General features: G+C 36.2%; 2 protein-coding genes and 1 long non-coding RNA gene across 4 annotated transcripts; all 3 read right to left on the bottom strand.

The window, feature by feature from the left end:
• Window positions 1-31,440: 31,440 nt before the first annotated feature.
• On the bottom strand, window positions 31,441-117,782 carry PGR7 (proton gradient regulation 7). 2 transcript variants are annotated; one of them, XM_089819606.1, is made up of 5 exons: window positions 116,517-117,782; window positions 113,701-113,781; window positions 76,781-76,885; window positions 73,488-73,637; window positions 31,441-31,915 (listed from the first exon to the last, which is right to left on the bottom strand). In XM_089819606.1, the coding sequence occupies exons 1-5, from the start codon at window positions 116,979-116,981 to the stop codon at window positions 31,685-31,687; spliced, it is 1,032 nt and encodes a 343-aa protein (XP_089675732.1). In that variant the 5' UTR covers window positions 116,982-117,782; the 3' UTR covers window positions 31,441-31,684. The 2 variants fall into 2 exon arrangements, with proteins under 2 accessions (XP_089675732.1, XP_089675734.1); XM_089819608.1 differs by lacking the exon at window positions 113,701-113,781.
• On the bottom strand, window positions 48,458-49,757 carry LOC149566189 (uncharacterized). Its single transcript, XM_089819605.1, has 2 exons — window positions 49,001-49,757; window positions 48,458-48,876 (listed from the first exon to the last, which is right to left on the bottom strand). Exons 1-2 carry the CDS (start codon window positions 49,717-49,719, stop codon window positions 48,549-48,551), a joined length of 1,047 nt encoding a protein of 348 aa, XP_089675731.1. The 5' UTR covers window positions 49,720-49,757; the 3' UTR covers window positions 48,458-48,548.
• Window positions 117,783-122,028: 4,246 nt separating the features above from the next.
• LOC149566187 (uncharacterized) lies at window positions 122,029-123,379 on the bottom strand. Its single transcript, XR_016361531.1, has 2 exons — window positions 123,256-123,379; window positions 122,029-122,386 (listed from the first exon to the last, which is right to left on the bottom strand). It is a non-coding gene; the product is annotated as an uncharacterized LOC149566187 (long non-coding RNA).
• Window positions 123,380-144,179: the final 20,800 nt, after the last annotated feature.

Here is a 144,179-nt window from a genome sequence, read left to right as displayed (position 1 = left end):
ATAAATTACTTGTTTGAGTAGTGAGCTCTTCTTGTAGTTGAAATTGCATGTTTGGGAAGTGGGCTCTTCTTGCATACATTATACCACAACTTCTAACAGGGTTGGAATCTCCTAACAGGGATTCAAAGTCTCCTAATAGGGACTCAAAGTCTCCTAATAGAGACTCATTGTGCTAAATGTTGTAATAGACTCCTAACAAGATCCATCCTCTAACAAGGAATATTTATATTAGTGCATCATCTTGTGGGCATCATTCCCACTAGGGTTTTCCCTCTGATCAAGGGTTTCCCTAATCAACATATCTAGTATAAATATCTATGTGCATCTTATTATGGTTTTTGTTTACTTTTGTTGAATGGTTAAATTTTTTTAAAGAAGATAAATGTTTTAATTATTGATTAACCCCCCCCCCCCCCCCCATTCCTAAATTATCTTAGTGGACTATTGTTTCTAACAAAGGTTTCTCTAATATAAATATCGCATAGAAGATAGAGGAAGACATCAAAAAATGTGGTACCATAGCAAAAGTGGTAGCATTGAAATGAGAGATGAGAGAGATTAATTTGAATTCTAATGAGTTTTGAGGTGTAGTCAGAAGTATTGGAGTATTTGGTTGGTATTGATGATAATATAGTCACAACACAAACATGGATCAATCAGTAAGTCAAGCCAATGATCAAGCAGTAGGGAAACAACTAAGTGTTGAAACGGGTACATAGGAGCAAGTAAAAGTGACATTTTTGGTAGTGATCACTATGTAGTGTGAATCAAGTGGAGCAGTCATAAGTGAAGCTTTTATGAGGTGTATATAGACTATGTATGTAATCATAATGCACAATGGTGATAGGTGAGCAAGTTTTTCAATAAAAAAAGGTGTTGCATGATATTATCTTATGTCCTTGAGCTATTAATGACAGATCAAAAATTGGTGATCAATAGTATCGTTGTGGTAAGATTAGAAGGTATGATAATATGTCTTAATGAGTTGAAGATATGGTGATTTTGTAGTTGCATGATCAAAATTAGGATGAAGAGAAGATTTCAAAATAAGTTGGAGAAGGTCAAACACATTTTAACTATTCATGGGTTATGAAGGAGTATCTAATGGTGAAAGGGCAATATTGTATCATCCAAACATATGTCTAGACATAGTTAAGGTTTGATGTTCTTGCATTTATGCATACCCATTTGGGAAAAATAGAGAGTCCAACCCTTACATTTCTATTGTTACTTTTCTAGGTTAGTATTTCGGCACACCTTAGTTTACATGCAAATGAAGGAAAATAGGTTTTTTTTTGGTAAGCCATAATTATGAAGAGTTAGATGATGTGAGTTGGATGGAAGGTTGTAATTGAGATTTAAAGATCTCTATAAAATGAATTAGGTCAAAATGTTTCACCATTTGAAATTTATTGCAGTTTTAAGTTGTCTGAAGACTACCTAGAAATGCTTCAGAGTCATATTTGAGGCACTAAATGTCCTCGTACAGCCTTGAAAAATGGAAGACAACTTTTTACCATCTTTAGTGATATAGAGTGCTCAGAGTTCTTTCCAAAAATGTAAATGAATTGTCAATCAAAATCCCAAATCAAAAGTTATGCTTCCCGGAAGTTGGACTACTTTTCCAGGAACCTTTGATTTTTGCACTAACTTCTAATTTGAATTCTAGAACCTCTATTTTAGTATTGATTTCCAAATATTAAAATGTGATATTTTTTCTTAACCCTAAACCTAAGATCTTGTATTTAAGGTCCACCATTGAGGTGAAAAGGCATTTTTTGGTGGAGTTTGGGAGAAGGTATTGTGAGAAGGGTTTTTCTCTAGAATTTAGTAATCTTGTATCCCATTGTGCATGTATCTGGGTCTATTTTTAATGTAATGCATATAGTAGCTTCTTATTTTAGATAATATCATTTCATTTTTTAGCTATGTTTATTTTTGTCTCATGTTGTGTCTTTTAAGTGGTATAAGAGAAGGAGATGTTCCTGGGTGTGTAGATAGATCACCGACTATGAGGTAGCTCGCACCAAGACTATGATTATGGGTTCTAAAAGAGTCAAAAAATTCCTCCACAAAGATAATGTGGCAAAAGAGTCAAAATTATGACACCTGAGAGCTTCACAACCCTCTAAGGGGAAGTAGAAGCCTTACAAGGACAACTGTGAAGATGGATTAATATTTGGTTTGGAGATGAAAGTGAGAAAGAATTTTTAGAAGAGGGACAAGTTGAAGAGGTTCAAGAAAAAGAAAGGGATCTAGAGACTAATAGGCTTTTGAGGGTTATTTCCACATTAAAAAATAGACCCAAAATTGATGTTCCTATATTTTGTGAAAATCTTAAACTAGAAGAGTTAATCGATTGGATCAATGATCTAGAGGAGTATTTTGAGTATGAATATGTAGAAGATCCTGAGAGGGTCAAGTTCTTCAAGGCCAAATTGAAGGGTCATACCAAAATTTTGTGACAAGAGGTCCAATTGGAAAGGAATTGAAGAGGAAAGGAGAAAATCACAAGATGGGTTCAAATGGTGCACAAACTAAAGAATATGTTCATTCATGTTGACTATGAGCTTTATTTGTTCAAGAAGATGCAAGGGTTAAAGGAACTCATAAAATTTGTCTAGGAATACACAAAGGATGTTTAGTGAGTCCTCATTAGGATAGGGTATGTAGAAGTTAATAAGAAGAAGGTTTTGTGTTATATTAATGAGTTAAGGCTAAGCATTTAAGAGGAGATAAGACTAGTTAGAATGACCAACATTGAAGAGACATACTAGTTTGCCTCGAGTGTTAAGGAAAAGTTTTAAAAAAAATTGATGGAAAGAAAAGAGGGTGACACAAGGAGAAAGGGGTGGCGGTAGGTCTTTTGGAGGCCAAAATGAAGACCATAAGAAAAATGAAGATGTGGGTACCAGCTAAAATCACAGTATTGTGGATTTTTGCCACTCCCATGATCAAAGTTATGGAGACCAAATAGGATGAGGAATAGGAAGGCATAGACAAGGACTAGGGAGAGGCAATTTTAGAGGAACTTGTTTTCATTTTGATGAAGAGAGTTATTGATTATCTTATGAATTCCCTCAACACCAAGGAAAGAGGGATAGGAGAGTTGAAATCCAGTCAAGGGTTGAACATGTGGATAAAGATGCCAAGTCATCACATTCAAAAGATGTTAAAAGAGGAAAAGTCCTAGTTAACATGAGATTCATGGTGAGTGGTGAGAATGAACCTGAATAAGGGAGGAGCTTTTTTTGTACTAAGTACAAGTGTGAGGGTAAATGCTTTGATGTGATTATTGATGGTGGGAGCACTGAAAATTTGGTGTCAGGGGAGATGGTCAAAAATTTAAAGCTCAAGAGAGAGAAACACCCACATCCATACTAGATTACACAGGTATAGGATGACCACAAGGTCATCGTTAGTGAATAGTTATTGGTAAAGTTCAAGATTGGAGGCTACCATGATGAGGTAATATGTGACATCATACAAATGGATGCATGCCATATGTTGTAGGGAAGGCTGTGGAAGTATGACAAATGTGGTATACATGATTATCATGCAAACACCTATTCTCACACAAAGGATGGATTTCATCAAAAGCTTAAACCCATAATGAAAGAAGATGAAAAGGTATGTGGTAGTGCTAGGTTATGTCTTGTTGATGGAAGAAATTTTTTGAATGGTATGAAACATCAACATCTGTGTTATGCTTTAATTCGTATAGTATATAAAGGAGGTAGTAGAAAAGGTTCCTGTAGAGGTTTTAGGTCTGTTGATGAGGTTTAAGATATTGTATCTAATAATGTCCCTAAGGGGTTGCCACCAATAAGGAAAACCAATCATTAAATAGACTAAGGCCCTAGAGATAGTTTTCCTAGAAAGGTCTTCATAAGATGACTCAGATTGGGACTAAGGAGTTGAACAGACAAGTTCAAGAGTTGTTGAGAAAGGGTCTAATTCAAGAAAGTTTGAGTCCCTATGTAGTACCTATGGTAATAGAACCAAATAAGGAGGGAGAGTGTAGGATGTATAGAGATTCTACCTTCATAAAAAAGATAACCATTAAATACATATTTATGCTGCCAAGGATTGATGACCTAATGGACTACTTGAGAGGGCTTAATACTTCACAAAGATAGACCTCAAGACTGGATATCGCAAGATTTATATTAGAGAGGGTGATGAATGGAAGACTATATTCAAGTTCAAGGAAGATTTTTATTAATGATTAGTCATTCCCTTTGAGCTAACCAATGCATCAAGCACCTTCTTGGGGCTTGTAAATGAGGTACAGAAGAAGTTTATAAGAAAATTTCTTATTGTGTATTTAGATGATATTTTGATTTTTAGTAAGGCGCTAGATGAACATTTGTTTCATATTCATAAAGTTTATAAAAAGATAAGGGAAGAGAAACTCTTGATTAGTTTGAAGATGTATATCTTTGTCAAAAGGGAATTAGTCTATTTGGGGTTTGTTGTCTCACCTGACAGACGCAAAATAGACCTAGAGAAGGTGAAAGTTGTCATTAGAATGGACTACCCCAAGGTCTGCCACTAAGTTGAGGTCTTTCCATAGTTTGATTGGTTTCTATAGGAAGTTCATTAGGAATTTTAGTAGTATTTGTTCACCCCTAATTGAAATAATGAGGAGGCATACAAAAGAACTCAAATGGATTGCAAGAGCCACAAAGATTTTTGAATTGTTGAAGAAGAAGGTGATTGAACAACCTGTATTAGTACTCCCTAATATTAACAAGGTGCTCTAGTTGGATTTTGATTCAAGTGGTAGTGTAATTGCAGTTGTATTAAGACAAGAAGGTAATCCTATTATATATTTCAATGAGAAATTAAATAATGCAAATAAGTATTTTGTTTATGATTAGGAGTTCAATGAAATAATTTAGACATTAAAGAAATGGAGGCATTATCTGTTGCAAAAGGATTTTGTTTTTCTAATTGATCATCAAGAATTAAAATACCTAAATAGCCAAGGTAAATTGAATTAGAGGCACTTAAAATGGGTAAAAATCTTGTAGAGCTATGCATTTGTATTGAAGCATGGAAGTGGACAATATAATAGAGTTACACATGCATTAAGTAGGAGGAAAATATTACTGACAAAAATGTAGGTTGAGGTGGTTGGGTTTTATGAAATCAAGAGTTTAGACCCTGAGGATCCTAGCTTTGTAGAGGCTTGGAAAGCTTGCAAGGAACTTATTACACTAGATAGGACAAGGTGGCTAAACTAGATAATCCAAGATGGAATGTAATTCAAAGGGACTGAGTTGTGCATTATGAGGAGTTCAATAAGGGAGAATTTGATCAAAGAGAAACATAATGGAGAAATGGAAAGACACTTTGGTCAAGATAAGATCATTGCCATTTTTAGTGAACATTATTTTTGGCTTTAGTTGTCACAAGATGTGAATAAATTTGTGCAGATTTGTCAAGTGTGGTAGACAACTAAAGGAGTCAGTCGTCATTCAAAACTCTATCATCCATTGCATATTCCATCAATGCTCTAGAAAGACATAAGTATGGATTTTGTTCTTAGATTTTTAAGAACACAAAGGGGTAATGATTCAGTATTTATTGTGGTTGACAGGTTTTCAAAGATGGCTCATTTCATTCCTTGCCACAAGACCCATGATCTGATTCACATTGCAGATTTGTTCTTCAAATAGGTGATGAGGTTAGATGGTCTTCCAAAATGTATAGTTTCAGATCAAGACACAAAGTTTGTTGGTTATTTTTGGAGAACCTTGTGGAAAAATTTGAAGATAGAGTTAAAGTTTAGTTTTCCACATCACCCAAAAACTAATCGGAAGACTGAAGTAGTGAACAAATGTCTAGGTAATCTATTGAGGTGTTTAGTATGTGATAAGTCCAAGGGATGGGATTTGATTCTACCATAGGCATAACTTTCTTACAATAATTTTGTGATATGAGTACTCATAGTCACCATTCCACATTATGTATGGGAATGGTCTAAGGACAACACCAAAATTGAGGAAGATGGAGCAAGGATGAAGGAGTAGTGTTGAGGCTGAGGACTTTGTTGAAGATATCAAGAACCTACATGAGCAATTTCATGAGAATATCATTATGATTAACATGTAGTATAAGGCTAGGATAGATTGAAAGAGGAGGCATAAGGAGTTCCAAGTTTGAGATTAAGGTATAGCGTAATCAAGAAAGAATGGTTTCTAGTGGGCACCTACAACAAGCTAAAGATGAATAAATTTGGTTTTTACAAGATTTTGAAGAAACGTGATTTAGGGAATGCAAATGAGATGGGGTTGCCATAAAAAATCATTTTTTCTCCTATTTTAATATTTCAAATTTAATAGAGTATCAAGAAGGTGGTATAGAGGAGGAACAAGTACTTGAGAAATGTTCAATTCCTACCTCTGAGGAGGAGATTCAATAAATCTTAGATAGTCACATGGGAAGGAGTACTAGAAATAAGCAATATGAGGAGTACTCAATGAAATGGAAAGGACAACCTATGGAAGACTCAACTTGTTTATCTAAGGTAGAGGTTGACCATTTTGGGTTTTCCTCAACAAGATGAGACTGGACAAGGTCACTTCTCAAATAACCTTGGGTGTCTGATGCAAGAGCATTGAGTGGTGAAAGTGCAGTCATGCATCATCCAAAAATATGTCTATAGATAGTTTATGTTTGATGTGTTTTCATTTCTAGGTATCCATTTGGGAAAATAGATAGTCCAACTCTTAGATTTCCATTATTACTTTTTTGGGTTAGTACTTTGGCTCACCTAAGGATGCATGCAAATGAAGAAAATGGGTTCTTTTGTCAGTGAGCCATAATTGTGAAGAATTAGATGGTGTGAGTTGGATGAAAGGTTGTAATTGAAATTTAAAGCTCTCCCAAAAAAAATTAGTCAAAATATTTCACCATTTGAAATTTATTGCAGTATAAGTTGTCTAAAAGCTTCCTAGAAATGCTTTAGAGTTATATTTGAGGCACTAAATGCACTCGTAAGGCCTCAAAAACTATATGATCATCATAAGTTGTTCATAAGTCTATAAAGTGCTTATATAACTTTCTAGAAATGTAAACAATTTATCAATCAGAGTTAGGGATCAAAAGTTATGCTTCCTTGAAGTTGTACTACTTTTTCAAGAACCTTCTAATTTTGCATCGACTTCAAATTTGAATTCTAGAACCTTTGTTTTGGTGTCAACTACCAAATATTAAAATCTAAATTCTACTCTTAACCTTGAAAATAAGATTTACTATTTAAGGTCCATCCTTGTAGTGAAAAGGCAGTTTTTGATGGAGTTTGGGAGAAGGTATTGTGAGAAGGGTTTTTTTTCATAATCTAATAATATTGTACCCCATAGGGCATGTAGTTATATTTTTTTTTATTGAAATGTATGTAGTAGCTTCTTATTTTAAATAATAGGGTTTCATTTTTTGTTATATTCATTCTTGTCTCAAGTTTTACCTTCGTCATTTACAATATCATGTGAAAATCCTAATGTTGACCAAGGCACTGATCAAAAACATCTTAGGTACATTGGGATATGTGAAGTGCATATGGTATGTGCCCAAAAAGTTTGAAATTTGAATGGATGGTGAAGATTAAGTGGCATTAGGACTGTGTATTTGTATCATGTTGTTCTAAGGGAAAGCATGTTAAGTGTGGTGATTGTGATGCAGAGAGCACAATGAAAGTGCATTTTATTGGCCTTCCACAAAATTTCAAAGTTATAGAACCAACTCCAATCCAGCTCTCCTTAATCCTTACTATGTTCACAAACCTAATAGGCCCAATTAGGCTTGGATTACAAAGCAAGTACCAAGGAATGGGTACATAGAATCAATCCAAAACTTAAAATATATTATTCCACTCAATTCCTAGGTAGGGATTCACATTTATAATCTTTTCCAACCATTCAAATGAATGCAATAATGTTACAACTTTTAAGAATAATTTCTCAACGAGGGTAGAATTTAAAACCCTTAATCAGTCATTAATAACTTCCATAAATGAAAGAATTAAACTAATTTTTTTGTAAGATTAAATAACAGTGAGTTACCAAAATTTTCTCCAAGTTATAGAAAAATCCAAGCAAGTAAATAAAATTTATTACAATTTCCTCAAAATTGTTCATATTATGATAGAATATGACCATTCTTCACCAAAACAGCCATAACTTCTTCCAAACATAATGAAAACAATCCAAACCAAAACCAAATCAAAGATAACTCATATACCTTTTTGGAAAGATAAGTTTTAGGTCCATATCATTCCAAATGAGTTTGTATCAACCAAAACATCAAAGAAATTATAGGAAAAAAAACCAAAAAATTGAAATATACAACATCAAATAAGTTTTCCTCCCTTCCAAATCCTTCCTCCAACTTCTCCAAGATACCATTTCATTTTTTGAGATAAAATATGTAATTTGGAATCACATTAAACTCTCTAACCAATCTACAACTACCCATTAACATCTTTAAACCAACTTTTAAAAAGTTCTCACCAAGTTGTAAAAGTTGTCATTACAATTTTGGCAACTTTTTAACAACTTTTACAATTATCATCCAAATGACTTAAAACTTTCCATAAACAATTGAAATATGATAGAGATTGTTTTAAGATTCCAATTAAACTATTTCCACTCTATTTTGATACATTTGAGTGGTTTTATTACACTTCAAATTTTTCAGGACCTTGTAAATCATTATGTATTTAATGGTTTTTATAGACTTACAAAATAATTTGAATGAACTCCAAATGGTATTTAGGTCCTTACATAACATTGAAAACATATTATAGATTATTTAAAATATTAATTTATCCATGATACATCTAATGAATAGGTGCTCCTGCACCATACTCCCCAACTTTGAAAAAAAATTCAAAGATCTCGTCATCTTCAGTTTTGGTCTTTCAATCCTTTTGCTTGAGAATATTAAATTGTTAAGAAAAAATTTATATCCTCCCCAATCTGGTTTATTCATCAGCTACATTGAAATGAGAATAACAAAAAATTCATGGCCAAAAATCAATTGATTAGTATCAAAATCAATCACAAAATTTGCATCTTTCTTCTTAAATCTTCTTGGCAACTCTTCCCTTTTACCATCATTCTCATCATAAATCTTATCAATCTCTACTATTTTTTCATTATTATCCTTTATTTCTGAAAATACTTCAACATAATCATTTTCAGCAATGTCCATCTTTATGGAGTCTTCAATTGGTTCAACTTTCTTATTAGATTCAATCAACTCTTCCTCTTTTGTTTCTTCTATCCTTGTTTCTCTTTGTTCTTCCTTAAGTTATTTCTCTTTTTTCATATCATTTTCAACTTCTTGAACCTCTAAAAAATTAAATTATTCATCTCCTTCAACATTTTCAATTCGTTTCTCTAGGATTTTAAGAAGTGCCTCCAACTTCTTTGTATGCTCCTTTACTTCTTTTCCCAATCTTTTAATCTTCTCGTCTTTTCTTTTTTTATTCCTTCTTCTTCTTTTGTGAATCCATACTTTGAAAATTACCATGCATCAATTTCATAAATAAATCCATTTTCAAGAAATTCTCTTTTACCTTTCTTCCTATTGTTGTTGATACCTCTCCTTAGGTCTTTCTCCTATTTTCTCTCTTGGCCTAGTCTCTTGGTATCCAAGTTCCCTCTCTTCAACTTGTAAAGGACAAACACACAACCAAAAAATACCATTTACCCAGACCTTTTGGGCTCTGATCACTTGATCCAAATAGTACAACAAAAGTGTTCTTTATGGGCCTTCTACAAATTTTCAAAGTTATAGAACCAACTCCACTCCAGCATCCTCAATCCTTACTATGTTCACAAACCTAATAGACCTAATTAGGCTTGGATTACAAAAAAGGTACCAAGAAATGGGATCCAAAACTTAAAATATATTATTCTACTCAATGATTAGGTATGGATTCACATTTATAATCTTTTCCAACCATTCAAATGAATGCAAGAATGTTGCAACTTCTAAGGATAATTTCTCAATGAGGACAGAATTTCAAACCCTTAATCAATCATTAATAACTTCCATAAATTAAAGAATTAAAACAATCTTTTTTGTGAGATTAATAACAATGAGTTACCAACATTTTCTCCAAGTTATAGCCAAATCCAAGCAAGGAAATAAAAGTTATTGCAATTTCCTCAAAATTATTCATATTATGACAGAATCTTATCAGTCTTCACTAAAAAGGCTATAACTTCTTCCAAATGTAATGAAAATAATCCAAACCAAAACCAAATCAAATATAGCTAATATATCTTTCTGAAAATATAAGTTTCAAGTTTCTATCATTCCAAATGAGTTTGTATCAACCAAAACATCCGAGAATTGTAGGAAAATAAAACCAGAAAATTGAAATATAAAACATCCAATGAATAGGTGCTCCTACACCAAATTGTCACAGAAGAATTCTGTGATTATGGATGTTGTAATTAAGGTGTGAAATAGAGATTAATAAATAAAAAATATTTGAGTGGATGGATAAGATTGGATCTAATAAGAAAGAAATGCTACTTACAGATCATTTAACTTGTTGTTTCCTAACAATTGCAATGAGGAGAATCCCTTAATTAGGTGGAGTCTAACATGTCTTTTTGTGTAAATCCTTTAACAAGGTGTACTCTCAAAAGAAGTTATAAATCCTCTAGTGAGGTATATCCTAGAAGATTTATGTTATACTCCTACCAATGTACTAATTGCTCCTAATAGAGTGAAACCCCATAAAGGGTATTTTTATCTCCTAATAGGGAAAATATTTTTAATGCAGTGAAAGGCTTGTGGGTATCATCCCCACATTGGTTTTCTCGCTTTAGCAGAGGGTTTCCACATACAAAAAATGGTGTGTTATGTCTGTTGTATGTATGGTTGCTTGATACTATTTACTTCAATTTCATATTAGGGGTTGAATGTTGTGTGTGTTGGAAGCTACTTTTAGAGTTAATCATATAAATGGTTAAATTAGTAGGCTACTTGTTTAAACTAATCCACCCCCTGCGCCTCGCAATGCTTTCCTATAGCAATAATTAGTATCAAAGCTTTTGTCCTCTAGGAGACAAGCTTAACCGCTAGAGGAAAATTTCTTGAAATTAGCATGGTCAGATATAGGTATGAGAAGTAGCTTGAAGAAGCAATCAACATGGTCAATGAACTAGAGGAAAAGTTGAGGCATTCCATTGGAAAGAGAAGAGAACTAAGTCAACAACTAAGTGAGAGTCAACACTACACTAAACAACTATCAAAATCTAGTGGATATGAAGATTATTAAGAGACGGTTGAAGATTTGATAAATCAAAATGAGAAATTGATTAACAATATAGAAAATCTAAAGAAGGAACTTGAAATTCAAGTGGATAGTGTAGTGAAGTCTTGAAGAAGATAGAGTTGCTAAAGATGCCAAGAAATATGTCAAAGGTTGAAAGAAATTTGTAGAGGATGTCATGAAAGATAAAGATGAAGATGTTAACAAGGCAAGATAGGAGATGACATTACTATAAAGGAACATGCATGATGTTTTTGATGAAAATCTACAAGTTGTAAGTTGCAATGAAATACTAAGGGAGAAAAATGAAAATATGAAGAGTGAATTGTAGATCAAGAAGGTATCCAAAGAAAGATTGAAGAGGTATAATGAGAGTTTACAGAATCTTGATAAACAACTAAGCATCTAGAGGAGACACAAGGACACAACAAGTCTTGGATAAATTGCACAAGGAATATTTGAATTTGGAGAGTCATCCAAAGCTAAGGAGACACATCAAGATCTAAAGGAACATCCAAGAAATACTTTTAAGAAACCTAATAAACTTGTCTATTTCACTTGTGCTCACTTGATTTGTATCCTCATCTGAGTCATACTCAAAAGTTTTTTCTTGTACCTAAAATCTTTCATTAATTTTTATTTTTTCACTTTCAACAATCTTTGTTAGCCTTAAGTTATAGAATCTTTGAAAGTCCAATAAATATGCCTTCATCACTTCTAGGATAAAACTTCAAGTGTGAAAAGGTTGGTCATATTGCAAACATTTCTAGGATTAGACCAACAATTAGTAGGAACATTTAATGGGCACTGCTACAATTATGGAAAGTTTGGTTATATTGCATATGAATGTAGATCCAATATCAAGAGAAAATCTAGTGGTGGTAGATTTGATGGATATTTTTATGCATGTAACAAATATGGTCACAAAGCTAAAGAGTGTATGTTCCCCAGTCTCAAGTCAAACTGGTGAATACTTATAGTAGTGAACAAGAATTCAATGTCAACTATTTAGTATGTGTAAACTGTGGACATTTGGTTATAAACTATAAGATGACAACTCAAAGGGAGAATGTTAGAACTTGGAAGTCAAGTGGTATGGTATGTTTTGTTTGTCATAAGATTGGTCATCTAGCAAGAGACTGCATGTTTAATAACCATTCTCCCAATCAATTAGAAGACAAGAAAGGAGAGAAAGTTGTTGATGTTAAGATAAGTAGAACTAAGATGAATAAGGCATGGGTAAAGAAGGAAGATACCAAGGAACAAGTCAAGAGATTAGAGTAAAATACATTGTCCTCTTGTGCGAAGGGTTCATCATCAAACTAAGTCTATGTTTGACTTAGTGGGGCACTTAAAAAGAAAAACTCTTAGTTGATCCCCTAAATGCAAGAGCAACAGGTTATGTTTGCATAAAGTGATGAAAATTGGTATTCTAGATACACATGATAAAGTGTTGAGTTCATATATGCATAGGAGGTAATGACAAGGAGATTTTGTTACATTACATAAATTGGTCAAGGACGTGATAAAGTGCAATGGTTAAATATTAATAAACAATAAAAAGTATTGTTTACCATAAGGAATTTTGTAACAACTATTTTCAAGGATAAAAATGGGTAAAGTGTGTTTATTTTCCACTTTTCTTTCTTGAGTGCACTTATGAAGTTGTTAAACATGAACAAGGAGACCAAAAATGCATAAATTGTGATTTGCGAACTAAGAATTGGAACCATATTCAAAGACCCTAACAAACAAACCTAGAGGTGTTTCTTTGGATTGTGATATAATATTTTGATAACACTCTTGTACTTAATCATGGCATGTGCAACAGATACTTGTATCTTGATTGATGTGGTTGAAAAGCCTTTACCCGTATTCAAATTATATCTAATGAAGGAGAGTGAGAATGATATGATGAGAGACATGTCTGCAATACCCCTAGATTACTATTGGTTGAAGACATTTCGTCATATATTCATTGGAAAATTCAAGAACTAATGTAGATGAAATTAACAAAATATTTGAACGATTGTGTGAGAACAATGTGTTAAAGGACGACAATAAACATATGAGGATGAAGGATTTGGCCTATGTAGTCAATATACCAAACAATTTTCATCATGATTGGATTTAGTATGTATTGGGTAGAGTACATGAGTGATTTATGTGATCAAACAAACCATACAAGATCACAAACGAGATCACTCACACAGTTATAGGATTTTGTGCTACCATGAGAAACCCACCCTAGGGAAAATTTTTGCAAACTTGGTTATACAGTTGACCAAATCTAAACTTAATTACTAAGCCATGACAATCAGTGATAGAAGAAAAAGAGGTTAGATATGTAGTTCTAGGAATTGGTTACAAAGTTTATCAGTCAAGTTGATTAAATAGTGTGCCCAATGGAGCTATTCATGCAACTTATCGAATGGTAAAAGAAGATGCAACATATGACTTGTGTGACATGTTACGGTGATGGGGACACAACCCAAGCATAGAATGGACACAACAGAAAAAGGAAAATTTTATTAACTATGAAAATATGCTAGTACACTTAGTGCAGAGAAACAGACTCCAAAACATGCCCTATGGGCTTACAATAGCATAAATCTGGAGATAAATTCTTCTCCCAGTACCTTCTCTCAAACTCCACTCTGAACTTCCTTTTACAATGCTAGAAATGTTCTTAAATAGACCCCAAAGGGTTAAGGATTAGGAATACATTCTAGAAAGTGCTAGTTGGCATCCACCAACTGAATAGAAGGCTCTAGAAGTTGCATTAGAAGTCGGCACAAAATTAAAAGAATATAGAAATGGTAATCAAACTTCTGAGAGGCATAACTTTTGAACCGTAGCTCCGATTAATGAACTGTTTACATTTTTGGAAAGCTCTCAAAGCGCTCTATAGCCCTATAGACCAGCTTTGCTTGTCCCCCATTTTTTGGCCCTATTTGAGGTCATTTAATGCCCCTAACCTAACTTTGAAGCATTTTAGGAGGTCTCCAAAAAATGAAAAACTGTAATAACTTTCAAACAGTGGGGTCTTTTGACCTAATTCTTTTTTTAGAATGCTCTAAATTATAATTACATTCATCTGGCCAATTTACACCCTCTAATTTACCAAAATTATGGCTCAATTGTGTACTCCTATTTTTTTGGCATTTACACATATCCGAAGGTGTTCAAATACTCTAACTTAGAACACTGGTAGTGGAACTATGAGAGTTGAAACATTTATTTGACCCAAATGGGTATCCAAAAATGAAAACACATGAAATAGAAACTAAGTCTAAGTACATTTTTTTTTGGGTGACACAGGATTTCCCTTATACCTCTGGATGCTCTTGCATCATAAGGAGTTTATTTTTGGTAGACAAAGAAAAGGAAAAGAGAGACAATTGTTAGAGTAAATAATTAATTTACTAATTATTTATTCTATTTACTTAAGCTTACTTAGGCAAATGCATTCATTTATTATTTGTAGTCTAGGAGTTTGTTATAAGTTGTTGACAATACGGGAGTTTGTTCTCTCCTAAGTCATACTTATCCTCTCACATTGTTCAACGACTTTCCATCTTATGTGGATGTATGCTTAGTTGTCACACTTATCTCCTAGCATCTTCTAGCTTGTTCTGGAAGATTCCTGGAGCTCTTTATAAGCGGGTTCCCTCATTGTATCACATTCATCATTGTATATTGTAAATACATTTTCTCTTGTGTTGCAATATCATTTTTTCTATCATGTCTGTTTAGGGTTTTTCCCTTGCTCTATGCTCTTCCTTCCTTGGCTTCCCTTTGATAGGTTTTTGCATGCAGGTGATCTTGGGCATCTTCGAAGTTGGATTTCATCAACTCCAATATGGTATCAGAGCCTCCCTATTGTTGCTTGGTTGAAAGATTTTTGAAGCCGTGATTTGGAGTTACAAACCCTAATTTGTTTGTGCATTTTTTCTTCAAATCAGAGGATCAGTGAATCTTTGGAGCACTTTCAGCCCAAATAGACACTGCCATTGGATCTAGAAGGTTGTTTGCAATCAGGATTCATATAAAACTTGTTGATTTTGGGGACAAGGCTCGGAGAGGCAAACAAAATTTAGCTCTAGAGGCCGTACGAACGAATTTTGGCATTAATTGCAATTTTTTATTAAAAAAATAGCGCCGCTAGGTGATCGCTGCTGCGCCGCCCCTCCTGCACCTCCGCCAGCTGCACAACTCAGCCCACCACTCCCACTCCGCCGATGGCAATAGCTAGGCACCTCCACCTCCGCCAGGGTACAGCTCCTCCTTCGCCAAGGTCCAGTGCATCGGGTTAGCACAGTCAACGTGCTGAGTGGATTTTTCTCTGCCAACTCAGTTGCAGTCCGCATGACACATGGCAGGGCTGCCATGTGGTGCTTTGCCACATGGCCCCTGCCACATCAACATTTTTTCCATGTGGCTTCTTTTTTTGCTGTGACGATCTTCAAACTGTGAATTTTAATGCAGCAAATTGCTGACATCAGCATGATGTCAGCACTTGCATTATCAGACCTTGCATGCACCTCTCCTAGTTCTATTTTGGAGCTACTGTTGATTTTTTGGCCATAACTTGAGCATACAGAGGTATTTTTTCGATTCGAAAGAAGCGTCGAAAAGCTGGTTCCAAGATGGAGACATTAATGTAGGTATTTTTAAGTTTTGATGCTTTTTTATTGCCTATTTTTTCAATCAAAGTCTAAAGTTCTATTTTTGACTCCGGCATCCATATCTATTGCATCCCATGCCCATTTTTTGAAAACTTTACATTTTTGGAAAGTTGATTTTGTCACCTTTTCAAAAATGTGGTCCTTTTTCTTAGTTTTTGGCCCATGCTCTTTCTATCATATTTTTGGCATTTTTTCTATATGGTGGATATCTTGAGTGTTTTAGGCCCAAGGATCATTTTCCTAGCATGGTTTCCTTTGTTTTAGACTATACTTTGTTTTGTTGCAGCTTGTTTTTTGTTTTGATCATTGTAGCTATCATTTTGAAGTACTTTTTTGTATCGCACTAAGATAAAGTGCCACTCTTGCATTCTGAGGGCCATGAACATTGTTTTGAGTCAGTTGTACTTGCATTATTTTCATAAAGCACCATGGGGGGATAGTTGTTTGTTGTTTTAGGAATTCTCCCTTTGTCAAGTGAGTGTCCCTTCCACGACATTAGCCCCATGTAGCGTCAATGTGATCATGTCTTTATAGGTGTTTGTACCTCTTCCTCTCGTCGTTCTTGGTTCATTTGTAGGAGACTTTGGCCCACCTTCTCAGTTGCCTGTCATCACACCCTGTTTACATTAAGGGGGGGTTATGTTATTGTTCTAATGCATCCATGGTTTGATGGTTCAATAGTGTGAACCATGTATTCAATGGTTGATCCTATGTACAAGGCAATTGCAGTGGCTGGCTACCCATGCATTTCGGTGAGATGGACCATCTACCATATAGACATGCTCGATTCGTGCCTTCTTCTTCCATGGAGGTTCTTCAGATCAGCAGTTTGGCAGATTTTGCGGCTTCTTCATGCTTCAGTGATGCTCTTCATGATCACTCCTTGTTCCTGTTTTAGGGGACATTCCCCTGGTTGGAGGCTTCTTCAGTTCTTCACTAGGTTCTTACCTCTTTTTGGGGGAAGGTTTTTCCCATGTGGTTTTCTCTCTTTCCTCATTTATAGAGGTTGCATCTCTTTGCATTGTACATGGGTACCTAACATGGCTTCGTTGCCAAGACCCATTCTACATTTCATCTTAGTTTTGTAAGCTTAAGGCATTTCCCTAAGTTGCACTTAAGGGGGGGTGTTAGAGTAAATAATTAATTTACTAATTATTTATTCTATTTACTTAAGCTTACTTAGGTAAATGCATTCATTTATTAGTTGTAGTCTAGGAGTTTGTTATAAGTTGTTGACAATACGGGAGTTTGTTCTCTCCTAAGTCATACTTATCCTCTCACATTGTTTGAGGACTTTCCACCTTATGTGGATGTATGCTTAATTGTCACACTTATCTCCTAGCATCTTCTAGCTTGTTCTGGAAGATTCCTAGAGCTTTTTATAAGCGGGCTCCCTCATTGTATCACATTCATCATTGTATATTGTAAATACATTTTCTCTTGTGTTGCAATATCATCTTCTCTCTCATGTCCATTTAGGGTTTTTCCCTTGCTCCACGCTCTTCCTTCATTGGCTTCCCTTTGATAATTTTTCGCATGCAGGTGATCTTGGGCATCTTCAGAGTTGGATTTCATAAACTCCAACAACAAAAAACAATCATTCAAGTACACAATAATTATGGTAAGTTTTTTCTTCTATGTGCAAAATTTATGTGGTCTATTGATAAACTAATAATTGTGCAAATAAATGAATTCATTACAGAAGTAGGAGGTAACTTTAATAGTGTCATGTGGGGTTATTTGAAGGATTTTTGGGATAAAATGCACAAAAGAGAAAGGACCCAACTAGTATGGTTAAGGAATATAAAGAGTAAATATGTTTTCTTGTAGACATTGATACTTATATTTTGTAAGTCATTCAACCAAGGACATTTTACTTACCTTCTATGGGATGTGAGATAGATAAAGATGAAGTGAGATTGTATGCAAATGTAATACAAACTAAACCTATGTATGCTATTGCACCTAGGTTTGGTACATATGAAGAAGGTTTTTCAAAGATCTAGCTGGAGTTAATGAAACTAGTGATATAAAAGAAGTCAAACAAAATGTTAAGAGAGCTAACTAAGAAATTTTCTAGTGAAGAAATGGGTGCACCCACTGCTATAATTGAAGAACTAGAACAAACAATCCATATTGATTCTACAAGTACAAAATGTGAAAAATAAGTACCAATAGAAAAAGAGAATTTATTAAAGGAGAGCTAAAGGTAAATAATGAGGACCACCTAAAACTAAACCAGCCATAGAAGTTAAGGTATGGAAAGCAAGTGAGAAGAAGACAGGGAAGAGAAAGAAAAAGGAAACAAGCAATGAAAATGTAGGGAAATCATAATCAGATAAGGTTGAAAAAGAGTTAAAGGAGAGTGACAAGAAAAAATCTCCCATTGTAGATTTCATTGTCAAAGGCATAATGGAGAATGACCGTGACTGAAATAGCATGAAGTTATGAGCTATACAATAATGAAGATAAGAAGAAACTAGAAGAGGCGGTTATATGGTGTATGCATGAGTTTTGCAGGACACCAAGTGAACTTTACAATGCATTTCCTAAAGCCCTTTATCAGTTAATTGATGTTAGATGGATAGAAACATTAAATTTGGATAGAGAAATCATGGAGAGAGCACTTATGGAAGTAACTTATGAGTTTGAGATTGAAGACATCAAGATAAAGGTTGAAGATCATGGACAAGAGTCCAAAATTATAAATAGAGTTGCAAGAATCCTAATTGGTGACACTCAAAGTGTGCATAATGAAATTGTGGAAGCATGGAAGAAGATGAAGCTAACACATGAGGAAGTTGAATAGGAAGCAAAGGAGAACAACACTACTAATGAGCCAAGAAATATAGATAAACTAGTTCTAGCTCAAATGTATATTCCATCTAAGATTATTGGTCAAGTTATACTTGATGCTCATAAACAAATTCATGATATGGAACAATAAGAAGTAGATCAAACTGGTGGAGATATAGTGATAATTGAAGACATCCCTATGAAGAGATTGATCACATGCATAAGGTACAACCTAGTCAATCAATGAATGATAGAGAAGAAACCAGAAGGAGCTATGGTAGTTAAATAATCAAACTCAATAAAAAAAAAGCTAATTTTATGTATTACAAGTGAAAGGAAGATGAACAAACCTACCATTCAACTTGGATCATATAAGGAAGAGGAAAAATAAGATGTGTTAAAGATTGTAGATATCACAATGTTAATCCCTAAGGAAATATTGTAATATTCTGAGAAGTTGAAGAACAAGCAAGCTAGAGCAGTGCAAGTAGCCAGAGACATTCTAGCAAACTTAGTACCAAATGTGGAATATTATCATAATGCAAACATGATTGATCAGATGGATACCCTATTCAAGGATATTGTAGGACAAGTACCTAAGATAGAGACAACTACATGAATTTGGCAGAGAACAATTATGAGAAGAAGAAAATTGCAAAATTGATGGAAACGATTGACACGTATTAGAATAATTTAGTTGAATAGGTTGATGAAGTAAGGGTCATACTCAAGGATGTAGGTCAACTACTAACCATAGTATCAAAACTATCAGAGTTTACTGATGAGTCGGAGAAGAAAAGTAATGAGGCACAACATGAACTTGATGCTTTAATTGAACAGTTTGGCCTAATCTCAATTTTGCAACAAAGCACAATGCAAAAGTGAAGTTGATAGCACACAAGGTAAAGAAAATCTAGATAGAATTGAAAAAGAGGATAACTACAATATTGGAGTTACAACCATATCCAGCACCTACAATGGAGATGATGCAACAAAATTTGAAGAATGTTGAAGGTCTACTTGGGTTATCTGACATCAGCTCTCTAGATTCAATGAAAGAATTATCAGCAAGTCTATAAAGATAGATCATCACTATGAAAAACTTGAAGAGTTCATGGGAGAAATAATTGGAGTGATCCAAGATGAACTTCATAGAAGTATTTGACAGGTTGTAAATAGTTAAGTTCTTGAAGCCTTCACCATTGTTAACACAAGGGGAAGCATCAGTTACTGTGAAAATGAGATGAAAATAGAAAGGGGAGTAATAATTGAGCAGGTACAAATAATGGGCAAAATAGCTAGAGTATGTGCTTGGAGGAAACAGTTCTAGGCAGTAGGAAAGAAAAAGGAAAAGGATGGAAGAAAAGAAGAGCTAAACTAACAAAACAAACTTTTAAATCTTGAACAAGAAATTTAGTGCAATTGAATAGAGGATTCTATAGTAGAGGAGATAACCCTAACTAGAGATGCATTAAGAAGACTTCAAAACTATAAGATTCAAGGCTCAAGAGTATCAACATGGGTGACAAAGGATCCATATACTTCTTCGACCTTCTCAAGAAAAGGAAGAAAAAGTTAGAATAGACCAAATTCAAGACTGTGAGAAGGATATTCATGAACAAGATGAAATATTGAGAGCATTTGTAGAGTATTGTGAAAAAATGTTCACATCTAAAGATCATGGGGATTTCATGGAAATTGCTAGGGAAAAAGTGGCCAAGATGATCCATACTAAATTAGAACTAGTAGATTCTTTGGAGTTGGATAAGATTATCACAAAGACAGAAAGAAGGAACACAATTCAGAACATCAACAATGATAGAGCACTGGGCCCTAATGAAATTCCTATTGAATTCTACAAGCACAATATTGATTGGATTACTAGGGAGTTGCAAAGAGTATATAATGAAGCTTTTACAAAAGGTACATTAGGGAAAGGCATTAATGTAGGGGAGATCAAGCTGATTCCAAAAGAAGGTGACAAAGACTTATCAAGAATTGGAGGCCCATTACATTGTTAAATGTGTCCTACAAAATTTTGGCTAAATTGTTAGTAGCTAGGTTATAGGGAATACTACCTAAGATCATTTCTAAAACCCATACAATTTTTTTGAAGGGTAGTTACATCCTAGAGAATTTAATCACATACAAGGAAGCATTAGACTAGGTGAAGGAGACTGACCAATAGGCTAGTATGTTGCTCCTAGACTATGAAAAGGCCTATGATAGAATAGAATAGGGATTCATAAAAATGATGTTGAAGTGGCTAGAGTTTCATGAATTTTTTTATATTATGGTCTAGACCTTGTTTAAAGACTCAAATGCTTGTGTGGAAATCAATGGCAAAAGATCATAAACCTTTTATCTTTCCAAATCTATCATGAAGAGATGCCCCCTAGCCTTGACACTATTTGTCATTGTAGCAAATGCATTGGGATATATTTTGTGAGATAATTTCTCATCACCATGTGTTAAAGGTATTAGGCTCCCTAATGAGTAGGATGTGAACAATATTCAGTTTATGGATGACACTGCTATCAACTTACTATTGGAGGAAAACAATATTAAAAATCTAATGATCAAACTTGACTTATTTTTCTCTACCTCTGGCAGTAAAATCTTTGTCCCAAAATCTATCATGCTGGAATGGTAGAGTGACCCCTCAAGCTAGTATAGCCATCATGATTTTGTGTGGGGTGGCCCTCAACATATAGTAAGGTATCTAGGGATTCCTTTTCAGTGGACACTAATCTAACAAAGATGTGGAGATGGGTTAAAAAGAAGATAGACAAGAAGTTCAACAAGTGGAATGGGAGATATTTATCTTTAGCTGGAAGGGTTCAAGTCTACCAAAAAAATTATCCTCCTACACTGTTTACTATGCCTCTACATGGATGTTTAACCAAAGTCATGTCAATTACTTCCAAAAGATTGGCAAAGATTTTCTCTGGTCAAATGGAAAGGGTAATAAAAAATCCCATGTTGTTAAATGGCAATGGTGCATAATGAACAAGGTTATGGTGCATAAAAAATCCCTATAAAGCTTCACTTTGGAAGAACCTAGATCTTAGAGACCTCCTGTCAGATAGATTTCTTATTAAGGTCAAAGGGTCTTGTGTTTTTAAAGCAATTTGGAAATGTTGGGAATTTGTGAGACCACTTGTCTATAATAGTGATTCTCTCTACAAGAACAAAGTTATTAGAGGTAACCTGTATCTTTGGTGGAACTTAAGCATTGTTGAGGAACTCTTAGCATTGATGCAAGGATGCTTGGAGAAAGGATGGCAAAGTAAAGGTATATATTCCTAAAAAGATATCTTGTCTAATGTAAAGATGGACTGCTGGAAGAGATTATGTGACAAATATAACCTCCCAGTCACTTAGAAGAGAACTTATTTTGTTGTAGAGAGAACTTGTTGGCATGTGATTACGTCTTATCCTATTACTATCATAGATGACTACCCATTGGATCTAGTTTGGAAGGATGGTACCCATTTCCTTAATACCAAGACTAAATTAATCTATCAATTCCTTACCTCTAGCAAAATCATTTATGAGCATTTGAACTTGGTATGGAAGATGTCTCTTAACTGTAAAGATTTGGAATGTACTCTTACTATATTATGGCATAGGCCTAATGATTCCAATAAAATTTGTTCCTTTTGAAAATTCCTCTTGGACAAGTTGCCCATACGTAAATCATGCATGAATGTTAACATTTGTTTATGTTGTAAAAAATTGAAACCTATTATTCACATTTTTTTGACCATTTTTTTTGCCAAAGAAGTCTGGGCACTATTTGGGATCTTCCTTGATCAAAATTTCAACATTCATAATATTGTCTTAGGGAGATTTGTGAGTAACAATAAAATTTGTAACTTCTTTTGGTCTGTTCTTTGTACTAAAACATTATGGCTATTATGGAAAAAAAGGAATAATGATCTATTTTCCAGTATTGTTAGAAATCTTACGGGGTCTCTTAGGAGACTCATAATCCATGATATTTTTGTGCAAGTGACCTTAATTCTTAAGATTAAAGAAGAAATTTTTAAGGAGCTCCTTCAGGAAGGATCGGCTACCATGCTAAAAAAGGAAGTAAAATACAGTTATATGACAAAAATTGAAACAATAGGACCTTCTACTTTTGTTGACACTTTGTAGCTAAACCAATGGCTTTTCTCCCCCCAGTAGTGTTACTATGTCATCTTGTGGTCTACAAGGCTAGACTACTGTGGTGCCTAGAAACACCATCCTTGATTATCTTTTTAGTATCTTTTTGGATTTTTTTTTGTATATGATGAACTTTCATATCTCTCAATGAGCCTGTGGCTCCTCTTTTTTTCTTTTCTTCATATGTGTTGCAAACTGCCAATGTTAGTCATTTATAGCTAAAGTTGCAGAGCTGTAGAATCTTGATATATTATCCTCAATTAAAAAAACAAAGATAACAATTTGGTAATCTTCACATCTCATGTTCTTTGTGTTGTGTAGTTGAGACTATTGAGCATTTTTTTAATGTAAGTTTTCTATTAAAGTTTGGTCCACCTTTCTTTGCAGACCCATAGACTGGAACAAACCCCTAAATTTTTCTTGGATTGAGATTCTTGTTGGCATTGTCATTGTTTTTTTATAGAAAACTAAATAAGTTTTGGTCTATCTTTTCTAATGAAGTTTTATGCTCCATCTAGAAGAAGAGGAATGAAGAGATTTTTCAAGGATCCAAATGGGACCTTACTGGGATTTCTATGAAACTAACCTATTTACTTATCATGTCTCAAGTATCTATTGTTTTGGAGATCCCAAAGAGAAGTTTGATTCACCTTTTGCAAGAAGGGGCATTACTGATTTACAAGGCGGATATCAAGTCCACTCACTACTTCAACACATACAATGACATGCTTGATGGAAAAGAAAGGGAGGCTTTAAAACAATTTTTGATTAAAGATATTATCAATATAGCAGGGAAAAACAAGAAGACACAAGTGAACCAGATCCTACATATTCCCAATCAAAAAGCCACTACTAAGCTACCCCATCTTGATTTGCTAGTTAAAGCAGATTATATAGATTGCAGCAAAAATGTCATTGGGTCCAGAGCATAGTTTTAGTCCACAAAGTAGACATTTTGTTTGAAGAAGATTATTTTGTATGTAGAAGCTTTATTTGATAAAATTTGATTTGATAGTAACAACCGAATATTTACAACAGTGATAACTGTTGAATGTCTACAACTGAGATACTTTAGCTTCTAAGTTCCTTTGATAAACTGATATCTATTTGTATTATTTTTCTCGATATTATTTATATATATAGAAAAATAACAATTAATATTTTTGCCCTGACCAGAATAATTTTCACATTGTGTTTGTCATCAATCTCCAAAGGGGGAGATTGTTGGCATTGAAATTAAAGATGGAAGAGATTGATTGGTCTTGTGATGAATTATGAGGTGTAGTCAGAGGTAGTGGAGTATCTAGTTGTCATTGATGGAAACATAATCACAACAAAAAGATGGATCAATCAGCAAGTCAAGGTAGTGATCAATGACCAGGAAACAATTTAGTGTTGTAACCGGTATGCCAGAAGAGTAACTACAACTGACATAGTTTGGTGGTGACCACTTGACTGTGTGAATCAAGTGGTCTAGTCATAGGTGAAGCTTCTTTGAGTTTTATATAGATTGTGTGATTGTAGCACACAATGGTGATAGGTGAGCAAGTTTTTTAGTGAAAACAAATGTTGCAAGATATATAGCTTATGTTCTTGAGTTGTCGATAACAAATCAGTGATTGGCGATCGGTATGATCATTGTGGTACGATTAGAAGGTATGATGACATGTCTTAATCAGTTTAGATGTGATGAGATCGTCGTTGTGTGATCAAAATAAGGATAAAGAGAAGATTCCAGAAGAAGTTGGAGAAGGTCAAACATATTTTAACTATTCCTAGAAATATCACATAAAAACCCTAATGTTGATTAAGGCGATGATTGAAAATATGTTAGGTACATCGGGATATGTGAATTGCATATGGTATGTGCGAGTCAAATTTGAAATTTGAACGGATGGCAAAGCATAACTGGAATTAGGACTATATATTTGTATGATGTTTCTCTAAAAGAAAGTATGTTGAGTGTGGTGATTGTGGCAGAAGAATATTGTGAATATAGAGGTTGTGATCAAGGTGCGAAACAAAGATTGAGCAGTAAACAATATTAGAGTGAATAGAGCAGATTAGATCCAACTGGCAAGCAATGTTACCTACAGGTCATTTGACTTCTTGTTCCCTAACAATTGCAGCGAAGGAAATCCCTTAGTTGGGTGGACTCTAACAACTCTTTTTGTGCATCCTTTAACAAGATGAACTCTCATAAGAAGTTAAAAATCCTCTAGTAAGGTAGATCCTAGAAGATCTAAATTATACTATTAACAATGTACTAAGCACTCCTAACAGGGTGAACCCCCAAAAAGGGTAAGGGTATTTGTAGTTCCTGATAGGGAAAACCTTTTTGTTGTAGTGATGGGCTTGTGGGTGTCATCCCCGTCGTGGTTTTCTCCCTCTAGCCGAGGGTGTGATGTACAAAAATTAGTGTGCTATGTCAATTGTGTGTGTGGTTGCTTGATGTTTTTTACTTCTATTTCATTTCAACGGTTATATGTTATGTGTTTTGGAAGTTACTTTTAGAGTTAATTAGATTGGTGGTTAAATTAGTAGTCTACCTATTTGCACAGATTTATCTTTTGCAGGAAGGAGAGTTATTGATCTACAAGGTAGGTACCAGGTTTGCTCACTACTTCAACACATACAATGACATGCTTGATGAAAAAGAAAGGGAGGCTTTGAAATAGTTTCTAATTAAAGAGATTATCAATGTAAAAGAGGAAACCAAGGAGATACAAATGAGCCAAATCCCAGATATTCCCAATCAGAAAGTCATTGCTTAGCTACCCCATCTTGTTTTTCTAGTTGAAGCAAATGAAGTAGATTGCAGCAAAAAGGTCATTGGACAGAGATACTTTAGCTTGTAAGTTCCTTTCGATAAATTGATATCTATTTGTAATATTTTTCTCGATATTTAATATATAAAAAATAAAATTAACAATTAATATTTTTTCTCTGATCAGAATAATTTTCACATTGTGTTTGTCATCAATGCCAAAGGGCGAGATTGTTGGCACTAAAATTAGAGATGGAAGATATTGATTAGTCTTGTGATTAATTATGAGGTGCAATTAGAAGTAGTGGAGCATTTGGTTGTCATTGATGGCAACACAATCATAACACAAAGATGGATCATCAATGCCCTAATCATAATAATTTTCAAATTGTGTTTGTCATCAATACCAAAGGGGGAGATTGTTGGCATTGATATTAGAGATGGAAGAGATTGATTGGTCTTGAGATGAATTATGAGGTGCAATCAAAAGTAGTGGAGCATTTGGTTGTCATTGATGGCAACACAGTCATAACACAAAGATTGATCAATCAGCAAGCCAAGGCAATGATCTGTGAGCAGGGAAACAACTAAGTGTTGTAATCGGTATGGAAGAAGAGCAACTACAAGCGACATATTTTGGTGGCGATCACTTTACAGTGTGAATAAAGTAGAGTAGTCATAGGTGAAGCTTCTTTGAGTTTTATATAGACTATGTGTGATTGTAGCACACAATGATGATAGGTGAACAAGTTTTTCAGTGAAAACAGATGTTGCAAGATATACAACTTATGTTCTTGATTTGTCGATAACAGATCATTGATTGGTGATTGGTAGGATGGTTGTGGTAAGATTAGAAGGTATGATGACATGTCTTAATCAGTTGAAGATGTGATGAGATGGTCATTGTGTGATTAAAATAAGGATAAAGAGAAGATTCCAGAAGAAGTTGGAGAAGGTCAAACATGTTTAAACTATTCTTGGAAATATCACATAAAAACCCTAATGTTGACAAAGGTGGTGACGAAAAAATGTTAGGTACATCGAGATATGTGAATTACATATGGTATGTGTGAGTCAAATTTGAAATTTGAATGGATGGCAAAGCATAACAGGCATTAGGATTGTATTTGTATGATGTTTCTCTAAGAGAAAGTATGTTGAGTGTGGTAGAAGAATTCCATGAATACAAAGATCGTGATCAAGGTGTGAAATAGAGTTTGAGCTAGTAAACAGTATTAGAGTGGATAGAGCATATTGGATCTAACAGGCAAGCAATGCTACTTATAGGTCACTCGACTTCTTGTTCCTTAACAATTGTAGTGAAGGAAATCCCTTAATTGGATGGACTCTTACAACTCTTTTTGTGAATCCTTTAACAAGGTGGACTCTCATAAGAAGTTCTAAATCCTCTAGTAAGGTAGATCCTAGAAGATCTCTATTATAATACTAACAATGTATTAAGCACTCCTAACAGGTTGAACCCCCAAAAAGGGCAAGGGTGTTTTTAGTTCCTAATAGGGCAAACCTTTTATTGAAGTGAAGAGCTTGTGGGTGTCATCCCCACCGTGGTTTTCTCCCTTTAGCCAAGGGTTTCAATGTAGAAAAATTGGCGTTATGTCTCTTGCACGTTTGATTGCTTGATGTTTTTTACTTAGATTTCATTTCAATAGTTACATGTCATGTGTTATGGAAGTTACTTTTAGAGTTAATCAGATTGGTGGTTGAATTCGTAGTCTATCTATTTACACGGATTAACACCCCCCCTCCCCTCCAAGTGCTCCCTTATACCAACAACAAGATCTAATCTCAAGTAAAGCATAAGATTTGTGTTATCCTCAGGTGTATGGTGTAGGTGCACCTAACTTTGATCGTGTAAGGGGGCTAGATGATAGGATATTTGTTTTCAAGATTAGTTTTATTGTAATAAGGTCTATTTAGATCATTTGTAGTTGTTTGGGGTAGGTGGGGTCAAATGTGAAAGATTTTGCAAATTGTTACAAAATGATTCAAAAGTTGCTAAAAGTTGTCCCACAACTTCTCTTGTAAGTATTGTCAAAACAAGCAAGTGATTGGTTTTGGTAATTGTACTTTCAAATGTTTGTTAGAAACCATTGGAATGGTTACCCAAAAATGTTAATAGCCTTGCTCCATCGACCAAGGTGGATGATCAAGCAATAAAAAGAACTATTTTCATGATTTTTGAACACATTTTTGTTGTATCAGTCAATTATATTTATTTATACAAAGCATCCATGATCCAAAAGTGTTGATTTTGGATGAAAAATTAAATCCCCTTACCATTGTTCTTGGTCTCATCAATTTTCATTATGTTTTTTGCATTCTTGAAACCCTAGGTTTGAGGGTTTGGTTGGAGACACAATATTTTGAAGCCCATTCCAATGGTGGAAAAATCTATAAATTCATGGAATGGAGGGGTAAGGAGTGTTTATTATGTTTCTTAAGTTTGCAATAGTAGGGGATAATAACAAATGTCAATTTGGTGATGCCCTAGCCTAACGTCTCCATGTATTGGGCTTGATTTGCATAGGTAGATAGAGGGTTTTGTACAAGAGCATTGTGGGAAGTGTTCCCGTTCATGAAAATTGTAGATTCAAACTACATGAGACATGTCTATGGCCTCAAAGTGAAGATTCTGAAGTAGGAGTCAAGAATTAAGATAGTTGTTTTGTAAAGTGGACCTAATTAGACCTAGTTACATCATTACTAGTCAATTGTTGTGGGTTTTGTTCCAAAACAACCCTATCTACAAATTGGATATGTTAATAAGGGCATAAAGGATATCTTGAATGGTAATAAAAATTTGAAGGTTGGGCATGCCTTGAAAGTTATGCTAGAAATACTTGATTTGAAGTATTGTTAGGAATTTGAGCCTTAGAAAGAAGAAATCCACTGCTCGAGGGCTTGAGGTTTGCACTTAAGGGTTGAATGCACCCATTTATGTGAAATATGGTATCAGTGAGATAATCCACCCCTAATCTACATCATAAAACTCCCAACGACTTTTGAACATGCACTTGCTTCTTGAATGGCCTCCTCTAGGATGCTCTACTCAAAGCCTTGATAAGATCATGTTGAGAAGTATGTTATTTGGCCCTATTCCTTCATGTATTTTAGAGCCAAAAACTAATTTTATTGTCCATAGGCCTAAGAATATTGCAAAAAATAGAAGTGTAATTTATTCCAAAAAGCGATATCTTCATCTATCTCCACCTTATATTCAACCATCTTCCACCAAACCAATGTTGGTCTTTGAAGCTGCAAGTGGGAAATTGGTGCATTGAAACTCACCCTTAGTTTTTAGTCTACAAAAATATTCAAAGTTCCAATCTAAGCCCTTTGTTTAACATTGTCACACCCATCAAACCTAGGAGTAGGAATAGTCAACATTTGATTTATGTGAATCTCCACTTGATCTTCTTGTAGGTATATCATATAAATCACATGTATCATCTCTTGTGTAAGATTCCCCATTAATCATGGCATTTGACATCTCTCCCTTGGTTTTATCATGAACCTATCAATCCCCTCTATCATTGTTGTGATAATCTTATTCTTAGCTTTCTAGTATTAGACTACAGCATTTAGAATCTACACCCACATTCATAGCCATAGATAATGGTTTATGAATTCATGGCCCCATTTAGTTCACCCATAAAACCAATTATGCCTCCATGGACAATGTCACTTCAGATCTCCAATTCTTTCCTTAATGTGTTGTTGAGATTAGAGCCATGATTATTACTACTATGAGACTCATGGTGGACATGATACAACTTGTGAATCTAACTGTAGATGATCGTACTGTAAAATCTAGGCCAGTAATAGACAAATTGATATTTTAACAATGAGAAAGTTGGAAAAATAAAATTTTATATATCTTTTAATTTAGAAAATGTTGTGATTGTGAAAACATTATAGTATATTATGCAACTCAAAAAATCTTGGGAAAAACATAGATCTGAAATATAAAATTATATAAGGCTAAAAATATACAAATGTCTAGATATGGAAAGCAACAAAAATGTTTGTCAAAGTACCAACTAAACCAAATTTAGAAGAGAATGTTAGGTCATGGATGGTGAGACCAAGGCCAAAGTGAGGACATTGTTGGTATTGCCCTGGTAAAAACGTACCCTTCAATCTCCATATCGATTATTTCCATTGCAAAAGCATCCCTTGTTGACCATAGTGAATTAATAATTATAATATTTCCATGTAAGTTTTCACACTACACTTGAGATGCCTTAGAATTACTTTCCTTTAGTGAATATTATCACTATATGCATGTGTTATAAGTAATTTATTACTTTTGGTTGTCCAACTAAGAAAATGTGAAATAATCTTTCAACACAATGACCAACCGATGACTATAAAAAGCACCTATGTCTGAAGAACCCCAATAGTAAGTTACCCTAAGAACTATTCACAACATGCAATTACGTGTGTGTGTGTGTGTGTGTGTGGGTGTGGTGTGAGTGTGCATACATTGGGTGGGTGTGCGCATTGTGTGTGTGTGGTTCGGTGTGCATGTGTGTGGGGGTGTGTGCGTGTGTGGGGTGTGTGTACATGTGGGTGTGTTTGTGTATGGGTGTATGTGCGGGTGCATGCCTGTGTGCACGTGCATACATGTGTGTGTGTGTGGGTGTGTTTGTGTGTGGGTGTATGTGCGTGCATGTGCGTGCGTATGCGTGTACATGCATAGTGTGTGTCTGTGTGTTTGTGTGTATGTTTGTCTGTGTGTATGTGTCTATGTGTGTTTGTGCCTGTGTGTGTATCTGTGTTTGTGTGTGTGTGTGTGCACGTGCGCACACGCACGAAATGAACACATATGAATACAAACCTGAGAAATGTCGTATAGACTCCTAACACTTATAATTCCAATAAATGTCCACATAATGTTTAGAAAGAAATTCCTTGTACTAATTAACTATCCATACTTCAAGGTCCTAACATTTGAAGAAACAATGAAGCGAGAATTCCCTTCATGTCTATAAACTAAGTTATCGATTTAGGTGTACGTCTAGATGCAAATATGAGAATCAGGTGCCGAGATGCACGAAATATATGAAATTAAAACATTTGATAGTATGATACTTAACCAATACATATTCAAATTCAAATTCAAATAAGTTATAACTAATAACTGAAAATTCAATCAGATTATAAACCATATCATATGCACCTATGTTCATGATTCCATTGTGAATCATAAAATCATCACAATTACAAAACCAAAGTATAGTTCATGAGAACAAAATGAGATGAAGAATGATTAAGTGGCCTCTTTTAGGGTCATTTTAGGGTTTAGGAGCAAAAAAAGTTTTTAAAAAATAAATATTTTTATTTGCACATATTAAAATAAAAACTAAGTTGGAAAAAGTCATTAAAATTATTATTTTTGGACTTGGACCTATGGAGGCATCAAAATGCGCCTCGAGTGGGTGCTTGCTAGAAACCATCTCAAACATCCGGATGCGCATAGATGCCTCTAGGAGGCATCCCTGCGCATTTGAGTCCCTGGGATACATATCTAGCATGCTCACACAAGGCACCCACCTCTAGATCCACTTCCGCAGGCATCCGGATCCATAGCCAGGAAGCCCACATCAGTAACTAAGTCTATAAATGAGCAACAACAATCCATCAATAATCAACATTGTCTAAGAAATCAACCATGACATATACTTGGCAACTCCTCCTGGACATCAATAGGTAAGTGCATTAGGCTTCCATAAGCAAAGTTTGAGACCACTTGTATAAGGATAACAATGGTATGGTTCATATATATTAGACAAATAGGGAATAATAGAACTAAACCATATATCATGGAAAGAACAAGAAGTTACTTTTATGCCTTCTCTACAGCTCTCGGAAAATGAAAAGAGGCAAATAAGGAAAACAGGTTTTACTTCCTCTTAAAAAGATGTTTATATGAAATCTTGGTCATCTTAATTTTGGCACACACTTAACCCTTTCAAAGTCTGGAGGAGCATAGTTTTTCTCAACCTCCCAAGCTATCTGTGCCATGTATGTCAATGAAGACTTAGCATCCTTTTCATCTGTGACTTCTCTTGGGAATGGAATACGAACCTCCAGTATCTCTCTCTGTGGATGAGTTCGGATGCTTAAATCAAAGCCTAATCTATCAATCCATATCATGCTTGCTTCCTCAACCTGTCGCAGACATGCATTAAAAAATTACAAGTTAAGATGCTTTGTCATTTTTTAATCATCCCTCTCAAATTTTAATATATTTCTTCATTTATCTATTCTCATTAAGCATATAGGCTTGAAATGAAAAGAAAAGGATATTGAAAGAAGCATGGCAACAAATACAGCAACATTTCACTGGTTTTTGAAATGACAGATCATAAACTGTTACTGGAAACTAATAAAATTTGCCCAAGACTTTTGTAGATATATAGGCAAGTCTTCTGATTTATCATAATACTCGCACATTGCTGAGGCTGCCAATGCTTGCATTCTTGATTACACAAGACAGAAGCAAGAAATCTTACAATATGTAGCATGAACAAAAGTCTCACAATGATAGCCATTAAAAAGTTTCTGCATTAGTCTAGTTCTTGAATAGGTTGTTAGTCAGAACATAAAGAAAAATATTAGCTGATTGTGTTCTTAAAAGTCCAGAGTATGATTGTATTGTTTAATATATTCAAGATGAGTAAAAATTCTAGAGGCTCTCCCTATAAAAAGGGGCATTTGTTCTCTTTTTTCAATAAGTTGAGCATGCATCCAACTGCTTGACAACAGTCTTTGTCAACTTCCAACAAACAATGAAAGAGATATAGACATACATGAATCATTTCTGTTTAACTTTGATGATGAATTTGAGAGGAACCAAGGATGGTGCAGCATTTGTGGTATCCTCAACTTGGCTAAAGGAAATTTCGTAAGCCAACTAAAAGAATTATGATTTGGCATTAACTGCTCCAAAGAACAATATGTAAGAATCAAACACTATCTCTTTCCCTCCTAGTAGGTCATTAAAGTCAATGCACAGTTTGTTCTGGTGTAGCCCTATTTTTTGGTAATATTGCATGGATGACAACTTTATTTCCATAAAATGGCCAAGTCATTGATCATTGAGTTCTCCAAAGTACATGCACACATAAAGTATGCATTTTGAAATAATCCATGCAAAACAAACACCAATCACACGAGTTTCAACCTTCACCAATTTCTACCTATGATGGAAAGCAACATTGAATGCTTCACTAAGAAAGTGTGCACATAAAAGTATGCAACTTGAATTTTAACGCTAACATTAGACTTAAATAGCCATAAAAAGATAGAGGCCTATATAACAAGGAATGAACCAACCAAATTGCACAGTGATTTCTGACCCAATTTGGCTTTTAATCTCAATTAGCCATGCATAAACTAGACTAAGCATGTGCAACAAAAACATTGGCCCCTCAAAGGTGCACCTTCCAATACCATGCATGTATAACATGATGGGGTTGACTACTGCGAAATTTCAACTGACATCAACATTGAACTTTAGAATCTCCAACCTTGATACAGAAACCATGGCAGACAATTGAGGACGAGCTGTGTCTATGAACTTGAATCTTATAAAAAAGATGGGCTTCACTCTGTTCCCAGACTTTGCATCTGATTTAGCTTTGATATCTCTCGCCTCAAAAGACCATCTGGTTGAATTAACTCTAAGATAAGTATTCACGACTATATGCTCCCAGCTTGATTCACACCTCAATGCAGCTTCATAGGCAACATGAATTCCTTCAAGTTCACCAAAGTCATCTTTGGAGAGCCAGATAATTGTTAGCTTACATGGACACTTGCCGTTTATTAAGTGATTTTTTGTATCATTATTTCATTTGTAATATTCTTCACCTGATTTTGTGTGATCAGGCATTTGGCCTAAACAACAAAGAAGTGATATATATTCTGCAAACGTTCAGACATCTTGCAACAAAGAAAATATTGTTATGTTTCCCACTATAAAAAGAAAAGGTGGTTATATAGAATCTCTCAATTTAATTATGGCATGTAGCTTACTTCACATGGAAAGAAAAAAATCTCATCCAGAAGTTTGAATTAGAGAAGAACTAAACTCTAACTTTTTCAAGTTATGAATCAATATTCCTGTATATTTTAGCTTCACAAGAATCAAAATCTGTATATAAATACTCCATGGGACCTTCATGAAGTGGCATAACCATTTAGGGCAGGAGTTTGAGGCTTCAAACAATTGTTAGACAATCAATTAGCTAAATTTGGTATCAATAAATAATTAATTGGATTAAATGAAGAGTCCATCCCTTATGCAATGCTCTCTCTTCTTTTTATGATGGTAAAAACAAAATATTTTCTCCATAAGAGAATAGCTTACAGTCGTAAGATTTCAGAATCTACATATACAATGTGCAAATATGTTAATTTTGAACCTGACTTAAAACATTCTACCAAACAGAGAATTATGCAAAGTTTGATGTTATTGAACTATTTGGGCTTAAAACCATTTTTAAGGATTTAAATGAATGTAACCATTCAGGGAAGACAGCTTTGAGATTGAATGAATGCTAAGGTGAAAATAAAAGTATCTCATAATAGAATTCAAGGGTGTAGCAATCATCAAAGAGAAAGAATCATGCAAGCAAATGATCACACAAATGTATAGGTCACATCAAAGGCTTAAATACATCTAGTGATGTCTATACCTTCTTAATGGCTTCACCAAACATAGCTATCACAGCCGACAACAAATAAAGTGATAAAAGGCTCAAACGGAGGTTCATTCAGAGTTTCTAAGAGCTTTTAGGATGGAACTGTATCAATTTGAGTACAGCACAAATATTCCCATATTTGGGGGATGGCAAGGGGACAGTAACGGATGGCTATTAAAATAACAGAAACAAACTATAATGGGCACCCCTGAATGTCCCAAAAACTAAACCAAATTGCTGAAAGGAATTATGTCAAACAGTTTGCATGCAACCTCTTATTTCTCCGTTTAATGTTTTAAACCCCTTATAACTCTAGAAATCAAACGTTTATTTGTTAGTTGTGTTTGTGCATGGAATTGGTATCATACAACATAAACAAGAAAGAAACTACAATAATATGCAAAGTGGAAATGAACTACAGCCAAATAAATGTTATTTTCAGAATTCATAAAACCAAATACATGGCAGATTTATCAACTCACTAATTACTTCAGCATTATTGACATAATACTCCAGCACATACTTTCGAACTTGCTGCTATAGTACTTTGTCCTTCAATCAGTCCACTACCTTCGTAATATCATTCTCTCAAAGCGGCATAAGCATCGGACAAGTAGTGAAGAAGATATGAGCAAAATACCAAATCCGCCTGTAGCCGGAAATGCAACTAAACTGCCTGATAATGAAGCCGATAACAAAGAATTCCAAAGGCCAAACCCCAACGGAATGATGTCTAGAATGTTACAAGAGAGGATAAACGTCCTCAAATGCCAAGAACGGAGCTGCAACTCACACACCAATTTCTTCTCATATTCAACCTCTCTAATGAAGCCACAAATGCTTCCTTTTATTCTATTTCCAAGGGTCCGCTCAATTCATATGGGCAATGCGGGATAAAAGATGTGTAATATATAAAACATATATTAAAATACCCCTTATGTCTCCCTTGGGTACACATCACCATAAAATAAATATTAAAGTAACACTTTAATATTTTACAATTAAATTAGACGTTACTTTAATAAAACTTCAGGCATTAAAATGTATTAGCAATCGGACTCCGAATAATGCGAGTGATAGCTCATCGGAAAGCTCTCACCGAGGAGTATCGAATCCAATCACCAAAATTGACCTGCACTGTGTCCTGCCGACTTACTAAAAATAGTAAGTATGCCTGAAACTGAGTAAATCAACTTCGTTTTGGCCCAAACTGGACATGACTAGACCAAAACACTCCAGGATCCCATTAAACTCTTCGTTAGCCCTCGGGACCATGTAGAACAAGGCTAATGCACACACACTTGGTCAATTGTTAAAATGGGGACATTACACAAACTAAAACCAAATAAAATCAAATAGGTTAATAAAATGTGTTGGATTTCCAATGACATGCCCCCTTTTAGCCTTTTACGATTTTTTTGTGAGGTTTTCACACCATCGCCCCAAAATTTTGGGGACCCCCTTTTTAAGGTTGCCTTGGCAAGTTTTTCGAAGTCCTCCAAAAGTTTTTGATTTGAAAATGTTACGCTTTGGACACCTTCGGGCCAGGAGGGATTTGATTTGGTTTATTTTTCACCCAATGCGAAACTTGATTTTCCAGAACATGTAATTTTATTCTTAGGCCAAACAAATTTCAAAAAACAACATTTTTTCCGATGGTTAGAACAATATTCGGTAAGATAAATTTGCAAAATTTTGGACTTAGCCGCATTTTGGAAATTGGAAATAATTGTATAGACTTGAACATTTTCAAAACGAAATTTTTTAGATTTTATTGTTTTGGAAAATCTGAATTTTTCGGTGAAAAAGAAATTTTTTGATAGTGAAATTAAATTGGAAAAATCGATGTTGAATGCTAGAAAAATGATTTATTTTGGTTAAATATTTAAATTTGCATTGCAAAATTGAAAGTGGGGTTAATTGCAAAATTTGGCGTTAAATTGGTTAAAATTGCCTTGAAGATTTTAAAAATATTAAACAAGATTAGTAACTTAAAATTGAAAATCGATTTTAGCTTACTAAATCTGATTTAATGATATTTTAACTACCAAAATGTTATTAAATGAAAATTTTAACATCTTAGAGGCTTTCCTAATTTTATTTTGCAATTTTTGGTCATAGCCGGCAATTAAATGAGCAAATTTTACTATGGGAAAAATTAATTTTAGCATAGCATTTAAAGTTGGGCCATTGATAAAACACTAATTTAATTTTTTCTCTCCTACAAGACTAGTCAGCCAGCTTGAGGGAGCAAGAGGATTGTGGTATAAGAGAGGCTCCCCCCCACTCTTTCATTTCTCATTCCATCTCATCTCCTCCTCCATGTTGAGCGATTTTTCTAAAGAGAGGCAGCTTTCAGACTTAGACAAGTTTCCTTGGGCACATTTTCCTTGTTTGGCATCATTTTTCTTCTTCCATAAAGGCTACGATTTCTGCCCTAGGCGATTTGGGAGCAGATCTGAGATTTTTCTCTTGCATGGATGATTTTGTGGAGGTCTGATTTTTCTAGAAGGGCTGCGATTTCAATTTCCAGCTTGAGCAATTTTTAGAAAATACATAATCAAACATCTGATTTTTGGCAAAGTTCGGCAGTTTCAAAGAGATCAAAATTCTGATTTTCTTTTTTTGCTCAGAGGCTTGAATTTTCAAAGGTCTGATCCGAACTTGAAGAGGGCCCGGTTATTGGTAAAAGACAAAATTAAGGTAAATTTTTACTCATTTTAGAGGTGAAGATTGGTTCAAAGGCAAATTCCACTTCTTGTTCTTGCTTGGTTTTGTTTCCTTTATGTTCTTCTTGCATTCATCATCCACAACTTCATCATCCCATTGATAGGTTGAAGTTTGGAGAGATAAGTGTAGATTTCATGATAAAACACTTGGCAAGGCAGAAATAAGCTAGACCACTCTAGGTTGAAGTTGGGAGATATAAGTGTAGTTCATCCTAAGGTAACGAAGAGATAGAAATAAGTGGTAGTCCCACCCCTAGGTTGAAGGTTGGAGATTGATAAGTGTAGAGGTAGGACTTGGCGAGGCAGAAATAAGCTAGATTCCATCAATAGAAAGAAGGTTGGAGATCGATAAGGGTAGTCTATATCATTTAGAATGAAGGGGGCATAAATAAGTGTTTAGAATGGTAGATGTTAGTGCAAGCAAGAACCCAAAGGGAACGAACACCAAAAAAGACAAGGAAGACATGATGCCTAAGACCACCTTCTTCTCGAAAGTGAGGCAAATAAGTGACCAATATTGACACAATGAACATGATCCAATTAAAGGACAGATTGAAGGAAGGGCAATCTCCCATGGCAAAGGAAATCTACAAAAGCGAAATTGTACACGTAGCGGCCTTTCTTCCTACCTTGCCTTGTCCAAAATTGGTGATGGAGTGTGCATCCCGGTTTGATATTGTTACCAAATCCATCATTTTTAATGAAGCGTAGAGAGTGTTAGCCAACATCGGCAAACAAGTGGTTGAAGAAGCATTTAATATCCCCCAGTACAAAGGCATGACAGTGGTAATGATGGATCAAGCGGCCAAGTCATTTCAAGATAATCAAGAGGCTTTCTTCATTCATCTAAAGAAAAATTGGTTACATGAAGGCAAGAAGGGAGTTACCAGATCATCAAGGCTCACCGTGTCAAATTTCAAATTAGAGTATGGCGATCTCATTGTGCTTCTCAACCAAACCATGGGCTTAGCTCAAGGTATGCAATTCGAGAACTGGATGTATTATTTTATTTATGGAATTGAAAATGGAAAAAGAATATTTGATTGGGCTAGGATTATAAGCAAGAATTTAGAGTTGCAACTTAGGACCGTGCAAAATCAAGAGCAATTCTATGTGGGGTCCTACCTCTTTTATTTGATTTAGAGGCAGTGAAAACTGAAAAGTGAATCTCAAGGAAGAGTGAATTTCAAGGAAGAGCAAATTTGGAGGAAGTTATTTGAAAATATTTGAGGCTAGAGACCAAAGGGATAATTCAAGTGCACAAGAGGAGAACGTCATTGAGACAGGATTTGGATCGAGATTGGATGAGTTGGGGAAGGTTGCCATCAAGAAGAAACATTTGCGCACCCTTGCCTCCCTCAATACCTTTATCAAATATGCGAAAGAATATGAGAAGGATCATGAGAAAAAACTGCAAGCAACAAGCAACATGATGAATTCAGATGACCTCAAAATGAAACATACACCTTGCCCTCCCATGAAGGAAGTCAACAACAAGCTAGCCAAGTTCATTACTTTGGCTAAAAAGATGAAAGAAAAGAGTAGAACTATATTAGAAGATCATTTGATGTAAGCCCAAGTGGCAAATTCTCCTTCTTGGGTAGGATAGGTATCTGATTCTGATTGGCTACCATTTTGGTGCCTTCTCATTGGTTGCCACTTTTCCTTTTTTTCATTGGTCCATTGATGAGGTGGCATCTTCTAATTGGTTGATGGGGTGGCAACCATAATTTGGGTTTCTAGGATCCAATCTGGAGCATTGGTTTTGCCTCTTAATCTCTACCGTTGGTTGTAATTTTAGCCTCTATATAAAGCCATTTGCTCTCATTTGTAAAGGGTTGGAGAAAATTGTTGCTAAGATAATACCAAAATTGCCTCTCTTTATCATTGTTGTGAGCATGGTGATTAAAAACATTTGGTGTTATTGCATGGTTTCTACTTCCAATAGTTAAAATTAGATTTCTTTTGAAGTTGCTAAAGTAGATTTTATTTCAAGAAGTTGTTAAGTAAGAGTAAGAGTAGATGGATAATTGCATGGTGATATTAGTGGATGTTTGATAGGGATTTATAAACTAGGCCACTAGCATCCTAGTGGCTTGTTAGGAAGCCTTGTGTGGTAAACTAGTCCTTTTCCCTTGACTCACTGCATCTATGGAGGTAGAGCCGCTGGTTAGCTTTCATCAGATTCAATCCTCGTCCATTTGCTAATCTTTCCATTCATAGGAGTAAGAGTAAAATAACAAGTAGTTGAGTAATCGGATTTCACTCTAAAAAAGTTAGGAAGGTAAAAGTTATTAGAACATTATTGCCCCCATCATCACCACCATCAACATCATCTGGCACTCATACAAAATCATCACTATCATCCAAAAATCCAAGTCATCCTTGAATGAACAACGTAAGGCCGCCTATGTGATTACTAGCAAATCACATCGATAACTGAGTTAGTATCCACAAGCGTAAGGAACATCGGAATTATTCTCATGTCTTCATGAGTATTAACTTTTCAAGAGAGGAATTGAGTGTTTGATATCCCATATCAAGTGTTCAATTGATATATGTTATGTAGTGGTAAAAAACTGACATCAATAGATTTTAAGCATTTGTTTCCTTAAAAAGTGATCATTTTTATGCACCAAATGAATCAAACAACTAGTCCTGACAAAAGGGAACATCCACTCCAAGTCCCCAGGATGTAGAGGATGTCACCCAAGCTCATTGGGACACATCAGCATGGAATGTTGGGTTCATTATATTAGTGATTTGTTACCAATTTTGTTTTCCTGTAGAATTAGAAAAATGGATAGGTAAATAAGAAATCACAGTTATACTGCAAGAAGGTCGTTACATTGTTGGATGGTGGCATTCTGTAACATACTAAAATTTCAAAAACTAATTAATTTTTAAATAAAGAAGTCCTAAACCCATTCTTAACCACATGAAAGAAATATAGTTCGATTAGTTACTCAACTTTTTCACATGAAAGGGTAAAATATGAGCTAACTGTACTCTATATTTTCAATATTTTGAAATAAACAATCATCTATCCATTCACATGACATTCGATTATTAACTACCATTTCATTGCAATTTACATTCTGAAATATTCTGTGGTAATCAGCATATCTTAACAAGAATTACAAATGGAACATGAAATAGACAATTACCAAAAAGGAATTAGTTGATGTCACTAAGTTGTACAAGCCTTGGCATATGGAAGAGAAAAGAAGCATTGCCACGGACTTAACCTCCCAACCACGGACCCTTAGTATCCCCACACAATCTCTAACAAGAAAGGCCCAAGCTACCTTGGGAGTGGACTTGGGACACCCTTATCCAACCACTGAGCATTCTGCTAATGTCGACTAGACAATTGTTGAGACTGTGGACACATTCCAAACAGCCTATCTTTCAATTGCTATCACCCTAACCTCTAGTGATCATGGTGGCAACACGCCATTAACTACCTTGGCCAAGGATTTCGGATGGGCAACTTATGTGCCTAATCACCCACCACTCAACTTGACAACATGAAAAAGATTACAAGGACTTCCATGAGCTATCTATATGTTTGATTTAAAAGTTATAGCCATATATCTTTCTTTTCATTGCAGGGATTCTTCCCACTATTCTCTCCTCTTGGCTCGACCTTGAAGGTCCCTTTGACTCGGGAGATGTATAATATAGTTGCTATTTTCATGAGCACTTAATCCTCTGCCATACTTCATGCAAGTTCACAGCCTATGGCATATTAAGTTATGCTTTTCTATCTTTCATTTCATTCATAAGGAAAATATTCCATCTCAGAAATATATTGATTATATCTCTATATGGTATTTGCTCAACAAGAACATATGAAAATGCACACAACAATCATTTCAAATAGAGCATATCGATGAATCAAAAAGATCATGATGGAAAATATTTATCACATTCGATTCTGAGATTGTAATTTAAAAATCGTCGATGCTACTAAGAAAACAGCAAACAAAGTATAGAAAATGGGATCATAAATAAGGCATGACCAGACAAATTCGACGCAGACCATAGTATAACAATCTCAGAAAGGCAACACCCACGATGCCAATGGAGCTCAGTGAGAGTTGGAGACTTGACTCATGGCTTTGGCATGTCAAATGATATTCACTATGATCACTCCTAATTGAGTTCGAACTAAGAGCACAAAAGCTGTAATAATAGACTAAAAGATTGGGAAATGCTAAGAGCGATGTGTATTGTCCGTATGTGTCCCCACGGTAAGAATAGATCACATAAGTAAGGAACGAGTATCGGCCAAGATGATTAATGGCCATCCGCAATGGCTCGTTTATGCCAAGATTTGAGGTAGCAAGAACGTTGAAAGACTTTTAATTTCAAAATATCAAAAAGAATATAATGACCCAATGCCAAAAGGTGGCTGATACACAACTGGTGGTTGCTGAAATCAAAAATAATTAAAATAACCAAAGTTCAATGTCAAGAAAAATATTTTAAAATAAAGGTGGCATCACACACCTAACCAACGCCATAGTATAATAATATCTTTCCTATGTATATTCATGCTTGCCTAAGTAATCATGCTATATATATACTAAGTTGCCGGTTCAAGTTCGGTTCCAAATTCGAAGTTCAAGAACCGTTTCGCAAGTTCGACAAAATTTTGGAAAGGGGTTTGGGTTCGTTTGGGTTCATTAGTACAAAAACATGTAAAAATTATATATATATATATATATATATATATATATATATATATATATATATATATACACATTTTTATTAAGCATGAGTTAAAATTAGAATGTAGCATAGTAGCATAAACACATTTAAACAACAAAAACTTTAAAACACAATAAACAGTAACATATCATAGTTCAATCAACTTCAACTTCAAAGATTCAAAACATTTAAAATATCAAGTATCATTGTTACACGTTCATTGTTTAACTAATGGAATTAAAATCTTATAATATTCAAAATTCTTAGTTCTGAGTTCTTCAATCTTCATCTTCTTCTCCACCTCCGATATTACTTGCACTGAGGCCAATAGGATTAGCAGCAGAATCAACAATGGTATTGACATCAAAGTCATCAAAATTATCAATTGTAAGCCAAGCAGTGGAAGCATCCAAGTCCGCAATCTCTGCACCTACATCCCACTTCTCCGTCTTTCCTTCTTTGTATTCTTGACTCTTGTGCGAAAGAAGGTGCAAGTTGTTATGCACAAATACCAGGCCTCTGCTTTTTTTGATTGCAACCTGTTGCACTTCACCAAGTGGATGAAAGAATAGGTGCTCCAATTTCTTTCTAATGCAGAAGAACTAGCAACCTATAAAGACAACATAGGGTAAGCAATTAAAAAAGAATAAATTCATTCGTATAAAAAATTTAAATCACTCTCTGGTCATGATTTTTGAAGATAATGTGAGCTAATTTTTTTAAAATAAAACTTACTCATGATATAACTTTGATTGCAAGGGGCTGCAATATTTGGAATTTTTCGCCATGCAGGTACCACCAACCATGAGCATCCTTCTTGAACCGATGACGAAGAGCATCACTACTTAGACCTCTAGCATTGACAAACTCTATGAAATCATCCATGATTAGATCTCTCGTATCATCATTAGGAAATATTCTTCTAAATGCTGCCTAATACCTATCAGACACTTTCATATCTCTGTATGGTGGCAACCTTCCTGGTAGATCACAATATTGTGAGCTATAGTATTTGGGGGTCAAGGCATAGGCAAGCAAATGTAATGGAGTGGTCATTTTGTTCCATCTTTCATTAATTATTTTTTGCACTTGTTTGAAAAAGGTCTCTTGTGGATCTTGCTCCTTCTCATTTATAACTTGCTTGATCTTCTCAATCATTGAGTCTATGCCATCATAGATCTCTCCAAGGCAAGGCCTATCCATGTCAATGTACCTAAGCATGCTCATAATGGGCTCGGTGATCTTAAGGAGATATTTCACACGTTCCCACCATGACTCAGCCAATAGCCTATCCTTTATTTTGTTTTCCCTTTCAGTGTTCTTTTGCTTCCATACACCCCAATTGTGGCTGATTCCCATACCTTGAAGTGCATCTTTCACTTGCACAAGTCGTCTTAAGATGATTATATGTCATGCAAAATAGGTCTCAACAACCTGTGACATAAATTAGAGAAAAAAAAACAACTATTAGATACATATTTTAGAAAAGTATACACATTGGCAATTGCACAAGTAAAATATGAAAAATCAAAAATTGTCAAATATTAAAAATTAAATTACTAACTTGAGTTCAAGTTCATTTACCTTCAATAGCTCCGATTTTGAGTAGTTCCTGAAAAGAGATCAAGTCATGTGGTGGTTTGTGACAAACATTTGTATGTCCTCAGCCTCTTCATACACTATTTGATCCACTCAATTTGGTTCCCAATCTTTTGTAGCATAAGATTGAGTGAATGGACTACACAAGGTGTCCAAAAGATATGTTGATATCATGATTCAACCAACAAACCTGCTGCTCTACAATTCTTTGCATTGTCCATTATGACTTAGACACTGTTTCTTGCACCCACTTGTTTAGTAGCCCCAATTAGGATATCAGAAATAAATGGCCCATCTTTTACTTTGCCCTCACAATCCACCACGTTCAAAAACATTGCCCCTTTAGGGGACACCGCAAGGACATTGATCAAGGGACGGTTCCTAGAATCGTTCCAGCCATCTGAAACAATTGTCACCACTGTCTCAACCCATGAGTCCCTTATGGGCTTCAATTGATTTTCAATCCGTTGGACCTCGTCATCCAACAAGGTGGTACGCACTTTCTCATACTCGGGGCCACAATACCCTTTTGGAGCTTCATTGGCACCCCTCAACATGTCCTTCCAAAATGGAGAGCGGACAACATTAAAGGACAACCCATTTGCATAGAGGCATCTTCCCACCTTAATGTTAGCAATTTCCTGGCCCTTATTTTGAAAAGCGGTTTCTAGTGGCCCCTTTCTTTTGTGTACGACAGGGACAGATTCAGTGTCAGTGTCCGTAACAATACTAAAGAAGGGGTGGTCTTGTACTATAACATCTGAGGGGGGCTACATTCCCTTTGCTCTTTTACTTTTATTGCTACTGAGTTTTGTTGCCCTACATCCTTCTCTCTCTTCTGCTGCCTCATGCTCTTCAATATATTTTAACACAGTTTGATTTGGTATAGAGGCACTATTTTTGCAAGGGCATTTCTTGACTCCTCTTCCAGTATAACCACATAAATGACCTACCACACGATGATAAGAACTATTTCTTTCTACAGCACATCCCCAACATCTCCAACAGAATGCACTACCTCTTGGAAGGGGTTTTATAATGTCTACATACTTCCATAGAGGAGAATCACAGTTGGGTTCCATTCTTTGTTCGGTGTTGCCTATTGATGAAGAGGTAGATGACATTCTTTTCCCTATGGCAAAAAATAAGATACATGTTCATAATTTATATGCAAGAAAATGACAATTTTGGAATAATGGAAAAGATTCAAGAACATATGAAGATTGAAAGAGAACTGGAAAAATGAAAAAAATAAAACAAAAACAATAGCAAATAGAATAAGATCTTACCTTTTCCAGCCATTGCAAGCTTGCAAATGTGTATGAATGATCCACAAACACTTGAAGAATCTTCAAACTCCTCCTTGCACAACCAGATGCTTGCTCAAAAACTTATGTGCTCTCTCTTAAGACAAAATAACCTATTTAGAAACATAAAATGACAATGAGAGGGCACAAAACTAATTAATAACACCTTTTTAGGTTTCATGGATGCCAAGAAATTATAAAAAATTGCAAATAAAACACTTTAAATGCTGTCCATAGTAGCGGGTTCGAACTGGGTTCGATTTTTTAAAGTGGTTTGCAAGTTTGAAAAAAGAGTACCTTGGTCAAACCAAGTTCGAACCGGACCTGAATTTTAAACCGGTTCAAACTTATCTTGGTCCAGAGGGGGGAAGGTACCTATGCAACTTAGTATATATATCCATAGTACATACATATATATGTATACACTAATGACAAATTCGCATACATATATACGCATATATATGTGTGTGCGTATACATAGATACATATTTCATACCCACACAAGTATGAGTATAGACGAGATATTACTATACTAAGACATGTTAGCTTGCAAGGTACACAAAGATCAATACACAATGAAGGTAATATTCTTACTTAGGTTCTTTATAATGTTTTTATTTGTTTATCTGAATAGCTCATGGTAGTCCCTATACTTCTTCATTGCCAAGCCACCCTAGTCCTTGGTCTAGGTGGTTAAGTTAATACCTATTGGTCTGTCGATGGATTTGGGTGTCCACTTCCTAACTCTCATTTTGGCAACACTTCCCCTCGTCATCATGCTCCTCCAAATGGAAATGGTTCTAGGTAATAACATATTTCCAATAATTAATAAAAATATCACATAATCATTCTAACTTTCTAGGATATTCATTTTTCCAAATTCATCTTAACGGCTCACTAACATGCCACATGACACATTAACTAATAACCAAATTTCCATTTCATAAGAATCAAAATATCTCAACAATTTTATCAATAAATCAATTTCACGTTATTCTCAATAGATTTACCGAACAACTAACTTCACATGATATTTCCAACAGCTAGAATATTATATAATGCAGCAAAAATTTGGGATGTAACACATTTGATGTTAATGCACTATGAACAAATGTTGTCATTTGACAAATAATTATAACATTGTTTGAAAATAGAAAAGATTCCAAGCATGTCATCCTAATGGTTACAGATTGCAAAATGAAGCCTTTTCATAGTACAAGGGCAAATTAGGGTCACTGATTCTTTGAAAAAATTGTAATGGAGGACCATAAAACTCACATGATAACATAGTGGTATCAATCATTTTGTTGGGAAGAAGGTGTCGGTTCCCAAAACCACAAATTGGAAAATCCAAGAGCTTCCCACTTCTCCGATAGGATTTCGCAATCAATTTTGGCCAACGAACGAGAATCGCCTTGATTCCCTGCACTTCAGGCTCCGCTACACCTAGGCGGGTAGACCTTCTCCTCGAACCTGATCACTTGGTTCAGAGCTTTTCTAAAGCGAATTTAAGCTTTGGAGTTCTCTGACTGGCAAGGTCCTTGAACTCAATGAAACTAAAACCATAGTTGGAAAACTCGCCGAAGGCAAAAACTCGGCAAGCCCCCCAAAAGTTTAATTAAGAAAAACTCGGCGATTTTAAAAAAGAACCCGGAAAAACTCAACAACCTATAAAAAGCTGAAATTTAATTAAAAATACATTTATTTTGCAAATTTTAATGAGAAGATGCATCTGATAAGTTAATTAAAGAGAACACAAAAGAAACAAGCAGAGTTTAGATATATATATAAATGCATAGTGGGCACGAAATTGCATTCTCATGCGGAATGCTCATGGCAAGAAGCAAAATAGTAAATAGTTTCAATCTGTCAAACCAAAAGTAAATACTAAAAGTCTAAATACATCAATACAATCACATCTTCCTCTTTCCAGCTGCACTAGCAAGAAAGCGAGGGGGTCTAGTCCTCGAAGAAGTGCCCCCCATTGGGATAGGGTGTGCGTTGCGTGACTGTGAACTTTGTGGTTGTGCCTCCTCGCTCAACATCCCTACTGACTGGCTCGACATCCTAGAAGAGGATGCATCTCCTCCTATATGTGGCACTGGTAATTCCTCGTCCTCTGAGCTTGAATCGTCATCGTTCTCGTCATCAATGTCATCCATTGTGAAATGAAAATCAGTTCTAGCATCCCCCTCCATGGCCTGCCTCTCCAAATCAGCGATCTCATTTGGTGTAAACAATGGACCTAGTTCCTGTGTTGTCCAATCAGAATAAGGATATATCTCTAACATATCAAGTGGACCAGGTAGTGCTGAACTCTATGCCCTTCTTATGCGCAACTTAAGATTATAGTGCACATAAACAAGGTCATTAAGCAATTTTTGAGTCATTCTATTTATTTTCTTTGTGTGGATGGACTCAAATAAGCTCCAATTGCACTCACAATGGGATGAGCTACAAGGTTGGCATAAGACTCTGAGAGCAAAATTCTTTAAATTGGGGGTATTGCCACCCCAACTTGCCCACCAAGCATTTGCAAAACAAAATATAAAAAGTTATAAAGCAATGAAAAAAGATAATCAGAAACACAACTTATCAATGTGCAAAAGATTTTAAGTTTGATGCTTTACCTGGTGCTTGAGTAGATCTTGCTCTCTTTGCTAGCATAGAAGAGAACAAATTACCCCTCGATTCCACATAGACTTGTTGTTCGGTCACAACAAGGTCTCTCCCTGCTTCATTGGATATCATTCTCTCAATGCATTTAGAGAGACCTTCCATGACCTCTCCGTTAAGATCTGAGTAGGAATCATCAGCCCTAAAACAAATAGAAAATGATATCAAGTCTTACTACTACACAACCTTAAAAAGTAAAGTAAAATAAAGTCTTAGTAAAATCTCAACTTCAAAGACAATCATAGTACCTAAATTTGGGGTTGAGGAAGTAGCCTACTGCATGAATGGGTTGGTGGAGCATATTGTTCCACCTATTAATTATTTCCCAAATGGGGTCAAATCTGAGTCTGTCCCCATGATAGTAATTTATAATAGCCTCTTTGGCCCTATCCATGGCCTCATAAAGACCTCCTGTTGGGGATTGTTGCCCATCACATATGCGCAAGACTCTAACTAGGGGCATAGACATCTACATTTGAAATTTGAAAAATAAAAATTAATTAATAACACAGTAAGTTATGAATTAATAATGAAACTTGAATCAACTAAAAATATAATTTTTTGATTCTTGAAGTTACCTCCACAATCTCCTTAGCCTTTGCAAAAAAACTATCATCAAAGACTATCCGTGCCACGGCCTCTCTTTCGGGCTTCTTTGAGTAAGACAAAGCAAACCAATCAGCACACAAACATTTGTTTCAAAGCCAATATGTGGTCGAGAATACTTTGCAATGTCAAGAACACCATTGCAAACCTTGTCATAGCGGGTCTCACCAAATCTTTGCCTTCAGTGGTCTTTCTCATCAAATTGAGAACCCATGGGTGATTATAGATATATTTGGTGACTTGCCTAGCATCTTCCACAACTGGACTCACCCAATCAAGTTTTCCTATGTCCTCCAAAAGAAGGTCAAGGACATGTGCTGTACAAGGTGACCAAAAAAGTGTGGAATGCCTCTCTTCAAGGATTCTACCTAAAAGATTAGTGAAAAATCAATAATTAGTTACAAACTTTCCATATTTACATCAAATCTAAATTGAATAATACCATAGCATTACTATTCATGATTCATATTGAACATAAAAAATTAAATTTACCTACTGCCACATATGTTGTTGCATTATTCGTGATTATTTGCACCACATTCTTTAGTCCCACCTCCATGACAACATTGTCCAAAATTAAAGCCAATGTGTGTGCATTTTGCACTTTGTTGGAGGTGTCAACAAATTTCCAAAACACCACATCATCTTTGCAAACAACCAAGAAATTAATAATGGTTCTACTTCTTCCATCTGTCCACCTATCTGATAAAATGGTGCAGCCATACTTCTTCCACTCTTTCTTTTGGTCTTTTATCAATACTCTTGCCCTACCAACCGCATGGTCAAGCAACCTACAAAATTTAGGTGTAATAAAGTGTTAGTAAAAAATAGGAAATAACAATTAAGATTTAAAATATAACAATGAACTGAAGTGAATCACAATTATTTACAATTACTAAATAGTTAAATACTAACCTTCCACTCATATACTTGCGAGCAAGCGGCTTGTATCCTTTGCCCGATATTAAAATTGCATTCACCAAATTCAACCAATTGGGACTATCAGCCGCATACATTGAGATATTGTTGAAAAGCCAAAAATCAGCTGCTGCAATATCAGTTTGCTCATGCACCTCCTTGAACCATCTGGTGCCCTCTAATGATGGTTGTGATCCAGCTGTGTTCCTGGGCACAAAATAACTCCCTATCCCTGATGCGAATGGTGATGAAGAACTAGGAAATGTAGAAGTGGGACTAGCAAAAGAGGCATTTTGTTTGCGGATTCGTGGGCCACGAAGAGATCTTAGTATGTTCTCAAGTGCTTCTTCTTCTTGCATATCAAAAGGAGCTCCTTCAAATTCAGCTATGGCTGCCCTCATAGCTAATTTCGCCCTCTCCCTATTCAATTTTTTCTCTTCAGCAGCTGCAAGTAGGGCATTGATGAATCTTTTTTCTTCTTCAGTTACCTTGAGACAAGGATTTGAATCATGTTTCTTTATGCCTGCAAGGTGGTATTTGAAGCGGTTTATGCCTCCAAAAATAAGTCTCTCACATGGAATGCATATAACCTTCCCAACATCATTTGGAGCTTCATAGGCATACCACCATGCCTTATCTCTTGCATTTTTAGGCCGAGTGCCTATATATCTAGATGGGCATGGTGTTTGTGGCCACTCTTCTTGCGGGTTTGTCATTTTTTTTAATGCTTGACCACTGCCCTACACATAAATTTATAAAAATAAAAATAAACAAAGTTAGAAGTTAGAACAACTAGGGTTTGTTTTTAGAAAATCTTACATATTCTTCAAAAAAAATTGTGAAACATAAGAGCTGAATGGCTTTCAAACGATTCAAACATAGAGTTAAAATGTTTTTAAATGATTTGAAATCATTTACAAACAACAACAAACACAATAGAACATTTGTTAAAACTATAAAAAGTTTTCAAACTATGATAAAAGGAACATACCTGGAAAGAGATTTGCATTCTAAAACCGGTTAGAATCCTCTAAAATCCACTCAAATCTGCCTTGAATCACTTGCAATCAACTAAGAATGCCTCCAAACCTTCTTCACTCCACACCTCAAGGCTCTAGAGAACACAAATGCAACAAACAATGAAAAAAAAATGAGTTTTTGCCCTATTTAGCCATCACAGCCCACGGGCTACAGGAACTGCGAGTTTTAAGGAAAAATTCGCTGAGTAATCGGCGATTATTCGGTGATTTTTTGAATTTCCAGCAAGTTTTTGGAGCTGCGCGTTAAACGGCAAAAAACTTGCCAAGCTTAAAAACTCGGCAAGTGTTTGAAATTTTCCAAGTACTTCGCGAGTGTTCCAACTATGACTAAAACTGAATGCTAAGTAATTGAAATAATTGAATGTTTTGTATAAGGTTTGTTAATAATGAATTTGATGCTTGTAGGAAGGAAGATATAGATTTTCTGACTTCAATAATAGAAAGACCAGTGCCTCTGCTCATCCGGGCAATAGAGTCAACTTCAATGAATTTTCACGTGCAACTTTATAAAGTTCTTATGCACTTGAACTACCAACAATTAAATAATCAAGATGCGACAGACCAAATATTATTCAATCTTAAATTAGTCCAAATTGAACTTTAACTCCTCTGGTAGGGAGACAAACTGGACATAGATATGAAAACAATTTGATATTTCACAAGATCTATGATGATCAAGTTTAAGATGTTAAATGACTGTGTCCACTTATCTGATATTTAAATTGTACACAGAATTCAAAAAATAATTACAAAGGACAAATCATCTACAATTTAAATCTCCATGCCATTAAAAATAAACAAAGGACCTTTAATTTTATTATTAAAATAAAATATTTGAATTTACATTACAAAGTCATATTAAGCTCTTATTCCTCCTTACAAGAATATATGTTTTATAAATGCTTCTTGTAGAATATGATTGTTCGAATATATCTTTTTTGGAATATTACTTATTCTATTTATATCCTTTTGAGGATGTGACTTTTCAAAAGGTTATGTCTCTTCAATAATAATATACCTTCTCTAAATTATAACCGCACCAAATTATTAACATATGTCGATTGTTATGAACTTCAATGCTTATTTTACTGTAATAACCCCAATAGGTTATAACTTCTTCAAACACCAAAAATCTTTATACTTCAGTTGTTTGACATTTCGTCAAACACTTTGCAAGCAAGCTCTGATACCACTGTAATGGCCCTCCTCAAATCTGCTCTCAAAAAATGCTGATGAAAACTCAAGGAATTTCGTCAAACAATTCACATGCAAGGGACGTATGACTGATATAGTATTTCAGCTGGCTTTAAATGACTCTTTTTTCAATTTGCATCAATGAGAAACTTGTGCTAGAAGACTCCAAATGGACTACACAATGGCCTAACATGAGTGTGCTACTAATTTTGACAATATTCAGTGCATATATATGATCTAAGCATGAGAAATGAACACCTACAGCCAACTAGCATTTTTACAAACAGTTGGTATGCAAACTAACTAGCTAATAAATAATGATATTAAATTGCTTAAATGACACCAGCAACTATTATCTTCTTAATTGCTATGAAAAATACAATGCTCATGAAATATGGCCAAGACTTTGGCATTTACATGGATTACAAAATGATAATGCTGGTATAATGCACACTTACAGCTGAAAGCTTATAACACCCTAAAAAGCAATACTAACAAAGAACCTGGTTGTAGATGGCTGTAATAATTTTCTACAATGCTGCCCCTTCTGCTTTGCTTTTTTCCGATCTGCTTTTCCACTTGCTTTTTCCGGATTTGCTTTTTCGTTTTTGTTTTTTCGAACTGCTTTTTTTGGATTGCTTTTTTAGCTTGCTTTTTTCAGTTCCGCTTTTTCGGACTGCTTTTTCAGTTCCACTTTTTTGGACTGCTTTTTCATATCTGCTTTTTCGGACTGCTATCATGTTGAATCTAAAGACCATACCTTTCAATGGCGTCAAGATTTCCAGCTTGAAGGGATTTCGTCCTTCAAACTATTGAGACATAATCTCCAGAAAATTTCCCAATTTCTTTGATATTTCCAAGCATGCTTAAAAAAAGCTCTTCCATTTCTTTTATAGTGTTCTCACAAAGAGCTTCATCCTTCGTTTTCTCAATGTGGGATAAAACATAACTCCCTTTATGTAACTTATGTCTCCAATGTGTTATAAAATAAAGGGGACTCTTTTAATTTAAATATTTCCCACAAACTATAGTCTATGCATTAATAAAGTTAAATATTTAAATTTAACTTTATAAAATAGCTTTATCAATGCATAACAAATCTTATTAATGATAAACAAGTCTTCTTGTCGATTTTAAACAATTACCATTGACATACCGTTGCCACTGGATGTCTGCCCATGTCCAAGATGACTTACTATAAATAGTAAGTATGCCCAAAGTTGCCTCAAAACCCCTCAGAAAGACCTGCAACTGAAACTATCTAAGTCAAATGGCCTCTAAGCCCCTTTAATATCCTGGTTAGCCTACGGGACCGTGGGGAAATAGGCTAAGGAAAACATCATGCTATGAATGCTAAAAAGGGGACATTACAGTCCGCCCTTCCCAAAATTGCTTGTCCCCAAGCAATGGCCGAACAACAACCCAATCAATCCACCTGGATCCCAAATGTAGTCATGAACTATAGTGTTGTTAGTCAACATAGGCTCCTGCAACAACCTCTGAAAATTAACCAAGAGGAATCCATAAATGAATTGTGAATCACGGTGCAACTGAACTCCAAATCCACTACTGCCATAGTCAGGAACCCACGAGACACAAACTCTCAAAATATTAGACCCCAAGTAGAGTAGATCACCCAAACTGTCAACATAATAAACACCATCCACACAACCCACCGTGTTATGCGGAATGCACACTCCAACTCTGCTACAATGGTGACCACTCCCACATGAAACTGCATCAAATACAAAGAATCCACACACTGTACATCTACTGCAATTAACACAACTCTGCAGATTACCGGCCACTGTCTCATAACCATAACACCCATGCATTGCTGATGGTGAATAGTCATTACACGGTAGATAGCAAAAATGAGAGCCCAGTCCAAATCTGTCTGTCATCAACTCCTCAACACATGGATCAAAAGCAAACCGATGAACATATCCTTTAGTATAATGCCGGTAAAAAGAACCAATCTCAGTCGAAGACTCATCCTATAGACATGATATGACCAACTGTGACTGATCATCAGCTAAGTCAGATGATGATACAGCCAAGGGCGCAGAATCAACAAAATCACTAGTCTCTGTGCCCTTCAAGTCAAACATACCACAATGCTCAGCTGCAGTGCCTAACTCAACTGAACCTACCTCCAGTGGAAACAAACCAAATATGCCAATACTAGTGTCGTGGACAGATATATCCTCATCTCCATTGCCTCTATCAACCTCAACCATGGACATCCTCGAATCACCAAACACCACGGTCAGTGACTGTACAGAATCGAGTAAAGACTGAAGTCGTTCCAACTCCACGGTCACCTCAGCTAAATGAAACTGTGACTCCTCGAAAGCCAACTGTGTACTCTCAAGAAACTCAGAAGTCATCTCGAGCTGCTGAGTAAGCTCACTCACCTCATCTTCCTTGACCAATAATGTGTCATATGCTGTACTGCCCCACTCCATAAAATAATCTCTGTCGGCTACCAACTGCATATAATTTTGTCTCAGAATCCGGATAGCCTCCCATAAAGAGTGGATCTCTATCAAAGAAAGATAACTGCCTCCCTGCTCATCACTAGTAGGAGAACCCCATTCATAAACTGCTAACAACTGACGAGCAGCATCGAAATGCTCGCAAGCGATAGAAATGTCTCGCTTGCCAACTCTCAGTTGACTAGACACATGATTGTGCTGACTGGTCGAACTCCTATACTCTATCCCTGGTACACTGTCCAAAGGAGTAACCTCAGAATAGCTATCATCTGTAATACTCAGATCCTGGGACTCTCCTGTAAACTCTGTCATCTCTGAGAAATCATCAACATGTGATCTGACTGTAAAAGAAAACTGAGTCCCTGCTATACGCGCTAACTCCTGAACTGAGCTCACCTCAAAACAAAGCTCGTCCACATGTCTCTCAAAATTCTGGAGAGCCAACTGAATACACACCAAGGAATTCCGAGTATCCTCCAGCTCATGAGAAAGCCAGTCAACCTCCTCCTCCTTCTTCAATGCATCTAAATAGATGCCTGCAAGATTAAGGAGATGATTGCGATCTGAAAGTAGGTGTATGTAACTTACCTTCATTGCCTCTATGCCTTCATTGATCTGCTATAAGTTGTCACAAGAAGAACCTGTTGTGACTCCCTTTTGTCTCTCCTGCAGTTGAATCATCCAAATGTGATTCTCAATCAATCCATGCATCCTGTCATGATGAGATAAAGCCGCAACAATATCCTTGTCCCCTGTCTTCAGCTGGCTTGCCAAACCAAGTGAAGAGCTACTAGCCTCTATCTCATGTGAAGCATCCAACTGTGTTTGATACTCATTTTCTGCAAAGTCCTGAATGCTCACTTTCTGATCAACTGTACTATCCTCAAACATGACAGTATCCTCAACTGTTGTAACTTCATCCAGCCCAACTGTACTGGAATCACTATCTATGTCAATCACACAATCCGGTGTATTTGTGATATCACCTTCTAATACTACTAGCTCAACCTGCACAACATCTGTAACCCCTTCTACCTGTGAAGATGATGCAGATAAACCATTACCTGAAGATGTGCTAATGTCTCCCTGTATCGAATCAGTATGTCTGTTTAGCTCCTCATACAAGTTTTTGCCTCTCATAGGGAAGGTGCGATCCTTAGGCCTATCAAAACGTTCAATCAGTCTCTCCTTAAACTCCACATATGAGGTAATGTGTGCATGACCCATAGTAACCATACCATGATGCCACCACTTGTGTGCTAACCCATCCAGGTGAATTGCTGCATACTTTATAGCTTCTTCCTCAGGCATAAGGTTCGTTTGAAAGTATGTGTCAAGATTTTGAACCCAAGCTCTTGCTGTAGACTTCCCCAAGCCATCATAATATGGTAACTGAAGTTTCCCTACTTTCTTCCGTAGCTCATAGCTCTGGTTCCTGTCATGTCCATGTGGAATATGTTTCATCCGCACATCCATATACTCCCTAAAGGTAATTGCAGCAGTAAAATCTGGACCTCCGGCTTCCCAATCTCTCCTCAACTGGTCCTGTATATCAGTGATCTGGGGCTTTGGTACAGGCTACTCTGGAGCTCTAGGAGAAAATGTGGGAATCATGGGCCTCGAACTCACTGTCCTAGCTTGTTGGGGTGCATGACCGAAATTGTTCCCAACTTGTTCACCTCCATTATGTGTCCCACCCTGATTATTCCCATTCTGATTGTTACCATTACGATTATTACCATTCTGATTATTTCCTCCACCTATGTTAGCGTTCAACCCCATTTGACGAGCCATCATCTGCATCATAAGCTCCAATCTCTGACTCTGTTCCTGTGTCCTCTACTCTACTGATCGTTGTCCCTATGCTAAGGTGTTTAATAACTGTAAGAATCTTTCATTTCCCTGATCTAGACCGGCATTCATTTTGTCAAACATTTTTCTCTCTATCTGGCTATTCCAAATTCCCAATAAGACCTCCACAGGATGGCAAGAAACCGCTCTGATACCACTATAATAACCCCAATAGGTTATAACTTCTTCAAACACCAAAAATCTTTATACTTCAATTGTTTGACATTTTGTCAAACACTTTGCAAGCAAGCTCTAATACCACTGTAATGGCCCTCCTCAAATCTGCTCTCAAAAAATGCTGATGAAAACTCAATGAATTTCGTCAAACAATTCACATGCAAGGGACGTATGACTGATATAGTATTTCAGCTGGCTTTAAATGACTCTTTTTTCAATTTGCATCAATGAGAAACTTGTGCTAGAAGACTCCAAATCAACTACACAATGGCCTAACATGAGTGTGCTACTAATTTTGACAATATTCAGTGCATATATATGATCTAAGCATGAGAAATGAACACCTACAGCCAATTGGCATTTTTACAAACAGTTGGTATGCAAACTAACTAGCTGATAAATAATGATATTAAATTGCTTAAATGACACCAGCAACTATTATCTTCTTAATTGCAATGAAAAATACAATGCTCATGAAATATGGCCAAGACTTTGGCATTTACATGGATTACAAAATGATAATGCTGGTATAATGCACACTTACAGCTGAAAGCTTATAACACCCTAAAAAGCAATACTAACAAAGAACCTGGTTGTAGATGGCTGTAATAATTTTCTACAATGCTGCCCCTTCTGCTTTACTTTTTTCCGATCTGCTTTTCCACTTGTTTTTTTCGGATTTGCTTTTTCATTTTTGCTTTTTTGAACTACTTTTTTCGGATTGCTTTTTTAGCTTGCTTTTTTCGGTTCCGCTTTTTCGGACTGTTTTTACGGACTGCTTTTTCAGCCTGCTTTTTCGGTTCCGCACTTTCGGACTGCTTTTTCGTATCTGCTTTTTCGGACTGCTACTATGTTGAATCTCAAGACCATATTTTTCAATGGCATCAAGATTTCCAGCTTGAAAGGATTTCGTTCTTCAAACTATTGAGACAATCTTCAGAAAATTTCCCAATTTCTTTGATATTTCCAAGCATGCTTAAAAGAAGCTCTTCCATTTCTTTTATAGTGTTCTCACAAAGAGCTCCATCCTTCGTTTTCTCAATGTGGGATAAAACATAACTCCCTTTATGTAACTTATGTCTCCAATGTGTTATAAAATAAAGGGGACTCTTTTAATTTAAATATTTCCCACAAACTATAGTCTATGCATTAATAAAGTTAAATATTTAAATTTAACTTTATAAAATAGCTTTATCAATGCATAACAAATCTTATCAATGATAAACAAATTTTCTTGTCGATTTTAAACAATTACCATCGACATACCGTTGCCACTGGATGTCCGCCCATGTCCAAGATGACTTACTATAAATAGTAAGTATGCCCAAAGTTGCCTCAAAACCCCTCAGAAAGACCTGCAACTGAAACTATCTAGGCCAAATGGCCTCTAAGCCCCTTTAATGTCTTGGTTAGCCTACGGGACCGTGGGGAAATAGGCTAACGACAACATCATGCTATGAATGCTAAAAAGGGGACATTACATTTACTCAATGATTTCTCCTCTTAATGGTATTTTATAATAATGTTTGTGATGCACGATATATATTTTATCTTTCCACAGGCACGGAGAAGAATTGCCTTTCATGGTCACAGAGTTTCTTGAAGACACTTAACACACATCACTTTAAAAGGATGCGAATTGATTAAATCCACCGCAAATTTGGATGGGGCCTTCAGTCTCAGTATCGTCCTCTTAACCTGCAAGTATCTTTCCTACACCAACAGCCTTGACATCATCTGCGTGTGGTCTGGGGATTAACAGTGAGGCTTCAGAGCATTTGCGATTGGAAAATCCTTACAGACAGACTGCACATGTTTGAACTAGATTTGACTTTGAAGTGATGGCATCGATAGTTATTTGTGAAAGTGCAACATATGTTTCCTTGTTCTCAATCTTTTCCAGTCCAGTTAATCTTGGGCTTCCGACAGTACCATGCGCGAATAGAGAAAAGCATGTCATTGATCATTTCAAATATAGAGAAAAATATTTTGTGGTCAAGAGATACCTGTTATTGAGCCAGTTCCATGTATTATGACATCTGCTCTTTGCTTCATTTTTGTGTATTGATAGAAGTTCGAATGATAACTCTTCAGGCAGAATATACGAGTCTACAATGTGAGTGAAGGATAATTCTCAATATCTTCAGAGTGCATTCGTATCTTCTATGTTGAGCACCATGTTTATATATTTATATATGCTGGACTGCGTGTATATGTATTTCTTTGTTTTATACAGGTTCGATTGTCTCTGTATATTCTGAAATCATCTTAATTCATCAACAGTGCTAGTGCTGCTTCTGGGATTTTACTTCAACAAAGCTTCTTGAACCATTCAAACGTCTCCAGCGATGCATACATGCCTCAACATTTGAAAGCATCTTCATTGTTTGTCTTTATACTGTATGCTATCAATGATGTTGATGCTGGTACACGAACACAAAGCAGGAATGCTTATACAGGAGCAATTCTCTGAAGAGCATTCTTTGATACCCATTCTAACTAGTATGCAGGACCCTCTGAATAATTTGTAACATGCTATATTTAAACCAGCCTTTACATGCTCCTTGGTAGATTGAACAAGTGCCCCAACAAAGGCTTTTGCAATTATAGGATTTCTCAAGGCTTTTACTATGGCTTCTTCCAAAGCTACTTGAGATGGCCTGTCATCATATATATAAATAATGTCTTCAAAATTACATCAACCAATAGCGTAGCACCATCAATATTGATTTCTCCTTTGAAATGTAACATGGAGGTCTTAATTTTTTGACAAAAAGTTTGAGCTCCATCAGAAGGTCAATAACAATAACAGGAGGATTTCTCCTTATGTGAACATGTTGATTTGTAATATTCAGCAAGTAATGAACAGAAATCAAGTGAGCAAGCAAATGTGACTTATTGATTATGTGATATTCTGAGAATGAATAAGGGTGTCCTATTAGACAATTTATGGTATTATCTGAATGCCACATAGTTGTGAATAAAACCAAGAATAGAAATTACTGATCCATATTATAAAAGACAGATAAGCTGAGGTGCATGTATCAAAGATGTTTAGGATGTTTAGAATGCTTGTAGATGTTGCTGGAATCAGATATTCAGCAGGACTATTAGGGATGAGATTTGTTGAAGATGAAAGAAAAATGATAGTTGTAAGCATTGAATCAAATAACTAATACTACAAAGATCTGAGAACCTAAAAATGTTGACCAAAAAAATAATAGCACAGAAGACTCAAAACCCAATCCAATGGAGTTGAGGAATGACAAGATGAAATTTTCTTTAGCCACTGAAGCCTTCTCTACAGCACTTTGTGAAGCTATACAGTGATCCCTAGGAAACCTATCTACTGTTCTGAGAATTCTGAAATCTCAAGGATAGACGTATGGATATGTTCTATTTCTTGGTGGTATGAATATGTTCTATTTCTTGGTGTGACCTTAAAAAGGCTTAAACATCTAGTCTATGTTTGTGTGTGATTTTTCACATATAATGACAAAGTATGAACCTTAGCCAAACATGAAATAATGACTTGTAACCTTTAATTATCAACTAATCAGCAGAAATTGAACTCAAGTCATTTAGAAGCTGGAAACCAATTCTCATGATCATGTAGTATTAGCTTATTGGAGAATGCCTCTATACTTGCACCTAGTGACTAGAAAAAAAAGTAGCCAAAGCATGTTACAGGTTGTATATTCTAATTCCCATGCAATCTGGATCATGTTAGATCATACTTCTGTGTGCTAATAGTAATATGTTTAGCAACAAGAAGTGAGCATGTTTAGTTTCTTTCAAATGTGTTTTTTTTATCTTCGTTCAATTGCAAATGTCACTGCCAAGAAGTTCTTATAGAAAAGTTGTTAAGGCTTTGAACTAAACTTTTTCTACAGTCATTTCTTGTGAGCCCTGGCTTGTTCTCTTGTTAAGAAGACCTCTAGGAACACCCCTCTTAGTTTCAAGCTGAGCCTAAAGTGTCAGCGAGTTTACCCACGCTCGTACTTATCCTTTAACCTTCCTAAATATGTGGATGAGCCTCCCTTTACCTTCTTGATAGCAAACCCCTGATCTTGAAGGTGAAGAAAAGCTCTACAGTTTTGACCTTCCTATTTTAGGACCTAAAATTTTGGTACCATTGCCAATGGAATTAAAATCCAATTTGTATTCCATAGACCCTAGTAGCTCAAAAAAGAAGTTAGTTGTTGTGATTTCAGGGTACATAAAATAAATGAGAGAACAGTTCTTGTTTGGTGGTTTCAAAATTTTCCTGATAGATGATTTTTGTTTCTTCTTAAAGTAAAGAGTGGCAACTTTGTTTCGACCAAATAGAAATCAATAAATCAGAAAACTTGAGGAGGGTAGAATAATGCAACCAAAATACCAGAAAGAAGATGTAGCTTCAATCAATGCTTAAGTGTTTCAAACATGGGAAGCTCAAAATTATGATAAGTAATTTAGACTTGTCCATCGAATTTCAAAATTAGGAACTTCAAGTAGAAAAAAAAATTGTGAAGATTCTAGAAAACGATACCTATACACTTCTAAAACCTCAGTTAATAGCATAATCAGAGAACATAGAAAAATACAGTGTTTTGATTATGAAACAAAAGGAGCAGATATGCTTGTTGGGAGAAGAAAGGTGCACCGACTAATTGATCAACATTTGCAAAGTTGTGGCAATATCAATACCTTATAACATATTTCGATGGCTATTGTCCCCCCAACCAATATATAAATATGAAGATAAACAGGAGTGCCAAATAGGCTAATACACTTTCTTAAAGACAAGGTGTCAGAGTTTCTGATAGAATAGAATTCCATGAAGATCGCATTCAAGGTTCAGATATGGTTATTGGTAGAAAGAATATGGTTAATATCATTGGTGTGTAACAGATGTTTTCACACTAGAAAAAAATGGAGTTGTTAGTCAATGTCCCCCTTTCCCAGCATATCATATGTTGAGATCGAAGTGTTATGTCCACCTTGAGTTGAGAAAACTCAGTGAGCAATATTTGAGCATGTCAGTGGTCTCCTAATGAGCAGAAAGGAAGAGTTGTCTTACAATGATTAGAGGGAAAATCCTAATGATGAGGATGCTCGGATACAGAAGGATGATATAACTACTTGTAGAATAGGTAAAGATGAATCTTGTAAGGTGCATAGTTCTGATATGAGATGTCAAGAGGCAAAAATACATAACTAACCAAAATCATCTTCAACCCAAGATGCAATATTGTGATGTCCCCATTTTTGAAATATGATTTAATAGTAAATAGTAATAATGACGATAAAATTAAATATATAAATTATTAATAAATAATGACCTATAAGACAATATAAAGATTGATTGAAAAATTAATATTCCCTATCCTATATAAGATGAATAAATAATAATATTAAATTATAAATATAATTAATTAATTAAATAATTAACAATAATTACCGATTCGGGTTTGGGGACACATCCAGGTTCAAGTTTGGGTTCATGGATTCGAACAAAAAAAAAAATTCCCATTTGGGTTCATGGGTGGGTTCGTGAGTGCATGTGTGTGTATGTGTGTGTACAAAAAAATAAGAGAAAAGTGCATAATTGCAAATCCTAGTCATTTCATGGTATGAATATATGTTGCTTGATCCTTGTTCAATGCCAAATGTCCAAGATAAAACTTAAATACCCACTCATTAATCTATGTTCTTGATTGTAAAGAAAATAATACATTGAATTACTAAATTGCAAAACGAAATTTCAAAACATAGAGTAGTTCATCAAATAATAAAGTTTCAAACATAATGATAAATGGCAAGTGTTTAATAGTTTATCAATGATCATAGTATCAAATGCCCTTCAGGGGTCAAATGGGTCATCAAACAATGAGGGGTCTATGGCTTCACCCCTGACTGCAACCATATCTAGATCCTCATCTGTAATATCCCCTTCTGGATATTTTCCTCGAACCCTTGATATGTAAGTGCAGATTCAAATCCGGACAGTAAACCAATACTTAATCTAAATTCCATAACATTAATCGTTCATAACCAGAAAATAACATACGAGAAACTCCAGAAAGAAATGTATTTATTTCCTCCAATAATTAGAAGTACATATTAAAACCAGGAGTCTCAAATAACTCAAAATGCGCTACTATATTATACATCAGCAATACAATAACGTGCAACAACTCAAGTAATCCAATCTTATAAACAGAAAATGACGGTCAGATTGGAAATACAAATGAAACCTGTAAGAAGGCTAGGTTTGCGTCCAACCTTCAAACGCTTCTCCAAGGGTTTGCGTCCTAGAAGAAGAAACCAGCAACTGTTTCCAGTACCTAGATTAATATTTGATTGAATATTATAATCTTCATGTCCTCACGTGTGGAGCTGCTTGTCCCTTTATATCTTTTCACAAAGTGATGCACGCTCTTTTAAGCAATGTGGGATAAAGCACCTTTTTTGTCCTTTAGTCACTTAAGTGAACATAGTAACTTTTAAAATGAAGTGACAAATTAAATGACTTTAATAGTCACTTAGTCAGGAAACCATATAATCATCAGGCATTAAAATAGCTAACCAAATGAACTCAAATAATCACATGCAATAGCTCTTTGGAAAGCTCTCGCCAAGACGCTTCCAAACCAACACTGAGATACCGAAAATATGACGCGTTGCTTACTTCTAAAAATAGTAAGTATCCGGACAACCTACCAAACTGCTCCAATGAGTCTGAAACTGGAACTGCCTAGGCCAAACCTCGAGCTGAACCCTACAAAGAACCTTTCCACCCCTAAAACCGAGGCGAAGCGAGCCAGCGCACAGAATTATAATGTCCTAGAAAAAAAAAGACATTACATCATTGTTGGAACAATCTCTACAACCTTCTCTTAAAACTTGCAAAATGGGCACGCCAAAATGAGAGATTAGATGAGTGACATGTTTTTTATTAGGCTCCTTTTAGGGTTACATAAAAAAGAATATTTTTAAAAACATTACTTTAAGTTGTTTTATTTCATTTTTTGGACCCTACTGCTGCGGGTCCTCGTGGGTTCGCAATGGGTTCCCTCAGGTTCATGCCAACAAGGACCCAAATGGACCCATGGTCCAAAATCAGGACCTTGCCCGAACCCACAGCGAACCTTGACCCAAACCCAAGCTCTAGGACATGAATCTGGTAATAATACTATTATCATTAACAATAATAATTACCAATATTAATAAAATGTATTGTAAAATATCCTTATTTAACATAATATGATATCTATAATATATTATTACAAATATATATTATATTATTATATATAAAGAATTATAATTAAATCATTAATTAGATGTGAATCATGGGATAAGGAAGCTGGAAGACAAAAACCCAAGTAAGCTTTATAAGGTTGACTTCATCAGCAATTGTATGCCAAGACAAATAATATAAAACCAACATCACAAATAGCGATTAATACAATCAAACAAGGCAATGATTAATCAATGATACCCATCTGAGTACACAGAAAGCTGCGATATCTGTATGGAAATAAACATGACTTTTCTACCTAATAATGGCTGCTGTACCATTCAGTTGAACACTTGGACAGAGAGTCGGCCAATAAAATACGGTCAGTCTGAAAGCATATTGAAGTCAGCATTCTAATCAGCAATTGTATAACTATATATTCAGCAAGTGATAAGAACACAAGGAGAAGTATATATGATTAGAGAGAATTTACACTTGCAGTCAAAAATTAGATTATAAATTTATATGCAGATCAAACATGGGATATTGAATAACAAGATGCCTCGAGCATAGTTGTAACAGCAGATTTAAAAAAACCAAACAGATTTAAAAGTTATTACAATCATCAAAAAATTATTATTGACAACAACACAAGATACAGAATATAACTATAATTTTATTTCTTCATTATCATCACTCACAAATGATCTGTCCAGCTGTAGGTAACTACATATGCTGCTGGTATCATTAACATCACTTTAATATGCTGCACCAATACTTACCTATAATGCCCACTTTTGCAAACGCCCTAGTTTTTGCAATAAAATCACCAATTCTTTTCAAATAAGAGATGTAAGATGGCTAGAGGTATACCTTTGCTCATTAGATCCCGACTGACACTCTTCAATCGTGCTTGTAGGAGGTACATCTTTGCTCCTAGGGTAGGAACATTGTCTTAAGCATCATTGTAGTTTACGTAATGTGCATGTAGATTCCCTTTGGGCTTTAACCAATTACTCATCCCTGCTATGAAGCCCATGGAAGACCATACAAAGTGCTTTGAGCCTACCCATCAAGTTCATGGGCATGAAATTACATCCATAATTTCACCTCGTGAGGGGCATGGAAACACATCTTCCAAATTGGCTTCAATTGGCATGGAGGTATATCTGCCACATTGGCCTTCTAAAGGGCACAAAAGCATATCCACCATATCAGCCTCCTATTGAACTTGAATGTTCCACTAGGTTACTTACTCTCCTTATATGCCCAAATGTTCCTTGCATAACACAATGGCAAATTGGATCAAGCTTCTAAGGGATCATTACATTTATTATAACGAAGGCAATAATGTATATATAATAGCGGCAATATAATATTCTTTAATAATGGCTCAGCCAATACATAATGCATTATATCTAGCTTCTTGTGTTGGACTTCATTTGTACACACGTCATCCCTTTTGTCCACTTGACTAGTACAAACGATAGAGGCCATTACCTCAGCAGTTGAAGGTTGTCACTTATTTCTTCCTTATCATCACTCACAAATTATCTATCCAGCTGTAGGTAAGTGCATAGGCTGCTGTTATCATTAACATCACTTTATACACTGCACAAATTCTTACCTATAATGCCCCCTTTCACAAATGCCCTAGTTTTAACCCTAAAATCACTAATTCTTTTCGAATAAGAGATGTAAGATGGTTAGAGGTATAATTTTACCCATTAGATCCTAACCAACACTCCTCAATCATGTTTGATATATGATCAATCTTTCCTACTAGGGTTAGGAACACTATCTTAATCATCATTGTAGTTTACATAATGTGCATGTTGATTCCCTTTAGGCTTTACCCAATGACTCATCCATGCTATGAAGACCATGGAAGATCATACATGGTGCTTTGCGCCTATCCATCAAGTTCAGAGGCATCGAAGTACATCCATCATTTGGCCTCCTATGGGATATCGCCCAAATTTCCCCTGCATAACAGAACGATAGACTGGATGAAGCTTCTAAGGGATCATTACACATATTATAACAAAGGCAATAATATATATATATATAATGGCAATATAATATTCCTTAAGAATGACTCAGCCAAGACATAATGCATTATATTTCATACCACACTGTTGAGAGAGATATCTGGGCTGCTCGTTAATATATTTATTGCTGACACTGAAGGCTCATTTGATGTATCTCTGTGATGCCACACATTTAGGTAGTTGCTGCTGCTGTTTATTTAAATATCTCTGGTGTATATATTTCTGCTGTTTCCTCTTTGATGCTGATCATTTTCTAATCCAATACAAATGACTGTCCTTTTTAGATGCAATGATCTGCTGTAACTTACTGCCTTGACATTCTTACTGCTTACAAATCAAATCAGATCTGATTTTATTCTTTCCTAGAATCCAGTTTCTTATTCTGTCTGTCTGCTTACGTTATAAATCAATAGATTCTGTTCTTTCTATAGAGGGTCCAATCATACAGTGGCTGATTAGATTAGATTAGATTAGATTCTGTCCCCCCTTTACTTTATATTCTGATTATAGATCAAATGCCTTATTTTTATTTACTCAATTGATTCCTGTGGATGGTTCCCAAATGAATTTTCCCTTCCTCTTATATCTTCAAGTGAGGAGCCACAACTTTACACTAAGTCCATTGCTCTTGCAAGGGATGCAACCCTTCATTGCTAGATTTTTTTATTTTTTTCTGAGAAAAGGGGTAAAAATTTATTCAGTTAGATCCAAAGTAATACAAAAAGCTGTAGGCCCAGCAAATCCAGAAACAACCACCACAACTATTGAATCCTATCCTTTTCCACTAACTGCTCCAAAGTCCCAAGACAAAGTCCCCAAGCAAGGATGTCCTTGTCCCTAGTAGAGTCTACCCAAAAGGAGGTTAGCAAGCTCAGCCCGAATCTCTATGGAACTGCCTAAAGACCACTCATGTGGGTCCTTCCAACAAGTCACATTCACTAATCCATACATTTTGATAATTTTAAAGTGTTCCACCTTGGACCACCCTGCATCCGTAAAAATCTAGCTAAGAGGTTGAAGATGAGGATGAATGGCGAGAATGGGAGGATGACCATCCCAGGAATCCTGCTAGAACAAAGCACACGATCCCCCATTACATATCCAGAAATCGCTATCCTTAATAAGCTGTGCTCCCTTTTTGAGAGTGTCCCAAATGAAAGAGCCTTTTCCAATGAGAGCAAGTCTTGGGATATCCTGGCATTCCACTTCTGGAAAGTAATTTTGAGCAAGAATCTTGGCCCAATCCCGATCTTGATTATTGCACCACCTCCAGTATAACTTAGCTGCCAGAGACTTGACAGCAAGAGCCATACACCTAAGACCCAAACCCCCAGCAAACTTTGGCAAGCAAACAGTTTCCCAGCTGACTAAACTCCACTTTGAAGAGAGAAGGTTACCTAACTAAAGATATTATCTAGACAAAGCATCAAATATTTTTATAAAACCAGTAGGGGGAAATTGCACAAAACACCTGTAGATGGGAAGAGCTTGAATCACTGTCTTAAAGAGAATAACTCTCCCAACAGAAGAGAGTCACCTATAAGTCCAATGGCTAACCCTACTCCAAAGTTTATCCAAAAGGTCCTGCCAATAGTCCTTCTGTTGGGCTCCCAAAGCCAAGGGACTCCTAGATACATCAAAGGAAGAGAGCCAATCTGAAATGTAAGAATTCTAGCAATCCTATTCTGAATAGGCTGAGGAGTATTAAAGAAATAAATGGAGGACTTATCTTCATTGATTTTCTGCCCAGAAGCTTTCAGATATGTATCTAAAGCCCTTTTAAAATTTCTTGCTTCACTGATTGTAGCCAAGCCTATCAGTCCAGTGTCATCCACGAATTGAAGATGAGAATACGATGATAGATTATTATTCCATTTCCACCCATGTATGAGCCCTTGTCCAACCTGAAATTTAATAAATCTGCCAAGGCCCTCTGCCATAATGATAAAGAGATAAGGAGACAGAGGGTCCCCTTGCTAAAGTCCTTGAGAAGTAGAAAATAGCTCAGTAGGTTCTCCATTAATAAGAATAGAAAAGGAAGGATAAGTCACACAACTGAGAATCCAATCTACCCATTCCACATCAAAACCAAAAGCTAGAAGCATTCTACTCAAGAAATCTCAGCTTACCCAGTGGTATGTTTTTGCCAGATCCAATTTGATAAACATGGCCTTTTCCTTGAAAGTGGCCATAGAGTGGATAGCTTTCGATGCAATTACAACACTATTGAGAATTATTCTATCACCAACAAAGCCTCCCTGCTCCTCAGAGATCAAAGTACCCAAAAGAGGCTTGGGCCTTTTAACAATTAATTTGGTAATAATTTTGTAAGTAACATTACATAAAGCAATAGGCCTAAATTGATCCAAACTATTGGCCCTTTCAGTCTAGGGTATGAGAGCTAAAAAGGTGGCATTCAGAGACCAGAGCATTTGTTTGTTTCTATGGTATCTTGGACCACTTCTAAAAGTTCAAATTTAATAATCTCCCAGAATTCAACGGGGAAACCATCTGGGCTAGGGGCCTTACCTTTCTTCATACCAAATGCCACTTTCTCCAACTCACCTAATGATATTGGCCGTAAGAGATTCAAATTCATCTCATTAGAAACTAGGTGGGGAATGCAATCTAAAATAGTCCTTGCCTCAAACATTAGAATGGGTTCTTCCCTAGAGAAAAGATTGGAGAAGTATTTGATGGCTTCTAGAGAAATATCCTCCTTGGAAGAGAGTTGTGCTCTAGTAACTGAGACGAGAGAGGAGATAGAATTACCAAACCTGTGAACCTTAACCATGTTATGAAAAAAACAATGTTCCAATCTCCCTCTTGAAGCCAATCCACATGAGACTTTTGCTTCCAAAAGATTTCTTCCCATAGCTCCCATTCCTCTAAATCCTTAAGCGCTAAAGACACAGCAGTAATGAAATCCGCAATCATCCCTTGGTCCCAAATTTGGTGAATGATACTATCCAGCCTAGACTAAGCTGCCAACTTCTGATCCTGTAGATTCCCAAAACATCCTCTGTTCCACCTTTTAAGCCTAAATTTCACATGCTGAAGCCTCTTCTCAAAAGTGAACATGACAATACCATGAGAAGGCCTACCTTCATGCCATCACAGTGTCATAAGATCCCATAAAGAGTGATCTCTAAACCACATCAGCTGAAATTTGAAGGAAGGATTTTTAGTGACCTTGAAGGGAGTAACAAAAAGCTTAATAGGCCAATGATCAGAGCTTCTCCAATCAAGAATATCTGAGTTGGTAGACCACCTGACATCCATCCAATAACAAGAAACTAAGAACCTATCCAACCTTTTAGAAATAGCCTCAATCCCACTCCTTCTGTTATTCCAAGTGAAAGTACCATTGCCAAGTTTAACATCAATGAGATTCAAGATATGGATGTTATCTCTAAGCATATTTGAGGAAGGGTCCAAACGAGCTACCTCGCCTCTTTTTTCATCTAAACTAATTACAACATTAAAATCACCAGCCACAATCCAATGGAGGAAAGGATCTAAGGAGCGAACAAAGTTGATGTGAGATCACAAAAGAGATTTACCCACCATATCATTAGGAGTGTAAATATTAGAAAACATGCACCTTTCTCCAGTCTCAAATTGGGAATTAAGTAGAGAAATAGAAGACCTACTTGAAATCCACCACAAAGGTGTCACCTCCCTTGGATTCCAAGGACGAGCAATGCCACCAAAGCTACCTTGAGCACCCACTCCCTGCCAGCAACTTTGGGGCCACAACTTTGGAGGGCAGCTAGCCAAACCATCAATTGTAAGCTTGGTTTCCTAAATGAAAACAATATCCAGAGATTGAGACTCAATTAATCTAAGAACAACCTTATGTCTAGGGATGCTATTCAACCTCCTCACATTCAAAGAGAGAATAATCATTTGTGGGGTTGAGAGAAGTGGGAATCAACGGGCTTCACAAATCCTGACTCCACTAATGTTTCCCCCATCATCTTAACCTTCTCATGATTAGTCTTCCTTCCACTTGTGGATGGCTTCTCTGGAGCCCCTTTTTAAAAGGCTTTTGCTGTAATCCTAATGTGGGAGAAGCTCCGTTACCTTTCATACTCTTTTTCATCCCCTTATGAGCAAGGGGATTAGAAGCTGAATTACTTAAATCGCCCCTAGGTTGTGTGCCCCCAAGAACACAACTATCCTGCTCCTGAGGTGGCCTAACCATAGAAATTTGTTTACCTTAATGCTCTTCTGGTGGCTGAGCTATATCCCTCATCTCCTCATCCTGGGCCCCTAGTTTATCCCCACCCTCGAGGCCAATTCAACTGGAATGCCTTCCTCTCGAGCCAATTCATCTAGGACATTAAACCTGTTAAAAGCGTCATCATTCTATTTGTCCACCCAAGTTCTCTTCTTCCCTTTACCCTTATTACGTGGCTTCATTGGGATAAATCCCTCCTTGTCTACAAGCCCATTAGGCAAAGGGGCCTTACCCTTATCTTCCTTAGATGCAAAAGAGCCCGATAATAAAAAAAAATTATTTCTAGGGCATTTGTGTTGTAAGTGCCCATATTCATGACATATCCTGCATCTAAATGGTAGGGTTTCATAGTCCAATTGTTGCATCCATGAGGTAGGGCCCAAACAAATTTCCATAGAGTCTGGCAATGGATTATTTAGATCTACCTCAACACAAGTATGTGCATAAGAGATTACCTTATGGTCTTGAGTCTGCGTAGCTGAACCTACGGGTTTCCCAAGTAGTAGTGAAATAGAGTGAAGAATATCCTCTCTCCAAAATTCCAAAGGAAACCTTGGTAGGCGAACTCACATAGGTACCCGAGAATCTCCATGTCCCCCTCAGGATTCCAAATCCGATGTGCCCATGATTCCAATACTGGAAGAGAAAGACCGAGACCCAAAAACTTACAAATGAGCACATGCTTGCTCTAGTATTCAACGTCATCTAAAATCTGCTTAGGTTGAATGACCAAAACCGGTCGGGCTTCTGATCTCTCTAGAAACCCATTTACCTTTTTGATACGGATCTTGCCCTTGGAAGAAGAAGCATCAACCCCAAATGGAAGATTGTCAGCTTGGCCCTTGGCCCAAATATGCACTGACAAAGAAGGTTCAGCCATCTCCATATCAATAGATAAAATCTAAGAAGAGGGGAAGCCTCGTTGTCCCATTAAACTAACCCGAAGAAACCCTAACCTTCGGCAAAATAATATATACCATGCACAACTTACACCCAAGAGACACAAACACTTGGCCCAGCCCCAGCCAGCATGCAACCCAACACTCCCCACAAAAGATCACAAAGCATCCCTCACAGCCTTCACACACATTCCTCACACATGCTCCAATTAACAAACATAGCCAAACAGGAAACACATACATGTTAGCAGAGAGAGCTGAGAAAAGACATAGGCTAGGGCACGCTCACCCTAGCCTGCACAGACAGCGCCTAGAACCCATCCTCTTTGATTTTACTCCATAGTCAACTATCTTCATCGCTAGATTTTGGTAAATGATTAGTTTATTCTTTTATTGCAGGAGATTGCTGCCTTAGTTTACTTAGCCAACCCTTATGGTAAACAACTCCATTTTAATCCAGTTGGCCTCTTAATATTACATTGCCGCCTAGGAAAGATTATTGTGAGTCAGGCCTTCATATTGAACAACAAATATTGTTTATTGGCTATTAATAATAATAATAATTTTTTTCGTATATTTTATACTTGATTGGCCCTAATATATTTGTTTTACTTAGGGTTTTTATTTATAGATGCAGTCATGTGAGCTGTTTTGGAGAGGACATTACATTACCTCAATCCACTTGCATGCACAACAATTATTAGATATCATTGTCTATATTGTATGCTGGACCTAATTTGTATCTAGTCATGGGACATTTTCTTGACCTGGCATTAATGTCAGTGCTTAATATAGACACAAGTTCACCTTTCAACTGATATTCATTTCTTACCTGCACCAATTGGATAGTTGAGATACTTCTGTGAGTTCCCTAGAATGTCACCTTAGTTGCTGATTCGGGTTCAGGTTCGGATTAGGGTTTGAGAATCTGATTCATAGATTCGTGAATTTTTTTTTCCCTATTATGATTTGTCAGGATTCATGAGTATATATATATATATATATATATATATGGATTCATGTGTACTTATTCCAAGTTTGGCCTGCGAGTCCTTGGAGATTCATGACAGATTCTCCCAAGGCCGCATGGATTCGTGACGGATTCTTCCGTGGCCTGATTTTGACCTTGTGGATTTGTCCGGACTTGTGGTCTGCGAATCCAGACGAATCTAGAGGTCAAATCTGGATTCTGGATGAATCCGTCACGAATCTGGATCCAGTTTGAGGCTCGGATGCACAAATCTGGTAACTATCACTGTCACATGTTGTTAGCTGACAACTTATATTGAAGTGGATTAGCACTATAGTCATTATGGCATTGTAAATTAGCTGTGTCCCATTCATTATGCTCGTCTTTTTCTTCCGCAGAGTCAAATCCCTGTGCATCATACTAATGTTCCTCATTTGCATAGTATTTAGAAAAGTATTCCTTATTACGAAAATCTTCCTTTCTATTCACTAAGAGGGCATTTGGTTCAAAAGGGTGGCAAGTTGGATCTTCTGTTGCAGATTCACAAGAAGCTGATTCTATTCAATGTGATATAACACTTTTTCTTTATACTCAGTTTCTCTGTATTTGTAATGTCCCCTATATGATACTTTACTTTTTGGGACTGATTTCCTAAAATTTAATAGAAAGATACTTTTCTATTAAGTCTTATACTTAAAAAGTTTGGTGATAACAGTTTGCTATCAAACTTCTTACTATATTGCATGATAACAAAATAAGGAAATGACCTTTCCAAATCTTTAATCTGCAAATATTCTCCCTACGTAGTTGTCTTTATATGCTTTTCAAGATTTGTTAATATTCTCTCTTGCATATTTGCTTGATCATTTTATTCTATATCTATAAGGTCTTTGGCTTTTTAGGCGAACAATCATCTCCTCTATCCCTACATAGATTTATTTACACAGTCATAATCTTTCTTATATATATATATATATGCAATGTATTCTTTCTAATATGTGCATCATTTTCCTTCTTAAATCTTATTTCATTTGAATGATATGAATTTCTTTATTTTTCTCTCTGTCTCAAAATCCTTATCTGCAGATATCAGTTCTATTGTACCCCTTAATGGTTTTGTTCTTGATTGCAGATTTAGTAAGTTTTTATCCTCATACTGTCTTACTGAGAATAGTAGCTTTTGCCGACTACTATGATTTATTTCAAATAAGTAATGACATTCAACCTGAAACTCAGCTAAAGGGCTCTATTGTTTGTCATAGCCAAGCTGATGTGTGTACAAATGAAACCCACACAAGAAGGTAGATTTTACCCTAGGAAACCTCTGAAAACAGAAAAAATATAAATCTAGACCATACCATACTAGCTATATTTAAACTAATAAATTGCCAACTAATATAGCTTGCTTGTATGCAAGCTAGCCTTGTCCCTTTACAGGCAGATTCTATTGTCTCAACCCTTCTATCACACCATGGACAACTGAACCCTCTTTTAATTCAATCATACAACTAAATTTTTCCCCAAATTGATTCAAATGCTAGTTTCTACCTCCTTTTTATAGATTTATGCAAACAGAAAGGTTCTCCAGGGCCTTGAAGGTCTTCACTCATCCACCAGTAGGTCAAACAGTGCATGTTCAGTTTATGTTCCAAATTTCTTGCCTGTACAGTCAATGGTCACTACCAGTCTACCACAATTACAGTTCTATCCTGATGACTACAGTCGCAGTCCTAAACCTAGATGTTTTTCTTAACATATTTCTTGAGCAACCTTTTCCATTTTCTGACTATTTGAAATTTCATTTTATTGTTCACAAAAAATACGTCTTATTACAACTTGCATGATCCATACAGATCATTGATTAGCATGTTAACAAAAAGGTAAAATAATTCTTGAGATGATCTGACCACTAGCCCTAATGTCTTGCTTCCATCTTCTTCAACTCTATGCTTCATTTAAGGATCTGTCCTCGTAGAGCCATTTGTACAAATGCTTAGATTTCATGTTTGTTGTTTTAACTTTTTTAGAATTAACCCCTGTTATGTTTACTTTTCTTTAGAGCTTTGAGTTACTTTTCTTTTGTTAACCTAGAATGGTTTTTCATATGAACATCTGTCTGATGTAACTTTTCAAGTCATTGACACACTCTCCATGACAATAGTTTCTTTCAGAAAGCAATAGTCACGGACTAGGAAACATGCTGACATAATTGTGAGGACCTTGCATCTTCTAAGAAACTAAGATTCAAAAATCATGAAATTAAAAATGTATTTTTTGAAAATATTTACTTGGCATGCATAATGCAAAACAGTAAATCTCAAAGAAAGGCAGAAGTTGACCTCAGCATCCAAATCAGTGTAGATATTGCATATACGATGAATGTCTTCAAGGTGCTTATCATTCATATCCTCCACTATCATTGCAACACGGTCACGAAGCGGATCAGCAATTGCTCTTGAATAGTCCAAAGCATTCACCCAAAGACCCTCCTGCAGACAAAATATTGATACAACATCCAAATTCAATATATTTTCAACCTATTCTTTACTGCCCATATCATAATGGCATGACATTGCTAATGCATATATTAACTAGCATACCTATCTTTAAAAATAATATAGGTTAAGTGTGCCAAATGATATCATATTCATTCATAATTGTAATTTAAAGCAATAATATTATTAAATGGTACTTAACATTTAATCATTATTAATGATATCGTAATTAATCTTAAATTATTATTATGGTATGATTATATTGTTATGTTTTAATATATTCTTGTTATTATGTATTTGTACTTCTATTGAACTCTTTACAAAAGAAAAAACTTTTAGTACAAAATTATTATCAAAGAGAAAAGAGAGGTGGTCTTAATTTATGTGATCATGATGTACCAGACATGCAGCTATTACAACAAGGATGACATGGAAGCCATGGTTTTAGATATAGAAATCTCACCAAGTGACACCTTGACCAAGCCCACTAAAAGTTTCGATGGAAAGTCCATTATAGATTCCTTGCCACAAGATCTTTCACAAGCTAAATCCAAGTTCTGATTCTAAACTATTCCTCAATTGACGTGCTCTATCGTCTAATATAAGTGTCTAGCAAATGCCATTATATTAATTGCAATCCTCATTTACCAGGAATGTACTCACCTTTGAGGAACCCATTAACATGTATTATTACTATTCAAATAATAGCGTTTTTTCTTGCACAGCTTTATAAATGGCCAGATATGTTTCTTCCCTACGTGCATTGTTTCGAAACCATGCTTGAGTACAGTTATCCAAAGTTTAATGTGTATTTCCATATCTTGTGTGACCTACTGATGTAATATAATAATTTATACTTTAAAATTAAGATTATGAATTTGTGGTATTTTCTGGAAGAATATAATCCTCACATTACAAGATAGTTGATCAAAATGAGTCATTAAATACCTCATACTTGTCTCTTGAATGTTGTGCTTCACACTTTCAATCTTCTATTGATTTCTCTCTTTGCCAATGAAATAATTGTTTGTGGAAGAATTTGATTAACATGAAAGTAAGTATATTGTACCTGGGAAAAAGATGATAGAAAAAGATTCAAGCCTACAGCTGTAATTTTCACAAGAGATCTCAGATTAGAAGATTACTTTAAAAGTGAGATGATTCATCCATTATTCTGTATAAGTATGCAGAGAATAACATATTTCCACTGGTCGTAAGAAAAAAAGGTCAAAAGTCATGATAGTCATAGGATGATGTTGTGGGGTAAACCAGACAAAGCTTAAGAAAGTGAGGAGAGGCTGCATAAAGTTTTGAGGTACAAAAGGATCCAAAGGCATAGATTTCAAGGCAAATGGTGCTTTGAAATACCAAAGCAAGTGGATGCTGCAAAAAAGGAATTCAAAATTCAACAATTTTAATGTGAGAAAAGAGAATAAAACAGGAAAATAACTTATATTAAGCTAGAATGCCAGAAGATTGATTTTAATCTGACATGCATGCTGATGTGTAAGATGTCAACATTATTGTGTGCAATTGATACCATTGTAAAACATAAATGCAATTTCCACCAGAAATAGAAAAAAGATGAGAACCAACAATCTTGACTGTCTAGACCATAGTTTGCAAACTCTGTGAGTTGCCAACAACACTCTATTTTTTTGTTGGGCAAGTTTTCACAAGTTATGAAGGAAGAAATATAGACTGGGTTTCGAATCACCTAGTTTATAAGAGGATACATGATACCCGTTGAGTTGATTGTTTATAGTCAAATACATCAGAACTGCTTGCATACAATTGGAGTATTCCAATATAAAACAATCCTCACGAACTAAACAAAATACCAATCAAGCTTTATTGAAGTAGCAATAAAGGATGAAACAAAGGTAAACAAACCAATAGTTTGTAAATTTGTTAGCATCAAGGGTGGTGAAGAAAACAGGAATTTTCAGTCAGTTCAAACAACACAATGATGGACATGTTCAAGTAAAAGGTGAAGATTCTATAACAAATCACAACTTTGGATTCTCTGAAATGAAAAATATAATGCCGAATTTAGACTTTAATAAGAAATATTCAAGTGAAAGGCTAGCTCAATTTGAACTGGCAGAAATGACACAAAACAACAAAAAATAGATACAACCAAGAATTGTGCAAAATGAAAAAAGCCTTATGCAGGTGAAATGGGAGCAAACAAGCAAGACGTATTTCAGATAATACAACCAAGGATCAAAATGGATAAAGTATTGCAGTAATATCAATTCATTTTGACAAAGTTGCTCTTCTAGTGCAGTGGGACTAAGAAGCTTTATATAACAGGAAGTGCTCATAGCTGTCATGAAATGGGCTCTGTTCTATTTCAGAGTCAGACCAACACTTCTAAGTTTTTTCCTAAAATCTTCAAGCATAGTTTTCTGCTAGATATAGTGGTTTGATGCATTTTATGTAGCAAACTCAAGTACGAACACAATGCTTCCTAGAAGATCTATGACTTAATTCTGCAATAAATCTTTATCACGGAAAAGTTTTAAAATAGATATTTATCATGGAAACAGGTGAAAAAGTCAGCCTGCCTGGGGATGCTAACAAATCAAAGATCTTGGGACAGTCTGCAGAAATCACTCCAGTCTCTAAAAATTGATGTATCTTCATAGTCCAATATTGTCACAGAAATACCCACCTTTGCTGCCATATACAGAACAATAAATAAATATTCTTGTGAGATAACTTTAAAAGGCATCTCTCCTTGCTTCTCTTAGTCCAAGACTCCAGCTGAGGGCTAGTTGGCATAGGAACCATGAATGAGGTGATAGACAATGTGATTAAGAAGAAAATAACCACCTGGCCTGGAGATGACTCACAGGGATGGCATGAAACCTTCCATCCATCCACCTTGTATTAATTCATCAACCTTGAATATTCATGTTCCTTGTTGCAGAAAAGTAGAAACTCAAGCAGAATACTTTAATTTTATATGCTATTGCAGTTTAGGTTGCTCCTTAAAAGTATACATCTCATCACTGGTTTTCACAATTAAGCTCTATCACAGAATACAACATTTGGCAAAAAGATTAAAAAAAGTTAAACTTCTTGTGATACATTGCAATAAAATGCAAAGCAACAATCAATATTTGTCATACCTCACCCAAGTCCCGTGACTGGAGGATCCTTTCCACAGCTAGAACATATAGATGATCCTCATTTACTTCCCGGCCAAATCTCCTTGCCCATATTAATTGTAGCCTCTATTCAAAGGCAACCACAGAATAAGCAAACATTAAAAAAGCAACCTACTCAACAAATATGAGTACCAGAAAATATTTTTTAATATAAAAAATAAAATGGACTTTAAGAAATGAGATATTTGTTTTTGTCCATTGAAAACAATCATTATTAAAGGGCCTAAATATAATTTATAAATTTAACAAAGACAAGAATGCTAAAGGAAGGTACAAGCAAGGGAGTAAATAAATATGTGTGCTCTCACTACAAAGATGGGAATGCTAAAAGGAGAACAGCTAAAGGAATGCTAGTTTCTAAACCATTATTTAAAACTGCTCCTGGTATCAAAGCCCTCAAGAAAATTTGTAATTGGAGTCCATGAAGATTCTGGTTGATTTCTCGATATAATAATATCTTTTGTTGGACTCTATTTCTGAGAAGCTTTGTTTTATCCTGGCTAGATTTCCAGATAAATAACATGGCACGACCATGACTATCCTAGTGCTCAAATTTCTTACTCATTTCTCTAGATGATATGAGTTCTTGAAACTATATACTATAAGAATAATATCTTTATTGTTTATTATTCAATGATCAGTATTGTAAATTCTGTAAAGATTATATAGTTTCTAATTTTACAATTGTTTCATAATAAAGACATCGACTTTATACAACTATAAATGATTGTTTGATCATTCAATTAATTCGTTCAAGTTTTTACCAAACATGGTATCACAGTTAAACTTTGAAATTTTGTTTTCCTAAGAAAATTTGAATAAATTTTTTTTGCTTTTTTGAGAAACAAATTCCTTTTTCTCTCTGGGCACATAGCTTTTCAAATTGAAAAATGGCAGGTTCTAATACAGGGTTTTTTCAAGTTGCTTCTTTGTCTACATTTTTCCTCCATCAAAGGCCATTTTTTATTAAAATCACGACTTCTTGAAGACATTTGCTTGCTTTTTTGCTGTCACAGTTCTAAACATTTTGCAGACATTATTGAAAACCCAGTTTTCTGCATTGGCCCTTACAATTATCTTCTTGGTCATTTTTATTGCAAAGGACTTGTTCTGAGTCTTTGTGGCTAAAACACTCAATTTTTTCCTGGTTTCTTCAAGCAAATTTATGTGTTTTCTCTAAGAAATGATGGCCCTTACAATTATCATCTTGGTCATTTTTATTGCAAAGGAATTGTTCTGAGTCTTTGTGGCTGAAACACTCAATTTTTTCCTGGTTTCTTCAAGCAAATTTATGTGTTTTCTCTAAGAAATGATGGCCAATATTTCTCTTCTGCAGTGGCAATGAAATTTTATGTGTGACAGCTTGCATCTTTTGGTCGTGGTTCTAGGGCATATTTTTTGCTGTACGTGCACCATATCATCTTCTATCATCAGCCAGGGTTCCAGAACAATGATTCAAAGAAAATCGGCATTTTACTATGACCTAGGGTTCTCACTTTCAGCCAAATAGGATTTTTAAGAAATCCCTTCATTTTTTTGTCAAAATCAATTTTAACCTACATACTCCTTGTGGGTTTTTGTAAAGATTTTTGCATCTTCATTAGAAATTTCCAGGTTTGCACCTCATGATTTGTGAATCTGTACTTCATCTTTCTTTAAGTTTGTAGCTGAATCTGCCTTTGTTTCTGCATTGGGATGTGTTCCTTTCCACATTCTCTTTTTTGCCTTTTCAAAGCCTTGGAAAATGTGCAAATGGTATCTTTGATCAACATAATATTGGAAGGCAATCAGCAATTCACAACAGGAATTACAACACATGGAAGCAAAGGATGATGACTATCTTCGAGCATTGTCATCTTGATGAGCTCATTTGGGTAAATACTCTAGCCCTACCAAAGCTAAACAAGATCAAGATAAGTTTGATGAGTGTAAACAAAAAGCGATCATGCTTATCAAGCTTCCAATTACTAATGATCAGCTGCAACATGTGCCTTCCAAGAAGACAACTACAAATATCTAGACTATTTTGAAGGATCTCCATGAGACATCATATACGAGTTGTGTGTTCTTCCTAAAGACCTAGTTATTTACTATCATGATGGATGAGCATATGTCCTTATAGGAGTGTCTCATGAAGATCAAGGACATTTGAAATCAGATAGAAGCCATTAGTTGCAAAATTGAGGAAGAAGATACGGTAGTCATAACCCTAAAGGGTCTACCTAAACCCTATAAGCACTTCATCGAAACACTCAGCATTACCGTTGACTTAAATTTTTCAAACTTATGCGTCAAACTTCTACAATAGGACCATTGAAACAACAGTTTGGTAGCAATGCCCCTTCATCCTCTTTATAACTAGCCTTTGTAGCTAAATTCTTTCACAAGGATTAAAAAATCTCAATCAGCGCAGCAAAAAGGCTCTAGCCAACCTCAAAATAGCTCGAAGAAGAAGAAGAAAGTTCAATGTAACTACTCCCACAAATTTGGTCACTTGATAAAGGACTATCGGAATCAGATTGCTTTTGAATAGTGGAAGCACAGAGGTTCACAGCCTAAGGCCAATGTCAGAGAGCACTTAGAGCAAAAAGAATCTACATTCTATGCTTTTAAGGAGAAATGCCCTAAAAATCATGTAAGATCTTCTACCTATACATAGACTCCTGTGCTTCTCAACATTTCACTTATCAATGCGATTGGTTCACAAACTTCTCAACTTTCACCAATTCGATCAATTTTGGAGGAGTATACAGTTGTCAACAAAGGCAACGTGCAGATATAGTCTAGTGGGAGGAATCTCATATTCCTCAATATATACTACATTTCTAGTATAGAACTAGGTCTTCTCTTCATGTGCTTAATTATGTGGCATTCTCCTTAGCTTGATGTGGCAAGTGTTCAATTGATGATCATGTGAATCGCACTACTATGGTTGTTGGCATCAAGGATCATAGTCTGTGCAGACTTGTGGATTCAAGTGATTCTCTTGAACATGGCTTTCTCGCTAAATCATCTTCCATCAGCAATCTCTAACATCAGTTGTACAGTTGTCTGAACATTCACACTCTTGCTCAGTTTGTTCGGGAGTGTCGAATTCTTGGCTTACTTGAGATCCAGACTTAGCATCGCCGAATTTGTAAAGCTTGTCAGACGAGGAAGCAATGCAAAATACCATTCAAGGATGGTGACTCATGGTGAATCATAAAGGTATAGCAGTTGGTTCATGTTGATTTATGTGGTTCAAGGAATACTTCTATTACTAGTGCCCGGTATTTCTTTCTTTTTGTTAATGATTTCAGTCTTAAAATGTGGGTGTACTTTACTAAACAGAAATCAGGTGTACAATATATTTTAGAAATCTAAGGCCTTAGTACAAAAAGAGTTGGGTTGTCCTACAACCACTCTGGTCAAGTAATGGGGGATGCAGGGGGCTTTTTTCTACTGCTTTCTCCAATGTTTGTGATCCATGGCATTAAACACTAGTCAACCACATCTTACACTCCACAATAGAACGACACTGTTGAACGTTGAAATTGTACTATAACTGAAATGACTAGGTCAATGATAGAACACAAGAGTGTTCCTAAGAAATATTGGGCAGAAGCAATATAACTATAGTCTATCTCCTTAATTGGCCTCCCACGCAAGTTATTAAGGGAAAGCCTCCTAAGGAAACTAGGACTAGTGTCAAACCTCAAATCGGTCATTTGAAAGTCTTTGGCTCTTTAGCATATGTTTGGATCCCGGATGCCCAACCCTCCAAGTTTGATTCCAAGAGTCAAGAACTTATGTTTACAAGGTACATCGACAACCACAAGGCTTACCGGTTGATCGATATAAACAATAATCGTCTTATCTTGGGTCCTGGTGCTGTATAAAGAACAACAATCTTTTTAGCTTTCCTCATCTATGCAGAATTCTGAGGATCAACCTTTGAAGGCTACTGATTTGGGTGTCCATCTTCAATTTGGTTCACTTGATGGGAGGGATGATGCAACTTTGACTTTGATGATGCACTACTTGAGTTTCCTCCAAATAATGTTCCTCATGTTGAACCTATCCTAGATCCTTTTCCAAATTATTCCTCCTACATCTAATTGTTGGCTCTTCTACTCTTCAGCCTAAATGGTGGGCTATGACCATCAGTAATATCCGTCTTGATTAGCTCATTGAGTGTAGCCCTTCCAAAAGCAAGAGCAAGCAAAAAAAACACAGTCAACTTTTCTTTCATGGCCAACATTCATAGTATTTTTGAGCCTCAAACATATACTTAGGCTAAAGGGAATCCTGAGTTAGAAAAGGCTGCAGAAGTTGAACACTAAAATCATCTAAAGAATAACACTTGGGTTCTTTCCGATCTTCCTCCAGGGAAGAAACCCATTAGTTGCAAATGGATGTATAAAGTCAAGTACAAAGCTGATGGAACCCTTGACAAGTACAAAAATCTTCTCGTTGTTAGGGAGTTCTCTTGAAAAGCAGGCATTCATTATGAGGAGACTTTTGTACCTACAGCCAAAATGAGTATCATATAGCTCATCCTTGCCATAGCAGCTCAGTTTGGCAATCACTAAGTGCCTTCTTGAGAAGAAAGTGTGGTGATAACTAGATACAATTAATTAATCTAATACATTCGCCCTTCCTTGATGTGGAAATCCTCAAAAGGTGTCAAATTAGAAGATACTAGATTTTGTAAACATATGCAGGCTTACCCAGAATCTAGATTGTCAACAAACTGAAAACTCCCAAGAATGAAATCTAAGATGTTAGGTGGTGACAATAGTCAACAAGTGAATCATAGAACAACTCAAACGATATGCAAGAGTTTTTGATGATCGACTTTTTTGTATATGATGACTGATATAGGAAGCCCACTTCATATGCCGAACTTCTTCAATTTTGTTTTGGATTGAAGAAAATGTACAGCTAAGTTATCGATATGGACAATAGAGAAGATAGTGTCTCGAATATTTGATAACTTGGACCAATCCATACAACCTCTTATCATAATTTGAATAGTTTTATTTTAATTACACAAAGATTTTCAAAATGATTAGGAACAAGAAGCACAATTAACAAAAACAAAGATTACCACTAAATCAACATCAATAAAATAGTCAAAGTCAATAAAATTCACCTTGATCAAGATTTTTGATTTAAAAGAGTGAAGATGTGTCTGTCAAAGTTAAAGGATGATATCAAGAGACAAACCCACAAGCAAGGATTTTCTTAAGTACTTGATATTGTCGTCATAACATTATATAAATATTAGCAAGATGGCACGGCATTAATAGGGTTGACATACACTGTTGATGCGGCACTAGCAAATTGCTTTTGTGGAATTAGCCTTGTTGTGTCAATGTCAATTTCTGGCTGAAAGTGATTGGTTGCATCTGAAGAATATTTTAATGCTGGGTATATTATTGTTTAGGAAAATACTCTTTTAGGCGTAGTTTGGCTGATGAGGAATATAAGAGAAAGTTTATAATAATTGTTGTTGACACCTAATTTTGTTTATTGGAAAGAAATTCTCAGCAGAATACATTTCCTAACAGTTATCTCAATGGCACAATGTTCTTGATAAAGAAGCATTGGCAGTAGCTGGGAAGCCAGCAAGTGGCATTAACTGTCAACAGTGGTTGATAAGCTGTTAGTAATCAGGGGTAGCACCAGCATCATTTCCATACAACATACAGGGCAAACCAGGATTTCATTCTGCAACTTATGTAAGTGCAAAACTAGCAAATATGTAAAATTTGAAAGCTTGATATTTTGGTCTCCATGTTTCTGCTTTAGATGAAATGAAAGGCTAAACCAACTTTCTTGGCTATTCTGGACATGATGATAATGTCAAATTTTGTCCACGACGCCTCCAACAGAGAGTTGGGAGAAGAGCTCCAAAACCCAAATCCGATGGATTAGAGGGAGGTTCAAAGAGCAACTCATATGAAACCAACAGTGTAGCAGTTAGAGGTCTACAAAACAATGTGTGACAAAAAAATCTCTACACAAAGGAGCTACAAGCTCAATTAATCATGTTGAAAAACTACAAGCTTATATAGCCATAAATTGTATCACAAGTATGATACTCCAAATCCCATAATTGTTCAATGAAATAATAATGTGAGAACCAAAATGAAAACAAATAAACAACTAGCTGACTTCTGTCTAACAACCTAACAGCTGGGAGTAAAAAGACTCTGTATTTCACTTTTTACACAAAATAAAAATTATGACATTGTAAATTAAAACTAAGGCCAACCTATGTCTCGACCTAAATAACCTATAAATCTTCATCAAGTTAGACTAATATTTATGAGATGTGTATATGTTTGTGTCCCACCTAAAAAAATATCTCTTTTGTAGCTTTCCATTGTTTAATACATTATGGACATTGCTATGTGCTTGTCTTCCTCTCGAGAAGTGATTTATTTCCTTAATTGTATGTGTATCATGTGTGGTATTGCATATACAATGCATGTTACATTGTAATATTGATTAATTGAGTCACTAGTAGAAGCCTTTGGCTTAAGGGAGGAATAAACACAGTGTAGAGAAAAGAGTTGAGAGGTCAGAACAGTTATGTATTGAACCTTAGCTATACCCTTATAAATGTCACTTTGAAGGTGCAAGTAACCTTATCATGCATCCAAGCTATACAAGATGAGATGTAAAAGCATAAAGTGAGCCACTTCTTAGGTATCCACTGTCATAGCCATACAACAAAGTTAAAATACCTCATGGTAGATCTCATTTCCTTAAACCTTCAGAAAATTTGTCCTTGAAATCTATAATTTGACAGATTAGCTTACATTGGCTAGTTTTGGACTAGTGTTTCTATTCTAACTTGGCAGTTGGTAATGGCAAAATGATGTTCAGCTTTTCTTTCAGATAAATTGGCTGTTACTAGATTAGGGTCTCTGTGTGGACAAGAGAGAATTTTTCAATGGCAGAGCATTTACGTCTTAGGTTTCAATGAATAGTGTTTGAACAATGGAAGCATCATTTGGGGAATAAATCGGCAAACCAAAAGTGCAGGGTTTTTGAAAAAATTAGCAAAAAATAAGGAAAAAAAATGGATTTACAAAAAAATGAAAATCGTTAAGCCTTACAGAAAAGCAGTCAAAAACTACTTTTTAATAAAAAATTGGGCATTTACATACAATCAATATATTGAGAGCAAATAAAATATAGCATTCAACCCATTAATTGTAGAAAATGGAAGGGATTGTACAAATGCCATTGAATTTTCTATAATGGGTTTGTCATTTCCTTGCAGCACTAAGTCCAAACATGCACTAAGTGCATTACCAAGATTACCTTGTGGTTCTCACTGATCATCACAATCCAATTGGAGGAACTTGAACTTTTCTATAAGGTCCAAATTCCCATTTACTTGTTTCTCCCTCCAGTAAAGCATAAAGACTTGTACTAGCAAATCTTGGATCTTGATGTATTGCATATTCTTTCTTCTCTGATCTTCCGAAGCTGCAAGTCTTTCTGTGCTTGGATGGTTGCTCTCCAATGCTAAGATTCAGCATCTGTCTTTCCAAAACATTATCGGTCTCACAACCTTGTGTTTTACTGGAGTTGTTTTGAACCATTGCATCTTTATGAATTTCATTGCATATTTCTTCTCATGAAAAATTTACCCCTTTCATGCGGTTTCCCCATCACCGTTCTTGGAAGCTTCATTGACCTTGTAACACTTCAACAGTTTAGATAGCACAATTGTCTTAACCTTTTGACAAGAATACAGATAGTATGGCTTTCTTTCACTGTTTTATGATAGTCAATAGGACTGTTTTGCATATTGCATCTCTTTATCATGATGGCATATATCCTTGTGCATTTACTAAACGTACTCTTTATGACTATATCTAGTCATTGCCTAACATATGTTCAATTCTCTATTTTCTTCTAACAGTGAATGGATCTTATCTCCTGACAGTGAACATTACCTTCAAACACCAAGAAAACTCTTCAAGAACAATAAATCGCTCTTTCAGAACAGTCAATCACTCATTACATAGAATAGTAATTCACCTATGGGACAGTCTTTTGGTCTTCAAAACAATCATTTGCTAAGACAGACCCTCAACACATAAATATCTCTTGAAATAGAGTATGAAAACTTTTTAAGGAGGGTTTAAACCCTTATCTAGAACAGTGTAATAAACTTTTGAGACAGTGGAGTTCGTGATATCTCTGCTCCTCAAGTATCAGTTGTTGAAACTAGGCCAGAAATAACATATAAAAACAATCATATATCCTGGGAAAAACCCTCTTCTCTGAGGGAAACAACCCAGCCTCCAAAAATGATACCTTTATCGATATAAAACTTTAAATACAGAGTTCAGACTTACAGCTTGTCTGATTACAATCAAATCTATATCTCTTATATGTTAGAGTAATATCAGAGATATTTACAACTTACATCTGCTTCCTACGAAAATGAACTCCCTTGTCTGATCAAATATACGACAGACATTCTTATACTAAAATAATCAAATTAACAAGATGGCATGTGCTCAGAAAGTATCTTGAAACCGATTCAAGAAGAATCATATACAAATAAGAACTCACGACTTATAATATAAACAAGACTTGCCTAAAAATAAAACATTAAGCTCAGCCGTTGAATGATAAAACGTCCAAGAAGAAATCGAAAGATGCCAAAAACAATTACACTGGAGCCAACGATTGGTATCTTTAATGATATTATAGTGCTCACCGACCAGAATGACACAATGTCGATTGATGATAATATTCACCGCTGATGAGATAATAGGAATCGAAACCGGCAGGAGAATGCCCAATAATAATAACGTGCGGGTCCCAGAATCTCATCGAATTTCCATGTAATATGAATCTTGGTGAAATCTACATGACATGTTAAAACACAAACAAATTCCGCTAGACAAAAATTGCATCAATATAAAATTGAATAGTCATTTTAAATACAAAATTTCATATAAAGCTAAAATATTCAACACTCCCTCTTAGCGTATATGAAATTTGTAAAAACAGCACAAAGATCCAATTAGATTAAAATCATGGACTATCTCATATAAAAAAAAATCATTTATTCATAACTGAATTTGATCAACATGACAAATTTGTAAGACTCACAACTAAGCCTTCATTCACGGACTCTCTCAACGTGAATAGTTATGGAATCTCTCAACATAACTTACAACTCTTATCATGGAATTACTCAACATGATAATATCATGGACTCTCTCTACATGATATTCACTATCGCATAGTGAAAGAGTTGTAATAACTGATCTTACAATATTTATCAGATCACACACCAAAAATAATAGAGAAATCTAAATAAACTTAGACTTAGTTCCATTTAAGTCTTAAGATTTACCATCCCTAATTTATCTCTGAAAAAATGAGATTTCACCTTAGACAGAGGCTTAGTAAAAATATCAGCAGTTTGATCTTCAGTGCTGATATATTTCAGCTCCACAGCCTTTCAAAGAACCATGTCCCTTAAATAATGGTACTTAATCTCTATATGCTTTGACTTGTCATGGAAAACTGGATTTATAGAAATTTTTATGCAGCTCTGGTTATCACAGTAAATTGTAGTAGGTTTAGAGGATTTTTCAAATAATCCACTTATGAGTTTTCAAAGCCAAATAGCTTCACGTGCTGCTAAGCAGGCTGCCACATATTCAGCTTCAGCAGTACTTTGAGCTACACATTTTTGCTTCCTGCTGCACCAAGCAATCATTCCTGAACCAAGACTGAAACAAAAACTTTAAGTACTTTTTTTGTCGACAATACAACCAGCCCAATCAGAATCTAAGAATCCATGAAGTTGCAGGTCATCAGAACAAGTGAAACTCACTCCATACTGTAAAGTTCCTTTGACATATCTCAAAATATGCTTCGCTGCAATGAAATGATATTTACGAGGTTTACTCATGAACTAACTTAAAGTATTGACAACAAAACAAATATCAAGCCTTGTATTGACGAGATACATGAGAGAACCAATCAGTTGTCTATAAATGGTACAATCAATTAATTCTGAATCAGCTGCATTTACTTGAATTCTTTTCAAATTAGATTCCATAGGAGTCATATTTGGCTTGCAGTCAAGCATACCGAATCTCTTCAAAATATCGAGAGCATATTTACCTTGACTGATAATGATTTCATTAGATTGTTGCCAAATTTCTAAACCAAGAAAGTAATGCATTAAACCCAAATCTTTCATTTCAACTTCAGAAGATAACTCCTTTTTGCATTTGACTATCATTTCATCATCTCCTGTGATAAATAGAGCATCAACATAAAGAACAAGAATCAACATGAGAGCTTTATACCTTTTGAGATAAATATTTGGATCATCCTCATTCTTTGAAAAACCCAAACTCAAAAAGTAACCATCAATGCGCTCATACTAGGCTCAAGGTGCTTGCTTAAGACCATACAATGCCTTACGAAGTTTGCACACATGAGATTCTTTGTTATGTATAATAAACCCATCAGGGTGTTCTACATAAACTTCTTCATTAATAAAACCATTGAGAAAAGCCGTTTTAACATCCATATGATGAATTTTCCATTTTTTACTTGCAGCAATAGCAATAATGGTTTTGATAGATGTGTACCTTGCTACAAGAGCAAAAATTTCATCATAATCTATACCTTCTTTTTGACTGAAACCTCTGGCTACAAATCTGGCTTTGAATTTGTCCACACTCCCATCTGCAACATGTTTTATTTTGAATAACCATTTAGAGGAAATGACTGATTTATCTTTAGGATGAGAAACAACATCCCAAACTTTATTTTTTAGAATAGACTCATATTCTTCTAACATTGCATCCTTCCAAACCTGCTGACTTAAAGCTAATTCAACACATGAAAGTTCAGAGTCAATAAGATTACACATTAGAGCGGAATAATGATCAAACATTTGAGGACATTTACTTTCTCTAAAAGTTCCTTTAGGAGCTGAAAAATTTTCAGCTTCTTGCATAATATTCCTTGCCCACAAAGGTCTCTTTTTCTCATTCAAATGACTGCTAGGTTCAACTTCAGACATATCTTGAATCTTAGGAGAAGAAGGAGAATCCTCCCTCTCAGAGAAGATTTTTGAATTAGAGGGATCAAAAGAAAAAATTTCAGGAACCCGAGGAACATCCAAATCCATATCAAGAGAAGAATCAGCAGATTTGAAGCAATCAGAATTCTCTTCAAAAGAAACATCTCTACTAAGCTCAATAGATTTTTGTCCTGGAATGTAAATCCTATATGCTTTTGCAAATTCGCTATAACCAACAAAAATTCCCTTTTTACTTGTAGGATCTAATTTCGATCTCTTATCTTTGGGAATATGCATATAAACTGATGAACCAAAAAAATTCAAATGACTTACATCAGGTTTAGAACCGATAAAAGCTTCTTCTAGAGTCATTATTAAGAATACAATGCGGGCTTCTATTTTGAACATAAACTGCTGTCTTACAGGCCTTTGCCCAAAGAAAAATCTGCAAATTTTTGTCATGAATCATATAGCTTTAGCAGCCTCAACAATAGATCTGTTTTTCCTTTCAGCAACTCCATTTTGCTGAGGATTATAGGGAACACAATACTCCCTCTTAATTCCTGCTTCAACACAAAAAGACTGAAAAGAACCTGATATAAATTCACCACCATTATCAGATCTGAGAGTCTTGATTTTCTTTTCAGATAAATTCTCAACTGAAGCTTTAAATTCCTTGAACCTGGATAAAACTTCATCAGATTCTTTGGTTTTAAGAAAATAGATCCATGTTTTATGAGAACAATCATCGATGAAAGTAACATAATACCAAAAACCACTTAAAGAAGTTGATGACATTGGTCCACATAAATCTGAATGGATCAGCTCTAAAACATACTTAGATCTATTTTCACTTGAATGAAAAGGACTTCTAGAAAAATTTCCTATAAGCAACCTTTGCAAATGCCATCAAAAGAGGAGCTAAGAGAAGAAAGACCTACAACAAACTTCCCTAAAGAAGAAAGAGATTTGAAATTAAGGTGACCAAATCACTGGTGCCATAATAAGTTGATATTGGAAGTAGAATGATTTAAAACATGAACTTGAATTGCTGCAAGCTTATAAAGACTTCCATGACGTTCACCAATAATTTGAGCAGAATTAAAATCAAAATCTTTGTTCCAAGCCATTACACTTCCATTAGAAAAAGCAATATTAAGACCTTTATCTTCCAAAGCTGATATGGAAATTAAATTCCTCTTGATACCAGGGACAAATAAAACATCACTTAGATGAAGAGGAATACCAGATTTTAATTTTAATAATGTGTTACCTGCCCCTTTAACAGAATAAGATGCATCATCACCAATAATCATTTGAAGATGAGGATCTGATTCAATAAGATTTGAAATATGATGCTTGAACCCAGAGATATGACGAGATGCACCACTATCAATTAACCAAGTGTTACGATCTGCTTGCACATGACTAGACAAAGCTGATATAAGAACAAGACCTTTTGAGGAATCCTTTGAAGGAGAAGAAACTTTTGAATCAGATATAGTCACATCATGAAAATTCAATTTGACAGTGCAATGCTTAGCAAAATGACCAAGTTTTTCACACCTAAAACATTTAATCTTGGAGAAGTCTTTCTTTCTTTTAAATTCAGAAGATGAGGAAAGATTTTTATCTTCAAACCTTTTGAAAAATTTCTTCCTTCCTCTTTTCTTAGAAGTTTGAGAAGTAAGCACTTGGTCTTCTACTTGAATAGATTTACGAGAACTCCCTCTAGCCTCCAGACGACATTCCTCTTGAAAACAATTAGTTCTCAGCCTTTCAAAAGTTGGAAACTCACTTCTACTACTAATTCCTTGAATAAAAAATTCCCAAGAATGAGGAAGACCATTCATTGCAAGCATAACAAGTTCTTTGTCATTGACAGATTCTCCAATAGAGCTTAACTGATCTTTAAGTTCAGAAATCTTCAAGAAGAAAGAGACAATAGAGTCACCTTTGCACATCATGATGTGAAGAAGCTGCATACGAAGAGCCAAAGTCCTGCTGGTATTGTTTATCTCATAAACACTATGAAGTGAATCAAACATTTCTTTGGCAGATTTCAGCCTTGAAACAGTAGGAACTAAATGATCCTTCATGGAATCAATAATAATTCTTTTGGCCAGAATCATATTCTTCTTCCAAGCTGCCTTTTCTTTAGGATCAGAGGGTTCTGAAACTTCAGAATCTACAAAAGAAAGAAGATCATTTTCTTCCAGAACTAGCAAGATTCTGGATTTCCATGAGATAAAATTTGAAGCCCCTTCCAGACGATCTTCTATCTTCAATCCAGGCACCATGATTGCAAATGAAAAGAAATCTAGTCCAGTCTTCGAAATTATGAACCTTGCTCTGATATCATGTTGAAACTAGGCCAGAAATAACATAAAAAAACAATCATATATCCTGGGAAAAACCCTCTTCTCTGAGGGAAACAACCCAGCCTCCAAAAGTGATACCTTTATTGATATAAAACTTTAAATCCAGAGTTCAGACTTACAGCTTGTCTGATTACAATCAAATATATATATCTCTTATATGTCAGAGTAATATTAGAGATATTTACAACTTACATCTGCCTTCATACAAAAATGAACTCCCTTGTCTGATCAAATATACGACAGACATTCTTATACTAAAATAATCAAATTAACAAGACGGCATGTGTTCAGAAAGTATCTTGAAACCGATTCAAGAAGAATCGTATACAAATAAGCACTCACGACTTATAATATAAACAACCTTTGCCTAAAAATAAAACATCAAGCTCAGCCGTTGAATGATAAAACGTCCAAGAAGAAATCGAAAGATGCCAAAAACAATTATGCTGGAGCCGACGATTGGTATCTTTAATGATATTATAGTGCTCACCGACCAGAATGACACAATGTCGATTGATGATAATATTCACCGCTGATGAGATAATAGGAATCGAAACCAGCAGGAGAATGCCCAATAATAATAACATGCGGGTCCCAGAATCTCATCGAATTGCCATGTAATATGAATCTTAGTGAAATCTGCATGACATGTTAAAACACAAACAAATTCCGCTAGACAAAAATTGCATCAATATAAAATTGAATAGTCATTTAATATACAAAATTTCATATAAAGCTAAAATATTTAACATCAGTGAATAGATCCACCTTATTAATCTAAGAGCATTGTCTATATCTTTGAAAAAGATAACTAATCAAATAAAATAAACACATGAAAGAAAACCCCTTCACTGTTCTTTGATTTCACCACTGCTCTAAAGAAATTCTAGAACCTTTCAAACATTGAAGGACATATCATATTCAATGTGACTTTTCTCTCTCAGATCTTGAATGAAGACACTTAAAAATACAAACATAGAGTTTTATGAATATACATGGAACCCTACCTTTAATGTGAACCCTTCTTGACCATCATGTTGAATGCCCCTTGAAATATGCATTTTCTCTGTCAGAACTACTGTACAGGCTTTTGTTTTTTTTGCCAATTAATCATGATTTTTAATTGATTAATTGCCCAAAAAGTCACGAAAAAAATAGTTGATAATCCTTAACCAAGAAAGTGATGATTTTTGGGAGGAATAGATCAGCAGCATTGGCAATTCCCAATTAATTGGGTATAATGGCAACTTTTTGCAGATATCTTCTTCTATGGTTTAAGCAAGTCACATAGGGTTTGATTTTTCAGTGTGCTCCAGCAGATAGATTATACTAATTTAATTTGTAGCTCCTCTCCTTCAACAGCACAAGTAGGGACTCTCAACAACAACAAGAGGGTAGAACAGCACAAAGCACAACCAGCAAGGTCTGAAGGAGGCAGATCTAGTTAAGGAGACCAGACAATATCTTCTTTCTCCTTAAAGCTTTGATAACTGTAATTTAAATGCTGTATAAGAAGGATAATATAATAAAACATCATTAGATCCTTAACCCTTTACATTGAACTGTACTAGTTTTTCCAAATCTGCATCCCATATTGCAGACTGTCCCCTTCAACTGGAAGAAAACCCACAAAAGGAGGCAAAAGATGATGATACTTTAAAAAACATGAAAGAAGAAAACACCCTTAATCTGCAAATTGTGTCACAAACGACATGGGAGAAGTCATGAAAAATGGGAATCCATATGTCCTTCCTGTTAACAGGTCAAATAAAGTAGACTTTTACATGCAGAAAGATTTCATACTACCGTAAATGCTAGGACAAAAATTGGTTGCCTATATTGAAAGCAAAGCATACCTACGCCCACAATTTTTTAGTATGACACCTGAAATATTCTTGCAAACCATAGAGGCAGCAAAATGTAGGACAAAAGATTAGCCAAGTTCTGTCAACACAAAATAATATCATGGAATAATGAGACACCAACTGTCCAAAGCAAAAGCATTGGTGGAAAAGAAATTAAATCTAAACCAACAAATATATAAGAAAGAACAAGATGAAAAAAATTTCATTACTCTACCAAAAAAAGCAAGGAAATGCAAACAGAACAATACTCCAAACAGGAACTGTTAGAGAACGAAATGTTATTCAAAAATATAAACAAAGAAATATGTTGTACAAGTGCAATAGAGCCATACACCACAAGAGGAAATCACACTGCATAGCTGTCAACAGAAATGGATCTTGTGGAGAAAGCCTTAGATGGAGAGAACATTTCCAGCTCTAATTCACACTGCTTGTCTGGTCATCCAAATTATATGTAAGGGAACCATTAGAAATTAGAGACAAAGAAGATCTAAAAGAAACGTAATGAATCAAAGAAAACAAACTGTAAGAAACAAGACAAGAAAAACTGAAATTAGAAAAATAAAATAAAATACTTGAAGTACTCAATCTACAGGAAATCGTGAAAATTGGGCAGCAAGAACTACTCTTGATAAAGGGAAAACACAAAAACAAACATACGGAAATATAGAACAAATTCCACTCAAGAGGCAAACATGGTGAAAATAAAAGAGATGCCAACAGCAATATCGAACATAGACATAAAAAGAAGCAACATATAAAGTCAGCTAGAGGAAGCTAAATTATGAGAGTGGTCAAAGAACCCTTGGAGAAACAAAGGGCAGTAATTAAAAAAACAGGTTAATTAAAACTGATGAAAGAGAAGGAAAGAAGCCATAGATCAGCCAACCTAAACATCAAGGGGCTGCAAGATTATGGATCGAAAGATAACATCTAGTAAAAGATTTTCTTGGGAAAAAACTATCACAAACAAAACAAATTTGCCAAGCTAGAAAGGTAAGGAAGGGGAGATGGAACTAAAATGTCCAAGGAGTAATGAAATGCAAGGAGGATAAGACACAAATTACAAGAATTAGGGGATTACTGATAAAAGTTCACACTTTTATTTGAACAAGGACTTGATGCCAGTGCAACAAGAAGAGTAAAGGAAAGAACTGGAAATAATAGAACATGTGTGATCAAATTGCCTCTGAATTTGATTGTGTGCTATTTTTTGAAACAACAATTCAAAGCACAATTCTGATTCATCATTAGGATGTTAGAGAGCAAACAAAATGATGATGGATCCAGGAGTGTGATCCAAAACCTTGATGTAGAAAATAGCACACAATCAAATCTAGAAGCAATTTATTTACATACGCATGGATTGTGGAAACTTAGTGTCTGTAATAAAATAAGCATAGCTTAAACATAGAGCAAATGGACATCGCTGAAAGACAAAACAATCGTTTTGCTGAAAGTTGGAGGTCATGGGACAAATAGGGAGGTAGGACAGAAGCAATTAACAATGTAAGCTGGAACTGTAGCGGTTATCTTGGAGTGGAAATTCTAGTAAAAGGACCATAAGTAAAATAAAGACATAATAATTTTGACAGAAATTCATGAACATTGCACGTGCAAAAACCCAGATTTGTAAGAGATGAAAGGTACTCCCGTTACTAACCCAATACAAAACACAATAGGGAAAAAAAGGCAAGAACAGAACAATACCAAGAAGAGAAACACTTGTTTTCTATTATTATCTTCAATGAAATGACATTAAGGATATTCAGAATAATAACATGCTACAGCCACATGGGTGTTTTCATTACAATAATCTGCAAGCCCCCATATGCACCATCAAAACTGCCCCTGGTTATCCCTATTTGTCTTCTTAAAATTGGGGAGTTTTAACTGTTTGAGAAAGTTCTGGAAATTTGTAACCCTTTCTTATTTGAGGCTGACCAAGTTTATATTCTTTTCCCCTACATTGGAATATGCCGAGAATATGCCCCAAATGGGTTTCGGCACTCATTGGAGTATCTAAAGAGATTTCACTTTTTCTCCTAAAGAAGCGCAACTTCCAGAGGCCAAATCTACTTGAAGGTCTGTTATAACCACTTTCTGAAAACCTCTCAAAGCACTCTACAGTCTAGTACTGAAAAATCTGAAGCGTCATCCAAGCAAAGTTTGACCCCCTTTCAGAGCCTCTAAAGCCTTCAAAACTGAGTTCAAAGTTTTTGTATCACCCTATCAAAAATTTAAAAATTCCATATCTTCAAAATCAGACTTCATTTTGCCACAAAAGTTTACCGACTAGTTTATAACTTTATATATCCAAAATGAACCTCTAGGCAAGCAATTAGAATAGTTTATGCTCAAATGAACAACTTACTAAAAATAGTAAACTTGTCAAAAGTAACCCTGCCCAAAGATGACTCTTATTTGAAAAACTAGACAATATTATTGGGTGACCTAGGATTGCTCTTGCACCCTAGATGCCTCAATCAAACACCCAAGGAAATTTGATAACTGACCTTGTCTAGCACGTGCACAAAGAAAACCAAGGCGATCAACCTCTTTCTTTGATAGCCACGATGAATCTTCAGCAAGCCTTCCTTTCCATTTGAGCAGGTACTCCTCAAATTGTCTTTTTCTTGTGCTTATACCCACGCAACTATCCAAGATATCCTCTCTCTTTTGTAATTGAAGTAGGTGTCAGAATATTCCACTATACTTCTACTATTTCATCTTCAATACTTCCATCACAATACTTTGTCAAATCCGAAATATTAAACATTGGTGAAATATTGAGTTCGTTGGGCAACAGTGTTAGCCGGGTGCAAGCACCCGAGGTAAAACCAGCCCACACTAGGTGCACGTACGTCCCAGATGCAAGTATGTCATGCACCCGTGCACTGCAACCACCGCCCAATCATGGCTGCACCGCAGCCACACCGGCCGGCACACCCAAACGGAACACGGGGATGTGGGTGCTTCCCAAGCAAGGGGGTGCACACAAGGTGCATCCAGCCACATGGTCAAAAAATCAAAAAAAAAAAAGTTTTTGGTGTTTTTTCTAAATTGTTTTTTTAAACATGGGAGCCCTAATTGGGTGTGGGTCCCATGAGGTCTCTTTTAAGGCTTAATAAGGCCAATACACCTGATTTTCATTTCACATTTCCATTTCATTGTTTTGGAGCAGCAAGGAGCAAAGTGAGAAAAAGAGTTTGGAGGAGTTTGTAAAAGCTTATTGAGTGATTTTACAAAGGATTGCAAGATCAAGAGGAGCAAGAGGATCAAGAAGATTTGATTTTGCAAGTGCTTCATCAAGTTCAAGGTAGATTTTTTTTTTTTTACTATATTTTTGTTTTTTAAATCACTTTATATTTAGTATTTACTTTCAGCTTTGCATTTAAAAATTAGTTTTTGAATGTTTCATTCTTGTAATCTTGATTCTTGAATCTTGTTGATACTAGATAGTTCTAAACTTCAGTCCTACTGTTATTGTTTTTTATTTTTTATTTTATTATTAATATTGTTCTATGATTTTATAATATTTTGTTATTAATATAAGCTGAAACGTATTTAGCTTACTGTTTTTTAAATTTCTAAAGTTTTATGTAGGCTGAAACTAGTTTGTTTTAATGTTTTTTAAAATAATAATTAATTACTTAGGCTGAAATGTATCATGATTCATAATCATTTTTATTTTGTGAAATGCAGTTTTCTAAATGGCATCCAGATCCAGACAAACTATAGAAGACATGGAAATTAATTATGGAAGTACATCTGAATATGAGCTTGAACTTGAGGGAAGTGATCATGGGCCTGACGTAGACACCCAATCCGAGCAAAAGCCTCCTTATGTTGCATAAGAGGGGTCTTCTATTGATTCCCCTTCATATATTTTGGCAGTATTTGCTAGGGGTCCTTATGATCCAAGGTCCCCTCTAAAACAATTTGCTATGAGAATTACACGCCCTACAGCTACAAATGGTGGCACATGGAAATCGAAGTGTAATTATGTGTGGCGCAAAATGGATTGGCAACATTACAAGAGTTAATGCACACCTTCTTTTTTGGAGTGGTTATGGTGTGAGCTCATGTCTATTCTTGGCAAATTCTAAGAATATGAAATATAAAATTGAAGTGAACAAAATATGGAGCATTCCTGATGATACTACAGTCCCAGTGCCTAAATCTTTGGCTGCTAGGCAACAAGGACAGAATATACAATAGTTATAGGGGCAGCGAGATACATCTACACATATCTTGCATCAAAGAGTAGGAACTATGTCACCTACACCATCCTTTTCCTCAACTACACATAGTTCGGTAGGGGATAGCAGCAGGGGGAAACAGAAAGCAAGTGCAAGTCCTAGTGGTAGTAACCCCATTGCTCAATTATTTAATATGCACACAAAGGAGTAGTTAGATGATCTTCCACCCATCCATGATAATGCTGCAGCCTAACTCCATCCAACATGCCTTTATCTACTCCATCAAGATTCCAACCTTGTCATAGGCCCTATCCAACACCGTGGTCCTCAACTTGTGGTCACCTAGTGTCAAATATGATTGCCCTCCCTCTTTCAGTGCCATGGATATAATCCTCACAAAATAGGGAGATCGAGCCACATACGTAGGGATGTCATGTGATATCATACTCAGATATTGCAAAGGTGGATCTCAAAACTAAGGCACAAAAGAATCCCATTATTTGTGGTGGAAATGTCATGGATCATAGAAATCAAAGATCACCTCACTAGCCATCCAATTGCTTTCGCAAGTTTGTAGTTCCACCCCTTCATAATCTTAACTTTAAGAGTTTTACTTTGCTGATTTATGATTCATTGATTTATCTTTTATCATTTGTCACACACTGTATGAACATTTGTCTATAAGTTGTAACTTTCAACTTTGTTATCTCAACTTTATAGCTCCTGTGTTGCAAAGAGGAACAGGTCCACCTATAGCTTTATCCACTCTGTTAAGAGGAACAGACTTACCTCTAAGAGAGCGGAGAAGTTTGTTGTTGTACATGATTTATTGCGGCTAAAAGATCGCAAGACACACAAGTACAAGGAGAGCCTAGCAGTATGATGGGATGTAGAGCCAAAGGATCTGACTCAAATTGATGAGGATGACAATGCAGCAGAAGCCAATATAGGGCTAGTTGGTGTTCCTTTGGAGGATCAGGATCTTACCCATGGGGACTCTAGTAGTTCTAGTGATGAGGACTTTGGTATAGGGTATGATTAGAGAGGTCCCACTCTTACATTCTCATTATTGACATTTTGTTGATTGTACTCACTTTGATATGGCCATTATACATTATTTCATTTCACTGTTTCATGCTACTCGACTCATTGTCATCATGAGCATCTTTATGATATATCATATTTGAACAATGAATTTTGAATCTTTCATCTTTGTCATTTGATAGTCAATGGTTGACTTACAAGGTGCTATGTATGGTTTATATTTTTCATTTATCATCATCATTATTATGTTTAAAAGTTTTACTATGTGTATGTTTACTAATTTCAATGGTCATTGGTAATGGTTATGAAGTTTCAAGTTTCAACTTATGGTCCAAGAATCGCATTTCAGTTTTCTATATTAAACTATATTTGGTATGGTATATTGTAGTATCATTTCATTATTAGCATTTTCAGTCATATATACTATGCAACCTCCGCACCCCCGTTGTCCCTGAATTGAAGCTCTTCTTTTTTCGCACCCGAAACTCATCCCAACATCCATCCGCACCCCTGCGCCAGTGTAACATTGTTGAGAAATTATCTTCTAGGCATTTCTTGAATCATGTTTTTTAAAAAAATTTCATGGTCCAAACTTCATCTTCAACTTAGTGTAGTCACCACCGGAAATCTCTCCTTTCTCAAATAAACCATGACTTCATCTCTAATCTGAAATTCCTTAAATCTCATTTTCTGATGTCTTTGCCTTATACTGAATATTCAATTCATTAATATGATTTCTCACCTCTTCATATAAATTCTTTAGGTGTTTTGCAAACTCTTCAACTTTGGCACTACTTTTCTATCCTTTGTCCAACTTCCTTGATTTTGAAGCATTTCTAGGACTACTTCCATGTACAATTTAGAATGGTGATTTACTAGTGCTCCTATTGACAAAATTGTTGTATGCAAATTGTCTGTGGAAAAATCAAATCCCACCATTGTCAGCCGACTTGGTTGTTGTCAATGATTTTGTACTTTGTAGCCGATGTCGTCAGTAAATAGTTTGTAGCGGACATATTATGTGGCCAACAGACTCCTTCGGGAAGGTTCGGCGGATAGTATTTATATCCTGTCTGGGTACATTGTAAATCATCTTATCTTATCACCAGTTATGTAATCTATTGGCATATGCAAATAAAGGAGTACTGCTGTTCGTGTTCATTATCTGTGTGCATTTCTTGATTAACCTATGCGGTAAACATTTGGCACCGTTGCCCTATGAACCTGGAAGGTGGGAAGAATGAAGATTAATGCCAAATCAGCTTAACAAGGATCGAAATAAGGTCAAGGGAAAAGATGGAATTCGTACTGCGCAAGAAAATTTAATTCTGGCACAGCAAGCTGAACACCGAAGGAGATTCCAGAAGATTGCCGACGAAAACCGGAGCACGGAAGAATTCTTGGAGGAAACTCGACGACGAGTGGAATTGGTGGAAGAAGCACGGGAGGAGTTTTTGAATTTGTGTTCGCTAAGGGAAGAGAATCCAAACGGAAGAGCATTGACTCGTACGGCTCGGAGTGCCGAGGGAGCACGAGCGTGGAGTGACCTCTTCGTCCAAGATACACTTCTGCACGGGACAACTTCAAAAGACTCTTCTTCACCAAGGTTCATAGCTGTTGAGACCGCCGATGTGGGAGAACAGTTCGCCAATGTGGGAAAACAGTCCACCGGTGTGGGAGAACAATCCGCCAGTGTGGGAGTGCAGACCACCGGTGTGGGAGTGCAAAGCCACGGTGCGGGAGTGAACAGCGCCAGTGTTGCAAGACCGAGCAACACCTGTTACAAAAACCAATTGTGATAGCAAACTGCCGAAGTTCGATGGCGATGGTACGGCTGATCCCATTCGACATTGCAAAACATGTGAAATGATCTGGAGGGCAAATGGGATAACTGGTGAAGACGACTAGATGAGGCAATTTTCGGCCACCCTACAAGGCGTAGCAATTGACTGGTTTACTACTACAAATCCACAGAAGCTAGACAGTGGGAATAACATTAAAAAGGAGTTTCTGGCTGAATTTCAACTGTTGTGTGACAATAATGAAATTGTAGCAGAGATCTTCAATACTAAGCAAGGGAAGAATGAAACTGTCCGCCTCTACGCCAGGAAATTAAAAAATTTGATAAACAAAATGGAAAATAAGTCGGCGGATGGACTTCAAAAAAGGTGGTTTGTGTCTACGCCCAAACTTGCGGAAGAAAATGAAAATTGTGTCGTCATCGTCATACACGGAAGCCTATAACAGAGCATTGAACCTCAAAAGTGAGTAGAAGACAAAGAAGAAGACTAGCTCATCTGATTCAGATGATGATGAGCCTTCCGAAGAAGATAGCAGCGACGATGAAGGCAATGGCAAGAAGGTTCGCGCCCTACAGAAAGACATGATCCGCGTGATGAAGGAGTTTAAAAATATGCAAAAGGAGACGAAGGGCAGTGAGCTGTGGTGCACGGAGTGCAAGGCCGACGGTCATACTAAAGGATCTTGTCCAAAGAACCAATTCTGCGACATTTGTCAAATCATGGGCCATTCAACCAAGGAATGTCCCTTTAACATGAAGACCAAAGGCTCTTTGCAAGTACTTACACAGGAGGCTTCCCCGTCAGGCAGTAGCGGAAACACCAATAATGTTGGTGCTACGTAGGGAGGATATAGGAATAATAGACGCGGGCAGAATAACAATAACAATACAACCAATAACACTAACAATACTAGTAGAAGCCGAATCCAGTATGATGCGAACGAACACCCGATCGTACAATGTCGCGCATGTAACTTGTGGGGGCACTTTGCCCGGGAATGTCCAACTGCAAATACACCCCAACTATTATGCAGATGGTGCAGACCCGGCGACCATGACGATGCCAAATGTCCAAAGTCCGGAGTCAACTTGATCACTATCAGGACGGCTGAGGAAGAGGTTCTAGCAATTATGCGGAAGCGAGCAAAAGAATACTCGAACCCCGCCGAAGAAAAGAGGAAATTTGCGGAAGCACGGTCAGAGATTGAAAAAGCATCGCAGGCGGAAACATCTCAGTTGAGGGACACCACTAGCACTTCGACAAGGAATTCCGCGGAACAAAACATTGTACGGCAAATTTTGCAAACAGAGATACCTGTCAAGATAAATGATTTGCTTCTTACAATGCCCCAACTCCGATCTGCCCTCACAAATATTGCGCCAGCTCCGAGGATACCCGGAGAACAAGGTAGAGGGAAAGAAATTGCTGCAAGCGGAGAAGACCAAATGTTGCTAGCCCTCACATCTGGCCGGCATCCCGCGGTTGTCGAGATGGGGATCCTCAGACATGTTCTCACAGACACAATAGTCGACAGAGGGTCCGGCATAAATGTCTTACCCGAGGAGACCTGGAAGAAGCTGGGGCAGCCAACATTGTGGCCCCCTACATTTCAGTTGCTCACAGTGGACCAGCATGGCATTAAACCTCTGGGCATACTCATGGCACAGCTGGTGATGATTGGCACACAACCATTCCTGTTGGACTTTGTCGTGATCCCGTTGAAGAGAAAACGATATGACGCCATCCTTGGCCGCGGATGGCTTATTCAAGCCAAAGTCAAACACAATTGGAAGAAGAACACCTTGTCACTCGAAAGTTAAGGCCGATGATTTGCTATTGATCTGCAGACCCAAATGGTCGGGGAAGAGGCCCTATCATTAGATTCTGAGGGAGAGGAAGATGAAGGAGCACAACCTATGGAACCAGATCAAGAGGGAGTCCTGCGATTGGACGAAGGGTCAACAGATGATTACTTAGATTCGGTCAACGGTCTCTACCATTGGCAAATAGAGGATTACGAACTATTCCAAAGTTGCAATGTATTGACAATTGAGGAAGGCCCGAGGGGGGATGAATTTCCAAAGGAGTTCACTGAGGTAAACGAGGGGGATGCACCGTTGGATGTTACACCCACCATTGGCAAATAGAGGATTACGAACTATTCCAAAGTTGCAATGTATTGACAATTGAGGAAGGCCCGAGGGGGGATGAATTTCCAAAGGAGTTCACTGAGGTAAACGAGGGGGATGCACCGTTGGATGTTACACCCACCCATGCATTCAATAAGGGGGAGACAATCAAGTATAATGAACCTACACTACAAGCAATAAATTTGGGGGATGAAGCAGCACCGAAGAACATTCTGGTAGGAGATAATTGGGATCCGGTACTCAAAGCGGCAGCATTCAAGATATTTCTGGAATACAACGATGTATTTGCATGGACATACAAGGACCTGAAGGGTGTACCGCCAGAGTTGTGTTTGCACTGCATTCCACTAATCAAAGGAGCAATACCTATACGAAAGCAACCCTACAAGATGAACAAGAACTACGCAGCATGGGTCACGGAAGAAATCAACAGGATGTTGGAGGCTGGAATTACTTTCAAAGTGCAGACAAGTAAATGGGTGTCGCCTATAGTTATCTCACTGAAGAAAGACACCACCCAAATCCACATATGCGTGGATTTACAATGTCTCAATGCAGTCACGGTCAGGGATCCCTTTCTGATTTCGTTCACCGACAGCATCCTAGAGGAGGTAGCAGGAGATGAGATCTACTCATTTATGGATGGTTTTTCCGGATACAATCAAATTTCAATCACAGAGGAAGATAAGCTGAAGACGACATTTGTCGTAGAAGATGGGGCGTACGCCTATAATCGGATGTCGTTCGGTCTGTGCAGTGCGCCGACAACCTTCCAGCAGATATACTGCACATCTTTGACAAGATGTTCGTGGGAAACTTCAAAGCGTTCCTCGATAATTGGTCGGTATTCAGCGCGGAAGACAGACACCTGGCAGCACTTGGTGAATGTATGGAGAGATGCCGCAAGGCGCGACTGGCGTTGAACCCCAAGAAGTGCAGATTCATGGTTTCGCAGGGAAGATTGCTCGGACACATCGTCTGTAAGGAAGGATTGAAGACTGAACCAGACAAAGTGAGAGTCATCCTCGAAATGCAGCCATCTACTAATGTGACAGAGGTAAAGTCTTTTCTTGGAATACAGGCTATTACAGGAGATTTATCAAAAATTTTGCCCAGTTGTCATACCCACTGGGGACAGGTTAACCTGTAAAGGAGAATCATTCAGATGGGACAAGGAACAGGATGAGGCGTTTGAAGGGTTGAAAGTACGACTGGCTACCGCACCCATCTTAGCATATCCGAACTGGAATAAGGAGTTTCATGTGCATGTTGATGCCTCGAATTATGCGATCGGAGCAACCCTGACAGAGACAGGCAACCACAAGTTCGATCATCCAATATACTTTGCCAGTCGATTGTTATCAAAAGCGAAGCAAAACTACAGTACGACCAAACGAGAAGCACTGGGAATGGTCTACACCATGCAAAAGTTTCGTCATTACTTGCTCGCCACACCATTCGTATTCTATGTTGATCACCAGGCTTTATTGTACATAATCAATAAACCTATCATTCAAGGGAGGATCAGCAGATGGCTACTTCTGTTGCAGGAGTTTACTTTCAAAATCATTGTCCAGCAAGGGAAGAAACATGTCAACACCGACCACCTATCACGGATCAAAACAGGGGAACTGGCAGAGGGGGTGAATGATGACTTTCTCGACGCACAGCTATTTCAGATTGCAATACTGCCGGACTGGTACAAGAGTATTGGAGAATACTTGTCAACAAGACAGTTTCCTAGTGAGATGCCAGCAAATGAAAGGCGCAAGTTGATAATCAGGAGTCGTACTTTTCAATTGATCAACGGATTGCTCTACAAAATGGGACCGGCTCATAATCTACAGCGGTGTGTTAGAAGAGGAGATATTGCGGGTGTTAAAAGAAGCACATGAGGGTCCCGCAGGAGGACACATAGGACCCGATACCACTACGCGAAAAATATTACTCTCAGGACTCTAGTGGCCAACGGTGTACAACGACACACGGGAATGGGTCGTCGAGTGTGACACCTGCCAACGGGCCAGGAAGCTGCTCAAGCAAGACTTCATGCCACTTAACCCCTCCCATGCGCAAGAACTCTTTGAGCACTGGGGATTGCATTTCATTGGACCCCTGGTGGTGAGCAAGGTTAGGCGGTGTCGATACATCATTGTCGCAACGAAGTACCTAACCAAGTGGGTGGAGGCACGCGCATTACCAGATAACTCGGCCGTGAGCACAGCGAGGTTTATTTATGAGCAAATCATTACCAAGTATGGAATTCCGTTACAGTTAACAAGTGATAGGGGTGGACATTTTGTTAATCATATCATCCGACTGCTCACCACCGAATTCAAGATCTGTCATTCATTGTCGAGTCCGTACTATCCGAGAGCAAATGGACAGGCCGAGGCTACAAATAAAATCCTGGTATCAATCATCTACAAATCCTACGCGGTTGAAGGTGCAAATTGGGAGGAAAACTTACCCGCCGCCCTTTGGGCTTACTGCACAACGTACAAGGTGACAACAGGGCACACACCATTCCAATTAATGTTTGGACAGGAGGCGGTAGTACCAGCGGAATTCATGATTCCAAGCCTCCGAATAGCATTGGAAAACAAGTTAGGTGACATCGAAAGCTTAAGGGAGCGGCTAAATAATTTGAATAAACTCAAGGAGAAGCGATTGTTGGCGCAGTGGGCGACGGAAGTGACACAAAACAGACGCAAGGTCTGCCATGATAAGCATCTGAAACATAGCAGATTCCAGCCGGGGCAGTTGGTGTTGAAGTACAATGGTCACAATGAAATCAAACCAAGGAAGTTCAAGGTTAGATGGGTCGGATCATACCAGATCCGAGAGATCAGCGACAATAGAGCGATAAAGTTGTCGACGTTGGACGAGCGATAGGTACCTCAAGCAGTCAACGGATCCAAATTGAAAATATGCTAAGCTAGAAAGATGTCATCGTCGTCGCCGTATGCCCAGATGATTCCCTCGTCATTGTTGTCGTTAGAGGACGGTGATGCTTCGACGCCAAATTGAGGTGCTATGCATGTTTTATTCTAAAAAAAAAATTTGAAAAAAATTTGAAAAAAAAAAACAAAAGAGAATGAATTTCCCGTGGACAGTTGTCCGCGGACTGTGTCTCTCAAGTGGACTGTCCCGCAGGCAGATTGTCTGCAGAAACATTTTTCGTGGGGTCTCCTCTTTCCACGCAGGATTCTTACCTTTCCGCGGGTCTTCTCACACTTCTGCGTGTTCTCACCTTCCGCGGAGTACTTTCTCACTGGCAGACTTTGCTATTGTTCCCACCCGCGGATTACATTTGTTTCCCACGGCATTTGGTGTCTCCCCACAGACTTTACTATCTTCCTCAACTATGTTCCGCGGACTCCTTTTCATGCAGTGGTGTAGGATTGGATGATTCACGAGCTAAACTGAAGAAACCTTTTGCCGAAATTTCCTGTTTTTGTTTTGCTTTCCGTGTATCTTAACAGCAAGCGGGTGAACGTCGACAGAAGTATTGTATCTAGGGGATGAAGAGGAGGGAAGGTTGCAAAGGCCGGCTACAATTGGACGAACGGTGTTATGACCACCTTCGTTAGGGTTTGATATCACGGCTTGCCATGGTGATTGTGATTCGTCATTCTTTGTTGTGGATGAGGATGCTGTTAACGCCGCCTCATGCGATGAAGTGCCATTAATTGAAAGCAATTCAAAAATGCTTAGACTCTTTAATTGACAAGATGAGTACAAGTTTCTGCTACTAGATTTGAACCTACCTCCATGCAACTATGACGAAGATTACAAGAATTCTTGGGGCATATCGTTGAGTCTGTGTTGATGTCTTTGTGCCCCGCGGCATAACTCTTCTATGAACGCCCTTTGTGCCGAGTCTTTTTCCCGTGGGCTTGCCATCTTGGATTTGCCGTGCTTTGATATTCGCAACGGGAGGCAACGGACGAGTAGATGAAGGGGTCTTACCAAAATAAAAATAAAAAAGTCGACAAATCAAGAATGCTCAAAATGAGTAATAGATGATGCCAAAGGGAAGGGGAAGCATCAGCAGTTGCCAGAAAGAGTGTGGGATCAGAAAAAAATCACAAAAACAGTGTTCCATGCATTTTTGTGTGGGTTTCGAAGTGTTCATTTGGTCTTGGCGACGAGGGGCGCTGCCCCTTGACCCCGCCCTGTATTGCAAAGCGCAACTGGGGCGCTGTGCCCTGGACCCCCAGTCGTTGCAGATATCAGTCGTGGGAAGTGTGACCAGTTGATGAGACCTAGAGTTGCTGCAAGCATGGAGTGTCTGTGTGCCAGAGGCACTTGGAGTGGGTGTTGGACGTGAGGCTGTCGTGGTGGATGCATAGAGAGCTCGGGAGGAGCTGATCATCCAATTGGAGGCAGTTCAACGACACTTGGCTCAGGGTACCCAGGAGTTGGAAACAAAGAAAGTAGCACGAGTGGCTATCAAGGTCAACTTTAATAAAAAGACAGTATTGTGTTAGCAAAGGCTATAGAGGCAATGTGGGTCGGAGACCAATTTGGTGCAGGCATGGAACGAATGAGAAAATGATATGACAGATCTATATTTTGTTAGTCGTCAGGAGACAACTTTTCTTTTTAGGGGGGATGATGTCATCCGACTTGGTTGTTGTCAGTGATTTTGTACTTTGTAGCCGACGTCGTCAATAAATAGTTTGTAGCAGACATATTATGTGGCCGACAGACTCCTTTGGGAAGGTTCGGCAGATAGTATTTATATCCTGTCTGGGTACATTGTAAATCATCTTATCACCAGTTATGTAATCTGTTGGCATATGCGAATAATCTAAGAAGTTTTGTTGTTCATGTTCATTATCTATGTGCATTTCTTAATTAACCTATGCGGTAAACAACCACTTGGGTTAATGTCCTACTAAACACCTCAATAGATTTCCCAAACTCTTATTCACCATTTTCGCCTGCGTATCAATTATAAATGGTGTGTTGACCTAAAGTTCAAATTTGTCTTTATTTTTTTCCACAATGTCCTCCAAAAATACCCAACAAACTTAGTGTCTCAATATAAAACTATGCTCTTTGTTAGACCATGTAGTCTTACCACTTCTCTAAGAAACAATTTTGCCACATGAAAAACGTCATTACTTTCCCTACAAGGAATGATGTGTGTCATTTGTCCACCACCACAAAAATGGAATCATGTCCCCTCTAAGTTCTTGGTAAAACAAGTCCATACTAATATCCTCCCATGGCCTCTCTGGTACAAGTAATAGCAAATATAACCCTGTATTTTGCTTGGTTTCTTTTGCCATCTTACAAATATCCTACAACTTTGCACAAGCTTCTTAACATCTTGTTGCAATTGTGTTCAACAATAATTCTCACTAACCAGAGAAATGGTCTTATCTCAACCAAATTGTCTAACCAATCCTCCACTATGCTTCTCTTTAGTTAGGTTTAACCTTGTCGAGCACTTTGGAATCCTAAATGGCTTTGTTTGAACAAAATATCATCTTGGAATATGAAATCCAACAGCTTGGTCCTCCCAAAAGTAACAAATTTTGCGCAAGCTCTCTAGGACTCACCAAAATCAAGATCCTCTTAGCACAAACTCTTGAGTTCCTAAAACCCAATAACTTTGATCTATATCTTTGACAACAAATTTTACCTCCTACTTAAGGCATCTCCAACCCTATTAGACCTTTCACTCCTACGCGTCAAAACAACAATGTATCCTACAGAAACTCAACCCATTTGAAAAATGTTTTTGTTCAACTTTCCTTGGCTATTGAAATATTGTAAAGCTTAATGATCAATAAAAAAAACACACTCTTTAGCCTAAAGATAATGTCTCCTCTTCCTCAAAGCCTAAACTATCGCATTAAATTCCAGATCGTAAACAAAATATATTATTTTGACATCATTAAACTTCTCTCTAAAATAAGCAATGGGTTTACCTTCTCGACTCAAAATGGCTCCAATGGCAGTGTCATTAGCCTCACAGTGTACTTGAAATACCTTATTGAAATATGGAAGTGCCAAAATAGGTAGCCCTATGACTTTACTCTTCAACAAATCAAAACTCTTTACTACTCTTGTAGTCCACTTAAACTCTTTTTTATCCCCTCTCATGGTTTCAATTAAGGGTCCACAGATACTACTGAAATTTTTGATAAAATTTATGTAAAAGCCATGAAAAGATCTTACCTCAATAGCACTCCTTAGAGTATGTCATTCAAGGATAGCTTTCACATTCTTTGGGTTCATTTTAAGACCATTTGTTGAGACAACAAATCCCAGGTAAGCTAACTCCTTCGCAAAACTACACTTCCTTAGGTTAATCAACAACTTCTCTTACCTTAACTTCTCAAAGACCTTACAAATATGCACTATATGCTCTTTTAATGTTTTATTGAAGATCAAAATATCATCAAAGAAAACAATAACAAACTTACTCAAAAATCCTTTCAATGCCCTGTTAAACGAGCTACATGAATGTGCTCAGTGAGTTAGTTAGCCCAAAGGGCATGACTAACCATTTATACAAGCCCCCTATGTCTTGAAGGTTGTCTTCTATTCCTCTCCTTCTCTAATCCAGATTTGGTGATGTCCACTCTTCAAATCTATCTTTATGAAGTGCTCAACTCCACTCAAACAATTCATAATGTCATCCATCCTAGGCAAGGGAAACCTATACTTGACGGGGATCTTATTAATTGCCCGAAAATATAAATGCATCCTCCATCCTTCATTTTTCTTTAGTGCTAGTACTATTGGTACAGCACATGGACTCAAACTCTCTTGAATCAACCCCTTTTGCAATAACTCTTGCACTTGTCAATTCAACACTTCACTCTTTACCAGAGACATTCCATTGATTGCCTTCTTCGGCAAACTGGCCTCAGGAATCAAGTCCATTTGATGACTAATCTTTCTTATTGGTGTCAATCTATCAAGTATGTTATCAAATACAAAATCATAAAACTCATCCAACAAATCTAAAACTTTTACAAGTACATCTACGACCTCTCTATCAACTCCTAGAATTAAAGCAAAACACATACAGTCATGCTTCATGCCTTCTGGAAACTTCCTTCCATCAACTAAACATATTCTTGCATTACTAAATACCTTCTCCTTTGCTTCCTTCAATGGGTTCAGCTTGTGTCGAACTTTGTCCTTTGTCAGAGATTAGGTATTTGCATACCCATCATGTACCACACAATGATCAAATTGTCACAGTCTCCCTAATAGTAGATGAGAAACGTGCAAGGGGCATAATATCACACAATACCTCATCATGATAGTTTCCAATTTTGAACTTTGCCAAACATTGTTCATTGACCAAAGCCTTGTGATCCTTCTACATGTGCAACTCCTGCATGGCCCTTTGGTCTCCTACTTATCCTCCCTTGATGTTAGGACACTAATAAGCTCGATGTCCTTCTCACATTGGAAACATGTTCCATAGAAACGTCCCTTCCCAGTCCTTGGCCTCTTTCTCTTCCTCTTTGATCACCATTATTTTGATTGCGAGGACAATAAGAATTATTTCCCCTCTGATTCTAACTACTACTAGAGTCAACATTCTTTTTATGATCTTCATTTCGGTCTCCATAAGACCGTCCACTCAGATTTCCACCACGACCTCTTCCATTTTGCTTGCTCTCAAACTTCTTGGCCATCATTTCCTCTACCTTCAAAGAAAATTGATATGCATCTTTAATGGTAGACATTCTTATTATTCCAATTACTCCTGAATACTCAACCTCAACCCATTTATGTAATGAGCAACCTTCTCTTTGCTAACTTTAGAATGAAACTATTTGATAAGGTCTCAATAGAACTCTTCTATTTGATCCTCAATGAATTTTCCTGCTTGCTTCAATGCTTGCATTTCTTCAGTAAAACAAGCTCATAGTCAACAAGAATGAATTGTCTCTTCAATTTATCCACCGTTGGATCACATCTTGTTCTCTTCTCCTTCCCCTTTCAATTTCTCTCTAGTAGTACCTTTCCACCAAATTTTAGCATGACCTTTCAGCTTGGCCTTGGCGAATCTGGCCCTCTTAGTTTCCTCGGTGTCTTCCTTTGCTTCTTTATTGCTTTGTTAATTTGTTCTTTCATGGGCACCATTTGGTGTCCCTATTGTGGGTGGTTTCCCTTGTTTGAAAACTTTCAGCCCCTTAGACGCTTGTTTTTTAGTTGGACATTAATAAATTTATCTTATCTTATCTATCTTGATTAAGATTTTGCAAAAAATGTGGAAACGTCAATCTTTGGTCTCTTTCCAATCTTTGAAATGGCCCTTAAAAACTAGCCTCATCAGGATCTCAGACTGTTTGATGTTCTTCTTCAAACTATCATTCTCCATATTCATCCTCACTTTTATTTCTTGCCCTAATATTGGCTCCTTAATCCAGATCGTCTTGAAGTAGTTGAACCTGTCTCTGAAGGGCTCTAAAAACCTCTTCTATCACTCCCACAACTCCTCCACCACAGTTCCTTTGTGGAGGTATTTTCAGCACTTATCTCTTAGACCCAAAACCACAATCCTAGTGCATACTGTCACGTTCAAAGATCTGTCTATACATTCAGAAACTTTTTCTTTAATACCACTTGATCTATCTATATCTGTTAATACCTAATAAATCTAAGGATGTGGCAATAAAAGTTAAGAAGTAATCAGCAAAAACAATAAAATCTCCCAAGTTTGATCAGCAACAATAAAAAGACTCGAGCTGTTGTGTGTATATGCCTATGCAGCAATAAAAGTCAAACCTGCTGCATCAGCAAAGTAATAAGAATGTCGAGTAATTTATTGTGTATATAATATTTCAAAAGTGCCATTTATGGAACCATTCAGAGCAAGGATTTTTGCGTGTTTCAACTTTGAATCATTATGATCATATGATTTCTATTTACTTCAGCTACAGCCTACAATTTACATTTTACGTGTAACATTGTTACGTATGTGATGGATTTACCATTTATGTTCTATGTTTATGTATGTTAACTTCTATTTGATGATGTTATAGTGTGTTTAAGTTATATTCAATAAAGGGTGCATGAAATAAGTTTTAAATTGTTACAATCTCTAAATTTAAAGGGTTTTTTAAAATTTGCCGATTCATGATTCGGCCTTGGCGATTTCGATCCGATTCCGATTCTCGTTACTTTGTATAATATACTACAACCATAGGGGCATTTTCATTACAATAATCTACAAGCCAGGGCCACCATATGCACCACCAAAAATGTCCACGTAACCCCTATTTGTCTTCTTTGTATTGGGAAGTTTTAACTGCCCTAGAAGGTTTTGGAAATATGTAACCCATCTTGTTTGAGGCTGACCAACTTTATATTACTGTCCCCTATATTGGAATATGTCGAGAATACGCCCCAAATGGGTTTTGGCGCACATTGGAGTATTTGAAAAAAAAATTCTTTCTCTCCTAAAGAAGTGAACTTCTAGAGGCCATACCCTGTGAACTATGTACTTGATTATAACCACTTTTTGGAAACCTCTCGAAGTGCTCTACAACCTATGATCACAAAGTGGGAAGCGCCATCTAAACAAAGTTTGGCCCCCCTTTTGAATCCTTGAAGGCCTTCAAAACTGAATTCAAAGTTTCTTTACCACCCCGTCAAAACAAAAAATTCAATATCTTCAAAACCAAACTTTATCTCAGCACAAAACTTTACTGGCTAGCTTATATATCCAAAATGAACCTCCAGGTAAGCAATTGAAACAATCCATGCTCAAGTGAACAATTTAGTAAAAATAGTAAACTTGTCAAAAATAGTAACCCTACCCAAAGATAGTTCTTATTGAAAAACTAGACAATATTTTTGGGTGATGCAGGAACATACAGCAAATGGACATGGCTGAAAAATGAAAAAGTTGTTTTATTGAAAGTAGGTTGTCATGGGACGAATTGGGAGGTGGGGCAGGAGCAATTAAAAATGGTAATTGGAATCGTAGACATTTGGTTACATTGGAGTAGGGATCCTAGTTTAAGGCCCATAACCGGAAAAAAGACATAATAATTTTGACTGAAAATCATGAACACAGCAGGTGCAAAAACTCATACAAAAATATCAGTTTCGCACAAAGTGGCTGGAATATGCAAAACATTTGTATGACTGTCAAAAGAAAAAAGAAACTAAAAATGGGACCGGCAAGTGCAGAAGCCCAAGATATAGCTGATTTATAGGCTGAAGGCATTAGGTCGCCTCACATTAGAGACATTTTCAATAACATTGCCAATTATCATAAGGAATGGACCACCAGCCTAGTCATACCCCTTTCCAAAAGTAGAGAGATCAACAATCCATCAAATTACAACACTATTGCAATCAACTTATGGTGGGAGACAAGATTATCTACTGAACTAAAAAACAAGGAAAAAGTGCAAAAGCACAAGAATGCTTCAGACCAAAGCATTTGAATGTAGATTATTACATAACTCTCAGACATTTCATTAAAAAGATATGGGACGGCAGGTGAAAAACAAAATTGTTGATTCATTGACTTCAAGAATGCATCAACGCTGTACCTAAAAACAAGCTATACAGTAGGATGAAAAAAATTGGAATGTCAAAAGAGTACATAGTGGCAGGCTATCAACTCTATCACCAGGTTAAGACTAAAATCAAATGACATAGAGGTTAAACAAAGTTGCCATCTATCACCCACCTTATCTGGCATGTTTATTGACAAGCTGAAAGAATGGATAGATAGACATCCAAGTACTTAGTTATGCTATAAAACTCCTATATTTGGATGGTCTTATATTGACTGTAACAACTCAAAGCTTAAGGGATCATTTGAAAGCCTTAGAGCTCTTTTGTATAAGTCAAAATGCAAGTCACCACTACTACAACAAATATTTTGGTCTTCAAGTTCTCACAACAAATATGATAAGAAACATATAAGCTTCATATTTAAGAAAAACTCACTCGAGACAGTCACAGAATATAAAGACCTAGTACTGATTTTACTAACATACAAAAAAGAACTCAAGTGACAACATAGTTGGCGAGCACCGTACTTGCTATAAAACAGGTGCAAGATATATGTGAGACTGGAAGATTGCAAAACCTTCAGGCCCTTGTTTGGGTTGCTTGTAGTGTCAATGATGCTCTATGGTTGTAAAGTTTGGGCCAACAGTAAGTCAAATCTAAAGTGATGGAGGCAAATGGAGAGAACTCGGAGATGTTTGATCACAAGCAACTTTAACATTAAAGCATCTGTCCTCTATATGAAACAATTCTAGCAATATAAGGAAAATGATGAACATGGAGGAGGACAGGCAACCAAGGCAGCAATAGAAGAGTTGGACAAACGAAAGAGGACATCAATAAAAGTAAACTAATTATGGATAAGTGGATATCAACCTACTAGAATGTCCAACCACCAAGCAAAAGATCTAAAAGTGTGTGAGGGAAAAGTTTAAAAATAAACATGTCAACAAAGCACTCCAAGAGAAAAAAGCAATACAATATGACTGAGTTCAATCCCGCCTAAAATAGGACAGCGGAATATACATACGGATGAAAAACAAATGGAGAGTGAACATGCTCATAGCCCGACTAAGGACAGATTCACACTGAATCAAATAAGACAAGGGTGGATAGAAGCTTCATATGTAGACATGTCTTTTTGCACCTTGGGTAGGGTCACAACAGAATGGCACTGATCGGGAATGCTCTGCATATGAAGACGATCAAGACAAATGCCAGGAGAGCTTGCAAGGGTGGTCATTCCTGATCATATTTGAAGAGGGAAACATTGAAAAAGTAAGGAACTTTTGACCAAGATTCGTCGCAGAAGAATGAAACTTTAAAAGCAGAGAAATAACAGAGATACAAGCTAGGGTCTTAGTGATATATGGTCTTTTTCAACAGCATCTCACTTCTATAGTTTTCTGTCCCTGTGGGTCCCATAAACTGTTTGTCTCATGAATGCAAAATCTCAATCATCATCATCAATGTCGTCCATGTCAAGGCCCCAGCAAGTGCAAGCACAGTTCGCCTTAAGAAGCCTCCAATGGGAAGTTTGTCAGGACCTTCTCACCCTTTCCTAGCAATGCACTTGGAATCAGCCATAAAGGGACTAGCATATTACCTTAGGTCTTTAGCATGATCATAAATCTTCACTAAGTTATCATCCTGTTGCCCCTAAAACTACGAGTGGTGGATCTCTTACAATACATCAATACAAAATTCACAAAGAACCTACGATATCTTATAAAAAAATCCTGTCTACCACAGAGGTCTACTTCAAATGATAGCGACAATATAATCCATTAAGCAAAACCCACTCAATTAGTAAAACTAGTTTCAAAGAATCCAAGATATAAACAAAAATCAACTGACCTGTCTGAGTATTTTGTCTTCTTGCCTAGAAAGCGAGCCTATTAGCGTGCATTGCGCCTTTTGACACTTAGGCTGCTCCAACTGGTGCCCTTTCAGCACAGTTATTAAGAATTAATTGAAAAACACAATGCAGTATGGTAAGATACATTGTCTAGAATGTTACTATAATTAAAACTTTAGCTTTAACACATAAAAAATTAACAAAGAAAGAAATTATGAAAAATATTTCAAAGACTTTGAGAAATTGCATCAAGTTTTAACAAGCACCCCATAGTCAATAAAAGACCAATATAAATCAATAGACACGACTATGCCTCAAAGTCTCCCTGTAATCTTTTATTTCTTTGCATTCTGCAGTTCTTTACCTGTTTGGCTTCAAAATGTGATGGGTGGAACCTATTTCATCACTCTATGTCAATTTTTTTTCCAGAAGGATCCAAGATGATGAACTAATGAACAGCATATATGTCTAGAAAACACAATCATTTATCTGCACGCAACATACAATAGTCCAGTTCCCTTTCAAGAAGCAAGTACGGTATTTTAATGAATTTTGATAGCGACTCTTAAAAGAAATCAGGGAACAGCAGACTATGGAAAAGCATTCAGACATTATCAAGGCAACTCTTTATGGCCTACAAAGAAAGCTTAGGTTATATATCCAACAAGCCATTACTCTATGATTTAATCTTGGAATAAGTCTCAGGGTGTTTATAGAAATGCGATTGTAATGAAGTAATTAAATCACCAAAACCACAAATGTAAGAATCGGAAAACAGAGGGTAAAACAAATATGGCTAGAAATAAGATTAAGCTAATGACTGAATGCAATTTAATCAAAGTAAGGAGATACAAGAATCAATATCTATAAGGTATTTGATCATGGCACCAGCTGGGCTGGAGTGAAAAAGTAAATGCTATATGCTTCGTAAAGGGATGTCAGCATCACAGAAGGCTTTTTCTTTAAGTGGATAGGTGATAGTCTTGTCATTGTTACTTTTGGTTTTTTAAAACCAATGATCTAGAAGAACTATACTTACCAGTAACCATGAAGGAGGCAGACTGGCAATATCCATTTGATTGAGTTTCTAGAGTACATTAGAGAGAAAAATAATTAAGGGAGATCCCAGGCGAATTTTGGCCAGAGAGTTCAAAGAAATAGGAGACATAGTAGTAAGGATGCAGAAGGATTTGGCAGGGAAGACAAACCCATGCGATGGAGACAAACCCATGCGATGGATGATGGATGATGGACCAATCCAGACTGGAACAACACGAGAAATGTGATTCATGGGATTCAGATCTAGTGAAGAATGATAGGAAATGCCGTTAAGACTTGAATCAACTTTTGTGATGGAAAAGGAAATTGAAGACTGGAAAATGCATTTTCAACCAGGATAGAAATACAAAAAAGGAATGACTGAAGGAGAAGATAAATATTTTGCTGAAGAGTGTTCCGGGAAAATTTTCAGCATGCATTGATATCGGGATGAATTGTGTCACAAGAATGAGCGTCAATTATCTTTCTATGTCAAAGTTACAATATGTGAATTTAAACTTTGGTCTTAGGGGGATTATATCATAATCTAATGTTCATTAGCAGTAGAGTATCTTTTAACAAATACTAATATTGATATCTCATGTTTACATAGATTAGTGAGGTTTAATTTATCATGATGTTGGTCAAGGGTTGAAACCTAAAAAATTAAAAATTTGAGTAATACTAATACATAAGGTAAAATTTGGCATTCCCTTCCTCCAACAGGGCCTCTCATATGCCCTAAAGGCACGCTGGCCAGGCTGTGGCAGAATAAGTATTTAACAACATAATCCAGGAAACAGATAGTCTTAGATCTTGCAATATTGTGTCCTGTTTGCTGAAAAGGCTAACAGGATCAGTACCAAAAGGAGATACACTATTGCTGGATTGCTTTGTTGTAAATGGTGTTTTTCTAAACTTACAGATAAACTAAATAGATTCAAATATTATTGTCTCATCTTACTTGCAAATTACGACGAACACAGACTTGAGCCTTCATCTCCAGCAAACCACTTCCCTTAATTATATGAGCATCTCCCTTTTGGGTTTTCAGTACTATATGGGTTTATACAATTACCAAATTATCTAAGCTCTACCGATTTGGATTTATCATTTAGGTTTGTTTGCTTCCTCGACTTCTTTTTTTGATATTTTATTTTGATTGTTGAAATTCCAAGAATCCTGACTTGCTTAAAGTCCCATTCACCCACATTGATCGTGATAGATTTAAGTTTAATGACATTTATTTCTTCCTTTCTGCCCAAATCTTCTTAATACTAATGGCTTTCCCTATCTTATATCAATAAATAGGCAAGGCCCTTATGACCTTTCATTATCAGTTAATATTCCCAAAAATTATCTTTTGTTCTAATACATGGCACTACAGACAGCCTTAGCCTCCAGGCATGGCCTTCGTCATCCCTATATTTTTTTGCACAGGTTGTCCTTTCTCGTTATTATTTGTGCTTATTATCGATAAAATAATTGTCTTGACATATTTAAAGCTAACCCAACTTAGGTTAACCCTTCCTTTTAGCTAGACTACTAATTTTTGTTCCTTTTATTTAGTTTTTGATTGTAGCCTCTGTCTTGACATATTTCTGTTGTCTCCAGACATGAAAATAATTCCTTTCAATTTTTTTCTTTCTGCCAGAGAAAATATTCTGTCAAAGAGAAGCGAAACAATATTCACATTTTTTTAAAATTTAGTGACCATCTTAAACAAAAGACTGGAAAAGTGAAGGGAAGAGCGAAGAAGACCACCAAACACAAATACCTGAACATGTAGGCTACAGCATTTGTGAAGCATTACATGTCGAGCCTGCACTGACAAAGGGTCCAAATAGATCACTGGCATTCCCTGAACATCCACTGCAAACTCAACACCTGTACCGAAAGGCCACCCATCTTCAGCCAGTGTACAAAGTGTGCCTTCTAAGCACAACTCCATTAAGGTTCTACAGGTTTCTGCCGGGGAAGGCCTGGTCTGCACTGCTATTGATGCATCTGATGTATTATTCTCCACAATACCAACTGAAGCACTGCACCTGACTGCCCTCAAACTTCCTTTTACTGGACTTAACTTGGTACTAAATTTAGACCAACTTCCATTTTTAGACATAAGTTCAGGAAATTGATAAAGAAAAGAGGCTTTGGCCGTAGCAAGTGCATTTTTAACCCTTCGGGAACCAACAGTAGGGTGAGGAATGAGGATGGACTTGTATGTAATTGTGTAAGACATTGAGACGTTTTCGAAGCCTAGGCAATCGGGTGCTCTTTTCAAATATATTTGGTTATGTTAAAAATAATTGCTCCTAATTCAATAGGTAGTCGCAGATTGTACTACTGAAAACTAAGTCCTTTTCTAAGAATTAGCAAGTGGGTATTCTCCTTCAATAGATTTCAGAGTCTGCGAGACTGATTGCGACAGTTTGAAAAGATGTATGCTGAATTCTTGCATAGCACATTAAGGCATTTTTGAGTTTTGAGTAATTGGGTGATATTTTTCAGTAGATTTGTACAGCGTGCAAAACAGATAGCAGTTTGAAATCTTTTTTCCGGCAATTTTAATTAATGGATTGAGCAATCTGAGCAAATTGGTATTCTTGACTTAAGGTTCAAAGCTTACCCAGCTATCAATTGTCTGCTTGGACAAAGACGGTACGGATTCTTGTTTCGTGGATAAATAAGAGAGTGACTAAATAAAATCCAAGGATAAACTACCAAAGAAATTAGAGCAGATTCATCTTACAGAACATTCAGCGTCGCAAAGAACAAATGGAGCTTGCTCACGAAAAATTGACGAGTTGTTTAGGTGATTTGCACTTATATACTTCCAAGCTGAGCCTCGTTGTGATTTGGAATTCCTGAGGCTATCAATGGACTCCCTTGCCACCGAAACATTTATCAGGTTTTTTAATTTACGACAATCGATGAGATTTGGAGTATGAAACGTTTACCGTTATGTTGTGAGTTTCACTCATGTTCTGTCATGATGAGCACCCCATTGTTTTTTTGTTGAGTTATGTTATTGTACGGTGAGTATTCTTCAAATATTCAAATACTTGTGGTGTGCTCCATACGCACGCCTACTAAGGAGCACATTCCTATAAACCGAGAATCCTCCACGGAACTATACCACTAGCACTTGTACCCGACAGGTTCAAGGGTTAGTCGATTATTAAGATCATTACTTTTAATTTATTATAATAATTAGTTTTATAAAAATTGTAACCATGTTAATGACGACACTAGACCTTAAGAGAATAAGCTAAACAATGTGCACCATCCTTGTTCAAAGAGAATATGACTTCTTCCAGTGGCTACTTCACAAAATTCAATCTATGTTCAAAAAGAATATGACTTCCTCCACTGGCTACTTCACAAAATTCAATCTATGCAACCTCAATGTCTGCGCATTGAGCCTCCGACAAACACACGAATATGTGATTCCACTAAACCCACACATTGGATTTTCCCTAAAACAACTCAGAGTGCATGAAACTAAGTCACTGTATTTTCTATTGCATGTTGTGGTTTTTTTCACACCTTGTGTATTGGGTAAGGCGATAATCCAAGATAGGTGCTTAAAAGAGGAAACAAAGTAAGATTACAACCAGGTGGGTATGTAGGAAATTATGTCTAATTTATGTATCTATTCTCCATGTCATTTCATATCCCTTATGTTTATCCATAGAAATGATTTATACAATTATTTCAACAACCTGATTAGTCGTGTTTATAACTATTACATAATTATTTACTAGAGCTACAAAGTTACTTACTGTCTTCAACAAAGTGTGAGCTTATTGGAGTAACATTACTAGTTAATTACACACAAGTTGTTCAAGTGTAAACTTTCTCTATGTAAACTAAATTTTGTTGACTCATTCTACTCTTTGACTCCTTAAAATCATGTTTCCAAATATAGAACTTCTATCATATATTGGATGCATACAGGTAATTGGAAGAATTTGTTCGCCTTTTTGTAAAGAAATAGTTGAAAGGAAATCTCCTTAAATAGTCTAGTTGTCCTCTTATTGTGTAGAAAGATTGACTTAAATATAGTTTTCTTGTCTTCTTATTGTGTAGACAGACTGGCTTAAATTGAGTAAATGAATTAGACAATATGTTTTCAGCATTTTGTTGGTTCGTGGAAATTTGTATTCACAACAACTATTAATATTTGCACACTTTATTGTCCACCTCTTTGGGCTAATAAATACTCTATAAACAAATAATTGTATTTAGAACTTAAGCAAATAAATAAATGTACACAAAATAATACTTCAATGTTAATGGCTTCGTCTATAGGAAAAGCATGGAAATCTATGTTCTACATTTCACATATAGTTATAGCAACATATATAAAGATACATAATATAGATTCATTTTAACTAAAAAGATGTAAGATGAAATCATAGGATAAATAAAGAGATGAGTGACCATATGTTAATATCTATGAAAACATTACAATTTCTATCAATGTTTTCCTAGTTGTCATTCAAGAAATCATGAACATGCGCGACCTTGAACTTCAGTCTTATTTGTTCTACACTGAGATATGCCCACTATAATGGTTGGATAAGAAATCAAGTTAAGACAACCAATGATAGAGCTTAAAAATTGTGCCTTAGTTGAAACACATGTACCACATGCTACATAGCTTTGTTCATGCTTTAATGTGGGGGTTTGTGACTAAGCTCCTGACAACGCTTAATAACTCATCCAGTCAACATCAACATTAGGCATTGAACAATTTTTTATATTTCTAATTTAATTTATATATGGATCATATTAAAGGATAGGGTCTTGTTAAGTCAATGCAGTGATATGTGTTGAAACACATCACTCAAAGAGATGACAGTAGAAGAAAAGACTAGAACAAAAACACATTAGAAGATTAATACTATGAACTTCCCTATGATGAATACTTTGAAACATAGATTCATCATAATGAAATACCATTAGAAAATGGTCCCAAATGTATTAGTAGATTTACATTATAACTCCAAAACAATATTGTGAAAACAATATGATGTAACTCTACAATTTTGGAAAACTGTATCGTAATTGTGTAACCTAATTACCATTCATTTGATTGTGAAGTGATAAATAAATTAGATCGATTGACATAAAAAGTTAAAAAGGTAATGATAAGTCTTCAAGGCTTGAATGTTTTTATCAATATTAAAGTCAATTGTCTTGACAAAATAGATGATTTTATTTGAATAAAGATAGTTTAGTAATGTGATGCTAAAGGTTATGATTTTTTCCCCCTTAGAATAGCTAGAGTTAGAAAATACCTTTAAAAGATTGGTAAATGAAGATCTTCTCCTTATTTTGAGATCTTAGATCTAAATTGGTAGTTAGACATTGCGAAAGTTAATAATGCACTATGTTTATGTGGATTGTTGTCTTAAATTCCAAATAAATGTATCAAATGATTAAAAGTAAAATAAGGATTTTACAACCTTGTGAAAAGTAAAATAAGGGCTTTTCAACCTTATGAAAGTGACTAGTGGAAAGTTAATTTTGGCCTAAATTTGAAAACTAGTTTTAAAAATTAGGTTCAAATATACAACTTATTTATACAAATTTGTCACAATTTAAAAATTGATCAAGTTGGGTGAAGTATGATTAATCCCTTATCATGGGTGAAGGTATGATCAAGTTGGATTAAGGTTACTTGTGAAGTTATGTGTAAAAACATGTAATTTGTACAATTATCATTACTTGGAAGAACATGATTAAATGAATATAATGGAAATGGAAAACAATGAAGGTTGCACTTGAAATGTTTATTATTATTGGTTTGACATAAATTCGTGTATATTTTTAAAAATATATTTAATGAGAGCTTTGATGAATTATTTGATATAATTTTTTGAGAAACACAATTTATATTTAATGAAATGAATTATTGCACTTATTTTTTCTAGAAATAATATTTTTTGTTTAATTTAATTTTTAATGACAGTTTATTTTAGACACTACTCTTATAGCTTCTAATATGGTTTTCTTTCAATAGGGTACATGAATTATCATCAAAAATTTTAATCACACTACAAAATTCATATGATTTTCCTTTTAATAGAGTACATCGATTATCATCAACTTTTCTTATCATACTACATGGTCCAATCGTCAATATGATTATTTTTCTTCTCCTTGCTCTCTTGCATACTTTCTATATGGATCATGTGGTGTGATCCAACACATTGAATTAAAAAAGAAAAAGAAATCTGATTCTTCTATCTCTTGTATTTGTAACATTCTTGCTAATAAAAAAGAAAAAGAAAAATCATTTTTTGTCTCCCTTTTCTCTTGCCTCCATGTAGTACAATTAGAATCTTCAAAATGTCTTTAAGTGATTCTTTCTACCTTTTATATTTGTAACACTTAATCAAAAGTCAAAATTTAAAATATTACCATCACAAGTTGAGAGTCAATCTTCTATAATTTGAATCTTCAAAATGATCACTATAACTCCTTTGACAAAAACCATCTCCATTTAGAGGTAAGATTGTATTAACATTCTAATAAATTCACTACTTGCATCTTATCAATTTGACTACTTTCGTGATGATGAGAATATCGGAAAATTTGAATAGCATATTGATCAAATGATCACTTATGTATACAATTATGGGAACAAATAACTTTCCTATAAATAAGATAAATTAATTGACTACAAACTACACATGAAATGAAAGACAACTAACTACAAGGACACATCCAATTGTTAAAATCTATGACTCGTACACCTCAACTATAACTTATGTTACTAGCAACTCAAACATAGATTAACATAGGTTGTGAAGAGTGCTTTTCCACTAGATTAACACATTCTGTATCTAATAACAAAACTAGCATCTTTTGTTATATCAAACTATTTTACATCTTTACCTACATCATTTATTCAAATACATCTATCTATTATGTCAAGACATCCTTATTTAGTGATACAATTTTTGAAAGCATCAGGTGGTTATTTACAATTTTCAGTTTTAACTTTACATGGCAATCAATTATTTGATCTTTGTCACTTCACTTCTCAATGAATGTCTGGCTTTAGCCAACTAAAAATAAAAAATTAAAATTATATATATAGAACAAAAGATGCTAGTTTTCTTATATATGAAAAAATAGATGTAAAATAGACAATGGCAAGACTGGTTCGAACTCCGAAGTTGAATACCATTGCTGAGAAATTTTAACATGTCATAATTTTCATTTCCTCCAAGGATGAAAATCAGAAAAAGCTTAGAAAAACGTTAGGCTACAAAGAAAGAAATTCACGCCAGATCGCTATTAATAGTGAATTTGGGATTGGTGTGGCCCAGAAAACAACAAAATATAGGTATTTTTAGTGGCACATATCTATATTTTGAGTGAATTCTTTTAGAAAATCCAATCAGAGACTATAACAAGTAGATGATCCTGCCAAGCCAGAGAAATACAGCCGCCCAATCCACCACACTAAACTTGTCACTGTAATTCCACAGCAAATTTTAGCCTGGTTGATCGCATACCGACTCCTTTTGTGGCACTGAAACGTTAACAGCTCCAAGATTGAATGCCATTCCTCTATATCTTTTGCGCAATTATTATTTTCTACAAAGCGTTCTCCATACTGCCGCGAACCTAGGAATTGAGCAATCCAACGAATTATCAAAAATGTTTGGATTGTATCTATCAAATTTAATTTCTTATTCTGTTCAAATATACATGTGCATCATTCACTGTAACAACCATGAGAAGTACAAAGATAAACAAAATAGATGTTTTAATAGAGATAGTGCACCTTAATAATACTGGTAGCAAGGGAATTCAACTTGTACCACTTGTTCAATATTACTATGCAATTTTCTGCCTAAATAATCACTAAAATAGCTAGCATGTACAAAGCGAATCAGTACGCATCTTGTTATATGCGGTTGAAAGTGACAACAAATCATACTTAGCAACCAGAATCTAAAAAACTTTAAATTTGGCCACCAAAATTAGAATCATTCCCTCAGGATCTTCAATGACTGTGAATAGTGGTACTATGCACAAATTCAAGAAAGAACCAGTTAACACAAAGTATTCAACTTCATTGGCCTCCAATAAAACTACTGTCTAAAATCCATTATTTTTCTTCACTGATAAGCTAAATCTCGAACCCTACTCAAGAGGCAATAATTCCTAGTTCCAAGTATCCCAGAATTGTGAGTAGGAAACAAAGATCAATTTCAAGAACAAAGTCTACAAAGCAAAGAAATTTATGCCAGATCTTAAAAACCAAAGAAATGGACTAGTAACAGAGAATAAGAAATGGAGTAGTAACAGAGAATAGAGTAAAAGTTGGAAGATTTCACACTAGAGGATTTTAATCTTGAGAGAGCTTGCAAACACTGAATATACATTTCAACAACCCACTCCTCTGATACAACCGGTAGTGGAAATTTCATGGTGACTATCCATTTTCCCGAGACACTCAGCCATGGAAACCACTCGATGTCCAGATTTACCTCTTCTTGGCTGCCTCTCTAACATCCACGATGCATAGCAAGAAGGTGAGTCCCTTTCACTCTCCTTTTATCTTGTCGGCCTAAATCTTTATCTGAGTGAACCATTTGCTGGGCTGAACAGGAGACTTCCCGGCGAACGATCTCCAGATAAGTAGCCTATCGGCTAATTAATTATAATGGTTGATTTTGTGTACTTCTAGAACTTAGAACTCTATCGTGTTAATAAGATCTCTTATCATTTGATAAAGAGGAGATAATTTCCATAGCAAGTCAAATTGTGAAGGTTTTGCAAATGAGGTTGCAAGCTTTGGGTTTAACCATGGAGAAAACTCCATAGTTAAGCACACTCGGGCTAGAGTAGTACTGGGATGGGTGACCTCTCAAGAAGTCCCAATGCTTCATCCTTGTAAGCATCACCTAGATCCAATGAGTGTTAAGTGTTCCATTTATTCTCATGAGAGATGGATTTATGTTGAATCACTACTCATGAAACATGGATCAATGAGTTTGACTCAAAATCACATAGTTAAATTGTGATAGCAATATCACAACTCTTATCATGTTAACAACTAATTCTCAAAAAATTCTACTCTCCATTGGATGCCCCAAATTAGAATTAGAATTTAGATTTGGTATTTCCATTACTTTCAACTACTGCAATTCAATCTTTCATTGAACAAATTCCAATTTCATAATAAAAATTGAGTATTGGAGAATAAAATAAAATGTAAGTTTATTTTAAGTCTGCCTTATTATTTTATCTATTTGTGTTTCATTTTTTGGCAATTTTTGAGATTGTTGCCTTGCCTAGTTGCTCTAGTTGTTGCTTGTTACCTTATTCGGTTGATGTCTGCTTGCCCTTACCATTTTTTCATCGACACAAGTATGTGTTTCATTTAATAGCCGTGCATTTTACAGTTTCCTTTGTTTCGAGGGTTTTTTCATTTCATTTGAGGTTTATTTTCATATCGCTTGATGGTTTTTTTCATATCTTGATGGCTCTAATGGTCCCTACAAAGCCCTCTCCTTTCAAGGAAGTCATGGCACTGTGGCATTTTATCTTCACCATCCAATACCATGTCGATGTCTCAAAAGCAATATTTGAGCCACCAGCCCTAGGTGATTTAGCAATGACACTCCCAAATATTTTCCTACTTCCCCGTAGTTGTAATTCATGGATACAATGTGATGTGCAATATCATTGCATCATTTAGTTTTTAATTCAAATGTTGACAGAGGTGTGTACAAGGTTGTTTGCTATAAGAATCATCCGATGAGACTCAATGATTGGGGGCTTTTGCACTATAAATAGTGACTGACTTGTTATTTTGGGATTATCTGGAGCAATCTGGAACTCTTATCATCTATTCTAATCTTAAAAAACTTATTAAGTTCTCACTTACTACCAATTCAGATCCTAGAACATATTTATAACATGTCCCCTTCCTATTTAGCAATATAGAGAATAACAATAGGAATTTAATTTAATCTATTGAAACAACGTTTTACTACAAATGGTATAACTTAACTAGGTAATAAGAATAACACTTCTACTTTAACAAATGCAACAAATAATATAATCTAAACAACTTCTTCTAACTCTTAACTATGTGTTTATCTACTGAAAATTGTTCAAACAAATAGTATCCCTACTTTTAACTTGTCTTGAATTAACAAGAATTAAAATGATTTCTATAGTTGAAAATAACAAACTTTCCAAAAATCACAGTGATAGAATCTACCTTGACATCTAGATTCATATGAGCATAATGACTTCCATATTCATTGAATTCAAAATGCAAATAAGATCCAAGTAATTCCTTCAATTATCCAAGCTTTAATGTTGAGTCTAAAAATAACTTACTGACTATGGAATACTAACAAAACTATCAACTAACTTCCTAAACTATCATACTTTAACTAGCTCCCTATCACGAAGTAAACCAAATGTTACATATGTGCATACCCAAAATAGAGCAACAATGGAATATATATATACTATTCCTTATTTGAAAAACAAAACAACAATCTGAAAGTTCAAGATTGACCAAAAGAAAAGAAAAGAAAATTATGAGTTATGTTATTTACAACAATGAAGTAGAAGAAACAGGTAGACTAATTATATCAAATACATGCCAATTACACATGAAATGCGCAATTATTCTTTAGTTGATTTGATTGTATTCTTCTAGTTTTGTCGTTCAAACTTCACTTAGGTGGAACTTCTTGTGCATAAAATTCAGCATCTTTCCAAATAATTTGTCTTTAAATCTGTGAGTATTTCATAAATGGTAAAATGCATAATGATGCCACAAATTCACAAAATCTATTCAAATCGATAAGAACAAAATATGCATTACCATTTGAATATCAACATTAGTTCATTAAATTCAAAATTAACTTTAAGACTCTATAATCTAAGAATAAATGCATATAAGTCTTATTATTTACACATATTAATATTGAAGCCTATAGATAGTAGGGGCACTACCAGTAGTTTCTCTAGTCACATACCCAGTAGCAGTTCGAAACCATACCTTCGGCCAGATCCATACCTTCATGATCAAAAGTCTGACCTATCAAGCTGCCTTAGGCTTTATATAGATACCTAGCAAGTGGGATAGTTCTATAATGTCACTTTCTCCCGCCCTACCATTACCTTATAATTTTATGGGGTGGGGCCCCTCCCCTAAAATTCTATAGGCTCCCCCTATATTTTAAGGGGAGATTATTCTCGGAGATTGGGTGAGGGCAAGGAGAACTTCAGTCAAGATGGGTTACTAAAAATAGGAATAAAAGATGTATTAACTAATGCTCATCATTTTCTCCCCTCCCTAAGTTAAATGATGTCCTCATCATGGTGGATCTAATAGGTTCCTATTCTCCTCTTCCATGTAGACACTCAGACACATTTCCCTGAAATTATATGCAAGATATGCCTTTCATGTTGATAAATACTAGTTATGACAATATCATGTCTCCAGTCTCTCAATTTGTCTCCATCTAACATGTTTGGTTCTAGGAGTAGGACAAATGATCAAAGGAAGTCTGAATCGCATTCCAACCCATCTAGTCTTTTGTACTTCAATAATATTACACATCTCCATCGCTCTTGTTTGTGACCAAATGAAATTATGAAGGGACATTGGTTCTCTTTGTCTAATTTTAGGTGGAAAGGAGTCATACCTCTCTCTTATGCCATTATGAGCTTGGAATGTGAGGCAATTGACTACATCTCTGTAATCTTGAATAGACTGTCATAGATTATGTCTATACATTTTAGCTCTATCATCAATTTGTCCAATTTCATTGAAGTCCATTTTGAAAGCGAGTGTTTTTGGGTCCTTGCTTGCATTCCAAGAAATCTATCATTTATTTCATCTCATTCTTTTTTATTTTGCATAAAAGAAATGAATGCCTAAAGTTGTAACTCACCAACATATAGATTGAGAAAAGAAAACCAATGATGACCCAACAAAAATTCATGCAAATAAAATTCACACATATTATTACGAACTGTTGGAACACTGTTCGTATAGTCAACCATGAACTCAAAATCATCTTTATAGTCCAATTTCCTTTTTAGGTTGATTTGATTAATTTGCTAAAGCAAGAATTGCTCTCTGAGAAAAACCAAATACATTCCTAAAGGTTTCTTTAAATAGTTCATATGTAAAGCAATTTGTATTACCTGCTCTACATTGCATTTAACTTCATCCTTTTCTTTAATGGTTTGCTCCAATTGTTGTTGTAATTCTTCATTTTGGTGTCTATATTTGGGTGGAGTTCTAGAGGTAGATGATTATTGATCAATCAATTCCCTAGTAGTTTGCAATTCCTGTCTCAATACTTGTATTTGATTTTCACATCCAAATTTGATATCTGCAAGTTCATGTTTAACAAAAGCAACCCCTTCTTTCAATGTGTTCAATTGTTCATCCTCCAATTTATTTTGGTTTTCCAAAGTTTTAGTTTTTTTTGAAGTTGATGTTCTTTTGCAAGAATCTGAGCATGCATGATATCTCTTATTCTTCTTTCTTCCTCAATTTATTTATCTTTTTGTGAGAGAAGAATGGCTTCGCTTAACTGCATTTCTTCCTCATTCAGAAATTTTCTAACTACTGTATGCAATGTTTCCTCATCTTGCAATATCTCTTTACCTTCTCTTTATTGAAACAACTCCTCATCTTCAACTTCATCTAGTGCTTCAAATTCTTCCTCTACCCTTTCTTCTTTAGAACTCAAATTTGCATCAACATGAACTTCATCATCATTTGAATTGTCATGAGTTGGAAAATCAGGGATAGAGCCATAAGGTTCTTGATCCTATATTTGATTAATATTACAGTCATCAATTTCATGTACTTTGTCTTGAGACGGTTCTTGTGGATTCATCTGAAGACTTCCAACTACATGTGGGGATTCTTGAAAAGAATTTTTTGTTCCATTTTTTGAATGCTTTGTTTTAAGAATATTTCCCTTAGTAGGAGGTTCTTGTGTGACTCCTATTGTTTCATTGAATTGCTCCATAGTTGGATTGTTTTTATCATGTGTTTTTGTGCCTTGTTGTTCTTGTTCACCTCTATCCTAACAACTTTCTTCTTTTTTCTAGGAGTTTTTAATTTCTTCCCAAATTGGGTATCCACCTTTATAGGTTTTTCTTCAAAGAACGAAACCTAAGAGAAAGTTGAGTTACAATAGGTATTTCTTTCTTTAGTTTTTTTCTTCTGGCTCTTTCTAAATTTAGGCACCTTCAATAATTCTGCCCTAGATTTACATTTTACCTGGATTTAGGTTTTTGTGTTTCTTGAACCCTAGGTTTTTGTTTTGACAAAAATTTGGGTTCTTATTTTACTTTCTTAACCTTGGGAATACTACTTCTACCTTCCCCTGTTAACAAATTATACCAAGATTCTTCTCCCACACCATTTTTTACAAAATGATACTTTAGAATCAAACTAATGAGAGATTGGTATCTTACCTCTTTCTGTTTTATCTTGGCTTTAGGAATTATAGTTGATAATTAATTAAAGAGAAATTTAGGTAGATTCACTCTTAATTCAGGCCTTTTTTCACCATACTGTATGTGGCACAACATTTTCAAACTAGGTACAAACACCATTACATACTAGCCTTCACAAGTGAAGTGTTTCATTAGCACCACTACTAGAGCTTTCCATGGTTTAGACAATGATACTCTATTGACCCCTTTAGTAATACCATTGCTCTTCTCGCCTTTTATGATCCTCCTAAGCATTGTAGATTTGGTCAACCAACTCTTCCAAATTTGTGGTCCACTTGATAATTATTTCTCCTTCAGCTGGAATACCAAAGAGTTTACATATAATTTTTTGCGGTAACATGAATGATTTGACTACATACTTTGGTAACATTGACATGAAAGTTTTGCCCAAATTCATTTACCAATTCTTCATCAAAACCCTCATACATTCTGAGAAAATTTAGTCATCCTACTCGCTGCAACCACTATTCCAATTCTCAACTCCATTCCAATATTTCCTTTTCTTGCCCATTTGATCAGCTTTCACAACAAGTTTTCTAGAAATATAACATGATAGAAACACCCAGAAACAAAAAAATGTTGAATATCAAAATTGAATGGACCAGAGAACTGTTATTATTTTGAGTTTAATACCAGTACTTGTAATGATGAATGCTTTAACTAATAAAGCATATTTTTCCCTTTTAAGCTGCACAAAACAAATCCTACTAACTCATTTCAAATATTTTTCCCCTTGGAATTGGCAGAGCTTAAAAGTTTGAAGTACTTTCTAATGTGACTTTTTGCTTTTTCCATATCTTTTAATAAGATTTCAACATTAATTACACCTTATTCCATTTTAATTCCTCTAAATAATTATCTAAGAATAATTAGCTATACATAACTAATATTACAAGTAAATATATTCCTTATATTACTACCATAAAACCCAATAATTAATAATGAATAATGAATAATTTGATAGAATAAATGCATACCTTCTTCAAATCCTTATTGAACTTTATCTTTTCTTTGCATGTACTACACTTGGCAATAAAATTTTGACACGTGTCATTGGGAGGTTTGTTTATTAGATCTAAAACATTTTTAAAAATGTCTTTTCTCCTCTATCAATCTGGAACTATTGGAAGTGATCTATTGCTTTCAGGAAGTTGTCTTGGTGGTCTTCAATTTCTTGTTTGCATGAATCGCCATTTCGAGTTTTCAATTCACCCTCTTGTTTTTTTGGAGGAAAAACCATCATGTTTGGTTTTCAACCTATTCTCTTTATTTTGTCCCATTGTCTTTATGCTAGATTTATCAACATGGAAGGAACATCTTCATTGGTGAAAAATTCTAAAAAAGATTGTAATTCTACCAAGAATCCATTTTTTGATGTTGGTTTATGGTAGAGCTTCAATCGGTGGCCATTTATCAACATGGTTCTCTTTTTACCGTCTATATGAGTCAACTTTACGACACCATTTGAATATAATGTTTCTATTTGATATGGTCCCATTCACCTTGTATGAAATCTCCCTTTAGATTCTTGAAAGTTTGAGTCATATAATAATCCCCAATCTCCTTGTTAAAAGTTTCTAGTTTTGATATGCTTATCATGCGAAATTTTTCTTTTTTTGTTCAATCATCTATATATGTATGTAATAGTGCTTTTGATATTATCTCATCCAACCTATTAAATTGTTTAATTCTTTCTTCTTCTGATTGAGATAATGAGATTCATGGATCTTTTTCCATCCTCAATGTTTGATATTGGAATTTTATGGGCATGATTGGTGTTTTCCCATAAACCAATTCATATGGTGAAAATCTAGTAGTTCTCCATATTATATTATAAGTGCATACTATTTCATCCAGTCAATCTGACTAGTCGTGCTTATTTGTTGCCACTAATATAGTCAGAATATTTTCCAGTTCTCTATTTGTCACCTCAACCTAACCGTTAGCCTAGGGATGGTAGGGAGATGATTTCATATGAGTTATTTGATATTTCTTCATAAATAGCTCCATCATTCTTGACATAAATTGAGGCCCTTGATCAGAAACAATAATTCTTGGTGCCCCAAATCTCTAGAATATGTTTTTGTATAGAAAAGTTGCAATTTTATCCTCTTGTGCTATTGAAAGTGCTTTGACTTATGGACATTTAGTCGCATAGTCTATAATCACCAAAATATGATGATTTCCTCTTGAAGGTGAATTTATTGGTCCAATGAGGTCATCCCCCATTTCCCAAATGGCTCCAAAGCCATCTAAGGTTGCAAAGGCATCTCCATTATGGAAGTGGGTCTCCCAATTCGCTGACATTCATCGTAGTTCTTTATATAGGATAAGATATCGCTAGTCATTGTAGGCCACAAATATCCCAATCCTAACATCTTTTGGACTATTCAAACAACTAAGCAATGGCCTACCTCTAGAGTGTTGTGAAAAGCATAAATGATATCATAGCATTCACTCTCTTGCACACATCGACAAAATACATAATCAAGGAAATGTTTAAACAAAGGTCCATCCATCCATACATACCTGGAGCTTTCCCAAATTAACTTATTTTTTTGCAATATTATGAAATGTTTTGGACATCTTCATGTTACCAAGTAGTTAACAAGATCTACAAACCAAGGTGAGTGCATAGAAATAGCAAACAAATGTTCATCCAAAAATGTATCATTAATTGGTTCATATTTTCCTTGCAAAACCAGTCGTGATAGGAAATCTGCAACAACATTATCTTTTCCTACTCTGTCAACAATAGTTATATCAAATTCTTACAATGACAATAACCATCTTATAATCCTTCCTCCCACAACTGCTTTGTTCGTCAAATATTTTATAGTAGAATGATCAGTGTGAATGTACACCTTATATCTTGTTATATAATGTCTAAATTTATTTATAGCATGTGCTACAACAAGAAATTCCTTTTTAGTTGTTGTATCATGAGGGCTCAAATTTTTACTAATGTAATATAATGCATGCATATTATCCTCTTCATCTTTTTGTCCTAAAATAACTCCAATTACATAATTTGATGCATATGTATGAATATGAAAAGGTTCATTCCAGTTTAGTCCTTTAATAATCAGAGCTATTGTTAATGATTGTTTAATATTTTCAAAACTAGTTTGAAAGGCATTTGTCCATTCAAAGACTAAATCTTTCTTTAGCAGGTTAAACAAAGGGTCTATCTTTTTGCTAAATCCTTCTATAAAGTGCCTATAGTAACTTGCATTCCCTAAAAAACTTCTGAAATTAGTTTGATTTGCAAGTGTGACAATTTGTTGGATTATTTCAATCTTACCCCTAGGACCAACTTTTATTCCTTCTTTTGAAATGTAATGTCCCAACACAATACCCTCCTACATTATTAAAGAGCACTTCTCATTATTAAAAGACAATTTATGATTCTTGCATATTTTCAATACCTTCTCCAAACTTTTCAAAGCTTCATCAAAATCCTTAAATGAACTATGAATTCATCCATATAAACTTCTACACAAGAAGTTGTAAGATGCACAAATATTGCAAGAATTGATCTTTGAAATGTAGCTGGGGCATTGCATAACCCAAATGGTAATACTCTATTAGTATAAGTACTCCATGGATAGGTGAATATGGTCTTATCTTGATCATTCAGAGCTACTTGTATCTGATTGTAGCCACTGAACCCATCCAAAAATAAAACTTAATTCCTTCCAGCAAGATTATCCAAAACTTGATCGATAAAGGGTAATGGCAAATAGTCTTTTTTAGTAGCCTTATTGAGTTCTCTATAATCAAAACACACTCTCTATTTGCCATATTTTTTAGGAACAATAACCATTGGGGATACCTATTGATTGCCTGATATTGGATAAATAAACCCTACTTTTAGTAACTTTTCAATCTCTTCATTAACAAATTCTCTTGAAGTTGGATTTATCCTTCGTTGTCCTTGTCTAATTGGCTTAACATTTTCAATGTAAATGTGGTGCATACAAACTTCAGGATGTATGTTGTGCATATCCTTGTAATCTCAAGAAAATGCTTAAGAATATTTTGCCAATACCCATTTGAGTTTCTTATCCTAAGTCCATGTCAAATATGCATTTGTTAGGAGAGGTTTGTCTTTTTGTAAGTAAATCTATTTTATTCCATTACTCTCATTTTGAACTTCTTTTATCAATGAGTTTAGAGGGCATATGTCATGATGAGGGTAATGTGAAAACATATTTGGTTGTTCAATTTCTTGTTGTTTATCATCCATTCCCTCTTTGTTCACTAGATAATTTTGAACAAATTCTTGAAATTCATTGAAATGTTCTTTCAATGTTATCATTGACAAATGTACTACTTCATTTATGTCATTCTTTGTCTCATCATCCATCCACAAAGGACAATTTTGTCTAAGTGTGGGTTTCATTGATGAAAATAGTGATAATTCTTTTTGTTTTAAGCCACTTGATATTTTCATGCTTCCTGATTGACAATCAATTAAGGTTTTCATTGTTGCAAGCCAAGGTCATCCCAAAATTATGGGATATCCCACATGCTTTCTTCTGGCTTTTAGAACTAGAAATTCCATAGGATAATCTCATGTTTCTATGGTTATTGTTACATCTTCCAGACTCCCCTTTGATTGAGTAGTATAATTATCAACCAACATTAATACAGTAGATGTGGGTTGTATGTTTGTAAGTCCTACGAACTTTGTTGTACTAGTTGTTATTATGTTGATTATTGCTCCCAAGTCAATTAGGACATTAGAAATTTCTATTTGTCTAGTCTTCAAAGTAATTATAGGTGTCCCTGGATCACAAATTTTTTGTGGTAGAAGTCTCTTATGAAATAACCCCGAAAACTTCAAAGGTTTGACATTTCGTCAAACAGTTAGCAATCGAGCTATGATGGTTCTGATTTGAGAACTACTAAATTACCCCAACTGAGGTACAACAATTTATCAAATGCCAACTTTATTTGCTAAATTAAACTACTTGCAAATACTATAATTAATTAGATGCACCTGGCGGGAATACTGACTCAGACTTGTTTATCAGTTGCTTCGACTCCATTCATCATATCTATAGAATTAACAAGATTTGAATCTGGTTTCTCCACTTTGGCTAAAGCTTCTTCCAACAAATGCAACCTCGTAGAATGCACAAAATGAGTTGCAAGACCACAAGTGACTAATTCTGCTCCATCCAATCTCATGCCAGTCAGACCCACATATTCACCCAAGAATCCTGGAAGTCTTGATAAGAAATATGATGCACCAACATCAGGGTGTAGTCCCAGTCCTGTTTCTGGCATAGCATAAAGAGTCTTCCCTGTTGTGACTCGAAACTTGCCTCATAACATTCCCATTCAGCAAAGAAACTTGAGGCTTTTTTTAAGTTGCAAGAGTATAGTTCATGATATACTCATTCCAGAAATATTGTGTCCCATGACTGTAATCACCTGAATTGCCTGCAAGACAAGCATTTGCAACGTCTCCACCAGAACAAGATGCCCTTCCTATACCCTATTCAGTCGGTGCGCAATCCCTCCAATGACGGTGCCATAACCAGCCGAATCCAAGTCGGGTCGAGCTCTGTAAACAAGCAAATCATCCTACGGTCTATACTTCGCCAGGCCTTCGACTCGCACTCAGATCTTGGTGTGGTGATCAGAAAAATTGCAGAGATAATTAGTGCGTCCCACACACTATTTATCCTTAAATGGCTGCCGTAGACAGAGGGTTTTCGGACTGAGTCGCAAAGTATCTGTCGGTTCAGATGTGGTACTCACTTGTGTGTGGCAGGCCAACCTGTCCCGAATTCTCCAGTCTTCTCAATAATTCGATGGGAGTAATCAACTAGCCGTTGGACAAATCAAAGGATGCAAGTTCCCAATTTCTTGTGTAGGAGAGTGATGGAATACGTGAAGAGAAAGGCGCCTGGCTCACAGATTCTGCTGGCTCCCTTGTCTTTGCTCCCAGGATGCGCGTCAACTAGATGTTTGAATCATGCTTGCTGGAGATAAATCGATGTTTGTAAAGAAATTCAACTCTTTGACCCACGTGCTTAGTATCTTTTGAATGTTATGAATCGGGTGATTAATTCGACCCTTGTGCGATTACTGATTCCACTACTTCCTTGGCAACACACCAGTTGTGAAGTAAAGATTACTGCCGCCAAAAAATTCAATGTCGCATTCAGCCTTGCGTAGCCAACCCTCCACTTGGTGCATAAATACCAGGCTGAGAAAATGATCTTTGATAATCTTCAAACTCTTCTTACAAATCTAAATTGATATCTGTCTCTAGAAGCATTAAATCTGAACCACAGAAATTAGCCTTAAAGCCACAGATAATTGCCCTGATGAAATGACTGAATGTCACCTCCAATCTGCAATAATTCAGATGATATTTCACACCCTCAAAATTGCGTACCAATTGAGAGTTATCGTTCTCAATGGCCAGTTGTGACAATTGTAGAAACCCTAGGTTCCACAATGCACCTGTGATTGAATCACAACCTAAAATCAAAAGAGAGATAAACAACTGCTTGATTCGAATGGAGCCCCGGGGTGCCTATTTATTCTTTTTTCTCCATCCTCTCCAAAGACTTCTAGAACAATTTTGATCTTATCCCTCAAGTGACTTTATTAAATATTTTCCAAGTCACTTTATTTAATATAAAGTTATCTTTTAATAACTATTTATTTAATTAAAATAATTAATTAGTTGTCCTTGGACAACCATTAATTAAATTAATTAAATCGAACTGTCACCAGAAATTTGGGGACATGACAGTCCGCCCTTCCTAAAATTGCTTGTCCCCAAGCAATGGCTGAACTATGAACCAATCAGTCTTCCTGGATCCCAAATGTAAATCTGTGTATCATCCCAATCCTCATCATACTCTCGTGGAGAAATCATCAATACCAGTAGCTGAGAAACTGTACTCAACATACAAACAACTGTCAACTCTGATGAAATTATCTGTAACCCAACTGTAGATGTCAGTAGAAGAAACCATTCTGCGGAACTCAAGCCAATTGAAACATCAACTCTATCAAAACTCAAGCCCCCGTCAGAATGACACTTGCCCCCAACTGCACTGTAGATATGAGAATAGCTATAGGTACCTGAATTACTGCCATCAAATTCAATCTCTGAAAAACTGCTCCGGGTGTATCGATGCTGCAGGCCGAGTAACTTGCTACTACCAGTTTTATTTCCAAAAGATGGTGCCAATCTATCCCCTAATGGATGGTAAGAAATTGGAGCCAATCTACATTTGCGTGAAATAAAATCTTCTATCTCTGTGTCAAAAGAAAACTGATGAGCGTACCCTACCGTATAATGCCGGTAAGAATCTCCAAACTCTGCTGCTGGCTCATCATCACTGAACTGGGAATCAACAGATGGCTCCATTTTCCGACTCCAAGTGACTGTAGGCTGGCTAGGATCCCGTGCATTCTGCTCAACAAACCCCTCCTTAAGATCCCGGTGAGGTAGCATAGTAGAAAGGACCCTTATAATCTTCTCAACCAATCTGCAAATAACACTAATATCTTGGATGAGAACACCTTCTGTCACTTTATGCGAGTCTGACTGAACACATGCACTATCCAACAAATACTTCATGAACGGTTCAGTGCAGTAAAAATTATATGAGGAAACATCATCATACTCTCCTTTACACCACAACTGGTCCTCCTATAAGGGTGGCATACTCAATTGTACCACACTATCAACTATCTGAGAAGAATCAACCTGGAGACTTGACTCTACCGGTATCCTGAACTCATTAGAACCAGCTACTACCAAATCTTGAATATATGTGTCAGCCTCAACAATATGCTCCTTAGTAGTAAGTGCGGAAGTGTACTTACCATCATCCACCTCAGTAGTCAAATGAATTGGGTCTGGGGCTGGTTTTGACCGCAAATGCTCCAACTCCACGGTCACCTCTTTCAACTGAAACTGCGACTTCTGTAGATCTCGCTGTGTGTCCTCTAATGCCTCAGTAGTCGCTATGAGCTCTTGGGAAAGCTCACTCACCTCATCTTCACGATCCAAGAGTGCCTCATATGCTGTACTCCCCCACTCAACCAAGTGATCACGGTTGGCTACCAATCGTAAATAATCCTGCTTCAAAATCCAAACAGCTTCACGCAAGGCATGAATTTCTGCCAAAGAAAAGTAACCACCGCTGGACTCATCTGTCATAGAAGAACCCCAACCAGTAATAGCCAACAACTGACGAGCAGTATCAAAATGCTCACAAGCGATAGCAATGTCTCGCTCACTAACTTTCAACTGGCTAATCACATGACGGCTCTGGCTAGACTGTCTTCTAAAAACTCCTTCTGACACATTGTCTGGAGGAATGTCTTCAAAGACACTAGTTTCTGGATTATTACCATCTATATTTTTCGAATCAACTTCAAAACTCATATCAACATCCAGATTGTCAAAATCTGTAGTTCTGCTGTCAAGCTCTTCTGTACCTAAAGAAACTGTCAAGGAAACTGAATCTTCAAAACTGTTCACTTCATTCTCCCGGATGTCATCAAGGTCAAAACGATCCTGGGACTCATCTGTACATGCTTCCAAAAAACCTTCAACATCTTTCAACAAGGATGGTCGACTGGGAATATGAACCAAACCCAACAACGGTGCATAAAAACTAATACCAACATCAGATGTTCTTCTGGCACAAGGGAAAATAACACCGTATATTCTGCTAATCAAATCCATGATAGTACTCAAACAATCATGGCTATCATAAAGTGCTAAAGATCTTCGGTTGACTGAATCCCAAATGCTGCTGAAACATTCCCGAATCCATATGCAAGAAACAACTGGTAACTCAAGCAAACTACTTACCTGAGTAATGTGACCAATACCAACTAACTTCACATACCTGTCTGCCATGGTCCTTGTATCCTGGATGTGAATGCAAGATGAACTCGTAACATTATCAGCTACCATATATGATCCCTCTTCTGTCAAAAATTGAGTGCAAGATGATCTTAAGCTCAGCTCCATGTCGTGCTCTTGCCCTTGTTTCTCCCAGTCCTGTAATGCCAAAGTTGCTCGAGTGTCCTCAAGCTCGCAAGAAAGCTTGACAACTTCCTCCTCCTTCCTCCTCAAGGCATCTGAATAGTCTTTGGCAAGGCTTAGAAGATGGTCATGATCTGATAGAAGATGTAAATAGCTCAGCTTCGTCGTCCCCATCCCTTCACCAATTGCATGTAAGTCACAGCAGGAAGAATTTGCCTGAACTCCCTTATGTCTTCCTTGTAACTAAATCATCTGGATGTGCTCTTCTAACATCTCCCGCATCCTGTCATGATGAGATAAAGAAGCCACAATACTATCTTTGCTTACCTTCAGCTGGCTAGACAAATCTTGTGAAGTACTGCCATTCTCATCCCCATGTGATGAAGCATCTAACTGAGCCTGGTACTCTCTGTCAGCAAAATCATAAATGCTCGATGTCTGCTCATTTTCACCAGGTATCTCATCACCATGCACCATGACATCTTCATCATCATCTGAACTCACTTTACTGTAATCATTGCTTGTCAGAACCAAACTACCTTGAGTACATGAGACATCACCTTTGGGAAACTCGTATTCAACTGTCTCAACTTGAGTGTCAAGTTGACAGTTACTATCCATCAGCGTAGTATCCTTCACCACTTCTTCCTGTGACCGAACTAAAGCCTCTGACTGGTTGCACACTTGTTTCTCGAACTCCTCATTAAGGTTCCTAGTAGCATCTCTCATTATATTAGTCAACGCTTTGTGAGAAGATTTGTCAAAACGAAATCCAGTTCATTTATTCACCTTAGCTGGGACGGACAGCCTGTCAAGCATACGGTGGTGTTTAACCAACAGTTCAGACATGTTATGTTTGATTTTTCTGAGCTCATCCTGAATGCCTGAATAGTCCTCCTTTCCACAATTCCGACTCTGAATACTGTGTCTATTACTTGTCCGAGATTGTGTCCTTGGAGACTTTGTGTTGTACCTGTCCATCTTGGTTGAAGTAGAGTGCTGATCACTCATGTAATTTGGTTCTCACCCGACAGGATGGCAAGAAAACCGCTCTGATACCACTGAAATAACCCCGACAGGTTATTGCTTACTCTAGCACCAAAAAAAACTAAAACTTCAAAGGTTTGACATTTCGTCAAACAGTTAGCAATCGAGCTATGATGGTTCTGATTTGAGAACTACTAAATTACCCCAACTGAGGTACAACAATTTATCAAATGCCAACTTTATTTGCTAAATTAAACTACTTGCAAATACTATAATTAATTAGATGCACCTGGCGGGAATACTGACTCAGACTTGTTTATCAGTTGCTTCGACTCCATTCATCATATCTATAGAATTAACAAGATTTGAATCTGGTTTCTCCACTTTGGCTAAAGCTTCTTCCAACAAATGCAACCTCGTAGAATGCACAAAATGAGTTGCAAGACCACAAGTGACTAATTCTGCTCCATCCAATCTCATGCCAGTCAGGCCCACATATTCACCCAAGAATCCTGGAAGTCTTGATAAGAAATATGATGCACCAACATCAGGGTGTAGTCCCAGTCCTGTTTCTGGCATAGCATAAAGAGTCTTCCCTATTGTGACTCAAAACTTGCCTCATAACATTCCCATTCAGCAAAGCAACTTGAGGCTTTTTGTAAGTTGCAAGAGTATAGTTCATGATATACTCATTCCAGAAATATTGTGTCCCATGACTGTAATCACCTGAATTTCCTGCAAGACAAGCATTTGCAACGTCTCCACCAGAACAAGATGCCCTTCCTATACCCTATTCAGTCGGTGCGCAATCCCTCCAATGACGGTGCCATAACCAGCCGAATCCAAGTCGGGTCAAGCTCTGTAAACAAGCAAATCATCCTACGGTCTATACTTCGCCAGGCCTTCAACTCGCACTCAGATCTTGGTGTGGTGATCAGAAAAATTGCAGAGATAATTAGTGTGTCCCACACACTATTTATCCTTAAATGGCTGCCGTAGACAGAGGGTTTCCGGACTGAGTCGCAAAGTATCTGTCGGTTCAGATGTGGTACTCACTTGTGTGTGGCAGGCCAACCTGTCCCGAATTCTCCAGTCTTCTCAATAATTCGATGGGAGTAATCAACTAGCCGTTGGACAAATCAAAGGACGCAAGTTCCCAATTTCTTGTGTAGGAGAGTGATGGAATACGTGAAGAGAAAGGCGCCTGGCTCACAGATTCCGCTGGCTCCCTTGTCTTTGCTCCCAGGATGCGCGTCAACTAGATGTTCGAATCATGCTTGCTAGAGATAAATTGCTGTTTGTAAAGAAATTCAACTCTTTGACCCACGTGCTTAGTATCTTTTGAATATTATGAATCGGGTGATTAATTCGACCCTTGTGCGATTACTGATTCCACTACTTTTTTGGCAGCACACCAGTTGTGAAGTAAAGATTACTGCCGCTGAAAAATTCAATGTCGCATTCAGCCTTGCGTAGCCAACCCTCCACTTGGTGCATAAATACCAGGCTAAGAAAATGATCTTTGATAATCTTCAAACTCTTCTTACAAATCTAAATTGATATCCATCTCTAGAAGCATTAAATCTGAACCACAGAAATTGGCCTTAAGCCACAGATAATTGCCCTGATGAAATGACTGAATGTCACCTCCAATCTGCAATAATTCAGATGATATTTCACACCCTCAAAATTGCATACCAATTGAGAGTTATCGTTCTCAATGGCCAGTTGTGACAATTGTAGAAACCCTAGGTTCCACAATGCACCTGTGATTGAATCACAACCTGAAATCAAAAGAGAGATAAACAACTGCTTGATTCGAATGGAGCCCCGGGGTGCCTATTTATTCTTTTTTCTCCATCCTCTCCAGAGACTTCTAGAACAATTTTGATCTTATCCCTCAAGTGACTTTATTAAATATTTTCCAAGTCACTTTATTAAATATAAAGTTATCTTTTAATAACTATTTATTTAATTAAAATAATTAATTAGTCATCCTTGGACAACCATTAATTAAATTAATTAAATCAAACTGTCACCAGAAATTTGGGGACATGACATCTTAGCTAAAACATATGTGATTTTAGCCCCTGTTGGAAAACTGATTGAAAAAGAATACTATCAAAGAGGGAGATTGTTGCAAAGAAGGAAGATGGTTGATGAAGAATGTTTTCAATCATTGTTTTGTCATTGATGTCAAACCTGCTAATTGTTGGAATGACAATTGCATAAGATCCAAGTACAATCACTTAGTTGACTGATGAAGAGGATTTAATCAACAAGATGTAACAAAAATACCTAAGGGAAAGGTTGAGTTATGGTTTTTTAATGAAGTACAAGGATCAGTTAAGACAATGGTTAAATGATGTATTGATAACATACTTGAAGATATAGAGGCTGGCCACACTTAGAAACATTGGAGGAATAAGTTGCAACAAGGTTGATTGCAAAGCTTAACTAAGTTCATTAGTGAGTGCCAAGCAAGTCAGTTCGAGCTAAGAAAATTTCTACTTAGTGCTGAGCAAATGGAAAATCTAATGTGTGTCGAGTGATATAGAAGGAGCTAAGTGTGGTCAGGTGCCGAGCAAAGTAACAGGAGCCGAGCATTAGAAAAACTTAGTGGATGCCGAGTGAATCCATAGTAGGTGTCAAGCATTAGTAAAACGTAGTTAATGTTGAGTAACATAGTATGTGTCGAGCACCAAATTTACAATAGTGCCAAGTTACTGCATTACTAGAAAAGTCAAAGATTTTCCAAATTGAGTTGACAAGTTTGTTACCTTGAAATTTGTGAATTAGTTGGAGGATAAGGATGATAAGCTGAAAGCACAGAATTCTATGTAAACCATTTTTTAGGAAATTCAAGAGGATTCTTCATGATGTTTCTATAAGGAACAAAATATGGGTTAGATTCAATGAATCCTACCTAATCCATTTGAACTAAAAGTAAATGAGGGAAGAATCAAGTGGGAAAAGCAATTCTAGACTTCTATTTAAGGAGTCACAAGCCAAGAAGTAAGGGTTGTTGGTGTGCCAAAATTGCGAAGTGGTTGAAAGGTGTCAAGGAGAAGACATCAAGTGGAGAAGGAAGAACAGACCACAGAGACTCTGCTTTGATCAGTGGCCATAAAGGAGATTGTATGATGGGGACACAACCCAAGAACAGAATAGACACAACAGAAAAGGGAAATTTTATTAACTAAGAAAATAAGCTAGTACAACAGCACAGAGAAAATAAACTTCAAAACATGCCCTAAGGGTTTACAATAGCATAAATCTAGAGATAATTTCTCCTTTCAGTACCTCCTCTCAAACTCCACTCCAAACTGCCTTTTACAATGCTAGAAATCTCCTTAAATAGACCCCGGAGGGTTAAGGACTAGGAGTACATTCTAGAAAGTGCTAGTAGGCATCCACCGACCAAATAGAAGGTTTCGGAAGCTGCGGTAGAAGTTGGCACAAATCTAGAAGAATCTAGAAACGGTAACCGAACTTTCGGGAGGCATAACTTTTGAACCGTAGCTCCGATTGACGAACTGTTTACATTTTTGGAAAGCTCTCGAAGCGCTCTATAGCCCTATGCATGAGCTTTTCTCATCCCCCATTTTTCGGCCCTTTTCGAGGTCATTTAATGCCCCTAAACTGACTTTGAAGCATTCTTAGGAGGTCTCCAAAACCTAAAAAACTGCAATAACATTCAAACTGTGGGGCCTTTTGACCTGATTCTTTTTCTGGAATTCTCTAATTCACAATTACATTCATCTAGCCAATTCACACCTTCTAGGTCACCAAAATGATGGCCAAATTGCATGCTCGTATTTTTTCGGGATTTTCTAGCACACTGATAGTTGAACTATGAGAGTTGGAACCTTTATTTGACCCAAATGGGTATCCAAAAATGTAAAGACATGAAATAGAAACTAAGTCTAAGTACATTTTTTTGGGTGACACAGGATTGCCCTTATACCTCTGGATGCTCCTGCATCAGACACCCAGGGTAGATTGAAAAGTGACCCTGTCACTTTATGGATGGTAGAGGAAATCCCAAATGGGAAACCTCAGCTGCTGAAATCCAAGTTGAGTCCTCGATCGGTCGTCCTTTCCATTTGACCAAATACTCTTCATACTGCATGTTTCTGGTACTCCTACCCACACGATGATCTAGAATGTCTTCTATCTCCTCCTTCTTAGAAGCAGGAATTGGACATGGCTCTAACACCAGCTCCTCATCTGCACCATCATCATGATACTCTATTAAATTTGCAATGTTGAAAATGGGAGAAATGTGAATACCATCTGGCAGCTCCACCTCATATGCATTTCCTGAGTCATGTTTCTTCAAAATTTTGCAGGGGCCAAATTTCTTCATTTTCAGCTTGTTGTAAGTACCGGCTGGAAATCTTTCTTTTCGTAAGTGCACCATGACTACATCTCCTACTTGGAATTCCTTATGTCTTCTCCTTTGATCAACCCTAGCTTTATACTCTTGATTCATCTTGGTAATGTGTGCTTGAACCTCCTCATGTAGACGCTTGATATGTTCAGCAAATTCCTCAGCTTCAGCACTTGTCCTCTCCCCTTGTTCTATCTTCCTCAATTCTGGTGCAGTCCTTGGGCTATTCCCATAGACAATTTGGAATGGTGATTTTCCAGTACTCCTATTTATAGAATTATTGTAAGCAAACTCTGGTTGTGGTAGAATCAAATCCCATCCCTTGGGCTTATCCCCAATTAAACATCTTAGCAAATTGCCCAGACTTTTGTTTACCACTTCTATTTGGCCATCAGTTTGTGGGTGATGCGTGGAACTGAATTTCAAGTCTGTTCTCAACTTTTTCCACAATGTCCTCTAGAAATACCCCACAAATTTAGTATCTCTGTCAGAAACTATACTCCTTGGAAGACCATGTAGTCTTACAAGCTCTTTGAAAAACAAGTCTACAATATGGACAACATCATGAGTTTTGTGGCATGGAATGAAATGTGCCATTTTGGAGAACCTATCAACCACCACAAATACTGAGTCATTACCCCGTTGTGTCCTTGGCAATCCAAGAACAAAATCCATACTTATGTCCTCCCATGGTCTTGATGGAACATGCAATGGCTGATATAGGCCAGTATTGTGACTAAACCCCTTGGCAACTTGACAAACCTGACAACTTTGTACAAACTTCTTCACATCCTATGCAATTCGAGGCCAAAAATAATGTTCTCTAAGAATGGCAATGATCTTATCTTGACCAAAATGTCCTGCCATCCCTCATCTGTGTTTCTCCTTAATTAGATTTTCCCTCATGGAACTCCTTGGAATGCACAATTGACTACCCTTGAACAACATGCCATCCTGAATCAAGTAGTCTAACCACTTGGTTCTATCTACAGCAACAGGCTCTTTACAAGCTTTCCATGCTTCAACAAAATCAAGATCCTCAGGGTACAATTTTTTGAGTTCATCAAACCCAACTACTTCAACCTACATTACTATAAGCAACAACTGTCTCCTACTTAGTGCATCTGCAACCCTGTTAGATTTTCCACTTCTATGCTTCAACACAAATGTATAGCTTTGCAAGAACTCTACCCACTTCATATGCCTCTGATTCAATTTACCTTGGCTATTTAGGTACTGTAATGCCTGATGATTAGTATACAAAAAAAATTCCTTTGGAAATAAATAATGCCTCCATTTCTTTAAGGCCTGAAGTATTGCATAGAATTCTTGATCATAAACAAAATACTTCTTCTTTGCATCATTCAATTTTTCACTAAAATATGCAATAGGCTTACCTTCTTGGCTTAATACAGCCCCAATAGCGCTGCCACTGGCATCACAATCTACCTAGAAAACCTTTCTAAAATCTGGAAGTGCCAACA

This window comes from Cupressus sempervirens, chromosome 3, assembly GCF_028749045.1.
Source record: "Cupressus sempervirens isolate cs-2001-9-10 chromosome 3, ASM2874904v1, whole genome shotgun sequence".
In the NCBI taxonomy this organism is placed as follows: Eukaryota; Viridiplantae; Streptophyta; class Pinopsida; order Cupressales; family Cupressaceae; genus Cupressus; species Cupressus sempervirens.
This window is presented reverse-complemented; position numbering and strand designations above follow the sequence as displayed.

Bases quoted from the DNA above. Each gene is read 5' to 3' on its own strand.
- PGR7 (XM_089819606.1), bottom strand. From the start codon at position 116,981: ATGTCTTACACAATTACATACAAGTCCATCCTCATTCCTCACCCTACT. The intron at 76,886-113,700 runs GTCAGTTGATTT...GCCTTTGAATAG, and splicing joins AAGACAAAATACTCAGACAG to AGGCTACAATTAATATGGGC. The intron at 31,916-73,487 runs GTCAACTTCTGC...TGTCTGCGACAG, and splicing joins ACACTGATTTGGATGCTGAG to GTTGAGGAAGCAAGCATGAT.
- LOC149566189 (XM_089819605.1), bottom strand. From the start codon at position 49,719: ATGACAAACCCGCAAGAAGAGTGGCCACAAACACCATGCCCATCTAGA. The intron at 48,877-49,000 runs GTTAGTATTTAA...TAAATTTTGTAG, and splicing joins CGCAAGTATATGAGTGGAAG to GTTGCTTGACCATGCGGTTG.